Source organism: Aptenodytes patagonicus, chromosome 19, assembly GCF_965638725.1.
Source record: "Aptenodytes patagonicus chromosome 19, bAptPat1.pri.cur, whole genome shotgun sequence".
In the NCBI taxonomy this organism is placed as follows: Eukaryota; Metazoa; Chordata; class Aves; order Sphenisciformes; family Spheniscidae; genus Aptenodytes; species Aptenodytes patagonicus.
Genome location: NC_134967.1, coordinates 6,937,089 through 7,078,956, shown reverse-complemented (window position 1 = coordinate 7,078,956; position 141,868 = coordinate 6,937,089). Strand labels below are relative to the sequence as shown.

Sequence of the window (141,868 nt, the reverse complement as noted above, 5' to 3'; positions counted from 1 at the left end):
GGGCAGGGAGAGCTCTACCTTGCTAGGTGAAGTTCAGCTGGGCTGGGGAATAGAGTTGTTTCTTCAATGTCCTGATCTTGTCTCATGTATTTCTCTTGCTCCCGGTTCCCCGCTCCTGCCATGCAGGAGTGAGCAAGATGAGGAAGGCTTTGGAGAAACTGCAAGCAACGAGCAAGAAGAATCTGCAGGCTGGTTACGCCGCCAATGATGCAAGTCCCAGAAGATGGAGGAGACGGGCCCTGGACAGTGGCACTTCTCTGAAGGTAGGGCCTGGGATGCAGATCCATATTCCTGGTTGCTCCCGAGCCCTTTTGTTGCCCGGAGCAGCGAGGTGTTAGGCTGGATGTAGTTTTTTACCTTTCTCCCTTTGGGAGAACGGGAGGCATTATGGTTTGAGATTGGCTGAAGCTGCTGCTGCAATGAGGTATTTTTTCTTTTCTGGGAAGACAGTTGGGTTTTTGTTCTTGTGTTTAATGTCTCTCTTTGTATATTTATTTCCTAACTCCTTCTATAGATTTCATTTATGTTTTTCAGACATCAAAAACCATAGAATACTTTTTTACCAATAAATTGTTTCCTGATCTCTGCACCAGGTTTTTTGGGTTTTTTTTAAGATATTATTCTCCTTTTTGTCTCCTTAGTGTTCCATTTTTGGTGTGATTTTATCTGTCATTAGTCTTTGTCTTACTTTCCGTATTTCCTTTTATTCTATGATGTAGCTGCAAGATCTGTGGGAAAACATGCCTGTAGATGGCCTATCTTCTAGTTCTGTATGAGAAAAATACCTGAGATATATTCAGCTGGTTATTTTGTCTTACGGCCTGTTATCTTCTTCCTTTAATCACTGTATTCCTGCTGTTTCTGAATTTTCAGGTTATGAATTTTGTCATTTTTTCATTTCCCCACATAAGTGTGGAGGTACTTTGCTCACATATCCTTTGTTGCACCTTGTTTCTCTAGGGGTACTTTTTAAGAGCAAGCAAAGGCGTGTGAGTACTAGGACCAATGTGTAATTATCTTGGGTCTTTGTGTCCCAGATTTCTGCTCTATTGCAATAAAAATTTTCCTGGGATAAACGCAGCAGGAGATGGTTATTTTGGTTCTTGCTTTTAGAATATATATGTCCTAAATTCTTCTGCCCTCAGTAATCTCACATTTGCAAGCTTTCTGTTTTGAGTTGTTAATTCCAGCGTATGATAATATTAGAGGTATATCTGGAGCTTTCATCTTTGGAGCAAGGTTTCTGGAAATGTTTTTATAAAATAATTGTGGGCATCTTAAGGAAAAGCTCATTTGTAAATGTCCTACCACATATTCTTTTCTTATAAAGATTTTTCATTTTTGTAGAAAAAGCAGGGATTTTTCCAATTTAAATTTTGCTGTTTAATCTTAGTCACTTGGATAGTATTGTTTAGGAATTTGGTTTTTATTTGCAGGCAGTATTGATCTGTATGATCCTCTCCATCTCATAAAAATTCTTTATTGTCATTCTCTTTAGGGGCCTAAGTCCTACATCGTTACTTCAGCTCTCACTCTGCTGTTGCTTTCCTGAAATGGAGCTGGTGTCATACTCAGATAAGCTTCCCGAGCACTTTCAGATTTTCATCTCTCTGACGACCACTTTCTAATGATGTATTTTACTTAATAAAGCTTACAAGGGTAGGAGTCTCAGTTCTGTCTTAGACCAAATAAATGGTAAACTAATAAATACTGAAAAGAATTAGAATGAAAATTAAATAACAGTTAACTGTACTATCTTCTTTAATAGTCCTTGTATATAACGCTCCCATTATATTACAAATTTCCTGTCACAGGAATACATGGCAAATAGCTTGACGTGCTGTGTGCAGTCCTGGTGGCAATTTGTTTGGCCTGCTAGAATCATGACACTAATTCGGTAGAGTGTAACTAAACTTGTTTCACTTGTCAGCTACTCCATTGTAGTTGCTCCAGATGGGACTGAGATGGCATTTTTAAACTCAAAGGGTATGGCTGACACAGGAGTGGAAGAAGAGGGCTAGTGCATATGGTGCTCTGCCCATAGGCAGCCATAGCAGTAGACATACCATCTGTCTTAGGCCACTTTTGGAATCTAATTTGGGTGATGATTCAGAAGATCGCAGTTAGGTGCAAAAGTTTCATATAAAGTGGTGGTCAGAGGAAATTTTTTTGTGAGAGGGGAGAATTCAGAATACCTGAAGTTAAGCACTTAAAGTGAGTATCCCCCTAAAGATGAAACTTACAGTTACAAAATAATAAAAACTTTCCCTTCCTGATATTGTGCAGTGCCACAAAAAAGGTAACTCCAGAGGCCACACCAGCTGCAACCTGATATCGACGAATCTAAATCTTTAATGCCTTCCCCACCCCATGTACTGTGCATTCCTGATATGAATCATCTCAGAGCTAGGGGGAAACCGATCCAACTTCATGGCCAGAGCTCTTGGAGTTTTTGAGGTCTGTAGGGAGTGATGACATAAGCAACTATCTTAAGAGCAGACTGGGGATCTAGACAGCTGTTCCCACATGATAATCAAAAAGTTTTTAATTACACCACTAGTTGTTTCATCTTGTATTCAGTTCAAGGTAGAAAGAAGATGAGGCCCCAGTCACCATTTTAATATAGTTCCAAATTTCCTACGTACTTTTTAGGACCCCATCCTGTAAAATATTCATTGTCCAATGGCTATATTGAATTCAGCAAGAACCTAAGATGCTTGTTCCCTTGGCAGGAAGCACTTAGCATCTTGATGGATCCATTTAACCTGCACCCATTTTAATATCAAATTGATTTTGTCACAGAGTTGCTCTCAGATCACAGTTCATAGCAGGCAGTTGATAAGAAATTCATTCTAGCTGTCTGAGACCAGATAAACAGAGCTAGAGGGCTATGAGAAAAAGTAATTTCCAAGCATTTATCCTGGCTGTGATGCAGCTCAGGGCCTATGCAACCAAATCTGGGACAAAGTAGCGTCAATGGGAGATTTTTAGTAATGAGCATTCTTTCAGCATTTTAGAATTGTCAGGAGCTGGGGAGCAGGTGTCTGCTTAATACAATCTCTCTTGTTACCACTATTCATTTCCTTCCAATTATGTTAATCATAGTGGCACCAAACAGCTTCTCAGCTCCGCTCTCAGCCCTGGAACTGCTAGGGTAGGACCTGTGATGAGATGGACCAGACTTGTGCTTAAAGCATGCCGCCAGTGTCGAATTTTAACACAGACAACTTTTCTACTTGGAGTCTATGCACATTCAAATTGGAGTTGGTTTCCTTTGTATTCTGCACTGACAGCAAAAATGTCCTTGTATACTCCAAGAGATAAGCTTCCACCTCACCAACCTGCTAATGTCCTCTCACTGCTCTGAAAGGGCCTTTTCTGGAATGAAGGAGGAAACCTCTACGTCCTGCTGAAGCCTGGGCTTTCTCATCTCTCCCAGCTCTCTCAAGCACTGAAGAGTACTGGAGTCAGCTGAAATAGTGCAAGTAAACCAAGGTGGAAAAGCACAATGATACGGAAAGGGGAAAAGATGGCAAAAGCCTCAGGGAAAAATGGAATTGGGCTGGGCTGGGCAAGGAGTACCATGATCATTTTGACCTGTATGCGAGCAAAACAAGTCTGAAATCAGTGCATTTTACCAGTCAGGTGGTACATAAATAACTCCTAGTTTTGGCCATTCTTATTTGAACAGTTTTCAGTAAAAGCATGAGAGTTTACTCCTAAAATGCAGAATTCCATGATTAAGCAGGACAGAAAGCATATGTCTGCCTCATCTTCACTACAGAGTCCTCAGCACAGAGTGTTCTGGGCGCAGACACGGAGATGGGATTGATCCAGGGTGTCAGACCCCACTTAGTTTTTCTTAGGGGTGATTCAGCTCTCCATCCAAACGCTGCTTCTCCGGATCTCGCGTCCACGGCCCAGCTCAGTGGACCAACTGCAACACTTGGCTGCCACCTCGTGCTGAGAAAGAAAACTAGCCAGAAGACTCTGCTTTTCAGGGAAAAAAGCGACTGTTTGAATCACATTCTTCTGAAAACAAACTAAGGGAGTATGTGGCTTACATTGCCAGGCAAATGGGAACTATATGCATGTGAAGTACGGAAATAGGGCGTATTCGGGAAGAAGGTGGGTAGAAGACGGGAAGACCCAAGACCTTACATTGTAAATTTGGAGTAATTTCTTTCTGGATGTTGGAAAGTTGCCTGTATATTAAATGAGACGGGGTTGTCTAGCAGCCAAGTTAGGGGACTCAGAGCTGGGGGTGATTAGAATCTATCAGCTGTTGTGGTCACAGCAAATTACTACATTTCTGTCTCTCTGTTTGGCACGTGTAGATGAAACCTAATAGCATATGTGTACGTGTACGTGTGCCTGAGGCCCTTCAGAACTGCACAAGTACTAAATAGAGACGCTGCTGTTGTCTCTGCTGGAATCTTTTAGCTGTTGCATTCGACTCTGAAAGAGCCACTTGCTTATAGAGTAACAGTACAAGGCCATGGTTAGTTGTGAAAGCGCTAACCCAGACGGGTATGTCATCGGACATTTTCTGCACCCCTATGTTTAATTTACATGAGGAGTGGGAATGTTTATCCAGTAAAATATTGTATACGTGTCCTTGTTTACAGTAAAGGAGATTAGTACAAACCCACAGCATTTAATGGTGATTAACAGCAAAGCTGGACCTTTCCTCACAGCTACTCCCCGTTTTGCACTAGCCCTCCGTAATTTCATTCAAGTGCCTTTCTCTGCCTCATAGTTGTCCCTGACGTTGGAACAGCACCAGTGGAAAACATCTGGTAGCTGAATAGTCTGTCAGGACAAAGTTTTATCACTTAGGAACAAGAGGCTGTGTGCTAACAGCGGGCTGTCCTGTGGGAAATCAGAAGCTGGGTCAGAAACACACCGTTCGTGCAGCGCTGTGTCCAACCGCTTGCTCCGCTTAGAAAAGTGGGAAACGCAGTTGGACGGGAGGAAATAAATTGTGCCGTGCTTGGCGCTGAGTCGCCAGGGGAACACCCGTGACTCTTCTGGTGGCTCTTCTCTCTCAGTAAGCGGCTGACACGTTAGGCGGTATTTTTAGGTGAACAGCCCAAGCAATCGGCAAGCTTCACGAATTCATACTGTGTCCTGTTTTCTTTTGCGAACGCTTGAGCCCTTGCGGGTTGCGCCCGCCGGTTCGCCGGTGCTGCCCGGGAAGCCCCGGGCTCCGGAGGAAGCGGTGTTTATTGAGAGCAACCCGGCGCCTGTCGATCCCTGCTGGGTTGCCTGTCCCAGGCCCGATACACAACGGGGCGGCCAAGGACTCGGCGGCGCAGGCCGCCCGCGAGCCCCGCGAAGCCGGTTCCGGGGCGCGGCAGGAAGGGCCGGGCTCGCCCCGCTCTGGGGACTGGCCTCTCCCCAGGCGAAAGCCGCCCGCGGCGAAGGGCGGCGCGGGAGAGCTGCGGGCTCGGGCCCCCGGCGCGCTCCCCCTTCAGCTCTATGGCTGGCGGCGCGCTGCCTCCGCCGCTGCCGCTCTGCCTCTCTCTCTATGGTAGGCGGCGGCCTCCGCCCCCTGACGCCGGCTCCGCGGTTGGCCGCGGCGGGGCGGCGCGGCCCTGGTGACACGTCCCGGCACCGCCCGCCGCCGGGCGCCCGCCGCCATTTTGTGCGAGCCGCGGCCGGGGCCGAGAGGGTTTGGGAGCCGCGGGGAGGGAGCTGGGCTCTTCCCTGCGCCGCCATGCCTTCCTCGCCGCTCCGCGTGGCCGTGGTGTGCTCCAGCAACCAGAACCGCAGCATGGAGGCGCACAACATCCTCAGGTAACCAGGGCCTGCCCGACCCCCTTCCTTCCTCCGGCCGGCGGCGGCGCGGCCTGGCCCGCCGCCGGGCCCCGCGAGTGCATCCTAGGCCCTGTCGGCCGCCTTCCGGCGCGGGCCGCCCCTCCGAACCGCATTAGGGTCCCTTCCTTGGCCGCTGTAGCGCGGACGCTGGCTGTCTTGCCTGCCCTGGAGCTGGGCTCGAGAGGGCTGTCAGGGCAGCGGGGCGTCGCGCCGGCTGCGGTCCGAGGCCGTGCTCGGGGCCCGCGCCTGACCCTGCTAGGCCCACGGGCTTGGGGACTTCATCCTGTTTGCATCCTGTCTCCTCCGGCCCCTGCTCCAGGCTGGGTTCGCCGGAGTGGCCGGTGCGGTGGGGTCTGCTCCACTGTTGCTGGCGGACCTCCGGATCCAGTGCTGCAAAACACGAGCTGGCGTATTCGACAGGTGCAGAACAGCTCCTGTGTCTCGGCATCTGAAAACTTAAAGGCTCCTTTTTTTTTTTTTTTTTTTTTGTCTGTAATACATCTGAAGACTGGAACCACTCTGCACTGAAAGGGAGCCTTTTCCTGTTGCAGGAAAACTGGACGAAGTGTTTCATTCAGAATGTTAAATATCTTTGAGATTATGAGGGTTCATCCATTTAGCACTGCAAGTATTTTAAGCTTAGCTGAATTAAAAAGGGGAGATAGGAGGCTGGGGATGGATTGACAGATGGGAGAGACCTGGTCTGCCTGAAATCATGTTCCTGAATCTTCCCTATGATAAAGGCTTTTTTTTTTTGTTATGCAAAGTAACATTCACATTAAAAGATACATATTGCTAGCACAGTAAGCCAAACAACTATGTGTAAATTGTGTGCTACATTTAAATAAAAACAGCAGCCTTGAAAGGAAAAAATAATAGAAGCATCTGGTCTGGCAGCCATCTTACTGTGAGCAGCATATGATGCTGTTAATGCTTGAACTTGGCATCAGATGTTACCTGTGGCAGTTCTATGAAAACGTGTTACCAATAGCTGCTTGGGGGGTGTGGGGGGGAAGTATGCTATTCTTCTGTTGTTTTGCTGCTAATAATACTGGAACTGAGTTTTAACTGAAACCTGAGTACTAAGGACAAAGTTAAATTCACTTCTAATATTTAGCCTTTTTCTTCCTCTCTGTTTTTGCAGAAGAAATAAATCACTTCCGGTGTGACTGATGTTCTTCTGGCAAATGTGGCAGGGAAATATTTTTTTGACAGTCTCTTCTCCCTTAAGATTTTAATTAAAAACTAACACCATGTATGTATTTGGAAAATGTTTATTTTCAGCAGCATGCTATGTAATTATAGCAAGAGTAGCATAAATGGCAAAATAGAGATGAATTGTTGATGCTGTTCTAAAGAAATAACTAGCCCATGCAATGAGAGTGGTGATTTGCCAGTAAACTTCAGGAAAATGTTTGCATTGGCTGAAAGCCAGCCTGCTTTACCAATTCAGGGTAGTGTCTTGCTGTATGTTGCACTACAGTTTGAAAGAACACATGATTAAAAAGAGGAAGAAGAGTTAGGAAGAAATTGAGGTATTATGAAAATTTAAGGTATTTTGTTAAGGTATTACAAGACTTTAAAGGATACAAATTCTACACAACTGCAGGTGACTATTTGAAAACAAAGTCTGGAATCCAGCCTTCAGTGTTGAACATCTTAATGAACATTCGTAAACACTACTTTGTAATGTGTAGCCTAAGATCTTGCATAAGTACTTTAGATAGACTTTTTTTTAAAAAATACTTATACTAGGAAATGTATTAAAATTAAAATTTTTGTTGAAGTGTTTGTCTTCTATTTGAGGAGTCTTTTAGATCTTTGTAATGCTGTAACTCAGGTTTCAGAATTAACTTCTCTAGTCTATTCAGTGTTTTAATGAAGTACAGGTTTTAGTTAAGCCAAATTTTTTCATGTAGAATTTTTATCAGTAAATTTGCTTATTCCATTCTTCAATTTGTAGAGAAACATATCTACCAATAAGGCAAATTTATTTTACCTTCCAAATGTTAGACCTACCTAGTGCCTACTAAAACTGGACCTTAATTATATGCTACTTCCTTTTAAAGCAAAAACAATCTTGCAGAAATGTCTGAATTTTAACTTCTGATGCATTTGTAAAACATAAAATTTAGTCCTCTAGGTGAAATGTTTGATTTACCTGGTAGGCTTTTGCTGGAAGTACCTGCAGTCCATCACTTCTTGCTTTTATGTTTCTTCTTAGTAGTTTATCCTTTTTAATGCATGAAATTATGAAGGGGTTTAAACAGGCTTGATTTAACATCTTGATGTACTTAGATTTTATAACATCCTGGTGTTTTCTCTTTTAGACTCAGAAAAGCAAAATTGTAACACATACTTTCTTCGCACACTTCAGCAATTTGGGGGGTGGTGTTGGTGTTTGTTTGGGGTTGTTTTTCTTTCTTTCTTTAAACTGAACGTACCAGATAATAAGAGTTACTTTTTTGGGGCACTTATAAACTCTCTGTCCTTTTAAATTGCAGTGGTTCATTCCAGAAGGGTTTGCAGTAAGTCTCACTTGCCAACCTGAATTTCTCATTCTTCTTTACTGTACTTGGTATCTCTGTGCTGCCACTTGTGCCTCTGGAAAACAAATTATGCATTAGATCTTTTTCATATCTGAATAATCAATCTACCAGTTATCTTGGTTCAGTACAGTTTCCATTTGCTTTGTAGTGTGCTTGCATGTTTTCTAACTAACCGGGTTTTAAACATTTTTTTCTAATCTTTCAACAGAAGTCAGACTGAAGGTCTTTTAAAGTTTGTTAATAGAATAGTTACCATCACCACAGGGGTATGTTGAGACATTAAAGCAAAGGGAAAAGAGGAAAAAGCAATAAGGACTATGCGGAAAGACATAATCCTTCCTTAAAAGCTGTCAAACTGGATGTCTGTCTGTAACCAGTCCCTAGGTCAAATCTTACTCATCCTACTTTTCTTGCTTTTACAAATATAATTTGTGTACAGGTCTTGTCTTTTTCTTTTTACCATAGAGTATGCAGACTTAGGTCATGGTTCTCCTTCAAACATAGAAGAGGAAGGTGGAAGGGTAACACTTCTCTTATTACCAAACTTTATTATACAGCAACTTCGACATTTCCGTTTGTGTATATTTATTTGGTAGTACACTGGTGGCTTTTGAAAGGAAGTTGTTATCATTTCAAACTCTCCCAGCGTATAGAAGGTGCTCTGGTAACTTTCTATTTTCAGGCTCTGACGGTATAGGTATCCTATCTCGGTCTCCTGAGCTCAGAGACTCTGTGTTACTACTGATAATGAAAACTTGTAGGCTACTGATATGCGCTTAAGCTACATATATGTTCCTTTGTTTTAGGAAACTAAGTGTGTTAAGAAATCAGTGTAAGTGAGAGATCTTAGTGGCAGTAAACAGATTTAAATATTGAAACCCTAGTAGCTGAAACTTAAATTTCATATTGATGTTATGATTTGTAGTTCAACACTGACCATGTAAGAGAACTTAAGTTGCATTCCTGCAGTTTACGTAAGTCGCTAGTCGCAGCTTCTCTACTGGCATTATCTGTCAGCAGCTAAATGCAGTGAGGTGTTGAAATTTGTTTAATTTAAGAAATCCTAAATTGTATTAATAACCCTCAAGAAGAAAGGTTTTAACATTTTTATATTAAAGCATTTTCATTTGACAGCTTATCAGTGATAATGCAAATTACAAGAAGTTGTTAACATTTTAAAGATTTCTTAATCAAAATTAGTTAACAATGCTTGTGTTCCTGCTGCTTAACAGTGTGGGGGGTTTTTGGGGGGTGGGTGTGGGGTTTTTTTGGGGGGGTTATATTGATTGAATGGCATAAGATATTTTTGAAGTGATCTACAAGGAGGGCAATGTTGCTACTATTTTCCTGCTATATGTTGTGGAAGGGGATGTATTAAAATTAGTGATTTGTCCCCTGAAAAATCTTTACCACTACCAGCTGCAGTGGAACTGCAGGATTTATTGCATTTCCTTTAATGTTTAATAATACTTATTACTGGCCATTGTAAGAAGAGAAGCTGTACTGTTATGACCCTACAGTAAGCTGAAAAATACCTTAATGTAATAAGCATGTGTGAGATCCCAAAATAACAACGAAATAGAAGAAAGGTGTGGATAAAAGTTCATGTCTCAATCTGCGTGGATTAATATTATTTCTCCGCTCAGTGCCTGAAACTGAGCGGTAACAACTCTGTCATGTGTTAGTGCTTTGTTAGTGTAGTCCCATGTTGATCTCGGCTTTTCAGCAGCACTTGTGTCCCAGATGAGAAGTAGTATTTGCAGTGGGCTCTGAGATTCTTTGGATGGAAATGCAATGACTGTTTTCAGGTTCTTCAGTTAAAAGCCTATGAACTCATGGGCACATGATCAGTGCATATGATCTCATTGTAATGAGCTTTGGACTTAAACTGAGGTGAGCGTACTTGCTGAAAATGAGATCTGTATACTGGCTTATATTTGTATTTAGTATATTGACAGTTTACGTACATTGGTCTTAATAGTATTAATAGAAACAGCTTCCTGAAATTTCACAACATTTACAGGTCTGTTAATGTTTAAGCTTCACATTTTCAGAAATCAGTGCTAGGATAGTATATCAGTATATCTTAAGCTTTACTGTTTATGGTAAAGTTGAAGCTCATTATTTTCCATCTTCTGGGTAGTTTTACTAAGCCAAGAACAAATACTCCATATACATTGTCTTGTAGAAAATGTTCATTGTTAAAAGGCTGTGCCATATTACAACAGATACTTGATGACTCACTAAACTAGATCTATCCAGCTGCTTAATAAAAGCAGGCTCTGTTGAATAATGGTTCTGTGCAGGCATTCTTCTTTCTCCCCTGCCCCTCAATTGTTGCAAGAAATGTGTTGAAACACTTTCAGAATATTTCATAATAGTACACCTGGTGCATAAATAGTGTAAAAGCTGTACCCTGGCAACTGCTAGAGTCGAAGCATGAAATTCCGTGTGAGAAATACATATTCCGGCTATTCAAGGAAGTAATTTTCAATGGGTCATGTGCATTAGAGGCACAAATTTTTGATGTGTGCAACTTCAAATGAAGATTTCTATTTTGCTTTATATGAGATCATGCAAACTTCAAGGACATTTCTGGCAGTTGGAGATGGGCTTCTTAATGTGTGTGACCCAAGCAGATGTATTTTGAAGAATAATATTAAAAGAAAAATTAAAAGTTAGGAGCCAAAGTCCACTTTGTCTCAGTTAGTTGGTATTAAAATTATTAAAATTATACCTCAGTTAGTCGGTATTAAAATTCTTAGCAAAATTAGCTTCAAGTGGTAGATATAGGAAAAAAAAAAAGGAAAGAAGAAGGGTGAGACACCTGGAAAAATGATCAATTTGAAACATCAATATTTTAGCACTGCAATTTCTTCTATACGTGTTATGGCTCTCTTCGTGTCCAGTAGGAGCAGTAGAATAAAAACTCGGGTCTGGAAGTATTGCAGGGAAAATAAACTAAATGTAACTGGTGCAGTTATGAGTCACTGTTAATGTGATGGAGGGCTGGGAGGGGGAAAGAATTGCACTTTTTTCCACTTGTATCCGTTTTCAGTCATTAGTCCTGCAGAAAGAAGAAAAAATCATCATGTATCCTGTCTGTTTACAGAAATAGGAACCTATAAATAGTTGCTGGAAGAAAAAGTGTAGTGAAGCAAGAAAAGAGAAAGGAGGGGCTATGTTCCAATAGGACAAATTAAAGGAAGTAACACTACTGATAGTTGCATAGCAGTGTTTGAGCTTGGGACAAAGCTTGCTCACAGTTAGTCTCTGCGTAGAAGCCTTTTGGATCACTTCGAAGACACCATTTGAAGGCAAACACGCAATTTGAATTGGTGTGTCTTCTACTAAATTTCCTTGCTATCTTGTATGTGAAGACCAAGGAGTCAAGATGTGACTTGTCTGTCACTCAGAATGTGTTCTTGGGACTCTTGCATTGGTTCCCAGTCTCCTGTTCACTCTTCTCAGAAGAAGGCTCTACAACTTTTTAATTTTGGGGGAGAGGGGGGACATCGGGTTGTTTGCTTGCTTTTTGTTTCTGTTTTAACACTGTTCTCTCTATTCAGTCTCTGATAAAACGTTGAAGCTGAAAGTGTGGGTCCTTAAAAAAAAAAAAAAAAAAAGATTAAGCCGTGGTCTTGGCCTGTTTCAGAAGTTAGATTGTCATTATAAAGCCAAACGTTTTAGCATTCTGGACAATAGCGACAGTATTTTACCATGTAACTTTGTCCATTAGACCACCAGAAAACAATCTTTTTTCGGTCCTGTTATTCAACAAACATATTGTAATGTTTCTTAATATTACTGAAGGATTTGTTGAGGTTCAAGTAGGTGTATTTAGGTTAATCAGAAAGAACATTTTGGCATTACCCCTAAAGACAAGCAGGTTCCTGCCTCTTTTTTTTTTTTTAATTACAATTATTAAACAAGTAGTTGTTCATGAGAATGGAATGAAGCTGTCCCTGGCTTACCCAAGAGTTTTAGGTGCCAGCCAGCAGAACATGTGCCCCACTTCTGTAAAGGTAATTACACAGTATGTTTTTCAGTCCACTTGAGAAAAGTGTCAGGCACACAAATGTTTGTACTAGGCTAATTAAATTACACTAGAGGTAGTTTTGGCAACATAGTGAGGGGAATAATGTAGTTAGCCCAGCAGCTTTAGCAGAACACATAAGTATTGACCAGTTGCTATTGTTACTTACTTTCTTATATCAACACAAAAACATCTTTGCCTATACTGTATTGTCCAAGATGAATATAGAACGCATGCTTGTTGCAAATCCAAGATGCCTGAAAGCACAAAAGAAATATCCAAACTGCTACATACCATAATTCTAAGAAAATTTCATATAAAATATAGGCGCTCCTTTAGAAATGGTGTGTGAGTTTCGATTGTAACTGCGAGGAAATATGCACATTGGGTATGTTTGGCAATTTAAGTTGATAAGAGTTGCCCACCTGTTCAGTTGTGATTTGGCTGATTGCTAAGAGGTGTTTTTAAAATTCTTCAAGCACTTTGGTGTTTAAAGTCCATCCAATCTAATGGTCTTTCCCCCCCCCCCTTCCCCTCTGTCTTTCAGCAAACGAGGATTCAGTGTCCGATCCTTTGGAACAGGGACTCATGTGAAACTGCCAGGACCAGCACCGGACAAGCCGAATGTTTATGATTTCAAAACAACATATGATCAGATGTACAATGATCTGCTTAGGAAAGACAAAGAACTGTATCCCTGTGGCATGGCCTCTTTAAAAAAATCCAATATGGTTCATCCTTGAAAGGTGTAATTCATTATTTGGCATTATGCATTAGCAATATATAGTTGCTTGTCTGGCGATCTTAAAATGTTTTAGGTTTATAGGAGGTTTTTTTACAATGGGCCTCTAATGCTCCCTTGTAAAATGCTATTGAGTTACAATGCACGCATTCAAAATGCTCTTTTGTAGTGTGTTAACATGTTTAGCTCTTGAATGAAGGCACATTAATACTATCACAGATTGTCCGTTACCTCTACTGCACTGTGGATCATATTTGCTCAGTGCAAAGACTGTCCTGATAATGGATATGTGAAGAGCGACCACCTCGACGTTAATGTTGTGTTTAGCTCAGACAAACTGACAGGTAAGGTTTACAGTATACTTTCTCTGGGAGAGAGGATACCTTTCATTAAAGAGCTCACCCTTCTCACTGAGAATTTCTTGATACATGATTTGATCTGTGAGCCAAAAAAAAAAAAAAATCCTATATCATACTATAAATCGTAGAATCATTTAGGTTGGAAAAGACCTTTAAGATCATCAAGTCCAACTGTAAAAGAATGGACACAGGAGAGCCCAATAACATATTAATCCTGGAAAGCAGAGGTGATCAAGGTTATGCACACCACTTAAAACCATGACTAATGTCAAACTGCGTGATTTTAGAACATCTATATTTAAAGTTGACTTTTCATTTGTTTTTAAGAAAACTCACAAACCTACAAAATTGGGGCACTCATTGTAGATACTCTTTTCTCAACAAGGGATCTGATTTTTTTTTTAATGTTAAATATGAAAGAGAAAACTTGCCCTAAATAAGCAATTCAGTATATGCTGAATTTCTGCTTAAAAGATAGAGGACTTTAGAGTGAAGTATCCCAGAAACGGGTCTTGGTAATTCAGTAGAGCGGTCTTTGCACTTTTTAGCAGTATAAGGTTTTTTCCTAAAATCTTGGGTATGGCCATCTGAAGATCTAACAGGAATGTTAACATGGTTTAAATGTCTTAGTTGTACTCAAACAGCCCAGTTTTCTTGCATCTTTTTGAAAAAAAATTGGAATAAGACTAAACAGATTGTCAGAGACTAGAAAACTTGGAACATGGTAGAAACTAGTTCAAGCTGTTACCCAAGGAGTCAGTAAACTCAATAACTTTTTGAAAGATAGCTCTACAGTTGTTTGGTAGCACAGATTATACTATGGCCTACTACTACTCAGCAAATTCTTTGTTGTATTTGCTGACCAGAAATAATAAATTTGAGCTCCCTGAGACCCCAAGAGTGGCGGCTTCTTTTGCATTGGGCATTGAAAGGCTTCTGTTAAGAAGGGCTGGGCTGTTTGATTAAAGCTATACAGCACAGTGAGAACTGATCAAACATTGGAATACCTTTCTGCATGGTGTTCCACACAAATGGTATCCCTGGTAGGGGTATTGGTTTCCTAATACCTAGTTAGAGGTCCTTTTTTAAAAAAAAAAAACCAAAATGTAGGGTATAGCCTTAATGAATCACATGTGTGATGTGCTGGGGGGTTTTTGTATCCCTCTGCCTATAGAGAAAAGGAAAATCTTGCAAACCCATCTTAAAAGGTATGCCATATCTTGATTAAAAAAGAATTGCTTCAAAAGAAAATTATTTGAATTGAGAAATAAGTTTAACAGGCACTAACGACTTGTGATTTCCTTGTTGCATTCTTCATTGCTGCTGTACTGAATATGGCACTGCTTTAAGATAAACAGAAAGCCTACCTATTCCCCCACCATTCAGCATACTTTGGAGTTACCATTTTGGTTCTGCTCCATCCTGGAGATAGTTGCTGTGTTCCCCAAACGTATTTTCAGTGCTACAGTTAAACCTTTTCTCAAGATAAAAGAAAGCAAGTTTAAGCAATAGCTGTTGCAAGGGAAATAGGGCAAGAAAAGGGCCTCTACATCTTTGCATTTTTGATTCTCAGATATTAGAAGTTAAGCTTTTCAGAGTGAAAACTGTCAGTGCGGAAAGCAACTCCATTTCCAGAAATGGGTTTTGAGAGTAAAGACTTTTACAGTAACCAAAACCCGACCTACTCATGTCAGAGTTGTGGAGTAGTTTTTTTGTGAAACAGGGTCATGTGGGCTCTCAGTTTTTTTGGATGAGCTTCATGCAAACATTGCCTGCTGAAGGGTGGGAGGGCTTGCCCTTCTGATGGGCTTTGAGTGCAGTTGGTATGGGAAAACAAAAGAAGGTGTGGTTCTTCATATGATTTAGCTGCTTGTTCTGTTCCCCAGCCTTGCTTTCATCAGCTAAGTGGAGATGACTGTCATCTGTAGCCTTTCCATGTAGTTTGAGATAGTATATCTTGGTGACAACTGTCTGCTTGTTCCCATATTCCAGTGATGGGACACATGAAGTTTGAGTGCCCAGCGTTCAGTACTGCCTCACTTAGGAGTGATGTCCTTCCTCCAGTTCCGTATGCCAGCAGGGGTCCAAAGCATCGTGGACACTAGATACTCAGTGAAATGTGCCTGTAAGGGACTTAGAACGTTCTCTGTTGGCCAGCCAAGTAAATGACCCCTGTTTCAGAAAGCAGTAGTCTCAAACAGAAGTGTGCTTCTGCAGTGCTGGACATCAGTCCGAGCAAGGTTAAAAGTGTGTTAGAGTGAAAAGATCCGTTGAAACTCTCTTAATCGCTTGTGGAAAGGAGGGAGAACTATCAAAAACCCACTCTGTAGAGACTAAAAGCACCTTCGTTGCGGTCAATTAATGAAACACAAGAGCACAAGCTCACATACCTTGAAGGCATACGTTGAATTTCAGAAGCACGGGAATAAAGGATTAATGGAGCCAGGCATACAGATTCAGTTGAGTAGGTGGTTACAGTATATCTAAAATGGAAGTACTTCAAAGTGTTTTAAGATGTGGTAGTTAAACCTTATAGTTAAAATAAGTATCCACATCTACCATTGCATTTTTAGAATATTGCATTTAAATTCCCTGAGTCCTAATAGAGGACTGCGACAAAACCATTTAAGGCTGTTCTGAATGTGGCTTTTGGTTGCTTTTTAAAATATTACTCTATTATTTCTAGGAGAACAATAGAGGGTTCTACTACTAATCTGTAGGAGACATGACCGATGGCTGCAGTACCTCTGTGGGGCTATGTGTGCGTAGTATAGATACACTACCTTGTTGTATTTGCATGTGTAAGCAGACCTCTCAAAGATAGGCCACTTGCCCCTTATAGATGTGTGAAGGGGTTTAAGGACTTTGTTTCATCTTTAAAGTCACCATCATATAATTAGAACTAACATAAGGGAAAGCATGAGCCCTGCCTTCAAGTGAATGCAAAAACTAGTCAAGGATGAAACTTTCTAAAAGCCAATTTAAATCTGCAACAGCAATTGCTTTTATGCCCAGGGATAGGAATTGTTCAAATGGAAATTTGACCCAAATTCTGCAGCAGTAGCTCCTGGGTTCTTTATCAATATTAACTAACTCCATGATGGATTGTTTCTTTCCCTTTCTCAACACTGATGTATCTGTGACCCTCAGATGGAAGATACCTAATGATTTCCATAGATAGGTGGGGTTTTTTGCTAGAATTTCTAGGCAGCCTACCTCTACTCTACAAGCTTGGCCTACTGCTCTGTTTCCTACTTTTTTAACCTCCTCTTTTAATTTGACCTGCTCTCTAACTGTAGATAGGCTTCCAGCTTTAGCTTTATAGTTACATGACGATACAAAATTGGGGGGGTGGGGGCAGAACATGTCCTCAAGAAGTTACTAAAGGCATGCTTCAGGTAGAAAGGAAAATGTTTTAGAAATTAAGAAGAAAAACTGGCTCGGTACATCTCACTCAAAGACATAAGGATTCTTTTCTGTCAAAAAAAAAGTAGTGATAATCTAGGTGATTGGGATCTAGGTTTTCTCTCAGTGAACTCCATATTTAAGCTGGATGGCCATATGGTACTTTTTGTGCTATTGCTGATGTGTGGTGATTGGTGGTGGTGGGGTTTGATAGTACCCTTCACATTCAGAACAAGTGGAAACAGTTTCTTCTGCCATATACAGGCTGCTTTGCCAGTAAATATTCATAGCATTATGGTCTCCCCATAGCTGACGCTTATCCCTGGTTTATCCCCCAGTCTTCCATCTGCCTAAGAAGATGTGCTCTATTAACTGGTAAGATGCGTTGTGGTAGAACATCAGTAGAGGAAAAAGTGGTGGCTTTGGAGCAAGCGTAGGCTTGAGGGACTATGTATAGCAGTTCCATAATTGAAGGGGGGGGGAAATCTGAAGCAGGTTCTGGCACACACGAGATCTTCACAGGGTCTAGATGAGCAAAACTGAAATCTTTATTTCCCTACAGAAGATGAGGAAGGCCAACATAAGTATACTGTTGAACTAAATTGGCTTCACTGTAGAACTGTGTAGGAGAAAGATTCTGTGCCTTTCCCAAAACTTTCAGTCCCGCTTGAGACACCATCTCCTGTGCCCATGAAGAGGAATAAACACAAAGAGGATCGGGACTAGTTGAGAAGAGGGGGCATCCAGAAGCAGTGAGGCTATACTGAGGATTAATTTTTCTGTCTTTGTAGGGTGGTGATGAAGAAGGAAGATCCTTTAGTGCTTGAAGTCTTAGTCAGACATCATTGCCATTAGGCTTTTCTTGCAGAAAAACTGCATTTCCTGTCTTGGAGTCAAGCTGAGCTTCATGGGACAGTACGATTTGAGTATTTATAGTCATCTCTTTCAGAAAGTTTCCTCTGCTCTCCCTTAACACTAGTACTGGAAGAAAGGAATCGGTTTCTTGTGCAGTGTCTCAACTGTAGTAGAAAGTTACTTGGCATCAGCCACGGAATTGATAAGCTCACTGCTGAAACACTGCATGTCCATTGTAGCGTGAGTGTGTTGCTGGGTTCTGCTCAAGGCAAGAAATAGAACTGCTTGTTGGACCAAGGTCAGACTCTCTTACAGGTCAATAGGAAGTCATTCTCTATTCAGTCTGAAGGGTGGAGTCAATAAGAGATTAATAATTTTAAATCGGGGACTAAAACTGAAAAGGAGTTGTCAGAATACACCTCCTAATAAACTAAAATTCTGTAAGTATGCAGCTAGTCCAGGATTACATCTACCACCTTTTCCCATTTAGGTATAGCATATATTATGAGGATAGTAGCATCTGTTTGTTACAGCCTTGGTCTTAGTCATTTAGAATTCCTGGGTTCATGTAGTCAGGCTCTTGAGAATTCTTGCTCTTGAACTGATCAGTTAGCTCTAGTATATCTTCTTAACATTGGAGTAAACTGATGTGGAGAAGCCAGTTAGTAAGTAGTGGGTTTATTCCATTTTCTTAGCCTGGTAAGTAAGGGAGCAGATGCACGGATTTTAATTTCTGATATAGTTCATCTAGAGCATAAACCAGACTTTTTTTTCCCTGCACTTCAGATCTCTTAAATTGTTTGGTTATGTAAGACCTTCCTTCCATTGCGCTTAGACTTTCATTTTCTTGAGAGGGGTGTAGTATCGAATAATATCTTGGATCTTGCTGCTTAGTTGTGTTTTCCCACTTTCAAAAAGTGGCACATGATACCGATACCCAGATGATTCGTGGCCTGAGCTGATGACCGTGCAGGCATTGATGGGGAAAAGCTGTTGGAAGAAAAGTTGGCCGTGACAGGAATATCTTGCTCTAAACCACTTCCCCAGTTTCTTTTGAATACCATTTGTTCGTTGCAGAAACTTCTGCCACCTGTAACAAAGCCCTAGGATCCATAATACTTGAGTAGTAATTCCTGACATGTCTGGATCAACGAACTGCCCTAATACATGGAGCATTTATATTGGATCACTTTACTGGAGGCTGTACAGAGCAACTTTGAGTTGCTTAATGGGGAAAATTACTGCTGCATGGGGGCACAGGAGGACTAGTGAGATCTGCAGAGCATCTGCACCCTGCTTGTTGGGGCCATATAGCTCAATCTTGAGGAGTAACTTAATTAAATTCCACTTCAGGTAAGCTCTTCGCACATGTATTTATCTTACGTTTTCATTTGGTTTTCTTCACGGATTTGGAAAGGGTGAACAGTTGTCAGCTTCTTTTCTGAGCTGTCATTCCCATGGTCAGTGGGATAGTTTCTGTATCTCCACTTTGGAATGTGTTATTTTAGGTGTGTTTGGGGTTTTGCTTTTTTGTTGGTTTTTTCATTTTTTTGAAGCCTGACCTTGCAAAAGCTAAAAATGGGCGAAATCATGGCCTGCTGCATGTCTGTGGCAAAACTTCTCTTGAATGCAGTGCAGCACAAGGCTCAATTTTCTTTCTTAACATGTCTTTCAAAATACTTTAATACTCCTAGAAATAGAGGGAAGGGATGAGGATGGAAAGCAGTGTTTGAACTGGATTTGAACAATCTTCTAAGAGGCACATTTCTGTGAATCTATACACTTCCAGCCATAAGCTGAGTTCCAATCCCTTTTTCTCCATGAAGGATCATAAGACCAAAACACTTCACAAAATCTCAGGCCTTTCAAAGGCAGCAGTTTTCACTACTTTTTAGTTTGGCTTCTGATCAGACTGCCATTATTCTTGGTTTCAGTCACATTAAAAAGGAAATATTTAAAATTACTAAAAAATATATAAAACATATTCATTATTTAAATATTATTTCGTCTGTATTTGAACTTCTGGGATGTGGTAGAACTACAGACTCCAGTCTAATATTAAATTTTTTTGAGCATATAAACATCTTCTGCCATCCTGTCTGTCTTCTAGGTAGTCTTTGGAAAGTTTATTTCCTTAACCAAGGTGAGTCCTGAACAGATGCTCTAAAGAATTCTGACTAAAGGATCCTGTCTGAGGCAGATAACTATTGTAAAGTCTGTTTAGAATTTAAGAGATTTCATTGACTGTGTTTCAGTCATAATGTATGAACTCTGTGAATGAACACATACATTTGACTCTTTAAAAGGGCATTCTTGGAAGTAAAGGTGACACTTGGATCTGAGACTTCACATGTTTGAATGGCTGTTAAAAATAAGGCTATTGAATGTCCGGCCAAAATATTTCCCTGCCATCTGCTGGCCTCCTGAATGTACCATGCACAATTAGCGTTGCTTAAATATGTTTTGCTGCATAAGCGGATCATAATGCATTGGCCCTGTTGCTTGTGATACAACACAGGAAGCTTTTGTAAGTAGCATTAGCAGTAAATGCAGCAAGGCATTCATATTGTTCGCTCTTTGCATAGCTTACTTCTTAGCATGGGCTTTCTTTGTTTATAGCTATCTTTGTAAGGGACTTTACACAAGGGTAAGTAAAAATTTTGCTGCTTCTGCTCTTGGGCGTTGGCTTAAATCCCACTCAGTCCTGTTGTAATCTGTAGTTGATAAAACTTAAAAGCAGTCTGCAGCATAAAAATGAGCATAGCTATGTTTGGTCCTAGTTTGGCGATTTCATCCTGGACTTGAATGAGGGGAGAGAAGTGACAGTGGACTACTGTTTCTTGCCTTGAAGAGGTTCCCTCAGATTAACACACAACTTCTTCTGTGCCAACATAAGGGATGCTTATACATATTTTTTTCCTTCTTCCAAAACAATTTCCATCTTCAGGGTAATGACTGTAATTTCTTCAAGTAGCATTAGTGGCAAGACAGTAAAATCTCCGTGTCTGACTTCTGGGATGTTTATGCCATTTTTCTTGGATATGCAGAAAGGTAGTGAAAAAATTTAACAGATGGACTGAAGGCATATTTCCACACAAAGTTTGCAAATCTATGTTTCCCCTTCTTGTTCTTTGCTCTTATATTTGTAACTAAAGATACGGATTTTTTTGCTGGAGCATTTTATTTGCAGGGTTTTTTGCTTGAACTTTGTGTACGGAGTATTAGCGTCATGTCTGTCACCTTTTAAAATGGTAGAGCTTTTAGGTATAAATCACATTTATTTCCATTTAGGCAAAGTTAGCATTCTCTTGCTACCAGCATTGCTTCTTACTAAAGCTCCAAGTTAAGCAGCTCTGTCTAATTGAATCTTGTGAACTCATAGCTTCTACCTTTACTAAAGCATCTAGAAACTTGCAGCAAAACCAACAGCTTAAGTTATAGAAGATAGTTTTGAAAAATACTACTGTGAAGAAAGAAATTTGATTTAATTTACTGGGAAGAAATAAATCTTCATAGTTTTAGCAATTAATTTTGATGCTTTTGACTCTGGAGTGATCAAGTTATCTTCATGTAAGACAAACCTTTTAACACTTTCAGGTATGGAAGAGCAAGTGAAAGTTTGATGCTTCATCATTTTTGTTCAATGACTCTGATCTTAAAAATTTCTTAGTACTGCCAAAAGTACAAATTGCAGAAATTGAGTGAACTGTGCCAGATTTTTCTGATAACGTACATCTGAGATGGATTATACGTCACCCAGTTCTGTGAAGCATTTTGAAAACTCACTTTGGTGTAGCTTGCCCCATGTCCACATAGTACGGCATAAAACATCTTTCAGCTACTTATAGAGGAGCGTTTTGAAAACTTCTAACAGATAGAAATGAAAGGTTGTTTGGAAACTTCGGATGCATTTGGAAACATGATCAATAACCCACATCTTGATAGAAGGAAGATCAGAAAAATGTGAAAGGTAAGAGAAATCTGAGTAACATGGCCATTGTTACCACTTTCCACTGGTCATACTCCTTGTGCTCTTAGAGTGCACAAGAGTGTGTGCAGGCAGTGGCAGAATTATTTGGATCACAGTGTTTTGTGAAAGATAGCATATATCCTTCTATGTATTTCAAATATAATTGTTCTGGCACTTGGGGATCCAGGTGCTGGATTTATTCAGCTAGAATAAATATGGCAAGGTTTCAGCGATGGACCAACATATAAAGAAGTGTTTAGCAGTGCAAATTAGAAGTCTAGCATGGGACTGGCCAGAGAGGTGTGTGCCAGTTTCTTGCTTTCCATCTCAGTAGAAACAAGTGGCTGACCAGCTGTATTTATAAAATTCCACTCAGTATAGAGATAGTTGCTGGCATAGAATTCTTGTTGGAAGATCTTGTTCATGTATGCTGCTAGTGCACATGCAAGAAGTGTCTAAAGGGCTTCATATCCCAGATAGAGCTCAATCAGCCCTGAGAAATTCATATACATGAGAGCTCTCTTCCAAAAAATTCTGCAGTAAACTTCTGAGAGAAAGTCAGCAAAAGAGGGAATCCAGTATAAATAGAAATATGCATTTAGATGCTTACCTTTCCCAAATGCGATGCTGCTACTTTATGGGATACTTATTTTTGACTGATTTGATAGAAGGTAGTGAAAGTAGTGTTAAAATCGGAAATAGTATTAATTACTGAAGTCTCTGTTTTCAGGATGTGTGAAAGAAATTCAGACCGTCTTGCTGCCATATACCTCTAATTGGCATAATGTAGATATCATTTCAAGAAAAAACCCCAAAGTGATTAAACCTCCGCCAGGGGAGGTTTAGATTGGACACGAGGAAAAATGTCTTTACTGAAAGAGTGGTTAAACGTTGGAACAGGCTGCCCAGGGAAGTGGTGGAGTCCCCATCCCTGGAGGTATTTAAAAGACGAGTAGATGAGGCGCTTAGGGACATGGTGTAGTGGGTGGTGGTGTTGGGTTGACGGTTGGACTCGATGATCTTAGAGGTCTTTTCCAACCTTAATGACTCTATGATTCTAAAGTACTATATTTTCAGGAGATAGTAAGTTGGGGTGGGGCTGAGGGGGAGAAGGTGTTCTAGCTTTGTTGCTACCCAGTGACAGACTTGGAAGTCCTTCAGTACCTTTAGAATTTAATGCAAGAATAGGGACATACTAACGACGAGTGTGAGAAGGGCTTATTGTGAGAAGTGTTTACCCAAGGCACATAAGTTGTGTGTATGTAAGCCCTGCAAAACTGGTTGTTAATCAGACTGTGGATTAGCCACATTCCTCTGTTCTTCAGTATCCTGTTTGCAGCATTGCGCTAAGGAATGTTTGCTGCAGACCTCATCCAGCGTGTTTCTTGCTCTGCGTGCTGCTGTTTAAAAGTGGTCCTGCTGTCTTTATGAATGTGTTCTCAGGTTTCCCAAATGTGTTAAATGAAATGGCTTAATTGATTTAAGTTTTGTAATACCTGTGTTTTGCTTTATCTGAGTTACCCTATCCGGCTGTAACTCTATTTAGTTGAAAATTACCTTTGATTTCTACAGTACAAAGCAGTGACAACAACGGAAACCAATTTGAAAATAGTTGTTGCAGACCCTGTTTCTCTGAGACGTTAAATGGAATGACTAATATTTTTTCCTCACAGCCACCTCAAAGTACTTCCCCCCCGCCCAATCCTACGACATTTGCTGCTCATCTTCTGAAATCTGGCACTTGTTTCTAAACCTGAGAAGAGCATCCAAAAGCAATGTGTGATACTTAGGAATCCTCTTGTGATTCCCCCTTGCTTGCCTGCTGGTCCTGATAATCTCTTCTGTATTCCTTTGTTACACATCCATGTCACGTACTGGACTTAAGTAGTTTGAGCTGTCTTGCCAAGTGACCAAGACACTGTAGATTCCAGCAATCAAAATCAAACTCCTCTTGAAGTACACACTTGGATGAAGTGCATAGTCAACTGTTTGGCATAGTCAAACATGCTGTATCTTTGAAGTCATCTTGTTGTGTTCTGCCTCTGGTATCCTTGTCTTTCTGGTATGTCTGTGATATCCTTTCTCCAGCTCTTTGGCAGTGGACTTTGCCACTGCTCCCTTTCTTTTCCCCTTTGACAGCTTGTATCTGTCCAGTTTCATCCTCAAATATAGTTCCAGCTGTTCAGCACCGACAAGTCATTGCCTGGCACTTGAGCTCTATGCCTCTTTCAGTGACGTGTGGGTATGTAGCCCTCAGCTTTAGGGCTCAACCAGACTTGAGGAGATGAGCATGGCTAGCATGTTGTTATATTTGGACCAACTACTGTGAGAGTGCTCAGTTGGATTTTATCTGTGCAGCTTGTAGCTTAGAAATGCTATGTAGTTGTCCTTAGCAATGAAAAACAAGTGACACTTCAGTTCTTTGCAAGTCGTTAATGCAGGCACAAATGTTATCAGAAATGTTATTTCACCCAAACTAGTATTTTTGTGGTATTTTGGGATGTCATATTCTCAGTGTTAAGACTATAAGTTACACAGTGCCACAAAAGACCTGTGAACAAACTCTAGTTTGTACTAAAACCACACAATTTCAATTCCAAATGAAAGGCACTTTGCACTCTGGATGTGGAATGTAGGCAGTTCTGGCAGTCATAATCACGGTTGCTTGGAAAGTGGAATTTGTAGTGCTGGTGCCCATTTTTAGTCTTTTTTTCCCTGTAAAAGGAAGCGATTCTGAAGGTGGAAGAAGGTTGGGCAGTCTCACCCCCCCACACACTTCCTCTAAGGAAATGTCTAGTTCCTAGGCATTTTGCCTAGCAGGGTTTAACACAACATATCTTATGTTTATAATACCGATACTAATAAATAAATTAAGATGATATGGAAGAGAGACCTGCAAATGCCATTCATACTGGTGTGAGAAGTATTCTGCTCTGCTGCTGTTTTTTCACAAAGAAGAACTGAAGTCTTTGAGTATGATGGCAGCTGCACCAAAATGAATAATCGGCATGTCAGATTTGTTTGAAGATGTAGAAGCTTTGGGTGCCAGCCATTACTTTAAAGATGTTTTTTTCCTAAAAAGTGTGTATACATTTTAGCAAATGTAGTTTGCCCAATTATGTTTAATAAATTGGTCTCTAGTATATTTTAGATGACTATGTAATTAATTTACATACCCCAAAACTTTCAGCTCACATCACTTGTGGGTTTCATTTTCAGTTTCACCTGGGAGTTAAAATGAAACTTACTGAATACTTTCATGAGTGAGAGATCATTTTTCTTTTATCATACAGGATTTTAACTTAAAAAGGTTAATATATTGGTATTTAAATTGTATAAGGCAACACTTAGATAAGTTTAGTCATCTGCAGACTAGTCATCTTGATGGGATCTGGTTGGATGCCCTTATGCCAAGAGGAGAGAAAGGGGTATTTTAGATGATAATGTTTTTTTTCATGGAGGATGGAAGAATTAAAACAGAGTAGCTAGGCTACAGATAGGCCAGATTCTTTTTCAGTGACTATCAAGGAAGACTTTCTACCTTGATGACCTTAGATGTAGATGTCTACATACAGCCTGGTTGAATTCATCTAAATTTCTTCTTAAGGTATGAAAAACACTTCTGAAAGTAAATTGCCTCTGTGCAATGATTGCCACCACTAAAATGCAGCTCAGCATTTTGGTCAGCATAGTGGTAAGAGATGAAGACAGAGAAGCCTTTGTCTTTAAATGCAGCGTCGTATGCTGAAACATGTTAGTGTAAAGAAGCAGGCATGAAATTGAGTTTTGTTGCTTACGTTTCTTATGTGGTGCTTAGTATCCAGCTGATGTTTTACAAGTTCTGAAATACACCTTCCTTCATAAACATGCAACTTAGATGGCCTAAGATGATGGTCACTTCTGTCTGTCCATTCCTGAATATCAAGCTCTGAGGTTGAACTGCTGTTGAAATCTCCCTGCTGAATTAATAGAGCATTCTGATTGCAGTTGGACACTGAGCTCTGCAAAACAGTAATTTAGTGGGAAACAGAACTCGTCTTTTAGTCCATCCTGTTTTCCTGAATTTCTCGTTCAGAATTTTGCAGTCTTGTTGTATCTCAAAACTGAGATGGTAGGTGGAGGCCCCATCATCCTAGTTACTGGAAAAAAACCTCACCATTAACTAATTTATTCCCAATGAAGTTAATAGCTGTTCTTTATTTCTACTGCTCTGGGAAAAGCAGCAGTGATCTTATACTCTGACAGATTTGAATGTGTCTACTGTTGTGCAGTGTACCTCTTTCAACCTTTAACTGTCTGATCTTGGGATTTATCAAAGCCTCCTGGTTTTTTTCTTTGCTAATCTGTTGCTTTTTGCCAACCTCAAGTACAGGTTCTCTAAACATAATCCATAACAACTTCTGTGCAGACTAGTTGCTTTCTGTATCCTGTATCTTGCCATATGCTTTGTGCCTTAACAAGAGTATCTGTTTTTATTTAATGCAAATAAAACTTGGTTTTCTTATGTAATTTTCTATTAGCTTGTTTGGTGATAAAAATGCTCAAGTTGCAGCCAGTACTTTATTGTAATCTTGTCTTCTGTTTCTGAGCTTGCTTTCTTCTTGCTGTCCTCTTGCGCTTCTACTTGAGAAGTGTATTCAACGTAAAACCTTGATGTCTGGAAGTGATAGAAGGTCTAAGGCTGACACATAGATAGCGCTTCATACTGGAGGGGAGGGGGGCAGAATTCTTGTTAATGGAAAGTCAAATCTGATGCATTTGGCTATTATTTTAATGCAGATTATTTAGTACTCTTTCAGGTGCTGGCAGTCCACTTTAATATTGAGGTATTGGGGGAATTAGTCTCAATGTGTAGCTCTTCAGGGAATGTGCCATATTTTATCCAGGAGCTATTAAAAAAAAAAAAGGTACTGTCTATCCCTGCAGAGAAACACCATGTCACTTTCTACTAGATTCTTCTGTTTAGTGTGAAGAAGAGAATGCCTAGACTCCCTTTAATTCTTCATAGACAGATTTACAAGTTGTTCTAAAGACCATCTTCAGTTTCCTAAAAAGTTGGCTTCTGAAACAGAACTTGGAATAACTGCTGTTCTCGAACATGGCTAAACAGAGGAATGAGTGTATTGTTCACAGGCATAGATGGGGAGATAGCGCTAACATTTGAGTCATTAAAAATTAATTACACATGAGTTTTATATAACTGTATGAGCATATTCAATACAACTTTAACAGTTATAAAAATACGGACCAGACCCTGGAAAACCTAATTAGGAGAGAGTGTAAATATGTAAGAGCATGTGCTTGAGTCGTCTTTTTTTCTGCGATTAATTTTCATAGTACCTGAATGGAAAAACATGTAGCATCCGTAGGAGAAATTTTTGTTGTCGTCGTCGTTCTAAGACTGCCTATCACTTTTTTAACATAGCTGACCTCTGACAGAGATAATCATCCTACAATGTTAAGGGGCTGACATCAAAAAAGCTACATGCATTTCCCCCCTCTCCCCCTTAGATTTTTTTCTTTTTCTTCATGAATTTCCAACAATAGTTCTCACGAAATTATAGCCAGAAATATCTTTCAGGTTTGTAAGGATCCAATTTCCTAACAAAAACAGCAATCTACATTTTATTGAATTTCATAGCCTGGTAAGCACCAGATCTTTGCCACTCTATTCAGCTACACCAGAAACACTACCAGCCAAACAGGAAGCTGGACATTTGTGAAAGCAATGCAATTGTTACGGTTATCTTTCAGCGTGGGAGTGGTGTGTATGGACATGGAAAAATAGTATTCGGGGGTATGGAAAAATTTTATTTTTTTTTTAATTTTAGCCTCATTGTAGGTTTTACGACATACAGGGCAGGTTTGGGGAGGTGAGAGCAAGGAATTACTCTAATTATAATCAGTGTGTGAAGACAATTATGAGAACATGTTGAACAAGAAAGCACTCCTGCTTCTCAGGATTATCTGCATTATTCTATGGACGTTCTCCCATATGCCAGTTTCACTTTAGCAAAAGCTCCTGTTCACAGTTTTTACCAAGACTTACTCATATCTTGCGAAGTGGACCTGTTAAACAGTTACTTCAGTGCAGCAGCAGAAGAGGGGTAAAACCAGCAAATAGACTTTTCAGTTCTGTAAAACTTCTTCTGAATATTACCAGTGTTTGGGGAGAATACGTTATACAGTATCTTTAATTGAAATTGCTTTCAGTAGAGACTTTTGGAGAGGACTTGACAAACTCGGAAACATTTTAGTATTTTAGAACTTTTAAACTGCCGGGGGGGCACGGGGGGAGGCATTTACAGGGGATATTGTGGATTGTTGGTATCTTCTTTGTTATTGTTGTACTCAATGACTTCCTGTGTCCATCCTTTTGTCACATAATATTGGCCAGAGGTTTTGAAGTTTGAAGTGCCAAAAAAACCGCCAAACAATCCCATGAAAGGACATCTGCAAAAGCAAACACTGAATCTGAGAGAGGGAGGAGAGGGAATGCATCAGTATTACTTGCTGATGTTCAGGCAGTTGGTAGAATCTGCTTGTTCTTGCTTTGTCAATGATCTGGATTTCGGAACAAAACCAGACTGATGGCTGTGTGGTCTGTTAAGTACAGTCACTGCTGGCTCCGCTGCGCTGAAGAAGCGGGGAGGAGACTGTACTGTCTTGGCTATATGCATCTTTCAGTTAGTGCTCATAGCTAAAACTATCCTCTGGGTCCTGTCAGTGAACAAATTACTGATGAACTGATTAGAGGGGTAAAGGATGGTTAGCTCTGTGTGTTGGGCAGAGGCCTATTGAGTGGATGATAAAAGGCATTTCTGGTGTCTATGACAGGAATTTTAAATTTGGGTAGCAAAGGCTATAAAAGCTTTAGGGGTTTAATCTAAACACACAATTTTTTGTCTTTTTTTTTAAATACATAATATCTTCATCAATACGTTATTAGGGGATATCCTTACATAAATGGAGAGAATGCACAGTCAGTAACAATAGAAATAGCTGGGTATAGCTATCTCCATAAGAATGAGCAACAATGCTGTGTCTATTGGAAAAACTCAACTTGTATTGCAACATCTCCTTTTTATATCACGTCTTTCCATTACTGAGTTGTCATGCATAAATTTCATTATATTGTGGATCTGTTTAGCATAGTTATTCTAATAAAGGTGATATCTGAATTGGACTCACTGTAAAAATGTGATGGATTTACTATACCAACAGTTTGCAGTAGGTGAAGGCCTCTTAGATAAATGTATGCATGTTTTGTTGACTTTCTGAGCATGGTAGTGTTAAGAAGGCTGCTATGGCCAGACAACGTAACAGCACTGAAAGCCAGGTGGAAGTTTTGTGAGTACCTTCTGAAGAAGTGACTGCTGAAAAGAAAGAGCAGAGATGCGTAGGATAGGGAGCATGGAGTTGAAATCTGTTGGAAGGAAAGCAAAGTCTGACTTAAATGATTCAACATCTGGCAGTATAGTGGCAACCATTAATAAGTTGTAATATCTTTGCATTCGCCTGAGCTCATGAAGAAAAAAGAAGCTGGGTTATGATTATGCATTGAAAACAATCATGCAGATCACATCCCCCTGCTTGCTGAAAGGATGGTATGCTGCTTTTTTCCAGGTGAAAAAGATTTCAGACAACCAAATATGAAAGTGTCATGAATCTTAACTGCTTATTGCAATCTCCTTTTATAGGCAGATGGACCCTTGCAAAAAAAATAGCTGTAAGTTGGCAGCAGAAAGCTTGACTGTGTGAAGCAGAAAGCTTGACTGTGTGGGTTTTTTGAATATGCGTAATTCTGTCTCCAAGCTCAGTCAGGAAAGCTAGGGGACAGATGCCAGCAACATTTTATCCTAGAAAGGGAAAAAAAAGAACCCAAAAAAGTGTGTGGGATGTTGTGGATTTTTTTCCTTGAACTGCATGATGTAGAAATGAGGACTATAGAACCCAGAAAGGGCTCACCTTCAGACTGAACAAAGCAATGCAGCCAGATGTTTACAAGTATTTCGAAAATGGCTGTTGCAGTCATTTTCGTGCTTTGCAAATAACCAGAGGTCTGAAATGGCTACACTGAAGTGGATTTTTTCCAAGCATGACAAACCCAGGGAGAGTTTACAGGGGTGCTGTGAGGAAACAGTGGGTGCTGGTGTACAAGAGCTGCTTGTGAGATAGCTTTGGGCTATAAAGGACAATAATTATAAAGGGAGAAATCTTTTGGGAAAGAAGAGTGGTAAAAGGCTTGGGGGTGACCTGAAGAAAACTGCAGTAGAAGTCAGTTGGCTGAGAGAGAATTGACATCATATATTTGTGATTAAAATAAAAGTATCATTCAGTTTGTGATTCAAAATTGAAATTTTCTTTAGTCAAGTAGTTAAAGTGAGATGATGCAGACACATAAGAGAACTGAATATATTTTCCATATAAAGTAGACTTTTATAGGTAGAAAGATGGGTTTAATTTTTAATGTAGCTTAAACACTTGAAAGACTGAAAAGCTTTGGAGGCCGTTTGCTTGAAAACTGCTCAAGAACACTTTGAAGCATATAGATCAGCAGGTGTAGGTCTGGCTACCTAGGGCAGTAGAACCTGAGATACCAGAGGGCAACTGCAAAAAGGTAGGCAGAAAGTTGCTGGTCTTTCGTTACAAAAGATTAGGGCTGTTTTCTGAAAAGCATTAAGATACCTGCTAGGTACATATATGACCTTTTCAACAAGGAAATAAGCCAAGATGACCTCTTACATACTTGCTACTAATGATGGCAATTTTTTTTTTTCTCAGAATCCTTCTGTTATCTCAAATTATAGACTGTTATCCTTACTGCTATTTTAATTTAAAAATACATACTTGGATGGCTAAAAATACTGCTGCTTCAAAGCAAGGAAGAGATGCATCAGTTTCCAGCCTTTCTTAATTGAAACCTTTCCTGGTATTCCTAATGTACCCATAGAACTTTGCCTTCAGAGGGAGTTTGGTTTTAGTCAAAGTGAAGCAGATTTATGTGACGGTCAACCCTGGTGTGCTCCTAATGAGACTGCGTGTCCCAGAAGGCTGGCAGAACAGCGGGATGAGTGAATCCCGTCTGAAAGGGGGATACAGGATGTAAATTTGAGCCTCAAGGTTACAGTGCCAGCATAAATATAGCTACCGAGCAGCATAACAGATTCCTTTCACACAGTGACTGAAGTTCTGACAGGCATAAAGTCAGTGTTTTTCTTCATTCCCATTTATATATCTTGGATATTTTTAAAGGATGATGCTTCTGTGATTTATTTAATTTTCTTTGGAAGTTCAGTTGCATAAACCTGAGGCCTGAGTGGGACTTCATGCAGATGTGCAGTTGACACTAGAAACGCCATATAATTGACTTTCAAGATAGAGGCCCCTGGAGTGAGGGGCAGTGACTTAAGTGAATGTAGGACATTCTGCTCACGCAAACAGCAAAGTCTGTGTGTTCTAAGCATTATGGATATAAAAATAGTTGCCCAAGAAAAGTTGTCCTTCTGAGGAACTCGGCTCTTCTGAGGGCCTTTTAAAGCTGTCTCTGCCATTGTGCTAATGACAGTGACAGGCCTCTGAAAACCAGAAACTGCATGAATTACCCTGATGGGGGATCATGCTGCCACCTTAGGAATCTATTTAGTGGTCACTGATCTTTATATTTGCAAACAGAAAGAATCTTATTTTAAAGATACAGTAATAATTTAACTTGTGCTGGTCATTTGCTCAAAAACATGACTTTTCTTAAGGTACTTAACTCAAGCGACTTCAGATACACACAGAATGGGATTTTACACATGTTGGACAGAAATAAGAGAATCAAGCCACGACCAGAAAGATTCCAGAACTGCAAAGATGTTTTTGATTTGATCCTAACGTGTGAAGAAAGAGTCTATGATCAAGTAGTAGAAGGTAAGGACCTTGAACTGATAAACCAAGTTAACTGAGTGCTTTTTTCCCTCCCCCCGTGAAGTCCTTCACAAATCTGGAAACATCTCTGTCTCCTCTGACTACTGCTGCTGGAACACCAGCAGGGACAAGAGCTCACAGTCCATTGACGTAGACTTTAGGTACCAGAGAAGTGATGGCCAAATACTTATTTCTGAGAGATAACTGGTGTTGGCAGCTACACAGAATGTGTATGTATAGCAATTTTAAGGGCTGACATAAGGAAATAGCAGGCATTTGGAGAAACTCAAATACGTGTTTGGTTTGAAAATGCTCATGGATCTAGAAAACTAGCAAATTCTATGTGGTGAGCATTTTTTCACCCTGGGTTGATGGAGAAACAAAGTCTAAGCTGTCTTCCTTATGCAACTTCCCTTCCTTTCTCTGCGGAAGACTCCTGTGACCTACCAAGCAGTTTATCCACAATAAATAGCCCTGTACAGGTGGAGAAACTGTTCTTGAGCGTGGTTAACACTCTGCAAACATGCTATGGCTTTGCCCTTAAACGAGTCAAAGTGAGATACGCCAGAAGAATCTCGGTTGGGGATTGGGTTCTGCATGAACACAATGCAGCAAGCTTGATGGGAACTCACTGGAAGTCATGGGGTTTCAGCAATGACTTACTCAGCTCCTGGGCTGAGAACCCTGCCTCTCTCTGGAATTGCTGGGTACAGGCTTACGTGAGGTTTAAGGTGTTTCCTTTCCATTGAAAGACCAGCCAACTGAACTAGTATCATACACATAATTTAAAAGGCTGTTGCCTTGCCTTTTCAGTCCTCAGTGGTCATGTCACAAGCAATAGAGCACAATACATTTGGGCTTCTGCAAGCTGAGCAATTAGTGTTCTGGATCTTTTAAGTGAAGTGTTTGCAATGTATTGGTAAGTTCTGAGAGCAACTGCCCTGGTACTTGAATGGATCTTCAGCAAGTTCAGCATGTCTCACATAGAAAGCAGCTTTCACTCTAACGTTTTAGGTGAGTATCCTGAGGAAGGGAGGTGAAGAGCAACCACTTGCTAATTTTCCAGTTGTGCATCTCTAACTTCATGGTAATGCCCTTCATAATTGACCAATGAAAGGAAGAAGGCTTGAGTGCCACCAAATGGCTCTAGACGTGAAAGCTGAAATTTTAAAATGGAGGCCTCAACAGGTTTGCCAAAATGAAGTTGCAGAGTGGGATTAGGAGAGAACAACTTGTAGCTTAACAACAGTGTGTGTAATAGGAAGGTTATGTTAGAGAGGCATAACAATAATACATGGGTGGATCAGTAGGAAGAGGATGTCTTATTTTTTCCCCTTCACCCCTTGTTAATAAGCGGAACACATTAAAGCTAGAATTTTCTAATGCGACTATCAGTGCTTAACTTGTAGGAGTTCACCTTGCAGTTTAATTTTCAGAGCGTTGGATGTACAGTGCTTTTTAAAAAAAAAAAATGGGCAATTAAAACTCTCCAGGTGAGGAAGCCCAAAATCATTCTTGACTTTTGAGAATCTTGATCTTGGTCTTTAAAGACAGGCAGAGTAAGGTGAGCAGTAACTTTTCTTGACCAGGGCAAATAAACTGTCATGACCCTTCCACAAAATGGAATTCTTTTGTTTCCAAAATCCATCTTTCATTTTTGAAATAAGAGGGACTATTGTTTAAGGCAATATTAAATAAACAATTTTCTAAAAACAAGTTTGGAAAACGCAGAGGTGGACAACGTCTGTGTATTTTTAAAAATCTTATGAATACTCTGTGTAAAATATGATACCATTCCACCCAAAGTTTTGCTGTTACGTGTGTTTTGTTTTCAACTAGATTTAAATTCCAGAGAGCAGGAGACATGTCAGCCAGTACATGTGATCAATGTGGACATTCAGGATAACCATGAGGAGGCAACCCTGGGTGCTTTCCTTATCTGTGAGCTCTGCCAGTGTGTAAGTAGAGAGGGCTCACTGCCTTTGGGTACCTCGGACCCAGCTGACTGCAAAGGGGTTGGGGTTTGCTTGGTGCTCCTTAAAGGTGCTGCATATTGCAAAAGTTGTTTAAGTAAAATCTCTGTCAAGAGACTTAAGTTTCCAAATTCTTGTGGTTATTTTTGGAGCTGTTGTGCAAACAGATGAATTGTAACTGAGTTCGTGGTTTCCAAAGTGGACTCTGTGTGCGCATTCCAAACCAATGCACTGATAGCTTGCGTGAAAAGCAGTATTGCAAAGCACTGCGCATAACCATTGCACATGTTGAGCCCATACTCAAAACACTGTTTATGGCAAAAACATCCACTTCAAAAGCAGTTGTAATATGTGGGATTTAAACAGCAGTTGCATACTGGATCACGATATACTTGGAAAATATCCTATATAGGTGTGTTTCATAGTTGTGTGTATGATGTGGAAGAAAAAAACTGGTGCTTTCTGTCGTCCATATTCAGGGGCCCTAGCCCTTGAAGTGAGACTGAAATAAGCTGCACTCACAACAGTCCATGTAACTGTCAAGAGGACAGAGGAAGGATCTGTGTCCTTTTACAGTGTGCAAGTTGATGAGTTCACCTATTCCAGTGTGGCAACAGGCTTTTTTTTTTTACTCCAGCCTGTGTGACGTATTCTGGTCTTAAATCCTTTCCAGATTCAAAAAGCCTAAGAGGGTTCAAGGACTTGAAATTTTAGCCATCTGTTCAGTGTGCTTGTAGCTATTCTGAAGCTTCCATTTGTTATCTTGTGAGGATGGATGTTGCCTACTCAACAAAGTACTAGTTAAGTGCCAGTTCAGTGGGTTGGAGAAGGGAGGGTATGCAGATAAACACGTTACGGAATATATATACGTTTGGGAATGCTGGGAATCTCAGTAAAGCACCCAGTGCTGCACTGTTTGGTACAGCCTGCTGGTTTAGATTTCACAGTGAGCCAAAAGCATTGAATTATTACAGGTTTCTAAACTACGTCATATCCTTGAAGTCCGGTTGCTTAGTATTTTTTCTTTTCTAGATACAGCACACAGAAGACATGGAAAATGAAATAGATGAGCTGTTACAGGAATTTGAAGAGAAAAGTGGAAGGACTTTTCTTCATACTGTCTGCTTTTATTAAAGCACATCTGTCTCTTAGGCCTTAATACAGATGAGGGAAGCATGTGTTTAAAGTTCTGCTTATACTGTATTTTCCTGGAAAAAGAATATTGATTTTTTTTTTTTTTTAAAAACTCCTTTTCAGTGTCTTTTTGTTTTGTTTCAGGTATTCTGTCACAGGTAGGCAGAGATACTGGTTGGGGTTGTACATATGAGATGATTAAAGTATGCACAAAGGCCACCTATTTAAAAATGAAAATCAAGATTTTCTTTAAATCCTACTTTAATTATTGCAAGTAGGTTTTTAATTATAAAGAGAATGTTTCTTGAATATAAGTTTATAATGTATTTTTCCAGCTTACAAATTTATTTTATTTCAGTTGTGCTTTTTTTTTATTTTAATGTGACAGAATGGCTGAACTACGTGAGGATATGAATGGAACAATAAAAAACGAGTATCTGTATATTATTAGATATAAAGTTGGAAGCATCCAATAAAAATGAAAAACCTGTAAGTTTGTCTGTTTTCAAAATAGAAGCTAAGTAAGTGTGACTGTGCTCCGTGAGGTAAAACACAAGAGATCTGAAGTAGCACAAGAATGCTCGTTCATCCAAAGTGGCTTGGAGAGGGTAGTGACAGCAAGATGATCTTGACAGGAATCAAAAGACCCGAACTGCGTCCCTTGTTCAGAGAGGCTGTGTGTTTGGGCAGCTTCGTAATGACTTTTGATCCTGTGTTGAACTAAAGTGAACTGCTTTCTCTGCATGAATTAGGGCACTGCCAGGAAATCTTCTGGGGTCTCAATTGCTTTTGAATTACCGCGTGTGAGATTAATAAGACTGTGAGGCTGTAACTGTAGCAGTCAGGGCCAATTACATATGTGTCTTCTATAAGGAGGATGGGGGGAAATGGCAAACTCCACTGTCAATGGAAATAGTTTAAAGCTTTTTTTTTTTAACTGAAATATCTTTTGAATAGAAGCATTCTCCTCCCATATAGCAATAATAAACATGCTTGTCACAGCTCAAAATCCAGAAACTGAGTACGCGTATACAAACAGAGCAAAAGCTCAGACTTCTCTTTGTTCAAACTGATAAAAGTTAAAAGTGAAAACAAACCAAATTATTAGACGTTCAAAATGTGAATGGTAAAGTGCTGCTGCTTACAGGCGAGAGAAGATCTTAAAAGTTGTTAAAAGAACCTGTAAATGATTTGGAGCAAATGAGGTGTGTGTGCTCCTTAATACTTGGATATGTGAGGACAACTTTTTAAACATGTTAAAAGTGAAGTAGTATGAAATGGGGTCTGAGCTCCTGGCTTCTTTCTCTCATTCTATCACTGACCTCTGACAGCTCACACGAATCACCTAGTTTTCCTTAACTTTAATCGTTTTGCACATGCAGCAAGTTAGTGCCAAGTACTTTGTCTCAATTTAGGGCAATGTTTATCCATCTTCACAGACAACTTTGGCTGTGTATGTAGTAAGTCATATGGCAATGCTGCTTAACGTCTTTCAGTGAACACACTTGCATATATTAAAAGGCATCTGCTCCACACCTCAAAACTGCAAGTCCATATCTGAACATGCTGCTTTGCAGTTGCAAGTCTTGAAGTCTGAGTCAGGCCCCTCTTTCTACTCCCGGGATCTGGGGGTTGGCTGTGGTTTCAACTGCCTTGTGGGAAAACTTAGACCTCTGCCAGCTCAATCTGTGTCCTGGATGCTGTCCAAATGGGTCATTGCATCATACTCGGGTCCCAGGAATGTTCAATATCCCTGAATTACCTGTGCTGTTTTTCTTGTCTGTTAAAAATACTTAAAGCAAAAATTTTGTGGAGAATGAATGAATAAATCGGAACAATTAGGGGATGGGGGCTTCAAGCAGCAGTTGTGATAGGGTTTGCAGAGTGTATCTTTTCTGATTGGCTTGTCCTGTCCCGTTTTGTTTCTGGAGACTCTGTATTTGAAGGATTTCATTCAGCCTCCTCTGCTTCTGCTCATTTGCCTGTCTTCTGCCATCGCTTGTTACCATGGGGATGTTTACAGCCAAAGGAAGAAGAGGATTCTGTAAGGACTGAACTGCTTTAGTTGATATCTTTAAAAAGACATTTCAAGCAAGCACGGTACTGAGTATTTTGAGCAGAGTTTTCCTTCCCTATACAGTTATCAGTGAAACTTGGAGAGTGTTTGAAAACGTTTTCTACTTCCAACTTAATTCATCCTAAGCAGAGCTCTTTGTTGTTGTTTTACAGAAAAGCAGTAAAAACCCAAACAGAACGTTTTAACCCATGTTTTGTGTGTATGTGAAGATTTACAGAAGTGTCCTTTTTTACATAAAGATGATACTTTTTGTGTGCATAATTCGCAGAGAATTCTGGTTGCTGTAGTGCTAAGTATGGATTCATTGGTAGAACTTCACTGTGGCTCTTCAATTGACGTGAGAAGCCTTGGTCTAAAAACATGATCTAGAATGCAGGATGTTACAGAATTGTTCTTCCCATCCTAAACATTCTGTTCATAAGCAAAAGCAACATTGAGAGCTGGTCATTTGTTTATTTACCAGTGTGTGGAAGGATGTTTGACTGGATGGATGGATGGATGGATGACTGACCTGGGTGGACAGGCAAGTATTTTGAATGATCCACAGTCCGGTTCAAAGTATTCAAATTTCTGTGAGGACAACTTGTTCTTCAGCTAAAGCTGTTCTTCCTCGGACACGTTACTTCTCATCTAACTTACAGGTTAGTGAAAAATGTATGCGTTTATATAGTTACTTTGTCTCCGTATGCTTCATTTGCATTGAAATCCACAATGACGCTCAGTTCATACAGGAATTTTATGGGGTCCTAGTCTTGTTTGAGAGATACATATATTTATACACCCACACACCCAAATATATATGTAGGTATAAAATAAACTCTGGCTAAACACAAGGTCAAAGTTATTTTGTGTGTCGAAAGTTCAAGAGAAACTTCGGTTTAAAGGAAATGGGAAAAATAATGTATTTTTTCCTTTAAGAGTGGGGTGGCATATATATGATGATGGTGTGCTCTTCCCTGCCTTGTAGATACATTGATGCTCCTGTTGATGAGTATCGGTGCTGAAAGATGGTCCGTTTCTTTTTAAGTCCTCCAGTTGGCCGCCTTCTCGTTTAATGAAGGAAAGCAATGAAGGGTTGACACCTTGTGAACACAGACTGCGAGTATTCAGAATTTGGCTGTGATGGGAGATTTCTGCTGTAAATGAGAGTTTTCAGCTATATCTAGGTGGTTCTCCCAGTTTCCATAAGGCCAGCAGAGGTGGCTTTAAAATGCAGCTTCCTCCCAGAGGTTCCCCCCCTTTCTAAATGCAGTGATTATGGTTTGTCAGCATTTCTCTCACTTTTTTGACTTTCTATGAAAGGACATACTGATTAAAGAATAGTACCTATTGAAGTGCGTTTATAAGATTTTGCTCTCTTGCTACCATGAAGTTGATGCTACTTCTGTGTGGGCAGATCTTTGCCAAGAACTTCTTGATGTTTCCATCTCTCGCATCTCGGCCCTCTGCAGATCCTAGCCATAAGGCACAGAGCAGTAGAGCCATGTTCACTTCTAGTTTGCAGGCTGTTTTTCTTTCACACAAGTCACTTTTGGTTTTGTGTCTGTTTTCTGTATTTCTTGTCTTAGCTTAAGACCGTCATAATGTTAATGAACATTCTTCTTTCTGTCAGAGACATCAGCACGTTTTTCAAATAAGCTTATGTAAATAAAAACTGGTGATTAAAGAGCAATGCCTTTTCTCCCCTCTGCACTGCTGGTGTCTTAGCCCTGAAGTTCTCTGCTTGCTGGCTTCCTTCACTCGCCTGTAAGGCCCAGTACACAAAGTAATGCAGATAATGCAATCAGGCTGCATATGGTGGAAAAGAGCGTTCTTCCCTAGGTTTCAATATTGCTGGATCTGACTGTGCAAAGATCAATGATTCTAGCTAGATTTCCCCAATGCAGCAGCCTAATGAATTTGTTGCTAGGCAGATTATCCAGCTTCAACTTCTATTTCTCATACACGTAGGAGCTTAGGAGAAGGTATCAATAAAGACAAACACAAATGCTTGTGCTCACACAGGAACTGTGAAAAGAACAGGGGAATAAAAAACAGCCAGTGTTGTACAGGGAGGGCATAGGACAGCTGAGTCGGTTCTTATGGAAGAGAAATAATTGAAAAAGGAGAGAATTGTTAGCTCTAGTTGTTTAACGTTAGACTCTTCTATAAATTCTGACTTGTGTGAGCACTGCAGAACGCCAGCTGAGGTCTGTGCGCCCTTCAAGAGGAAAGTAGAGGGAGTCAGTTCCTGTGAATGTGGCTTGTGATAATATTCCTACCCAGGGCTGCATGCTCACAGGGCAGAAAAAATCTGAGGCGGTTCCCATACAGATGTCTCTGGTCTTTTCATCATCTTAGCCAGTATTGCTGGGGTTTAAAAGATATTTAATAAAGAGGGAAGGATAGGTTTGCTGTATGCCCTCAAGTGCTGAGGACTAAAGGAGGCTGGGTGACAGTACCAGGTCGTGCAGCAGGGTTGGGTTAAAACGAAGGAAAAGGCAGTGGTCGCTTGATTAAGGATAGGCCAAATGCCGCTGGGATCTTGTAATGCAGGCTATGGACTTCTCTGCGTGAGGATGGTGGTGACGGTACAACACGAGGCTTGAAGCTGAACAGGAGCCATAGGTAGCGTGGATGCTTGTTTTCAAAAAGGAGCAGCTTACTTCTAGCAATATTAAAGTGATTAGGAACAAGTTTAACAAACCCATTGTAAACTCTTGTGGTGGCAACGCAAAACTGTCTAAGCCTCAGTTAGCACCTACATTAAAAACACAGTCTTCACTCGTACAAGTATAATGTCACTTTGCTCAAATACCATCGGTCCCTGCTGCCTCTTTTCATTAGATGGAAGTCACTAGAGAAACTCTTCATGGCCTTATTTCCCCTAGACACGCAGATGAAAGGCCAGACTGGCTGAACACCATGCATGGCCTCAGGTTGTTCTTGGGTCTCTAGCTAAGCAGGCTGTGAGCAGCCAAGAGTTCAGAGTGTGCTGGCACTGAACGGGATAGAAATGTTGCTGTTGGTTTGTTTCTGCGAGAACAGGCGGTCTGTTTGCTGGCCCAGGTTCGCCTCCCGTCTGATCCCTGCCATGGCGGCGCAGAACTCATCGTTTCCACCATGGGTTGCTGTGAAGAGCTGAACTTAGTAAGAGTCTGTACCAAGGCTAGGGAGCAAACCTAGATGTAGCGGGGTCAAGAGGATGGGACAAGACAAGCTTTGCAAGGTCCAGCAAAGTCTGGACGTGCTGAAAATGGGCCAGCAAGAACAATGAGGAAACCTGTTTGACACGCTGCAGTAAAGCAAGTGTGAGATGTTCCTGGCTGCAGAATCGCAGATGTCACTTGGTACTCCTGCCAACTGAAGGAGGATGAAGTGGAGAGAGGAGAAGGAATTTCTAATATAATTCAGTGCCACAGAAGATCATTGACTCAAACGTTCTGTGTGGTGACTAGATTTAATAAAGATTGTGATAATTTAATGGCTGCTATCCACATTTGCAGCCCTGTGAGCCTGTCAGATTTAGTGAATCCTGTATTCTGGGCAGTGCCAGTGGGTGCAAGAAAGGATTCTTGCACTACCCTGTACGTTAGCACCATTTTGCCCAGGACTAGGCTGAAGTTAGTTTTACTGTCAGGCAGCTGTGCTGCCCTATAGCCGAAGGCGGGAGGTAAAGGGCACTAGGTGCAACCAGGACCGCAGTGTACGCAGAACAAAATGATCAGAACAGCGATGTTTGGAATCCCCGTCAGCCAGGACTTTTGCTCCAAATGGACAAGAAGGGAAGACGGCTCCTCCAGAGCTGTGCTGAGAAACCCGGCTTATGCCTGAACCAGTGACAAAATCTTTCCTCGGTGCCACAAGCCCAGCTGAGAGCTGACCCAGCCTGGTTCATGGGGATGGCTGGGAGGTCAGAAACATTGGCTGATGGCCAGGCAAAACTTCAGTTACACAAAATTCCTTGAGACTTGTCTTCAAATTGTCTGTTCTCTCCTGTGATTTTATTTGGCTGTTACTTTAAAAACGCATATGCTTTCTACAACTAGCGGAGTAACTAGCTGCATTATCTCTGCATTACTTTTACTGAGGTCTGCACATCGGTGGTAGAAACCACCTCCTAGCTCAATAAGAAGTGAAAGCAGCTCAGGGCAGAGGGCTGTTGAGGAGGGAACCCTGATGGGTTGGGCAGGATTGCGGCGAGAGGCACCTTCCCAGCCTTGCTGCTCTTTTGCATGAAGTGCCTGGCTTATCAAATGTTTCATGGGTGTGGTTTAATGTTAAAAAAATCTGCAATGCAATCTGTGCTCTAATTTGAGGACACCATTTAGTGATTTTAATTGTGTGACAGTATTTTGGTATTTTCAATACCCAGTAGTAGGTTAATGACTGTTCCTTGAAGAATGGAGTTTATATAACACAAGTCATTACATAAGGAGGCTGATTGTGGCCTGAGGAACAGAAGGAAAACAAATATGCAAGAATGCAAAACCCAGAACAAGCAAACTCTACTTTGATGGCCCCGAGAAGCCTAAAAAATAAATGATACTGGCGTTCCAGCAAGGTGAAACTAACCTTGAGGAAGGCTGAGGACTTGGAGGTAAAAGCACTGCACGACACGACGTAACAACCGTCAAGCTATGTGCTACCACGCATTTCCCACGTGGTGGCTGTAATCTCTTCTGTTCATCCAGATTGCACGATTTACATAAAAAAGAACAACAAGCAAGTAAGCAAAAAGTTATTGGCTGGTCACTTATTTTCTTTTATTTTTCCCAGAAGCTCCTAAACGTGGCCTGAGTTGGACTGACCAAATAGCACGGTGAAATAAAACCGTGGGACAACCTGGAGCGCGACCTTTTGCTTGGACCTTAGATCTCAGGTTTGATAGACGGGACGAAGTTGTAGGGGGTAATTTTATTTCTGTCACAGAAGCGAGAGGGTCTCCTGTGCCTGCATCACCCCAGCTTTTCCTGGGGGGGGCCAAGTCCAGGGGAGATGCTCGGCAGAGGTGGGAATTGCTCCCAGCTCTGTTGCCAGCATGCTCAAAGGAGGGCTGGGCACCCACAGCCCTCTTTGGGTGCCCCTTCAGGCATCTTCCCCGAGATAGGGGCGAGCGGGCGCTCCGGCCCAGGAGGACCCGGGCCGACCTGGGGCAAAGGGCTGGGAGATCCCCCCCGGAGGGGCCGTCGCTCCGAGCGGGAAGCAGCCGGCGGAGGGAGGCGCCCTGGGAAGCGCGGGGGCGCGGCGGAGTTCGGGGCTCCCGTCCCACCCCGCCGCGGGCTGTGCCCGTGCCCCCGGACCCCCGTGCTCCGGCCGGCGAGGCCGCGGCCCCCTGCCGCCCCCCGGACCCCCGGGCTTTCCCACCGCCCGGGGCGGGGGGATGTCCCGGCTGTGCCCGAGCGCGGGACGGGGCCGGGCCCGCGGCCCCGCCGGGAGGCGAGGAGGACGGGGCCGACCCCGGGCGGGAGGAAGGGCGGGGTGAGGATGGCGTGTGGGACTCAAAATGCGGCCAAGCGCCGCTGCCGGGGCTTCGCTCGGGAAAAGCGTGTGGCTGCGAGGCGGGGGGAAGCCCCGCAAGGGCAGGTCCGCAGAGCTGTCGCTGCTGCTGTCGCTCGCAATGAGCCGCTCTCGGAGCAGCGCCTCCCCACGTAGGTAAATGCCCGGGGTGGGGAGGGGGCGGCCGGCTCTGCCTGGGCGCATCTCCCCGCTGCATCCCGCGTCCCTCCCCCGTGCGGAGCCGGCGGCGCGCGGCGCGGAGCCACCCGGGCCCGGGAGGGGCTGGGCCGGGGGCTTCCAGCAGGGAGCCGAGCAGCGGGGACACGCAGCCCCGAGCCGGGAGGGGTTGGGGTTGGGGTTGGTTTTTTTTGGGGGTGGGGTTGGGGTTTGGTTGGTTTTTGGTGGTGGTTTTTTTTTTTTGGCACCGATCGGGAGGGGGGTGATTTTGGGGAGGGTCGGGGAAGAGGATGCGATGAGGCGCCCCCGGACTGGGTGATTTTTGCAGCCTGCCTCCTCCTCCCCCAGCCTCCCCCCCCCCCCCCCCCCCCCCCCGGTTTTGGCTGGCTCGCTTTCCAGTTGCTGCATGAAGGGCTGTGCTTGTGGCGGTGTGTGCCCGCTCCCGGAGACGTGGCGCACCTCCCTCGGCTGAGGCCGGGGAGAGGCCGGGGGAAGGGGAGATATCTATATCTTTTTTTTTTTTTTTTTACCTGTCACATTTGTCCTAGAAAAATAAAAAAATAAAAACGGGCAGGGAGAGGGAGCCCGAGGCATCCCCGGCACGGGGGAGTGCGTGTGTGTGTGCGGGGGGCGCCCCGCCGCCCCGCCGCCCCCCGCCGCACCGCAGCGTGCGGGCGCTGAGCGCGATGCGCCCCGGGCTGAGCTCTGCGGAATAGCGCGGCCGCCGCTCGCTGTCCGCGGGCTGGGGGCGGACGGACCCGACCGCTGGCAATTCCCTATTGATGTCCATGAATGCAAACACCATGATTTTCATGATCCTGGGCGCCTCTATCGTTATGGTAAGAGATTTTGCTTATTTCCCTCCCCTCCATTCCCCCCCCCCCCCCCGGCACTGTCCCTTAGCCTGTGCACCTCTGTGTGTATGCGTGTGTGTGCATGTGTGTGTGCTCCATTAAACACCAAAGATTATTTTCTTTATGACTGCTTCAGTCTTTGGCAATCAAACTAGAGTCAATGTTTTATTCCATCATCCAGAGTTGACCAGATGCCTTGGTTATGGGCTCTTACAGGCAATAGCTTGCTTGATGGACATGAATGCGTTGTTGGACAGATTTCACAATTACATCTTACCGCATCTGAGAGGGGAAGACCGAGTTTGTCACTGCAACTGTGGAAGGTAAGTTACCTGCATAAGATCTCTCTCACCTGTCCCCCCCAGCCCCTTCCCACCTCGTCTCATTGGAAAGGCACAGTGAGGTGGTGGCCAGCGGCAGGGTGCTGCTGGCTGGACTACCATTTTTGCATTCTGGCCGTGTCTCACCTTCCTCAGCACCTCCTGCATGAACACAGGGGTTTTTTTGTTTTTCCGGAAGAAGAGTTTTCTGTGGGCCTGGAAGTCCATTTTCCTTTGTGTGCATGCTTGTGTATATGCATCTGCGAGCCCTGGGAAAGTGAGTAACTTCCATTTAAATGCTTGTCATTTTGCCTTTGTTGTCACTGGGCTGTGTTGTTTCTCAGTGTGTTTGTGGTCTGGGTGTTGCAGTTGGTGGTTGTGTGGCTTAAATGGAATGGAGTTTGGAGAACCCAGAGGATCTGTGTCCAGGAAGGAGTGTTGCTGTCTAGAACAGTGTCACTTCGAGGCTTTGTAATCTTTGATCAGCTTTTAATTCTCTGTGGCTTTTCTCCTGAGAGTTGTAAAGATGCTGGACAGAGCACACTGAAGTAGCTGGTCTGTGCTTTTGTGGAGCGTTCAGTAAGCTGAGAGCAGCAGGGTGGATTCTATGCTAAGAGTAATGCCTTTGCTGTGTACAAGTTTATGACTGGACAAATACCTACCTCTCTCCATGGCTGTTTGGCAGTGCTTAATTCTCCTAAACACCGTAGCCCTTCTTGTGTCGTGTGTAGTCGCTGAGGTGCTCAGCTTGTAACTGGGCTTTGGCTGCTCTGTGTTAGAGCCTGGGGACTGAGTTTTGGGGAGGTGAATTTCTCTCTTCTCTATGGGACTGTTGTCAGTGATCCTTATCCTGCGCTCCTAGAGGCCTCATTCCCCTCCTGTGCCTGGTTACTCATTGCCTGCTGGAGAGTTGCTTGTCTGTGGGGGAGTAAAGCAGCATGAGGCTGTCCCAGCTAAAGGACATGCTGGGGGAGCCCTCCCCTGCCACATCCAACATTTAGATTGAGCTTTACTCCTCTTTGAGCTGCCTCTGGAACCAGCTGCGTCCTGTCTCCCAGGCATCACATCCCTCTGGTGTCCCTGGTGTGGAAGCTAAGCTGAAACTGGGATGTGCATAGCTTAATGAAGGGAAACCGCTTTGCCCTTCCACTCTGCTTCATTTACCAAAGGTGATCATTACCTTTCTCCCCACAGTTCCTCCTCAGACTCCTGTGTCAGAACAGCAAAGAAGGTACAAGCAGCACCTCTAGGGCCAAATGCAGCCCGGCCCTGAGTGATCTAGTAAGCAGACCCTAAATACCTGGCCCCTTGGGCACCACAGGCACCTCTGTGTTAAGGTCAATTGGGAAGACTGTGGACAAGAAACGTCCACAGTGTCTTTGACATTTTTTGGCAGGGATTGGCTTTTTCTCAGGTAATTTTTTTGAGTCTTCTTGATGTTTTTCACTAGTTTAAGAGTTTTCCTCTGCCTCTTCAACCAATTTTTCTTTTTACTTGTCACAGCTGTGTTCAGTGGTGTGAAAATTGGCTGCTGGTAATAGACTTTAACATCGTCTGGAGCGACTGAGGAGTGTTAGGTCTCACTGGTGTTGTTGGCAGTGTCCCTTCTGCCCAAGTCTGAGAAGGTGGCAGGGGCACTTCTCTCTCCTCTAACTGTATGTCTGCAGAGATGCTGTTGAGGCAGATAAATTAGCCATGGCACTCTCCCCAGACATAGTTAGGTCATTTCTTAGAAAGTGCACAAAACAGCTTCCAAATTGTCAAGCATGGATCTGAGAGGAGGCAAAAAGCGGAAGTTTACCAGTTGCCTTAGGAATGTAGAAGCAATGGCTCTTGCCAACAGAAATAGCATACCAGTCTCCGCTCCTGGGCATGGGCTCTTGTTGTGCACGAGCATTGGTTTCAATGTGTTCATGCTCTGATGTGGGAGACTCTTGCACAAAGCACCCCTCTACTATGGGACTTTGTGCGGCCTCATGCTAAGGTTTGGTCTGTGATCCTCACCTGCTCTCTGTGAGCTCCGACCTGCTGCCTGAATGCCAGTGTTTCGAGTTCTCTGATTTAAAAGGCAGGCGATGCTGAATATGCCTCGTCCTTTTTGTTAGCTGCCCAAGTGCTGTGAGTGCAGGCCTTTAGTGCACGTAGCATCAGCCATAAGCAATTCTGCCTTGCACTAGGCAAGGATGCATCCTGGAGCATCTTGTGAACAGTGGTACCAGGGATTGACGAAGGACTCTTAAGTTGCCAATAACCAAAGGGAGTCCTTGGAGGAGGGAACTGGGTGCAGTTCAATGTGTTGCAGGCAGGAATGGGGAAAATGAGTAAATGTTGCAGAAATGGAAGAGAAGGAGGAATTGGAATAAATGAAGATTGACGTGCAATAGGTTGAGCTGCTGCAATTACTGTTTTTCCTTCCTGCCCTAGCCTAGGTTGTAGTGTCAGTCACACCAACTAATTCATTCAGAAATGCTTTCCCTCCACTCTCCTATCCTGGTTGTATCCTTCCTCAAGGTATCAGAGTGGACCCCTCCGCCAGGAATGGTCTACCATTTCTAAGCACCCCAGGCTGGACTGTGAGTACCTGGCCTTGGGCATCCAGTGCACCGCAGGATGTGCTCTCCAGAAGAAATCAGAATCTGCACTGAGCTTATGTCAGTGTGAGGGGCTGGGAACTGTTGCCTTGCTGGTGGTGGCTGTGGACAGTGGGGGCTGACTCTGTGTGTGTCTCAGGTGCCAGCTGAAGCCAGGCGTGCAGGGGATTTGGGGCTCCGTGCTCTGCCCTTCTCGGGCCTCTATGTCCCACCTCATCCCTGCAAGGCTCCAGGGAAAAAGCCCAGACTTTGGCCCTTGGCTGTCCCTGCCGCTCTTTGACGCTAGAGTGCCCTTCCCAGCCAGAAGAATGGGAAGACTGCAGGCAGCCCTGGGCGTTTGGCTCCCGGCTGAGATCACAGCAGGCGGGGGGCCAAAGGCAGATGTGTGTCATTAGTGCATCTGCAGCCCGGATCTCCACTCCCTTGGCAGCAGGATGGGATCTGGCTATGTTTCCAGCTCCCTCTTCTCACTTGTTTCTGTCCACACTTTCTGCTCCCCGGGGAGGGGCAGCTGGGACACGGTGAGTCTCCCTCCAGTGTTGGTCCCTGGTGGGAGGCTGGCAAGCAGCAGCATGAGCCATACCCGGGGTGCCCCAGGGTCTGCCCACATTTTGGTGGCTCTAGGCTCATTAGAGTTGCCTGGGTGCCTGGCCAGCGGGGCAGACTGTTCTGGCTGTCTCCTCAAAGAGCTCCTCAGGTTGCACGGAGGCTGTGGCTGGGGTCTCTCCTCATGGGCAGCGATGTATCTTTCCCCGGACTTTGCCTGGTCTCCTCTCCATGGGAGACTGGGCCCAGCAAGAAGGTCCCAGGATAACTGAAAGGGAGTGCTAGCTTATGGCACCCTGCCCACTGCTTCCTGAAATGCCCTCTGCCAACCCTTGCCTCATAGAGAGGGCCTCATTTCCTGCAGCTGGGGACTATACTTTGGTTTTTTCCCATGTCCCTAAGCACTCGGTGTGTTAGCAGTGACTGGGGAGAGTCACTGGGGTCAAGACATTTGAGAAGGAAAACCCGCCCCATCTTTAGGCACTGCTGAACGCTGGACACTTGGCACTGCTAAGGCTGATCTCCACCCTCGCTGTGCACATCCCTGTGGGGTCAGGGTCACTGGGGCTATTTGAGGCTGAAGCTGTTGCTTGTCACTTTATGCCAGAAGCAAGGTAGCAATTTGTTGAGGCAAGAGTGACCTCGCTATGCTGGGCCCCGGCAGGTGCTTTTCAGGTCAGAAGGGAGTTGTGGCGTCTTGCTGGACGCAGGAGAACTGAGAGGGTGCTTGCGAAGGCTGTGCTGTGCAAAGTTTTCAGTGACTGCCTGTGGCTGCAGGGACTGGACCCCATGGCTGGCTGGCTGTGTGGTGCTGGGAGGTAACGCTGTCTGGAGTTGCACATGCAAGCTGCCCTTCTCTCCCGCCCAGTGCACAGAAACAGGCGGTCAAGGCTGATGCATATTTGCGGTCTGTTGAGTGGCAACCTCCACCGAGTCACTCTTTTCAGTTTGAGTGAGCCTGGGCTGGACAGTGCCTTTGCCACAGGAGCGGTCCTGCTCTGAGAGCTGAGACGGCTCGTCCTCTGGGCTGTGAGGGGGAGCAGATGCACTCATCTGTGCAGGTGGGGTCTCGCTGTTAGGCTAGACTGGTGCTTTCCCACTCGGCTACCCTACTGGCAGCACTAGAGCCAAGGAGGGCAAAGGTGCCAGAACCCCTGAGGCCCGTCGAAGTGCATCCAGAGCTGTTCGGTGGGAAAACAGTCCTGCCAGTTGCTTGGGAAGGGAAGCTGGTGTAGTGACGGTGCATGGAGTGAGAACATCAGCAGAGAGACAAGGCCGGCCCTGGCACCTGGTGCTGACGCTGAGCCTGCACAGACATGCCCGGTATGACAGGGACTGTTCCCCTCTTAACATCTGCCGCCTTGCTGGAAGAAGAAGGGGTAACAGCCACATTTACACTCCTGCTGGCTCCTGTTGATGCCATGCAGGAATGTGCCTGCTGGACCAGATCCCTGGGGGAGTTTGGCATTCTCTGTCCTCAGCATGTGGAGATATTTAGACTGTCCAAATCACTATGTTGGGGCCTGCCTGCGTGCAGGCAGCCCAGTCCTTCTGGTCCTACCTCCTTGGGATGTACCTATTCCCAGGAGAGAGCAGAGCTATGGAGGACTGCGAAAGTGTAGCGCTGCCCCAGTCCGAATGTCTCTGTCCCAGCCAGTAAAGGGTCCTCTCTGGAAGCAGAGAGCTGGCAGCAGATCAGGAGCTGGGTGATGTCATACAAAGGAAAAACACCAAAGGGTGTCCGTGGAGGCAGGGTGAGATGGAGAGAACAGATGACACCTGCGTGGTGCAAGGACCCATCAAAACAGCCTGGGGGGCTTAGAAGTTCCTGGTCTGGGAAAGGACAGGGACCTCAGGAGCTCGGGCATGTATTCTCCTTGCCACTGACCTTCTGAGTGACCTTGGGTGAGTCTTTCCCTCCCAAGCAAAGTCTCTCCCCGTGAGTGGGGTTGGAAAGGACTGAGAGGAGTGTCAGCCTTACCTGAATGCCAATACGCTGCAGCAGAGCTGGGGGCCTGGCCAACCCTCAGGTCAGTTCTTCCTGCCTGAGGGATACTTCAGCCCTGCTCTCACCAGGCTCTGATGAGGAGGGCAAGTCTCAGTGGAAGGCTATGCTGAACCTCTCCTGAGCGACTGGTGTGCATGGAGACCCTGCAGTGCAATGGGCTGCTTCCCAGGAGCACGGCTGGGCACAGGGTGGAAATGTGTGAGGTGGCTGCTGGCTGGGGCTCTGCCCCGATGCTGGGGTCACTGGCAGCACCAGTGACCAGGGAGGATGGCTGGTGGTGCTGGAGCGGTGCTGTCTTATGGCAGCATGGGTTCGAATAATGCTGCTCACTGGGCTCTGTCCGTGAGGGGCCAAATGCTGCCCTCCACACTCAGAGTAGGGACGTGCCAATGCTTGTCCCAGGCTCGCAGGACTGCTGTTGGGAGGTACACAGAGAATACATTTTTGCTCTGTTTCCTCCTTTCCCAGCCACTCTGGAAAAGCCGTTAAACCTCTTTGTCCCCAGATCCTGTGTGGACGTGCTGGGAGGCTGGGAGTGCTTATTGCCTAGTGCTGGAGACCACCAGGCCCTTCTTGGGCTTCTGGTAGCAGCTACAGCGTGAAGGGTCCCAGGGAGATGTTTTCACCTGTGCAGTGGTGCCATCCACGCTGGTCTGCAGACTGGCTTTGCTGGCAATGGCTCTGAGAGGCGCTGGGCTGTTTGGCGTGTTTGGGGAGAGGCTGCAAGGTCAGACAGGGATGCAGAACAGGGAGGCTCTTTGCCTCCCTCTAGCTCTGCTTGCAGCCCCTGTGTAGGGCATGCCTTGGTGGCTGTGCCTGGGGTCTGGCCAGCAAGGCAGGATAAGCCATGTTCCCCCAAATCCTGCTGCAGCTGGGGATGGGGAATGGGTCGGTCCAGCCAGGTTGTGACAGCTGCAACATGAGCCTGGGAGGTGTGACATGTCTGCTACCGACTGAGACTGACATCTGCCCGGGAGGGAGCCAAGCTGAGCCAGAGCATCAGCGTACCAACATCCCCAGCGGAGGAGGGAAGTGGAAAGTGTAGAGGCAGCGACGGGCTCTTTGCATTTAAAACGACAGATCAGTGGTGCTTTTTTAAAGACTCCCGTGCTGTGCTTTGGCTGCAGCAGCCAGCACACACGCAAGGTCACTGGAAGGGACAATAGCGCTTTGGGCAGCTCTGTAGTGAAACTTCCCAGCCATGCTGGCCAAGGCTCTGCTCCAGCACTGCTTGCCCTGGGAAGGAGGAGAGGAGGTCTTCCCCCTTTGTCACAAAGACTGGGAAAGGGGACAGGGATGCTACAGCTCAAGCACACATGTACAGACACAAACACTGTGCTCCCTTTGTCCAGCAGCTTCAGTTTCTCGCCTGAGTCAGGTGCTGTCTAGCTGGGGACGGATCAGCAAATCCAGTCTCTCACTTGCTTCAGGAGAGCAGCTGCTGGCAATCACCGGCCCCTCTTGCTTTTGAGGGTGTTTCTGGCCTGAAGTGTGGTTACGTTTCTTTTCCTACAATTACATCTGCTTCCTGAGGAAGCTCCACCACATCAAGGTGGGCACGGCTGTTAGGTGTGGCTGAAAGTGCATGGCACATGAAGAGAGGCGGCGCATGATTAACTTAGTAGGAATAATTTGGCCTGTAGCTGTTGTGACGACTGATACCAGCTTGATCTGCCCAGGAATTGGCCCTCAGGTTATTTGGTACATCTTTTTCTTGTAAAGAAACATGGTCAGGACATGGGTTTACCTTTTGAGGCCCACACGTACTTTGTGACAGCTCTCTCACAGCTGAGGGTGCTGTGAACCCTAGAGTCCTCACACCCACGTCAGTCGTCTGACTGCTGGCTGAGGTGGTGCAAGGCTGAAGGAGATTTTCAGCTCTTCTCAAAGGTCTTTGGTTGGTGAAACAGGCACTGGCCGGAGGATTATGTCAGGCCCTGGACGGTCACGTTTCTGAAAACAAGGTCTGGCCAAAAGCATTTGCTCTCAGGAGCTGCCCTGCCAGAACCTGGTCTCCAGCACTGCCTGCCCTCCCTGGAAGTGCGCTGGCGCGGAGCTGGTGGCGGCTTGCTGCACCCGCATTATGCTCAGCTTAGAGGTGATACGTTTCCTCACTGGATCCAGCCCCCAGAGCCATCCAGGCCACGTTCCAGTTTCCAATTCCCTTGATGTGCAGAGGGGATCCTGGACCTTTGCACACTATTAATAACATGCTGTGCTGATGTGCCAGTGTCTCTGAACCACTCCTGTAACATCCCCAAGGACTTGAGCTGCAACAGAAAACTTCTGGGGGTCTGTCGCTGTTCTCTTCCCCGTCTCAGTGGCAGAACCCAATCCTGTTAAGCCAAAACAAAGCATAAAAATCCCTGCAGCTCAGATCTCCCAACTGTTGCACTAGCAGGAAAAATTCATCTTCCCTGAGCCTTGCTAAACCCTTTCCAGAAAACTCTGCAGAGTGGAAACTTAGCACTGGCATCTCCACTGCACAGAGCTACTCTGGGAACTCAGGGATCCCAAAAGCTGCCTGGAAGGTAGCAGTGCAGTGCCTCAGGTGCTTTCCGGGGTGCTGCAGTGACAGGAAGCTTTTCTGTTAAGGGAATTTGCACCTGGGATCCAACTTTGATTTCTGATACTTGGAAAATTAAGTTGCCAAATCCACATAGGTCAAAGTTTTTGCCCTCTGTTGAGTTTTGCCTCCCATGAATCACCTTTGGACTTCTTGGTGGCTCACCATACAACAGGACTGACTCCTTTCTCCCCCTGGGCACGACTGTCCCACAGCACTTCAGACTGTACAGGCAAAGGGCTGGCACAGGAACACTGTGAGGACTGAATCCCTCCTTATGGAATGCTGGAAGTCAATGGTCACTTCGTGTGCCCAGCCCCAGCCCACACGTGAACAGTGAGAAAGGGTCAACCAGCCATCCTTTCCTGGAGCTTCCTCTCTCCGTTGTCTGTCTGAGATGCGCCTAATGGCTCATGGGTATGCAGAAATGTTGGTGCAGTCACACTGGAGTGGTTGTGTTGAAAATGGTTGTTGCTAACTTCAGTTGCACCCCAGAGCTGGTTATGTTGTCTTTCTGTCTGCCCCACTCCATCCGCAGCCTCTAGATCTAAATGACCTACAGACCTAGACTCACTGTGCTGTGGAGCCTGCGGAAGAGAAGGCTCAGGGGGGATCTTAGCAATGTGTATAAATACATGAAGGGAGGGTATAAAGAAGGCAGAGCCAGGCTCTTTTCAGTGGTGCCCAGTGACGGGACCAGAGGCAATGGGCACAAACTGAAACACAGGAGGTTCTGCTTGAACATCAGGAAACACCTTTTCACTGTGAGGGTGACTGAGCACTGGGACAGGTTGCTGAGAGAGGTTGTGGTCTCCCTGCTTGGCGATATTTAAATGTCATCTGAACATGGTCCGGGGCAAGCAGCTCTGGGTGGCCCTGCTTGAGCTTGGGGTTGGACCAGATGACCTCCAGAGGTCCTTTCCAACCTTAACCATTCTGTGATTTTGTGATTTTATGGAAGCTACAGGGCAGAAACAGGGGCTTCACCTCTGAGTCTGGACTCTGAAATCGCTGGGCTTTGGGGACAGTCCCCTGCACATGGAAAGGGAGCTGCAAACACAAAAGGAGTGTCAGGCCCTTACTGCTGCCCCCAAGGTGCCGTTCAGCCCAGTGATGACCAGAGGAAGCTGGGAGAGCTGGAGGAGATCCCACTGCAGTGTGCAGAGTCAGCCTGCACTGAGGAGAGGGACAAGGCAGGGAAGAGGTGACTGTGTCCCTTCCCTCAATGCCCTGCCAGCAGAGAACAAGAGCTGTGAAGAAAGCAGACTGTGTGGTAGGAAAAAACCTCTTGTGAAGCACGTGAGGAGAGTGCCGTGTCCCATGTTACTGCAGTGCTGGCCGTGCTGCACGTGTGTGTGTGTGTGTGTGCACATATGCGAGTGCTACAGGCACGTCCCTGCTCCTGAGCACTGGGGGAAGTTTGGCAGTGGGAGGAGTGTACTCCAGGACTCTCTTCTGGTACAGGGCTGAGACCCTCCGTGAAAAAACACTTCATGTGTGAAGAGAGGTCTGCACTCACTTCCTAGGAATGGGTCTGTCCTTGATGTGTCTAAGAAGTTTTGCTTCTCTCAACCCCAGAGATGGCTGTGTGTTAGTGATGCTCTGCATGGGGAGGCTTTAGATAGCCCTGTGGGTTGTGGCACAACAAGGCAGAGGAGATACACACCAGCTCCTGCTGAGGCACTCAAGTTCTTGATCATTTCAAGGAGTCTAGGTTTCTGGAGGTGTTTGTGGACTTAGCCCTTAGGCTGTTTCTGTACTGCAAGAAGCAAAAGGGAGTAAGTTAAGGACCTGCCAGGGATACCTGCCTGGAGAAGCGTAACACGTGGGAGGTACGTGTGACGCTTGCCTTTTCCCCTTCTGCAAAGCTGCTTGGCTGTGTTCATGAAATTAATGGGAGCCCTCCCATTCACGAATAAGAGCTCCCTTTTTGGGAGCCCTCCCTCACGCACCCTCTGCCCCCTAGATTTTCCCTAGCCAAATGAGGGAAAAGACCTCTGGTTACAAACCAACCAGCAAGAGGAGGCATGAGCAGGGCCTGCCCTTAGCCTCTGAGGACACTTTGAGCTGCCAGCAGAGCTGGCCTGGATGCATCTCCCTTCTGCTACTGCCCCAGTCTGGCCCCTACTACTGGGGCCTTCGCTGAATGCAGATGGGGAGCAGTACTAGACAGCAGGAGCATGGCTAGATGGGCTTCCCATCCACGCAGCCTTTTCCAACCCCCCCATGCTACGGCACCAGGTTGTACACCAGCCCTACATGCCTTGATCTGCCGGGAGCTGGTGCCTCTGGTGCAGGTGGCCTCCATTAAGTCATTGCTGAGATTAGGGCTGTTTTCAGTAGGTTCCTTTGAGTGGAGGTTTGTTTGTGTAAATATTTGGACGTTTCTCAGGCATGATTATTGAGCAACCTGCACCTCATGCATATTCAGAGGCCTCCAGCGATTGCCTCCTCTCCTGCATGTGGGAGCAGGGCTGGGTGCATGGATGTGGGAGGGACGTGAGTGTAGGTGATGCTGGTGGGGGGTGGCGGTGGGCAACGCTGGGGAGAGCCCATGCTACTGTGCTCTGGCCTTGAGCTCGGAGCGCTGGTGATGCATCTATGCTGCAGTGCCAGGACTGTCGTGGTGGTCTGATGCATGCAACCCTAGCAGTGCTGGCAGGCATGTGGGGCTGCTGAGCGCACCTCACCGTGGCTGGCTGGCCATTCGTGGGCTCCCTGGCAGCAGTGACAGCACCTGCCCAAGCAGTGCCTGCCTCTAAATCAGGCAGTGGGAGGAGGCAGGATGGCTAAGCACAGAGCCTGGGCAGCCTCATGGCTCCTGGCTGCTCTCAGGGAAGGTTAAGAGGCATTTAAAGCAGATGCAGAGGCTCCAGAGCAGCTTGCTTCCAGTTTTGCTTTGCATCCTGCATCCCCTGTGATCTGGGATCCTCCTATCCCGCATGCCCAGCTCACCTGTCACAGCTGGTCCCCTCCCATTCAGCCCCCACAGACCTGCCTTATTTTTTCTACTCTACAACTCCCTCACTCCATCCCTGGCATTTTCCTGCTTTTCCCAAGTTAATGAGGGTCTTTCAAGCGGTTCAGCATCATCCCAAGCTTGGTCTCCATCACCTCATTGCACAAATGAACCCAGTCGCTCTTCTGGCATAAGGCATGGGGCCAGCCTCTCCAGAACCCCTGAGAGAGACGTAAGTCTCTGAAAGCTCCGGAGTCCACCCTTTCCTTCTAAGGAGACTGGCAGCCTGTGGCACAGCAGCCCTCCCTGCTGCATGCCGCTGGGCATGTTGGCAGGCGGGGCATCTGCTGCACTTCTGTGCTGTGCTGCTTGGGGACAGCACTAAGCTGATGGCTTCTTTTGGAAACTGGCTACCATGCAAGGTCAGGCCAGGCCTCTGGCCGCGTCCCCGGCAAGTGATGAATGGTGGGATGAGATGGGAGGCAGGCTGCAGGGTGCCGGCAGACCCTGCACCCAGCAGGGTCAGGCTGGGAGACCCTCCTGAGCCAGAGCGCTGCAGGAGGGAGCTGTGAGATTTGGCTGCAGCTGCCATTTACCCCAGGCGGCATTCGGGGCGCTAAGGGGAGGCTTGCTGGCTGCTCCTGTGCTGAGGGAGATTTCTTGCTATCATCTGCTACAGGCAGTAATTGCTGCCTGTTCCTTGAGGAGGGTGACGGAGACCTCGCGTCCCTAACCACCCCAGTCATGCAGTAAGAGAACCTGAGACGGTCTTAGAGCTCGCGTGACTTTTCCAGGAGTGATACGCTGCGGGGTCTCTGCCATCTGCTGTCTGAGGATGAATTCAAGGCATGCTTTCAAGTACTTCCTCCATGGCTGTAAACATGCTCTGCTCTGATATGTGAAAGATAGATTTTCGTTTTACTCTGAGAGATGGGACATTAAGCAAAACAGCACACCTCTGGAGAAGTGCCATGAAGCTGCTAGCACTGGCAGTGCTGCACAGCAGAGGACTTTTCTGACTCCAGTGAGGCAGTATGTTACGATTGCACTTGCAGGGCTACACAGCTGCACTCTCAGACCGTGTGTACTCACAGGAGCAAAGTGTTATTGACCTCTGCCTGCGAACATGAACGCAGTAGTGCCCCTTACGTCTCTGGGGGGTGACCACTCCAACCTCATGCTGTCCTTAATGTTATCTTCCGTTTTACAGATGACGAACTTCGGCACAGGGAGCCTGTGTCAGGAATGCGACACAAGTTCCAGGCGTGGGTTCAGGTTTCTATACTTTTCTACCTCGCGCTCTGTCAATTCCTCTGCTGACATAAGCGCAGAAAGCCAAGACAGCACTTCTGCTTCCAGGGATGTTGGTAGAAACTCAAAGGAGTGGTGTTAAACCGGCCCCTGGCCACAAGAGCAGGCGCTGGATGGAAAATGTACTCTGCTCTTCTCCACTGATGCTTTTCCCTGTTTCTGTTCCCTGCAACAGGCATCATGTCCATTATGTTATTCCATACGATGGGGATCAGTCAGTGGTGGACTCCTCGGAGAATTACTTTGTGACTGACAATGTAACCAAGCAAGAGATTGATCTGATGCTGGGACTTTTGCTGGGCTTTTGTATAAGCTGGTTTCTGGTGTGGATGGATGGGGTTCTCCATTATGCAGTGCGAGCCTGGAGAACTAGCCGACGGTATGGTAAGTGCAGCCTCATGGGCTCCCTTCTTTTTCCTCAATCTCTTGCCCTGTCCTCTGAGGCTGGTGGAGAGGGAGGAGGTCAGCAGTCTTGCAGCGTTTCTTCCGTGTAGATCTGGCACAGGCCTGACCAGCCGTATCCCAGCCCTCTTTGTACAAGCGGGGATGTTTATGTGGAAATAGCCGGCCGAGGATCCTAGCCTTGGGGGCTCTGCTTTGGAAAGTGTGAAGTATGTGTTGGTGCAAAGGGGTGTTTGATGGAAAGCAACATGTTTACCCGTAGGCAGGCTGGCAGATGGTGGCTGTATGTCTGCACATGTGGGCAGAATATTTTCAGGCCAGACAAAACTTCCCTGAAATCTGGATTTTTCTGTGCATATAATTTGCAGCCAGGCACATGCTTACGGAGTGCAGCCTCTTGTTGTTTGTAGAAACTTGTGACAATGTGATGACAATGACAGACATTTCTGTGTTGTGTCAGGGACACATCAGCTGAGGTTTCCCCATCCTCATTGCTGTTCCAGATGTGTCAATTTTTTTCAGTAGTGACATCAGCCCCACAGGGAAAAGTGTTAGCCATAGTGTTAGTCTTTGGACCGGTTAGCTTAGCATCCTGAACTAACATCCTGAGAATGACCAACAGATGCTCCTTCAGAGGCCTTCTCTGCCCCTCTTGGCTCTCTCAGCATGGACATCCCATGGACTTTAATTTTTGGAGGGGAAAAAGGACAGAAAAACTATTAAAACAGTGAGTGACTTGAAATTCCATAACAGTGTGCCTACAAATCTCAGTCTTTCTAACTCTGACTGGTAGTGTCTGCTAAATTACAACTCAGAGGAAAAGGAGAGTGAGCAAGAGAAAGATTTATCTGCAAACCTGTAAGAAATTCTAATTAGGGAAGTGGACTATCTCTTTCTAAAAACTCAGATCAAAATGATATTAATTTCTCATTAGTCTTCCCAAATCCCCAGCAGCCTGCTTGAGCAGTTTCTGAACCAGGACTCTCTTGAGGCTGTGTTGCTGCCATTTCCCAAGCAGAAGGCTAATTGTCAGAGTTTCCAGTGAGATCTAAGGTACCGAGCCAATCTTGAGGCTGTGACACCTGTTTTTGATCAGACCCCCTGTGGCTGTGATCTCATCAGTGCTCATGAAGTCAGCAGGGCTGGCAAGAGCTATCCTTGGGTGAGATGCTGTAGTGAGTACAGCAATATTGTTCTTCAGAGCTGTTGCCTTTTGTTATGGAGCGGTGAGCTGCAGACATGGTATCGCCATCTAACCTACCTTCTTGTGAATGGATACTGCACAGACTTTTATTTTTAGTAATTAAGGGTAATGCTAGTAATTAATTTAGTAGTTAAGCTGAACGATCTTTTTTCTTTCATTTTTTTTCTCCCTGTGTATGCATATTCTAAGGCTTTAAGAAGGGGTTGCCCAATGGTGCAATATACTGTGCAGATGATACGTATTTTCAGAAAATGAATGCAGTGTTACTTTGCACCCAGCTTTTTCTTCCCTTAGCACCCCCATTGGCAGTGCCCCTTTCATGATGCAGAAGGCTGACACCCCCTCTGGCCTGAGACGTTGTCTCTTAGTGCCGTCTTAGCGGTGTTGCACCAGCCGCACGGGACCGGTCTGCTCTTAAACCAGGTTGGTTGTTCCACAGCTGTGCGCTTGCACCGTTCCCGGCTCTGTTAACAACCCTGTGTCCTCACAATATCAAATGTGTGGTAGGAGAGACCCTGAAAGCCCTCCTCCTCTAATCTTTAGGTGGGGTGTCCGGTGTATACCGTGGAACGGGACATGATGTCTCGTTCCAGTAAAGGTTTTTACATGCCTTGAACTGTTCTGTCCAAAGAGAAAACAGCGCGCTTGTGTGCTATGCTGAGTATGTTTCACTAAAGACGGGCTGAAAAATCACTGGGGAATTTGGAGCAAAATAGTGAATGTTGAGCTTTTAGGTATTTCCTATTCATTCAAATCAACTATGCAAATCTAGTCATTTTAAAGGCAATAAGCAGAAGGACTACTTATTTCTTTGTTGAACGAGTACCTAAGCTAAAATTTCCTTCTAGAGAAAGAAATGGTGCCTGTGACTACGAGAGATAGGGGTAGGGGTAATACAAAATACTGTATAGAGCCCTCCCTGCAATACATGAGTACCACTTAGCAATGACTCAATGTCACATTGTGGCCTGATCAGCTTAAATTTTGGTCTATTAGAATAACCTATAGCTCCTTCCTGATGGAAGAGATTTCTTAAAATAGAAAATATTCTATAGAAACTCAGACATCAGATTGCGCTTCACAGTAGCCGCAGTGCTGGTCAGAGCAGTCACATACCACCTCACGCTAGTTGCAATAGTTCAACTTTATACAATCTGTCATTCTCTGGGAACTTTCAAATTCTCCTTCGGGGGGTTGGGCTATGTGTATTTCTGGGTGGAACGACCCGAAGCCCTTATGAAACTGAACGGCAGCTGAAACATTGCTACAGGGAAAGGTTCATGGGCTGAGAGCTGAAACGCTGGATAAAAAAAAATGATGCTGTCCAGCCTGCACTGGCCGTGGGGCAGAAAGTGGCTTGTGCTGATGTTGCGTGAAATTGGGCAATGTTTCAGAAGACAGAAGGAGAGAGCCAGGATTGAACAGGGACGATACGTATGCAGCAGCAGTGTGCTGCTGCTTCCCTGGCAGCTTGGTCCCCACAGCAGCTCCCGGCTAGCTACAGAGATCAGTATGAGGTTACTGCCTTTGCTGAATCTTGCCCATACTGTTAGCCCGACATTCGGAGTGTGAATAAGGCACAAGGAGGGCTGGAGAGTAGGGCACCTGACAAGGAGTTGGTTCCTACCAGCAGCAGAAAGCTGGAGTTTGCCTCTTCTAACTCCCGCTGTCATGAAGGGCCGGTGCAGCCCGTCCGCGCCTCTCTCGAAACAAGCCGTTTCTGCTTGTTTCCTCTCTCGAGACAAGCCCCTGTCTGCTCAGGGTCGTGTCTGAGGGGTGGGTATCTGTTGATTGTGTTCAGGGCAGAGGCTGCTGCAAGGCTGGGAGAGGAGTGGGCAGTGCTGTGGCTACAGCCGAGGCATGAAGTCTGGCTGGGGAACAAGTGTGGTCTGAAGGGAAGCCTCAAGGGTGGCCTTGCCAAGGCCGTAACTAGTGCCCGATTTCTGCGGGGCAGGCCAGGAAAAGGGCTAGGCAAGGCAGGAGAACGTGGGTCTCGCCATTCCTGTAATATCTCATCTTCCTTCTCCTTTCTGCCTTCCAGACAATTCCTGGTCTTGGATTCCAAAATTTTGTAACTTAAAGGAGTTCAGAAAACGTCATCACAGGCAGTACGAGGAGGCGACTGGGAACATGGTGCACATCAAACAGAAGCTGTACCATAATGGGCACCCTAGCCCACGGCACCTCTGAGGAATACCTTCCCCTCCAGAGACTGCAGTGAGGTTTTAAAAAGGACTTTGCTCTTCTTCCAGGGGAACAGCTACTAGTTTGCTCCTCTATGGAAGCCAGCCGAGGACACAATTTTACTTATCCATCCTGTGTGTCCCTGTGGCACACCACGATGCACAACTAAGCCAGTCCTGGATGCTACGCAGCCAAGACATTGCACTGTGTTCCACATTTTATTGTCAGACTTGTGTATATATGTAAAAAGCAGACAAACAAAAAACAAACAAAAAAGAGAAAAGAGATTTGCATTATACTTTCAACCCCCTTTTCCTGGCATTCACGGCTGTCCTGCACATCCAGCTACCCTGCGGGGAACGTTGGCCAAGGGTATGGAGGTGGGACAACATGAAGAAGATGCAGAGTTTCTCATCCAAGAGCTCAAGTCCCCCGTTTCTTTGGTCCTTTGGCTTGGTTTTGCTCTGCTCCGTTCCTTCCGTTGCTAGAATGGCTTGGCTGGTCACAGGTTTGGATGGGGACTGCTGCCAGCTGGTTGTGAAGGCACAGCGTCCCTTTTGCTTTGGTTCATGTTTTGGGGAGTTGCTGGGGGGGGAAGGAAGTCCTGGGAATATATAACTGATGTGTTGTTTGCATTGCTGTACACTGAAACCTGCCTTAAGCAATCGAAGGAGTCTTAGTACCAGGGGAACAGTGCTATCAGGCATCAGTCCATTTAACAGGGCTGGTGCTGCCTGGTTTACACCACTTTTATATTGGTGGTACCTTGCTGAGGTCAGTGCTGTTACTCTTCACTAATGCTAGAGAGGAGTCGCTCCTGATATGCGGGGAGAAGTGTATTGAGTTGAACGGTGTTAGATCTGGCTTGCGCCCTGATCATACCCCTCCGCTGCATAACCACCACCCGCCCCTTGCCTGGGAGGAAAGGAGCTGCTGTCCCCCTCTTCTTAGGGGGTGAGCCTGAGGCCCTGGTTAATACCACCCTAGAAACACTGACAATGCGGTGAGAGGGTCCTGTTAACAGCCTCGCTCTCCCTGCACGTGAACAGCCGCCTGTCTTCTTGTGTTACCGCTCCAGGCTGACATAGCGCTTCAGCAGCAGGCTGGGCTTGGCTTGAGGAACACAGAGAGATGTAGGCCTGAAGCCAAACTCAGCTACACAGTCAAATGTCCCAATAACGGGTTGAATCAAAGTACAAGAATGCTCTAACGTGGTTTTGCCTTTGCTTCCCCCGGTCGCAGCTTAGGTGTGGGTTTCAAGGTAGCTATCAAGTGTCCGAAACCAACCTCCGCATCCAGAGACCTCCTTCAGTTCCAGCCGGAGTTGCCTGAAGGAGTTGATAAAGCCCGTGTGCACCTAGACAGCGCAGTGGTATCTGATTCCCGTAGCAGTCATGTTCTGCTGGGGGAGTGAAGCAAACGCACCCAGACTGCATCGCTTTTGCACGTGCTGGGCAGCAGTCAGCGGCAGCCCCGCCGGCTGCGGTGCGACGAGAGAGGTTTTTATTGAGAGGAATAAGGGAGGGAGACGCTAGCCCCGAGAATTTAAGGTGGTAGCCCTGAATCCCAATCATTTCACCGTCATTCATCATTTTGTATTGAGTGGGCTTGTGCTTAAATGGGGAAACCGTCCAGAACAAAAGGATGATGAATATTATCAGAAACTGCTGTTTTCTTCTATGGATTCCTTGACTCCGTCAATGGCCTCCTATTGTTTGATTGCAGTGTCTGTGAAGGGAAAAGGACACCATGACTCCCCGCTCTTTTCCTCCCTGCTTCAGCTTCTGTGTCTTGGGTTTTTTTTCCCATTGTTTCCCATGCCCAGGATCAGTTCAGTTATTTACAAGCCCCAAAGCTGGCCAAGAGCCAAACACACCTGTTTCTCTGCCATTCCTACCTTTGCTGTTCCCTAGTGCCTCTTGTCTTGGAGCCCCAGTTTCTGTCTGGGCCTAAATAGCTGCCCGGTCTATACTTACGGCTGTCTGCTTGACTGTCTGTCATTCAGGACTTCCTATGGTCGTAATGTCTGCAGCCACCTGTTAGTATCAAAAGAATGACTGTTCCTTAAGCAGCTCCTTTCCAAGACACGCGGCTTTGCAACCTCCCCCACTGTATGAGCTTTGTGCATTCGGCCATACGGGCTCATCCTCAAGTGGCGTAAGATGCTCACTTCGGTGGAGCGTTACTCATACAGTGCCAGATGAGATCTGGCCAAACAGCTGTTCCGTTTGCCCTCGTGTGATGGCACACGCTTAACTGACGGCGAGGAATAGGTGCTGTGTTATAAAACAGGTACATGTCATGGACATGTCTTCAGATGGGACAACATTTTGCGGGGGAGAAAAATTCCATCATGATAAGGACAAATACTGAGTCTCTGGAACTGGTTATGGGAACAAAAGCACTTTAAATAATCTTTCTACTTGGAGCCTCTCACAAGAGAGACTTAAGGCAGCGACCTAAACTCAGAGTGAGTTGAAAGTCTGGTTCTGCCCTGCTCTAGCAACTGACCTTAGTTGAAATATCATTAAATATGAAACTTATGACTGGAAAGAGTGAAGTGATGGCTCACACTGATTAAGTCTGATCCACACCAGAATTTCAGAAGAATATGAGGCTCTGGAAGAGGGAAAAAAAAAATCCTACATGGTACATATTCCCATTGTTGAAGAACAGACTTTTTTTTAATCATCTGCTGTGTCTGCAGCTATTACCTTGTGAGCCTATCTCTTGTTTACACTTAGTCAAAAAACAAAACAAAAAATACTCTCAGTGCAATTAAATTTACTGGGAGTGATTCACTGGTCTTAAATCCAAGGAAACCAGAAATACCCTCATAAAGCAAGGTTTGTCCCAGCACACACTAAACCAATGGGATGAATCCTGGGGAACTGACTAGGCCTTTGATTCTCATCCTTAATAAATAAGGGGCAAAGTTCCTTCCCATGCAGTAAGGCCAGGTCCTATTCCTGACCCCAGAGATCTGGTGCATCTTCTGTGCAGGGGTGATTTCAAACAGCCAGCTTAATAGAGACACAAGGTCAGATTCCTGGTGTGAGGTGCCTTTTTCCTCTGAGTCTAGGAAGCTACTGTAGATCTGACCCTACGTAACAGAGATCGGAATATGCCTGTCGCTGGCACTGGATAACCTCACACACCAAGTAAGGCTGCAGCGGTGGGAACTCCCTGCACAGGAGCAGCCCAGGGCCCACGTGCCATTTAACCCGTGGTGGCGTGCGAAAGATGACCGTTGTTCCCAACAGCCGAGTGTCTGCCACGTCTCCTCTTTGGGGAACGAGATGACAAGCCCCCACAGAGAAGCAGGAGGTAGAAGAGGCAGCTGTGTTTTGAGTGTTGCGGAACCCCAGTACCAGCACCGTATTGCCCCAGGCAGCACCTGCTCGCTCTCCGCTTGCCATCAGCACTCTTGTCCCTCTCCCATCCCCTCAGCTGATTCTGCTCGAGGTGTGAGCCTTACCAACAGCGTCTGACTTTGTGGTCTCTTGTTCCTCTGTCCAAGTGAGGTTGCTACTGTTGCTCGCAGCTCAGTTGTCTGTACAGTCTGCCGTTGCACTGTCTTCTTCTCCTGTGCATGTGTTCGTTTTGCTTTTGTCTGGTTGTGGGGGTGTTTTCTCCTTGTTTAATTGTCTGAGATGTACTAGTGTTGACTTGTTTGTTGTTCTCTTGCCTCTGATCCAGTCTTCACACACACACACACACACACACACACAAAAACCAAACAAAAAAACCCACAGATCAAAACAACAACAAAACCCGAACCCAGCAGCAACCCGAACAAAAAGGGTTCAGCTGGGAGAAAGCGACTGTGGCATCAGGGAGTTGACACAACAAGGTCAGGGCTAGGCAAGATACTGGTCAGAAGCTGTGGGAGAGAAAACATGGGGTTGCAAAGCTTACAGCTGGCAGCTGTGTCTGTAATGGCAGCTCTGTAGGGACAAAGGAGTGGGAAGTGTGCACCATGTCTTAGCACTCATCCGCCAGATGCTTTGAGGGAGGCTTCTGCAGAATTAGATAGTGGGGGGGGGGGAATTTTGTGCTGCCTCAGGAGAGGCTATTTTTAGAGCAGAGGCAGAGCTTAAAACCGTGTGTGCCAATTCTCCAGAGCTGGGATTGGCGCTGGAAACATTCTCCCGCATTTCTGGTGTGAGGAGCCCAGGTCTGGCTGCCTGCACACCGAATGGCTGCGTGCTGGTGGTGGGGATCTGTTGCAAAGGAGAGGTGTGGCAAGATAGGTGGAGGGAAGCAGAGGCTTGTGAAATCCATTGTATCAACAAGTAGCTCCTTTTTAAATTCAAGCAGCCACTTACTAGCACTGCTGAATAAATCCCTTGCCCCTCAGTGAGATCCCTGCAGGTAGCGTAAAGCCAAACCCATTCTATTCCAACCTTCTTCCCATTCTTACCACCTCCTTTCTTCTCAAGAGAGCCACACATGAAAGAGCAGGCCTGTCAAGCTGGTTGTCTCCCCCACTTTGCTTCCATTCTGGCATCTGTTGTTCCACCACATTCAGTGGCTCACGACAGGGTGGGCGTGGGGAAGGAAGGAGTGACAGGAGGCCAAATTCACCGTAGCTGTAAGAAGTGCTGTGCCAGGGAAGGGCTTAGCAGAGCTGCACATTGCTTCAGGAATGAGAGGAAAGGAAGAGCCCAAAGCCGCCACACACGGGATTTCAGGTGTAGCTCAGAGTAGACCCAGGTACTATGCATGCCTTCTTTGGCCTCTCACACAATAAGAAGGACCCTTCCCCTTTGAGGGGCGGTTTGGGAAGGTGTCCTGTGATACCAGCCATCCATCCACCATGCCCTCTTACTGCTCAGCTAGCCCTTGAGCCAGCCAGGGACACATCAGCTGGCCCATCCTGGCTGAAGTATCTGGCAGCACCTGTCGATAAACAGTAAAAGACCAAAAGAGAGCCCAGAATGCATGTCCCAGGCATTCCCAGCATGGTGGGGTGGTTTTAGTTACTCTCACTGCTATTCTCTACCTCATTTTCCAGTTGCACTCAGCTGGGAGAAGAGAATCCCTGATAAAAAGGGATACTAAAAAGAGCCACTAAGATGATTTAGGGACTGGAGCATCCCTCCTACGAGGAAAGACTGAGAGAGCTGGGACTATTCAGCCTAGAGAAGAGAAAGCTCAGGGGCATCAATGTATATAAATACCTGGAGGAAAGGTGCAAAGAAGATGGAGCCAGGCTCTTTTCAGTGGTGCCCAGTGACAGGACCAGAGGCAAATGGGCACAAACTGAAACACAGGAGGTTCTGCTTGAACATCAGGAAACACTTTTTTACTGCGAGGGTGACCAAGCGCTGGGACAGGTTGCCAGAGAAGTTGTGGAGTCTCCATCCTTAGAGACAGTCAAAAGCCAACTGGACGTGGTCTTGGGCAGCCTGCTCTAGGTGGCTGTGCTTGAGCAAGGGGGGGGTTGGACCAGAACAACTCCAGAGGCCCCTTCCAACCTCAACCATTCTGTGAAAAAAAAAAAAAAAAAAGCCATGCAAATGGTGTCGGGTGAGCTGAAGTCCACTGGCTTTGCAAGAGACCAAGAGTTGATACTTCAAGACCGCAGCAGGCAGTGCAAACACAACCATCGATAGCCTTTGCTTACCTTGGATAAGGCCTAGGCGAGCCCAGGCAGGAGAAAGCTCTGGGGGAGCCAGTGAGGGAAGTCCTGGTCCAAGGTCATTCCCCAGCTCGGGAGAAAGCACGTTGCGAAGGAAACGTTTCACGTGTACTGGCTCCCCTGGAAAAGGGAGGGCAATGGTCACCCTTCACCTTCCCTTCTCCGAAGGCTAGAGGCTTGCAGGCGATAAATGACACAGGGAGCCTCAGTCTCATTTCAAATGTCACTTCAAGACAGCTTCGCAGCAGCAGTTTAACGTTCAGCGAGGCGTTGATGAAGAGTGTGTGTGTGAACACAGGCGGAAGGCCTCTTCTGCATTCAGGGGGCTTTGAAGGTAGAAAGAGCCAACAGAAGCTCCCAGAGCACCTCTGGATGTAAAAGAATATAAGTACTTTAACTAGAGCATACAGTACAAATAGAAAGACATTTGGATCAAATGCTTTGCAACCAGAATACGCTGGTGAAACAGATGCGTGTTTCAGCGACAGGCGATGGGATGTAGAGTAGGGGACAGACAGGGCATTATCTGTTAGGCAGGGACACGGGACTGCTGGTTCTACCTTAGGATGGAGTGAAGATGAGATGTCCTCTCAGGCCAGCCTGACTCACTGTGGTGCCCAGGAGAGCATGAAGAAGCAAGACTGAAGAGAGGAGAAGGGGAAAAAAAAAAAAAAAGCCGGGCCTGCAACCTCCGTGCACGTGGGCTGTTGGGGCAAAAGAGAAGGAAGCAGAGGAGTAGGAAAATGTGGGCAGGTGTAAGGAGGAGCTCTAGTGAGTCTGGGCTGCCAGTTTGCCGCATCCTGGCTAGGCTCTCAGGATGCTGTTCCAGTTTTGTATGTGTGTGTCAGTGCACGTCTGTGTGTTTATATCTGTGTGTGTCATCAAGTGTTCACTGCATGAAGCCTGTTCCTCTTCTTTAGTACCTCCCGTTCATTTGCACTCATTTCTTTTCCAATGGGGTTGCTAGTTTTAGTCCCCTCTTCAAGCTGAGCCCTGGGATTTCCGTGGAGGGGTGACACCAGGAGGATGGCTCAATCCTGCGAGGCGCTAAGCACCCTCAGCTCACAATGACGAAGGCAGTGGAAACCCTTGCAGGACAGAGCACACAGTTTAGGAATATTTTTTCAATAGTGCTCTGCAGTGAGAATGCAAGAACAAAACTTGGAGGGCTGTTTTCCCTGATTGTTAATCCTCCTTTTCTTTCTTCTGCACTCAAACCAGTTTTGCATGCATCAGACAGGCAGAGGTACAACACACGTTGATACTAACAGAGAGAGAGAGATTATACTCTGCTCCGAGTCTAATCATAGAATAATCTCTACTGTGGTTGAAAAGCAATAATGGCTAATTTTTTTATTAAATACACTTGCACAGGCAAATGTCACCTACAGCTTGTGTTCTCCAGCGGCCGTGCTGGGAGCGGTGACAAGGCTGTGCTGAAGCTAAGGGGAGCAGCTGAAGGCCGCAGAGGGCTTGGGGGTGGGGGAGGCAATAGAAAAAGCACACTGTGATTTTATTTGGGTCAATGAGTGAGTGTATTTCAGCCATTCCTTCCCTTTCAATAATATGTTTGTATAATAGATAACCAATTCAGCTCCTGAAACTAAGCCCGTCCTTTGCTGTTTGTCAGTAAAATAGTTTTTTGCATGTTTTGCATCTGAGTGTTTTTTCCAACCCTTTGAACCGAACGATACTCCTGGGTCAGAGGCTGGAGGCCTGCTAGGGGACTGCAGACGAGCAGGTCACCAGCTCACGGGCAGGGGTTTAAGAGAGGAGGAGGGACAAACATGGCTCGAATGGTGTGGGGAAAAAGCTGTGCCCAGCCTTGATCCATGAAGAAGGGCTGTGCAACTCCCCCCACGTTATGTGACATCGTAGGACACTGTCCCAGATTTTAGCCTGCTTGTCTCCCACTCACTGGGAACACAGGGAAGCTGTAAGGTCCAAAACTGATTTAAAAAGAAGATAAATATTTTACAGTTAAAACCAAATTCTGGGTGCAAGCTACCTCCAGAGAGGAGCGTGGGCCTCTCTTGCCTATTGCCTGCAAGGGCAAGCAAGGAAGGCAGGGTGCAGGAAACCTGGGGCTTTGGCACGGACAAGGAGAGGTGTGCTCATTTCCCATTCTAGCAGTACCGAAATCTGCCACCATGAACCAGTCCTTTAACATTCTTCATTCTGCTCTTTCCTCTCCTGGAACAGGACCACACATACACAAACAGAGCAAGCCTGACACTGAGTGGGACTTCAGCCCTTATGCACAAAGATGCTGATGCATGAGTTAGTTGTTCTACAAGTCTGGGCAAATCTGGACACATCTTACTCAGGCTCGGTGGAAACACTACGTGAAAGCAGAGCAGCAATAAAAAAAACCCAACACCCAAGCAAAGAAACCCCCACAACAGGAATAAAACCCACAGCAGCAGGAGAGAGAGGAAAAAACCACCCAGGCAGCAAGGCAGGGAGCTGCTGTCGCAGAACTGACTGATAGTTGCAGGCACTGGCACCTCAAATTATGTCCAGGGGTAAAAACCAGCCAGCAACAGAGACAGATGATCTGACTTCTGTTGAGGTGAGAACAATTAGAGATAGGGCAAGAGCTGGAGCACTGCCTGGGGACTTCTCCGAGCTACCCATGAGCTGCTTCCCTTTGCACATCTTATAAAAATAATAATGTCATGTAGCCTGGTAATGCTGTTAGAGCTTCGTTCCAGCAGATGCCATATATCAGAAGATATCACCAAGATTTGGTAAGGCTGTGCTACCTCAAGGAATCAGGGGAAAGAGAAGGAAAACCAGCCAGCAAGGATACACTGTCCCAGGTCATTCAAAGCAAGATCTGACCCATACCTGTCCTTCACCAGACACTCAATCTCTGTCAGTGCTTGGTGGGAAGAGATGATGAGTAAAGCAGCCTGGTGGCACTTACTGAGTATCCAGTTGATTGAAGGCCTTTGGTTCCTCTTCTAATGCAGCTCAGATGGGCAAACTTTGCCTTATCCCAATGCCTGAGTGGTTGATGTCTGTGGGAGAGATGCTGGCTGAATCACGAGGTCCAGCAGAGTACCAGGAGTCTGTGAAAGCACTGACTCAGGGATGCACGCCACGAATGGCCTGGAGGTTGCAAGAGAAGCAGGGTGGAGAGGCAACCATTGGAGAAGGGCTTTTCTATTGTCATTTTTGGCTTGTGAAATTCTTGTGGGACAGCTGACCTACAATTAGCCCTCAAACTGGATCCTAGCTCCTTGCTCCCCAAGTGATGCAGTTACACAGTTGTGCTGCTTCTCAAGATACCCCAGGACCATATCTGCATTATCTGCCAAAAGCTGACGCACAGCAGCCGGACTGCCCACACATGCCCATTTGCTGCTACAACACCCCCTTTCTTTGTGCAGGGGTGACTAGTAATCCCTACTCTTGTTGCAGCCACACTATCTTCCAGCTTTTCACCTGCAGATGGGTTTGCTATGTACAATCTCCTGTGCTTGCTTTGGTTTCTTTTGTGGTGCTTTTGTGTGTCTAGGCCTTAGAGCTGCCCTGGCACCAAAGGGCTACGCGTGACTGTAAGACAGGCCCAAGAGAGGAGAAGCCCCTGGCAGGGAAGGTGCAGACCTGGCAGGTTGCACACCCGGTGGACATACAGAGAAGCCACCCAAAGGAAGCAGCAAACTCTGGCATGTTTCTGTCAGGATCCCTCCAATAGATCCCCATTACTTACATCCACGTGCCAACAGCACTCAGTCACTGGCTGCAGAAGACGGGCTGCCTTCCATAAGCAAAGAACCTCCTGGAGCAGCAAGGCTTCCCAGGGCAGGCCAGTGACTTGCATTACAGGCTGGACAAATTAATCAGATTTGCCACTTTAAAAAAAAAAACAAACACATAGGGAGAATAATAATGTTGCAATAAAATGGAGACAGCCACAGACAATGGATTATAAAAGAATCGGAGTGTTTCTTCTCCATTCAAAACACAAACACAGGTTGGCAGAGAAATGCTTTGGGGAGACCCCTGTCTCCCGTAAGTCCTACAGCATGGGACATGCACCGGTGAGAAAGTGCGCGGCGCTCGCATCCTTGTACTTGCACAATGGAGCTCTCCTCCCAGTGGATCACATTCAAAAGTAAACACTTTAATGGATGGCAACTGAGAATAGATAGATGACCACATTATAAATCTGTCTCCCAGCTGCAATGTTGAAGCACAGAGAAGGCGTTTCAGCTGCCAGTGGCAAAGATGGGGAGTGATGGATTGCTTGCTAATCCATCTGCTCTTAGATTTGCTCTCCAATACAAAATACTATTTTAATAAAGTGCTATTAGCTCATAACTCACTCAGTGTCATGGAGAGGAGATAACCTCAGCCTGGGGTTGCCATCCTATATCCCTGCATGGAGTGTTAACAAATAGCTAGCTGGGTGCCACCTCCACAGGGACATCATTCACACCGTGAGCTGTCAGCAAACCAAAATTACTGATGAGGCTGGCAGAGGTGACAGAGGCCCTGCATTTAAATCTTTGATGAGGCAGGAGTTGAACAGTGACAGGTGGCCTTTTTTTCTCCTTTCCTGTTGCATTCCACATGAGCAGCAGCAGTGACAGCAACTGGCGCAGCTATTCAGCAGGCAGTAGGGCATGAAATCACCTAGCTGGTGGCTAGAAGCAACGTGCATAGCAAGAGGGACAAGGAATCTCTTTTCAAAGGCAGGATTTAGAGAGCTGGTAGCAATAGTGCCTGGGACACCTCGAGAGAGCTGGCTTCATCAGTCCAACAGCCCATGGCACATGATGCGAAGGAAGGAAGAGTAGTGTGCAAGTGTGAAAGAAGGGATGGAGAACTTTATTTCCTGAGGAAATAAAAAAATGAAGCGTCAACCCTGAGAAAAGCAGCACTTTCAAGCCTGACAGCTACAGTTGTTCCAGGTTGCACTAAGACCGACCGACCAGGTGCAGAACTGCAGTGTGCATCAGCTACCCATGTTCCCAGCGCTCCTCATGCCACTAACCAGAACACAAGGATGTTGAGCTCAAACAATGGGATTATTTGGCTGGAACCTACCCCACCAGCTCCCAAAACACTGTCAGGCAAGAACAAATGGCATCAGTTTGTACAAGTGGAAGCCCATGCCACTCTTTCAATGCAGTGGGAAGACATGAAAACAACTGGGTTGGAAGACTGGACCCAAGCAAAACAAGTTGTCCACACCACCTCTGCCACTCCTTACCCGCCTTACCTGCCAGACGTTGCACCCCAAGCCTCCTCAACCCTCTTGAATCAGGCTCATCTCTGGCTTTTCTGCTCCACCTCCTCAGTTTTTCCCAGCCTAGGTGCCACCTCCCTCTCTTCTTCACAGGTAAGACATCCATCATTCAGCAAGAGTTTGATAAATGATGTATCCACACTACTGGGCTGGGTGCAAACAGTCCTTCTCCTGCTGCCAAGGGTAGAAGTGATTATGGACTTTCAGGCATTGTATTAACAGGGATCTCTCAGAAGGGGGCTGGGGGACGTGCCTCCTCTGCCCAGAGCCACAAGCTTCTCTAGAAAGGAGGATGAGAACTCACTGCGAATTTCAGACACATAGATGCTGTCACAACCTCCCAGGTAGGGGCTGTGGGAGGGAGATTGTGAACAGAGACAAGAAAACAAGTGAGCCCTGAAGCTCTCCACTCCTGGGATTTCAACTAGCACCAGGGTTGCACGAGAGCCTACAACACATTGCTAACAAAGCATGAAGAGCACAAACGTGCAAAGCTCTGATCAGCTGATTGATTGCTTGAGGATTTTTGAGGGCAAAGGGAGGTTGAGACACACAGGACAAGTTCTGTATATTAAAGAGTCCTGTTCCTAGGAGTAAGTTCCTAATATACAGTACAGAAATGTCTCTACTTACCGCTCCCCCACCTTTTAAAGGAAAATAAACTAAAGAAAACAGACTTCATCTAGTAGAGAGAGCATCATCTTCTGGGCTGCCCAAGAAGGGGAAAGAACTTTGCCCCTTGGGATACAAGCAGCCCCAGCTAGTGAGTCTCACCAGAGCAACATCTCAATACACACCAGGAACGCTAAGGCATCCACGTGTTCTCAAAACCACCCACGTGTCTGTCTTCAAGACGGACAGTCCTTTCCATCCACATGAAGCCCATGCAGCAAAGCTCAGGTAAGGACTTGTGGCATCCATCGTTAAGAGTGGTCATTAAAAACTCACAGAAAAGTACTTCTGTACTCAGGCAAACCTGAGAACCCTTAGGTCAGCCTATGCTTCCTGCGGTCTTCCCTGCCACAGCAAGAGGCTACTTCTAGCTAATTGTTCTCCCGAACCTGCAATTAATCACTGTTGCACAGCACAGAGGCATGTGCTGCATTACAAGCACTGCGCTCCCTCTGCTTCCACGTAGGGGCCTGATGCAATCTGAAGGAGGAATCGCATGAAACAGCTGAGACGGCAACTGCTGTGCTTTTCACACAGCTTTCCAGCAGGATTCTCTTCCCAGCTATCGGTATCAGCAAAAGGGCAGTCAGACAGCGTAAGGACAAGACAGAGTACCTTTCCCCTCCCCCCAGCTCCTTTTGTGCTTCGTGGAGACTATTACGGAAGAGAGGGGAAAAGTATTGAAGGTGTGTGTCACAATTAGATTTTAATCACACAGTGTCAGACTGCTCCCTCACATAATTCATTAGCAAGGGTTTTTTAGCAGAGTGGCTCTGCTTAGCTCCCTTCCATCTCTTGGGACTTAACAGAAATATAATTTAGTAAAATTGAAATAGGAAGGGGAAAGCCTAGAATAGCTAATCCTCTAGTCAATCAGTGGACTAAAGGACAACTACACCTAGGCTGAAGGGGAGGAAAAAAAATGGCATTCAAGTTTATTTCAGTCATTCAGAACAAAGTATGCAGTTTCAGTTTATGCAGTGATTCCTCCCTTTCCTCTACAGCATGCTTCCCACAGCAACGTACCTTGCAACAAGTAAGCGTTAGCGGGGCATGCAAGTCTGGGCACACACTACTGCTGTGGGACACCTGTCCTTAACAAAGGAGCAGCTTCTAAAATGCATCTTCAAATTCTCCCTTGGCATCCAGGGGAAAATATCAGAGAACCATTCTGAGAGAAGATGGCAGCCCAAGACAGTGAAGGTTTGCAGCCTCAAGAACTATTTCTTTCCTGGTGTCCCACAAGGCTGCCTGTTCTGAGGACGCTGGTGACCAGCCCTGTTCCGCTCCCATGCTCACAAGCTCTTGTCAGGGTGCATCTCTCAAAGCTCAGCAACAACCACCAGTGAAATGGGCAAAGCAGAGATTGCTGTCAGTTCCTGTCGGAGGAGAACGTCTCAGCAAGGTACTCAAGGGCACAGATTTAGGTCAGGCAAATGTGCTTGCATAGCGTAGTTACAGAAGGGGACTCAGAGCAGAGCGCAGAGTTCAAATCCAGTTCAAACTCAGAAAAAAAAAAATCTGTGTGCCTCTTACATGCACACAGAACAAATGTCATCTGATCAAGACAGGCTTGTGTTCCTGACTTGACAACGGCACATTTCTCAAGTGTTCCAGAAACGCAGCAAGACTCATGTAGCAAGAGCAGCTTGATAGCAGCAGCCAGTAGCAAACAAGCCCCACTCATCTCTCTCTTCAGACCACGATGGACACCTGTATGGCAGACAGACTTACTGAGCCTTGCCTTCTCACCTCCTTAAAGAGAGAGAGATGATGTACTTGGGGGAAAAACGTATCTAGGGCTGCTCTCAGACTAGCTGTAGCAGCAAGTACCTGGCTGGAGAAAGCAAACAAAGCACTGTGGGCTGTATAGTCAGAACAGACACATCGGAACCTGGGAAGCAGCGGTTTCTGCTGCAGCTCAGCAGTGTCTGAAGGGCTACCTAGCATCCTGAGCAGCGCTTTCAAGACTGCTATAGGAAGTGCCAGTTGCTCCACTGCAGTTCAGATAACCTTTTGTGATCCAGGGAGTGTGTGCAGTTATTCTACAATGCTACACTGGAGGGGCATAAAAGCTCTCAGGCTTGGAACGCTTAGCACTTCAGCACTGAGGAGTCATGCTCCAGAGCCTTTAGTCCCTTGCAGTGTACCACTGCAGGCTGGCTGTACAGCCATCCTCCAGGAGGCCCAAGCACAAAGAAGACAAAAGGCAGTAGCCAGGCACCAGCAGGTCTAGCCACATCGCAAGGGAAGTCCCAATGCTTATCAGCCAACCCACTGCACAGCTGTAGTTTCTTCAAGTGTTGACTCCAAGTTAACCGGGTGCAGCTGTGAACCACACCAAATACACCTCTGTAACACAAAGTCTACCCTGAGTCTGTGAAGGGGTGACAACAAGAGAGCAAGGAGTGATGCCATACAGAGATGTGAGCAAGGAGGTATGTTATGGGCACCATCTGTGGAAAAAAAGATGAGAAATACCTCTGCTGGAGCATAAACCCTACAAAGTTAAATATATGGGAGTAGCAGGCTTGGACAGGCCCTGTGTTCCCACAGACCCATGTCACTGGGACACTCCAGGACAGTGTTAAATGGCTGAAAAGGATTTGGAGTTTGGGCCTCTAGCAGGCCAGGCCATACAGACTAACACAGTCAATGGTATTTCAGCAAGGGGGTCCTTTAATACATTTGCTTCTGCCTTATTTAAACCATTTTGCTTTCTGGTGCACTTTAAAAACATGAAATCAGAGGCAGACTGAGGCAGTAACCCCTCCCTTGCACCAACGGACACATTTCTCTCAACACATGATTCCACCAAACGTTAGCCCAAAAGACCCTCCCAGCTTTCTCCCATGCCCACTTTCCCACACATGCTGGTCTGAAGCCCGCAGACTTCTCACACTGGTGTTCCTTTGGGGAAAGGCAGAAGTGGGTTTCTGCCAGTCCCTTTGTTTGCTTCAGCACCCTCCGTTTTCAGCCACTCCATCTTCTGTTTGTGTTGCTGCACAGCATCAGCTACCCGGGCATCGATCATGGCCTCTGTAAGAACACCGTCCTCTGATGCATAAGCTGCAGCCTGGAGAGGCAAAGGCAGAAGAGACAAAAGTTAGTGATGGCAATTCCTAGGATCAGTGAAGGTCTGAGACTGGTCCCTCTCTCTTGTTTCCCCACACACTACCTAGCACAACATCCAGTCTTGTTCTAAGTCAGTGGTGGTACCCAGAGCAATCTGGCATATCGCCATCGGAAAGGTTTTCCTTGATGCAGCTGTACCAGGGACCAAAATACATCAACTGCCCAAGCACAGAGACACATTCACAGCTACACTAAAGTCTTTGTCTCTGAGCTACTAACAAGCACCTTTGCCTACCTGCCTCTGGATTTCCTGGGAGGCAAGATCTTTGCATTCGGAAGAGACAAGGCCACAGGTTCATAATGCTGAATGTAGCCAGTATGGTTAGGCTGCAGTCACACTTGGCTTGTTTAAAATTTCCTCTCCTGCTTTAAAAGCGCTGCACGTTTGAAGCCAATAAGGTAAAGAGTAATAGGTGCATATGGTGATTGAATGACTCCATCCGAGACAACAGAAAGTGTTTTAAACACTTACACAGGAGAACTAGTATCAGTGCTAGGGTGAATACGGGCAATGTGGCACCTCTAAAATGATGTCTAGTGTGCACTAATCTTGCTTTCCTCATGCGTTCTGCCAGGAATCTCCCCCTGCATCACTTCTGTGTTGTGTCAGCTCCCACCCCATACTCATCTGCCCGTGAGACCTTCCCTTTTCTCTGCGCTCCGTTCATACCCCAACTCCTGTCTCTCCAATTCTGCTTGGTAAATTAACACTTAGTCCTGTTGCTACTTTGACAGGCAGTACAAATTTTATCATAGTTCCTTGCAGAAAGGGCTGAAAACTACTGACATCCTTGCCAAACAGCCCACAATATTTCCAGTGGCAGCTTAGGGGAAACAGGACTGCGTGCCATTCCGCTTCAGCTGCAGCAAAAGGATTGTCACTTTTGTCCAAACATGCAGGACAGCTAGGACTCCACCGATGGGCATTTTGCAGATGACAACACAAGCAGCCGTACCCTCCAAGGAAGGGAAGGATGCTTACGCTGTTAGCTGTACCCATCTCCAAGGTAACAAAGCAACTCCAAGCTACAGATTTCTAAATCTGGTTACTCCCTCTGCAAGTGCTCCTGCAAGCGACTCAGTACTGTGGTTCCTTGTACAGCTATGCTAGCGAGGGAGCTAGACACTAATCGGGGTGGGACCCCCTCCAGCTTCTCACATCCATGCTGCCTGCCCCAAACTTCCGTCCACATCTTTCTCCTTCTACAGAGCTATCACATCATGGACTGTCACATGCCAACGCTTCTGTCTGCAGGGGGTTCCCCAAGATCCTAGTTAGGAATATAAACTTTGGCTTTCATGACAGGCTGAAGTGTGCTTCTGAGGTGTTACATACAGGCTCCATAAATCATTAATGGTGCAAAACATCAATTATACCAAGCAACGAGGTTTACTGCAAAAGCACCACAGAAGGAAATTACAGCGTGACCATTTTATGCACCCACTGTCCAATGACGTAGATGGGAGAGAAGACAAACCCCAGAGTAAGCTGTTGCACTGCTCAGTATCATCACAGTACTGGCTAGCCCAGTACAGTAGCTTATGCCTGCCTATTAGATTACTGCTACCTCACTGCAGGAGGAATAATTATTTCAAGAAATGAGCAAAAGGTTACCCAAGCTGGTTTTCAGCCTCCTCTAGCCTGCTTTCCAGCCCTTACTTGGTAGCCCTTTTTGGGGGACTGGCTAGATCACAAGAGGTCTCACTGCACAAACCACATGTAACCATAGAGCTGGCAGGCCCCGGTTTTTACTGCAAGAAGCATCAAAACAGACCCTTCCCTGCGCAAAACCTTTATAATCCTTAAGGCAGAAGTGACAAGTTAGGCTAATGCTCATACTTCAAGTTAGGAGTAAACACTGGCCACAGGCAAGGAGTGCAGAGAAATAGACGGTCTACAAATAGAGAATTCACTTTGCATAAAGGCACTTGTCCTCTGTATTCAACAACAGAGCAGGAGGCATCCTGAACACAATGAGGCAGTGACTTCCCACAAACACCAGGAGAAGAGCAGTGTTTTCATAACCTGCCTGCTGCCACAAATATTTATACAACATGTATCGCAACATGACCTGTCTTCTCTCACCACTGTAAAAGGGGCATGGTGGAAAGGTTCTGTTCAGTTGAAGTATCCTCTCTGACTCACCCCCATAACCCACCCACCCCCACCCACCCTTTTTTTGTTTGTTTGTTTGTTTTTGCAGGACATGACTGGGGACTTAAAGCTAAAAGGAGCCAGCACCCTTTTGTCACCACAGCCCCTCCAGCCAGGAGGATTTGGCGTTTTAAAATGGAGTAAGTGCTTTCCTGGGATGTGCGTTATGTGCCTCCACAGAATAGAGAGGATGTCTTCCCTTCCTCCCTGCCACTGCATAGACCATAAATTCAACTGTGGAAACTCCTGCAAAGCTGTGCAGTTCACGCTCTGTTGATTTTCTCAATGACTTTCTATTTATAGAAAGCCTCAGGCCCTAGCTGTCAAAAAAGCAAACGGGAGAAGCAGCTGTCCCTTCTGGGAGTAGCTTGCACACACACAAAAACAGTACTGAGCTTCATTTATATTCATACCTCTGCCTTCTGCATGGACAAATTTTAACCCATTTTCTCCAGTGCAACTATTCATGTTTTATAACTCAAATCCAATTATGAAATAATCTGAAAACAAAGTATTTGGGGGGGAAGTAGAAGGATGGAGCACAGATGACAAGTCCAGCCTAGATGACTTAATGTTTCATTTCAGCCAAGAACCATGGTTAATTTGGCCAACTTAAAATAAATCCGTATCCTTTGAATCACATTTATAATGAAAACAGCCTGCTCAAAAAAACCCCAAAAACAAGCACCCTCCCACTTACTTATAACATCCTTCAGCTCAGACCACTATAGAAACATTAAATTCTTCCCATAACTTGGTCAGGCAGATGATTTTTTTTAAATTATTTTTTAAAGATAAACAAGGTTCAGGGAGCAAAAAGGCATTTATGTCAGTGGCACAAAAGGCAAGGAAATGACAGGAAGCTCATCTCTGTTGTTAACACTGGGACATAAAACTCCTGGGAATTCTCTTGAAGTGTTGCCAAAACAACTTTCCAGAGATTATGGCTTGGAATAGCGACATCTGACTTTTTCTGACATTTTATCTAAAGTATATCAACGGGTTTAAGTACAGGGTGCAGAACTAGAAAGTCTGCACATTACTATAAACAGATCTGAAGGGAATTTTTAAGTGTGTAAATGCATCTAATCCATGCTATATTCATAAAGGATTAGATATGGGGAATGGAAAAGCACAAGGACAAAAGGGAATGCTCAGTCTTCTGCAGAAGAGATTAAAATGGATTTCCAGCATGCAGACTATTAGCTGTGCCAGACAGCAATATTTTTCCCAGCGCTAGAGGTTACACCCTCTGCTTTTCTGCATCTTATTTTTTCTATTTGGTAAATTCAGGACAAACTGAGCCAGACTGAAACAACAGTGAACTAGAACTTCATGTAAGTGACAGCCAATCAATTTCAAGCCCAGCTTATAGTGGAATTAAGCCTATGAAAGCTGCAGCTATTGCTCAGGCTTCTAGTTTAACTGAGATGTTTTTGTTAAAAGCAATATTGGCAGACCACTCCAAAAACATCTTCATGGGAAATGACTGTGAGGCCACGGGACAGCAAAGTGGCCATATGCTGCCGTTCTAGGGTACTCTCGGTAAGAGCCGACAGCTATGATGGTTTCTCCTCCTCCTGCTTCAGAACTTCACTTTTCCCCAAACCATCTCTGAGGTTCAGTTCTGGCCATGAGAGATGACCCGAGGCAAGCTAAGTAGAGCTGATGAGGATCCTAGCATCTCAAAACTCCATCAAGTCCATGATAAATACCTTCCTGTGCTCCCTGTCCATTTCCTCCAGCACTTCTGCAGATTCAGGAATGGAAGCAGGAGTAGCAATGCAGATTCCTCACTGCCTTTCCTAGTACCACCTGCCCTTCATGGGTGATTTGATTAGGTTTCATCACACAGAGGTTAGGACTAGAATTGCAAGCAACAAGGCTTCAGTCAGCTTGAGGTAGCAGGACAGACCCTGTGGAACACAGCAACACTTCACCGTAGATTAAGCCTGCCATTCTGCTCCCTCGGCATTTGTCTCTGTTGTCCAGACACTGGTTGAAGTTTTGTTCCAAGACATGTCTACAGAGGTATAATGCATACAGACAGCAACACTGCAAATGACTGTTGGAGGAATAAACTAATTAAGAAAATATATATATACAAAGCTGAGGTGAATTAAGCGACAGGCATGTTGCAATTAAGCCTACACTTTGAGGATTAGCTCCAAGTCACATCAGGGCACTATGCAAAATAGCTGAATAGCTGAAAACAAAAGGCAAACAAAATGCTCCCATCCAGCATTCACAACCAGCAGTTTTCACTAGGGCTTTGTGCTATAATCTTCCTCAGAATGGGTCAATTGAATTTATTTATTAAACAGAGACCTTAGGCATATTACATTTCAGCAGCTGAAATCTGCTGTTTACCAGCTCTGTAAGGTGTTAACTAAGATCAGAAACAGAACTGTTAAGGGAGATACCTTGCTTTTCCCTTTTCTTGGCTCCTCCTGCCCTTCATCTTCTCAACTTGTACATAATCTCAAACTCTTCCTGCCTGTGTTGTTAACTTGACATAATGCTTTGGGGGGGGGGGGGGGGGGAAGCAACTGCAAGTAGGGAACTGAGTAGGAAGTCCAGATGTTCACCTTAACTAGAGTCACAGAAGAGGCTCCCTCAATCCTCAGGTTAAGACCTTTGGTAGCTTCCTTATAGCTCCACGCATCCAAGGCAGACAAAATTGTAGCTTGCAAACTGATTAAAATACAAGTGTGCATTCATAAAGGTGCTGCTCACATCAGGTTATTTCCCACATCAGCCATCTTTGGCATACAGCATCTTGAATCAAAAGTTCAGTCATACAGAAGTTCGAAAGACCAACAGTTCAAGAGTTAACAGTCCTATCTGTAGTATATAACCACCTTACAGCTGTTGCATCCAGCTGAGGAAAATCTGATAGCATTTTCTTGAGCCAGCTATGCTGGTTCATATAGCCCCTACCTACCCTGATCCACCCCCTCAGATGTGCCAGGACAACAGTGTAGCTACGCTGTTAACTTGTCTTGCCAAGCTATTTTTAATTTTGATCAGCTCCCTGACCCAGTTCATAGTACAGCCATGCAAAAAGGTGTACCAGCACAATGGAAAGGATAGCAGAAAGGCAAGAATATGAGGCAGGACTAACACTGACAGAAATGCTTGTCAAATTGCAGCCTTAATCCTCCCCTGATAGGAGAGAGCATTGTATCAGTTACAACGCTACCTATAACAAGCTATCTGTTAGCGCTGACCCAGGCCCCAAAATACTGATGCCATTCAAGAGATCAACTTGGGTTAAGAGTACTTAAAATACCTGCTTACAGAGAGGCGTTTAACCACAGCTACTGAAGTGCCATACCCTTAGTACTTTACATAAGCAAAAACAAAGGCAGGTGTCAACAAGTCTTGCCACAGTCAAAAGTCAGTGGGCCAAACCTGGCATAAATGCAGCCTTCTGTAAAGCTCCAGTCACAGCTCCAAATTCCTTGACCCAATGACTGAAAAAAATGACTGAAAAAGCTACCCTCTGGTAGCGCTTCGGATCAACGGCTCTGGCAGGCAGCTCCCAGGGCCGTGTTCAATACAGAAATCTTACCCCTTTCCGGATACCCTCACAAACCCGCTAGTGGACTGTATCCACCCAGTCATCTCCTGAGGAAAGACGACCATGTGTCTAGCCACTAGCTGCAAAAAGCCTGTGCTATTTTAACACTGACCCACGACACATCACGCTTCATATCTTATCCCTTGTTGATCAAAAAAGGAAGTCCCTTGTTCCAGAACACCAACAACTTTGATTTGACACAGATGAAACTTCTTGCAGCTTCTACACCAAAACAATTCATATCATTTTGCCCACCCTCTCCTGCATCTTTTTTTTTCTTTTTTTAAAGCCCTTTGACTGTTTTATGACAGCAGAGAGGAACATAACCTCCTGCTGCAATTTTACATAGAACCTTGTTAATAGTTCTGGCGCTATGAGGTACATTTTAAAAAGTGATCAGGGCAACAACACTAAGGAATTAGTCAACCCCACCTTTCCCTTCCTTCAAGATCACTTAAAGGATAAATGATAAAAGCTGAGGTCATTCCCAGGGAGTAATGACAAGCTAGGAGATAAGGGGTGATAAAAAGCAAAGCTGATAAAAAGCAAAGGATCATTTATCACAACTTTTTATTACAGGAAATGCCTGGAGGCAAAGCCTTTCACATACATGGGTAAGGGGGTTCTCTTCTAAATGAAGAGAAATAAAGAAATAAAGAAATTCTACAAGAATTAGTGGTCTGCTTTCTCTCCCACATCACCGTCACAGTTTAAGACAAACACCCTAGGTCTTTATCCTGAGTTTCAAAATCAGAAGCCCACAAAAAGCATAGCTGTACTTGGAAAAAGTGAAGCCATGGTCTAGTGGCTCTGTGAAAGGCAGAATGGCCCAAGATTCTGGTCTTTCCTTCATCCTGTCAGCCCTCCAGAATGGTGTCTGAACACAGGCTACTTGCACTACCTCCTTTTGAATCTCAAATACTTGTCAAGCATCTTGTGAAGCTTCTTGACTGAACTGGTAACAATACTAATCTGGTATGTTTTCAGGCAGTTAGAGAACAGAAACAAATTAAAAATAAATAAAGCTTTATATACATTTTCAGATGACAGCACACATTTTGAAATATGTTTCAATAATACAAAATTCACATAGTAAAATTAACCAGCTGTGTGCTAAGATACAAAGAATAAAATAAGGACTAAGCACTCAAATGGCTGCTTTGGACCTCAGCTCATGACTACTGCAGTTAAATGGATTAGAAAGGATAAATACTTTCTATACCTTAAAAGGTGGAAAAACAGGAGGAATGAAATGCACAAACTTTGTAAAATGTTTGTGAACTGCCAAACTAAATTTAAAACAAACAATTTTGTTTTTACAGTACCTGAAAGGAACCTGACATTAGTAAGTTACATGACATACAATTTGGAGCATATTCCTTAAATTGATATTACTAGGCTAGTTTATAAAAAAATACACAGTCCAGTAAAAAACTGGCAGCTGTGACAAAACAAGGTGAAAGCCTGATTAAAAAAAAGTGCTTAAGGTTGTTGAGCATGTGAACAATTGCACTCAAAGTGATTGCATTTCTTGTTTCTATATAGGTACCATGCGTGTAGAAGTACCTAGTCTTTTCAGCTCCATTTTTCAGTTAGTTTTATTCCTTCAATTACTCAAGTTGCACTAAAAATGTGTTTAGAACAAAGTAGGGCAGAAGGATGTTTTAGTGTCCTAATGCTGTCATACCTATGGGCAACAACATTAGGCACCTCTTCTACTGAGCTTCTTGAGCTGAACGTGAGTAATGGCCAGCATGATTTGCCCAAACTCACTCCTAACTCACTTGCTTTACTTGAATTCAGTAAGGGATTTCCCATTAGTGATTATAAAAACTGTTCCTATTTATGAGATGAGGAATTATGCTGATATTCTGACACCCACCCCAGAGCTAGCAGCATTCTAGTACTACCGTATGGACATAATAAAACTTCCAAAGTGAGACAAGATCTGAGACTCCAACATCAAACACTCAAACCTTCCAGAAAGGGAAAACGAACCAAGCAGCCCAGCGATAAAAGCCCTACTTACCTGCCATGCCACAGCAAGCTGAGATATCTCTCGGCCAGACATGCCTTCTGTCAACCTGGCAATCTCCGAGCACTTTTTCCCATAGTCAAACTGGGCCAGCTTCAAACGTCTAAAAAGCAGAAGAACAAGGATTAGTTTACGTGTAGCCACGTGACAGGACAGAAGGGTGAGGGAGTCAGAGGCAGGCTTTGTGAAGAGCAACACTTACAACGAAATCAAAGATCAGATCGGATCAATCTCTGAGAAAGATCCAGCCTGAGTACAAAAGTTGTTCTCCTGGGCCCAGAAAGCCCCATTTTGTGGCACAAACACACGCGTACCTGGATTAAGACCAAAAAAGTGCAAGACTGCACAGCACACAAGGAAACGAGTCACTTGGTCTGATTTGTCTCTGTTAAGCCAAGCAAAGACAAGTGCTTGGAGATGAGGAGTTCCAACAGTGTTCCTACGTGCATTATTGCCTCCAGTGCAGTAACTGGTCTCTTAAATTTTAAGGGCACAACAAACCATGGCATGAAATACTAGGATGGCATCTCATCCCATAACAAGAGGCATGTCTCCAACTCTTATCTGTACTACTTGTTTAAAGTGGGTTTATAGATAGTGTGACAGAATACAGAGAAAAGGGGATGAAGAAAAACAATAAAAGAAAGAGAATCCTGTAGGGTGGGAGAGTTCTGCAGGGATACTCACTGTTTACCCTCTGTGGCTGGCTTCAAGACATGCCTATCAAAATACATTCTCACAAGCCGCTCCCGTTCTTCTAGCTGGGGCAGATCAAAGTTCACCATTTCATCTATTCGGTCATTGATAGCCCAATCAAATTGCTCAGGCTGGTTGCTTGCTAAAACAAGCATAAACCTGGAAGTATGAAACAACAGAGGAAAGACTGAAAAACTCAAAAATAAAAATCACTGAACCAGTCTGAACATTGGGAACTGCCATGGCCAGTATCAAAGACGTTTCTTCACCTGATGTGTCTGAAGATTCCTTAGAAACAGCTTTGTAACAGCATCATAAGTGACATACGAAAATGCAGTGCAGTTTAAGCTATTTAGAACTGAAATGTGTTTAACTCAGTACTTAGCCTTCCAATATCAGCCTTCCCCAGTCTGTCCTTGCCATAGAATTTATCACTTCACCCACAATCTCCCTCAAGTTACCAATATCACAAACATTTAGCAGGAGTACTCTCCCAGAGACCTCTAAGTCTGAAACCTTGGAACAAGGCTGGCCAACATGGAGAGATGTTCTCTGGCACATACATATCTCCAGTTTAAATCCCAGTTTGGGGAACTGACTTCAAGCCGCTAACTGCACAGCACCCTAGAATCATGAGGGGCTGTCTCAGTCCTGCTCCGAGGGCATGAACGGCTGCCAGACAAAGCCAACTGCATTACTGAAACCTCAGCCAGCTCAACGAGCCGCAGAGCACTGAATGGACTCATCCTGGCCTAAGAATAAGGAGTGTACCACTGCTGGGTCTGTGTATGGGAAGGTCATTCTTCAGCAGCTGGTAAAAGTTGGCTTGTTTCCTTCAAGCAAGTCTGACAACCCATTCCTGCTACCAAGTCTAATGTGTGCAGAAAGAGAGACATTCACAATGGGTACGATAAAACAAAGGTGGTTTGTTTTACCAAGCTTTGCTCCATGGTACAGATGTGCCAGCTTCCAGGTCCTGCTCTCTCCTGCTGCATTTTGAAGCCAGAAGCCCTTTCTTTTGCTTTGTAATGATGCTTCTTCCCCATGCCAATTCTACTTTAATGCTTTAACTGATGTTACCAGCTTAATTGTGCATTTTAATTTGAAATGGGCTTTTAACCACAGCTATTGGAATCTTGATGTTCTTGCAGTCTATTGAAATCCTAGTCTACAGGGGGCTGTGTTCTTTGCTGTTATTTCTGAAGATAACTTTGCCAACCCAAGAGCCAAACAGGCATGAAACTGTTCCTTTTCTACCAACAAGGACTTCCCCCAAACCCCTGCAGAAACACAGCTTGGATAAAGGATTGACATGCAACATGATATTCAGGCCTTGCTCATTTCTGTTGTGAACATGATACAAGCGAGCAAGAGATGCTTGCTCACAGTCAGCTATCCGGCAAGAAGATGCAGAAAGTTCTTTGGGAAGTTTAACCCAGCAATTCACAGTACTTGGTACTTAGTTACGTTGGTGACAATTCAGTGGTAAAGTAACAGTACTCCTCGGGGTCTCACCAAAACAGCTAGATTTACATGCACTTATTCAAGCGAACTCCCATTCATGGATACGGGACTCCTTATTGCCCAAAGCAGCAATAAGGCTGTTCAGAAGTAAAAAGCAGTGCATGAATCACAGGGACGTGTTCAGTCTCCTAGAATGGCTCACAGTTTAAATTAGGGTTGAATTCAACACCTGACAAAATGACAGCCCAACTGTTTTGAGAGGAGGCATAGCACGCACCAGCACCAAACAAGCATGCCCAGAGCTCTGCTAAGGCAATTTAACACCAGGAGAAAGAACCATCCCCTTACCACCCCCTGCCAGTCACTGGCTTGCAGTGCAATTATAAATCTGGTCAAAAAGATAACTTTGCTGGATCCACAGCAATTAGACATTACAAGTCTGGAAAGGACTATTTCCTAGAAATAGGGGGAACTATCTAAAGCTAAAACATACACGCTATTATTCTTAAAAGTTCTACAGTTGGATCTAAACATCTTTATCATCTTGGCAGGTACAGGGCAGAAGACATTTCTAGAGATCACTTAGGAGCTCAGGATATCTACAGTTTTCACCTTGGAAAACTGTATTTCTATCTTAAGCACCATTTGCTCTGGGTCCTGCAGAACATATGTATTTTGCCAATTTATTATATTTATTCTTGCAAACAGCAAGTACAACATCGTTTAATAATGATTCTACCCAACTCAGCATTTATAGAGCAATTCTATATATCGTTTCAGAAGAGACTCGCTATCCTCCCAAAGAGAAAACTAAGGATCTTGCAAGGTTCTTTGCAAGGTGTTTTGCTTTCTAGCAAACTACTCATTTTGGAAAGGCACACCTTCCACGGCACCTCACTGTGACAGAGAAGGGTAAAGAGAAGCTACATACAAGCAACTATCAGTTAGAGTTGCATTGGTTTTAACAAGCTCAAGAGAGACCCCAAGGACAGAAAATGCCCTGCTGTTGTCCTGAAACAATGCCCTTCTAGAATATTTATTTCAATGTCATGAGGTTACTATAACAAGTGTTTCTCTACAACCTTACTAAGGGAGCAGTTCACCACTGAGAAACTCACCTTCCCACAGGCAGAGACAACTTTTCTTGTTAAACGTCTTTTACAAAAAAATTGAGCCAACTAAGTTCACACACACAAAAATCAAATAAAAGATTATTTGAAAAAGGTCAAGGAAAGGTCATCTCTATTATGATAGCCAGGAAATGGCTCTGTTAAACTAAGCAATGCTCTGCAGCAAGTTAACATCCATGTTACAAAGTGAGCATGGATGGATTGGCAATGAAATTCACACACATGCATACATCTGTCAAGTCAGCCCTGCAATCATCTGTGTTTAGCAAATCTATTAGCAGCCACGAAGGAAACAGCTCCGGGATTTCTACATTTATGTGCAACGTTACACACAGACATACTGAGCAGACAGCTCATGCAAAAGAACTGGGGTCAGATTTAAACTCATTTGCCTCAGTGTCAGACCCACCCCCACTGCACACACATGCACAGCATGGAAAGAGGCCACTAAAGCACTGGAAAGGAACAGCAGCTCAAACAAGCACAAGCTGAAGCAGTTTTGAAGAGATTATGAAACATCCAGCCAGTATCAACCCTGCATTCTCTTTTGTTATACTGATACTCACGGGCCCAATACTGTCCTTGTTTAAACAACAGTAACCGATCAAGAAAGAGTATGTACTCGTTAAGACAATCAAGATGTTCAAATACCACCGCTGTTTCAGGAAAGAATTTCCCTACAGTGCTGGAAGGGAGCCACACACAGTACAGATGACATATGAAAGGGAACTGCTCACCACTACATACCATATGCAGGGGAAGCGTCGTCCTGAAAGGCAGTTCAAGATCCCTTTTGCACATCTGCTAACGTGGGCCAAACGAACACCCTTTTGACAAGCATTGATCTCTACCCTGTGTACAGCCCTTCTGAGTGCTAATTTCCAGGTCCCAGGAAAAGATAAAGGAAGAGCAAGCTGCATTCAGTGTATAAGCTGAAAAGGGGATACACTACGCAGATTTTTTTCAAGTCCTTAGTAGCACAGATCACATGTTTCCAACTTTCATTTGCACACCACAGACGCTTTACAGACCTTCCTTAATTCAGGGAAATATCAACTGATGTAAGGGCTGAAACTGGATACTTACTTGTTGCTGTGCTGCCCTGTTCTGTGCAGGAATGCATTTAAAGTTGCTCTGAGATCTTCACTGATTTTCTCCTGCAAAGATGAAATCCAAAGGAAGATCAACTGCTTGGGGACCTAAGACAGGTCACAGCTTTAAGCAGCATTATTGACAAAGTGAGTTCTGTTATTGTCAAGCATTTGCATTACAGCAGAATCCAAAGCACTGTAATACCTTAGGGAAAAAAAAATATCAATTTATATACCCAGGAAAAAGGTTAGGAATTAAAGCTTCCAGCAGAGAGATTAAATATTTATCCACAGTCATTCAGTGATTCTCTTGATTTTAAACCCAAGGCTCTAACCATTGGCCCACATGGCTTTCCCTGCTAAACACTATTTTAACTGGGAAGTCCAGTAAGATACTTACAGGAAAATAAGCCACAGCAAAGAATTCACTTACACATTCAAAGTAATCTTCTAGGGATAGCTCTTTAAATAGACCATTGGGGTCCAAGTAGCAGGTCCAGATTCAGTGTACAATAAGGTGACTTACTTTGAAAACATAAATCATTTGTACAGGGGAAGATGCTAGTGTAGCTTTGTTATGTAGTGAAAAAGCAGTTCTGTTATGAAGACCTCCCAAGATAAGTATCTGTTGGGACAAAAACCAAACCCTGCAGGGTACTAGCTGTGCAGCGTGCACAATCTCTTGTTTTCAAGATATGCCTCTTTCTTTCCTACTGCCCAGCCACCTGCAAAACCTCCAAAAAGATGATGTCACCCATCTTTTGCAGAGAGGAATTCTCAAGTCAGTCTTGAGATGCTCATTCCATTCAGCTGCAAAACGCTAATTTCTTGTCTCTGCATCACTTAATTAGGTGAGTAGTAAGGCACCTGCCAGTTTTAAGCTTTTGCCTGTTGAAGCTAGCTAAATCAGGTTAAACAAGAAGGCTGTTGGAGGACTAACTCTGCAGCATACACAGATAACAGACATAAAGAAAGTACTTACTGTTGCCCTCTTCCGCAGAAATGCATCTGCTTCATCCACAAATAGCAAGAGGCTGTAAAAGGAAAGCACTACACAGTAATAGGAGACAGGTAAGTGAGGCTCAAATGGCTCAAGGATTCTCCTGTCCCACCACCAGGCACCCATAACTGTGACCAGCTGTAAGCCCGAAGGATTACACAACTCACTTCATTTCTTAAGGCAACATTTCTCAGCTAAGCTACAGGAACATTTCCATTGCATACACCTGGCCCATCCCAACAGTTAAGAAAGAGGCATTAGCTTAAGACACCTTAGGCCATAAATCTGACTCCAGGCCTCTGGAGTTTTGTTTCCTGCTGTTCAGAAGCAGACTGAACAGAAGCAAATCTAGGGCACACGACCTTAACCTCCTCCAGATTTTTAAATACAGATGGGAGTTTTCATGGGCACGGTTTGGCAATGGGCTTGTATCTAGCAGTGCTGGCATGTTACTGCCAAGCTGGAGTAGATCTTTGAAATTTACACCTGGCTCCCCAAGTATTTGTAAGAGTGCTTATTTTAGCATTCCCTCCTATTTAGAGAAATGTGTGCAAGGGTACAAGACAGGTACACAAGCATACAAGAAATCTTGGTGACAATGGCTTCTTCCTGCCAGTTTTCTTCCTTATACCATTCTGAAAACCTGAAACCAGAGTCCTCCCCTGCAACTTGTGTGTTACTTTGTTGGATTTTTCCGTTCCAAACTACACTAGCAATAATATAATGGTTTTACTACCTGTGGAGAAGTGAATTAATAAAGTCAATAAATAATTCACAAAAATAAATTCACTTGTAACCCAAGGGTAGTGCTCTTCCCAAGAGACGAAGCATATAAAGATGTTTATCAATAACAGAACCAAGTTGCTCATAAAGCTGTCACAGCTTGTATTACTTTCTTGCCTAGCTTCAAAACCAGCTTTCTTTCAAGGGATTTCAGGGCCTATTAACATCTTTTACTCAATTCCAGTTTTTCTGAAAATATTCTCACCTACAGTCTCTGCAGAGAAGTGTCTTCTATCACAACAGCTTTCAGCTAATGAAGGCAACACAGTACTAACAGCTAACATTGTTGGATATCCAGAATGAAAGCTGCTTAAATACTTGAATGCTACCGGAGCTTAGAATATTGATGTATATGGGCACATGTAACCTTTGATCATGACTTTCATAAGATGGTTATCTAAAGTGTATGAAGTTCAAATGCACAGAAGTTTTTATCAGGACAGAGAATAAACTCAGACCCAGGCAGTGCTGTGAAAGAGAATTCTTTAGTGGAAGCATCCAGCAGTCTTCATCCAGTTGAGTATCCTCATATCTCTTCCAACTTCTTTTTCTAAGCTCATTTAAATTCTTACACCTTTCCTTCTATAGTTCCTCAGGGTAGGAGATGCTTAAAGAGTTTAAATCCTTAGGACATTGACTCTGCAAGTTTTTTGGTTTTGGTTTTTTTCTTTTTGAAATACATTTAGATGATGAATGCAGCAAGGATTAAAACAGACACTGCAAGATAATGTCCATCTACAGCAATCAGTGAACAAGTAAATCACCGGTTAGCCACATTTACAGAAGACCTGCAATCAAAACAGCACAAAAAACCTACACTGACACCCACTGCAAGTTCCCCATTGAATTTTAATATCCTGGCTGGACAAGCAACTTCTTAGCTACCTGGGGACTGCAAAAATCCATTTACACTAGTATGAACAAATTAACTACATACTCTTACAAAATCAGGGAGTCAGATTTAGCCTCAACATGAATGCTTTTCTGCAGATAAAAGCTTGCTTTTAAAGGTGACTGAAAAAGCACAGCAGCTTGTGACTTTTACACCTATCTAACGTCAATGCCTTTAGCATCTGTCTTCCCCTTATCCTCTTATTTCTTATAACTCGCTACTTCTGCTTGAGACTCAAAAGTAAACAAGAAGCCAGATCCAAACGCTATCAGAGTCTAAATCTGAGCAATTGCAACAGGGAACATAATATCCAGAGAGTGTAAACACGTGGTTATACCTCCATTTGTGCTAAGTCTTCTAACTACTGTCAGAAAACTAATCACTCTGAAAGACATGCGTCCCAGCCTTCAAGTGGGCAATATCTCTCCACCTGCCTGGTGAGATCAGCAGAGAGTCAAGCTATGATGGATCTGGAAAATCTGAAGTAAACAAGAAGGGTTTGAGGGGGCAGAAGAGCAAAAGCTTTCAGCCTTTTAAATATTACTAAGCAGCAAGAATTCACCCATTCTAGGAAAACTTTAGGAGATGTTATGCCTGGTCAGTGTTACCTCATCTGTGCAAGAGCAATAACAGAGATTAGGGGTCTGAACTACATCGTTGCAGTGCATTTCTTTGAGCAAGAAACCAAATTCAGGATTCGGAGGAACCTCTACTTACCCTCTCCTACTGGTGTTTGCCCAGTCAAAGAGTTTATGCATGGCAGTGACTCCTTCCCGCCCCATGGGGGCAACATCGCCACCTGTCATGATGGCATAATCCATGCCTGAGTGCACAGCTAATTTCTGGAAGGAAACAAAAACAGCGAGTTAAGCACTCTCTTTCACTGCAAGTCCACGGAAGATGGAGGAGGGAAATAAAAGTAGTTTAGTCCTATCAGCATGCTTATTTGCATAGGATAAGTATGCTCTTAGAGAATACTACTTTAGTCACTTAGGGGCAGTTTTTAATGTTGCTCTGAATGGCAACGAAAGATGGGAGATTAGTCTTATGGCAATGCATGAAATTTTAATGCTAGAAGGCACTGCTGAGAGTGCTTAGACCTTCACCTTTAACTTATGTATTATTTATTTCTTCCACTGTTTTGTTCATGGTCTAGTTTATACCTACCTTCCTCTGTGCACCAGAACAGGATTCTATTCTCTACTAGATGCTTAACTAATACAACTCAAAATTGTATTTGTTTAAAAAAAAAATTTAAAAGCCTGGAATTAAATGGTCAGTGAACCCAATGAGTATACAGGCAAAATAACAGAATTTTCCCTTTGTGTTTTAAAGCCTGCCACAACCGATTGGTCTGGTGGCTACTAAGCGAAGGGTTTTGATGAAGCTCCTGGGGCATGCTGGAAATAGCCCCCTTAAGCCTGCGGGGGGGGAAAAAAAAATCCCTCTATGATTTTTTGCTAGGACAGAAAATGCAAGTCTATCCATAAAGCAAGTTTGACAGGATGTAGCCGACACTAACCAAGCACATCAGAAGAGCCTATGGCTTCCGCTGACCAAAGTTTGCTTAGGCTGTCATGTCACTGCAGGGCAGAATTACAGCCTCGGCAAAGCCCCCCTCTACTTCAGCTCAAACAGGTCTACAAGAGCTATGTAACATTGTAATTAAGCTCCCAAATTAACTGCTGTCCGTCTCACTGCAACATCTCAGTGGTGAATTAGCCCACAAATGCCTGTATCTGAAAGAACAGACTTCGCTAGGATTTGAAGCCAATAAATGGCAACATCTCTCTCCCCTCCGTTTCAGAAAGCACTTCACAAAGCAGCCACCAACTGAGCCCTGCCATGGTGACAGACAGCAGGCTGAGTTAACACACACCATTAGCTGACCCAGACCCGGCTATCCAGTTCTGCTGAATAAAGGAAAGTCATCTGAAGGTTAAAATGAACAAGTCAATTCAAGTAGATCAGCAACAGCCCCAGCAAAACATGCTTAGCTGAATCCAACCAATTATTTGCTGTGCAGCAGGAGGCTGGAAAAAAAAAACCCCCACAACTTTACTCTGCCCATTAAAACCACCCAGTTCCTGCTACTAATATTTAGTGTTTTGTATCAGAGTCCAGCAAAGCTGGAAGCTTTGACGGTTGTATCCAAGTGTCTTTACATCTGCCTCAAGAATAGCGTCATACAGCATTACTACTTACCACCACAGACCCATATATGTCTTTGCCCTGCAGGAGTCAGAGAAGGCCCACACACTGTGACATGTTGCCTTTGAGGAACAGCAATAATAGCAATCTGTATTGTCACTGACATTAACCCAAGTGCAAAAGTCACAGCTCAGAAAACAGTCAGCTTCCCAACGCAGTATTCTCTCCTCTCTAGAGCATACAGGTCTGATGTGCTCAGCCCTTTCCTCACCCTTACATCCATCTTCCTCCTGACCTGCTCCAATCTTTTACAGCTACCACCACATCCCCTTGGAGTTCCTACACTATTGGGGAAAAGTGTTAAGAGATAACTTCTGGACTGTTTAATAAACTGCTCCTCCTTCCCCCGCTGCCAATCACTTCTCTCAGCTCTACACTTCTCCCTCCTTCTCCTTATGCTGCTGTTGCCATTTCCTAGACCTGTCCCTCTCTACTGCTTTAGAAATCCGAACTAGGTGGCATACTGTCAGAGCAGGCAGCAAAAAACTATTGGGATATGGGTTTAATGTATTCATAGAGACAAAAAATTCAACTTGCATCACCACATCAAATCTGCCACTGTTAAACAAGTATATGAAACCTCAGATCTAGTGGACGAGCACTGAAGAACAAATCAAAAATCAAATCCTGACTCAAATCCATGCAAAACCCATCCTGGTAACGCATATGCACAGTGAAGCCATACCTATCTCTTCTCTGCTCTGGCATTAGTAAGCGACAGCAGGAAAGACCCTATTTAGACAAGTGCATAAAATTAACAGAGGTGGAAATAAGACAGCAGGCTGCTGTTGTGATTTCACAAGTCACAGTCGCCAGGTGCCTTTTCCAGATGGAAGGGCTCTTCTGCCTACGCTTAGCACTAGAATCCAAGTGACTGTACTAATTTAGAGTTGAAACAGGCTGGATGCCCTTCCCTCCCTTCCCAACAGAGACACAAGAACACAATGTTTATGCAATACTACAGCAATAGATTTCACACCATGGAGGGTGCTTAGACCCTGAAGTTTTCAGAGCACCCTGCAACATGCAGGTTGTCAGAATCTTGGCAGGGTTTTACCTTGGCAAAGAGCGTCTTTCCAGTGCCAGGGGGACCGTACATAAGAATATTCCTGTATAGGCTTTTGTTCTTTTTTGTATTTCTTGTTGCTATGGCAATGTCTCTCACACGTGCTTCTAACTGTGGCTGCAAGAAAAGGGTTAAACTTAAGGAACAGAAAGTACCAAGAGACCTGCATCTATCAGCTTCACAGATCAGCACCAGCAAGAAGTAGGCAGCACTCCTACAGTCTCAAGCTTTTAAGCCTTAACTTCAGCTGCTTACTACTTCAGACCAGGGTCATTTCCCCTTCTATGTCAGGATTTACTCAATTTAAAGTTCTGTCCACTTGGCTACAATTCTTTACAAGAAAAAGCAGCAGTGCAGGAAGCAGTGCAGTAACTACTATAAGAACTGATAACGCCTAAATATTCACTTCCCATTGGATGCCCTGGGAGGGATATGTCAAAACATAAGCCACTCTTTGTAATACTAATTCTTTCATGTAAGTCATAAACATTCATGTTCATACTTATTACTGCATTTGTAGAGATACTGTGAGAAAGCTACTCCTGCAGGAGCATTTTCTCTCAGCAGCTTCAAGAAGCACTTAAAGTTGCCTGATATCCAGGAATCAAATTCAGAAGCAAACATACAGAAGCAGCCCTAATTAGCAAGTTAAGAACCATTCACAAGATGGGCAAATGCATACGCTGCTTCGGCTTTTTGGCCTACAAGCAGATCTAGGTTCAGTAATCCTCAACAGACTAGATGAGACAAGCGGAACTCTGTGTATTAACATGCTGACCGCAGAGAAAAACTGCAGCAGGGCAAGGACTGAACTAAGACTTCCAACTGCTTTGCACAGAGGAAAAAAGGTTAACAGAGTGCTTAATGCCTGTCACACTGAACACAGGAGCTTATTTACGGTCTCAGTGCCTGAAGGGTGCTATGTCTCCAGAATTACTGGAATTACAGCTTTTGAAGCGAGTGTAAGGAAACAACTGTTCTCGTTTAGATTCCAAGTCATCCCTCACAGACCAAGATAGCAAAATAGAGTACTCACACTGAGAACAACTCCTTCGAGGGCATCCTGAGCCTTGCTGGTAAGACGCTTACCAACCTAGAGAGGACAAATTCAATTACTGACATGTAGAAATCAACCACGGTTTTGACAACTCACCTGGACAAAAAGGTCATATGAAATGACAATGCGTTCAACCTACCTACGCTATCTCTAATAGTACGTTTATTCACAGACCCATTGACAGCTCCCTGCCTGACACAAAGAGCTGCAAAAGGAGTTTCGCATCCTCGTGGTTGAGTGCAACACAAAAACAAAGCTAAACTTTACCTTGATTGGATGCTTCAGTGCCTCCAGCACAGTAATGCGCGAGGTTTCTCTCACCAGGGAAGGTTTGCCCAAACGTGCTTCTATGTATCGCCCTGCTACTGCCGTGGCATTCTTGGCAGAGTAAACGCCCACTGCCAGAAGGGTTAGGCCTGCCACCTGCAAAGAAAAGGGGGAAGGATTAGGAAAAACACTTGGCAAGGCAACGCTACTGTGTGTGGCATGCCTTGTGGTGGGGAATTCAGATTCAGGACAAATGCTGACCAATAGGGGTTTATTTTTGGTAAGATGTTTTATCCCTGTTCAGTCAACGTCTCACAGCCGCTATTCATAGGGCATTTAGTGCTCTTGCATCTTGCAGTGTGAAAGGCAGAGGAAGCACAAGTAAGGCGTATAGTCATGTATCCAGAAGTATGTATTCCCTGCTCAAAACGTGTGTGGCTTTTCAGACTTTTAACTAAGTAGAGCATGTATTAAGACAAATAGCCATCAGGCTTTGCTACAAACCAGAGGTATAAGCCTCCTGTGAGAAAACTATCTCCCCTAATGCTGAAGCTCTAGCTTCCAGTGTTATGAACAAAAGCACATTGGGCAAGTGGTGTGGCTTGGGGTTTTTTTCCAGGTATTCTGTGCAGGCAGCTAAGAATAGACAAGGAGCTGTGCTGACAATGCTAAAGACACTCCAGGAGGTTGCTAAGAATAACACTTCAGGTCAGGACTTGAAAGCAAGACTTTACAGAAATCTTTAGCATGTATAGGATTGTTTCCTTAATTCTCAGAGACTGATAGTACTGATAAGTTTTATAAAAGTTAAGGTGCACAAACATAAGCCTCCGGTTCCATCTGTTTGTACATATGCAAGCGAGTCAGTTGATTTACCAGAAGTCCTATTCACCTGAAAATACAAGGGAACAAGGGGCATCACTTTTAAACTGAGAGGTGTTTGGGAAGAGGCCAACTGTTCCACACAGTTCTGAGCGCAAGTAATCAGTTGTGTTCAGCTTACAGCTAGATGTCAATAATTCATAACAGAGCAAGCCCAGATAGACAAAAGAGCAAGCTGCAGCAATTGCTTTTAAAGTAAGCAGACTTTTACTAGAAGTACAGAACAAGGTCAAAAGCCTCAAGGACAACAAGGATAGCATTGTTCAATAAACCATGAGACACCATCTGTTCAGTTTCACTCTGCTTAAATGTATGACATCACCTTTGTTTTGAACAGAAACATGAACGGTTCAGAACTGCAAGTTCCAGGATGCAAACAATAAGACGACCTCCACATCTGATTCATCTCAGCTTACATGGACATTAGAACACAAAAGAGACTCCACCCTTTTAGCAGCCTCCCTCTAAAAACAAGGTACCATGACAAATGATGTCATGCACTCTTAGACCATCTGCTTTAGCAACATCCAGTATTAAGCAAAGTTACAGGTTGATACATCAGATCCATCCAGGCAGAGATAAGTATTTCAGACTTTTGGACTTCACTGACGCTCATGTTACAAGATACAGAGAAATACCGCTTTAAGACTGACAGCTATGTATCAAAACAGGAAAATTATTCGAGACTCACATTCACAGAAGAACCCAATTACTATGCCAACTCCACAAATCAGTCTGATTACAGTGCCTATCTGTTTATCATTAAGTATCTAGCAAAGGAATGAATCTCTGACTGATAAGCAAAGCGAATTCCACTAAAAAAACCCCAACAAACCCAAAAAACTTTGAGCAGAACCTTTGGGGTTCTGCTTGGATGGGAAGAAGTAGGAAAAGAGCAGCCCTTACAGTAGGCAGGAAGAGCTGAAAATCCAGGGCTAATTTAGAGGAACCCTAAAATAACTGGCTAATTCTTACCTTGTAGTCATTTTTGAAAGCAACAGAAAGTACGAGTTCCAGCTGTGTTATCTCCTTTCCAAAAATATACTTTTTTTTTTTAAGCTAAATGTCCCAAATTCACAAGACAAGAGCTTGTCAGAAGCAAAAATGACCATGCAGGAAACTGGTATCTGGGTCAAAAGAATATGCAGCTAAAAGCAGCAAGCACTAATCTGCAAGAGGCTCTGAATACTGCAGGCATTCCAGGTACAGCCTACAGATTACAAAAGGATCCACTAAAAGCATGTCTTGCTCTCCCCAGTGCACTCAAGCAAAGTGTCTTTTGTATCAGCCTGTGTGTATAAAACCGGAGGGTGGAGCAGATGGTGGTGACTGACTTAAAGCAAAATGTCCATTTTAACAAGCCATGCTACTAAAAATGTATTTTCACTGTAAAGTTTTGTTGTAAGTAGTACACTGAGAACCAACTCTATGTCCATAAGAAGCCACTGCCACGCTCTTTTGTCCTGTGAAAAGATGTTGGTCCAGCTTTTAATCAACTTATTTAGCGCACACAACAGTTCTCTAAGTGCTCTCTAGGCTACATCAAAATCAGATATAAAGTTGTGAGATAAGCAGCAAAGCGAGTTTTAGATCATGTCCTGCAAGATCTTGACGTTCCAGAGACTAGGAGTGCTCCTTTATAGATGAAAATGGTACCCTCAGGCCCCCTGATCACAGAGACCTGACAGTCTGCTATCCACCTGGGATGAGACTAGCAAGCAAGTTCTTGGCAGCTAACTTGGTGGGAAGAAATTGCAGCTCAGAGACAGAATGCATGCAAAAGGGGAATGCTGAAGAATTTCTCTCTGTGGCCTTAAAATCACGTACTTAGTATTATCATTTAAAAACAAAACAAACTTTCACGATGCATCTCTTACTTTCTTGGGGAAGTGTCCTCAGAAATTTTTTACTGTAAGGGGTACGCGATCGAAAAATTTGAGACCGCTGGTTTAGAGGGAACAAATCCCTTTTGTGTCCACCAGATCAACTATTACACGTCCAATATACTTTCCCTAATACTCCTAAAAAGACATTTCCAGTTTGTAGTTTAACTGCAAACATACAAAGACATTGGGGGTGGGGGGAAACGGGTATTAGATCCCTGTTCCCAAAAACCACCACTGGCAAAGACGTCCTGTAACAGCAGCGTTAAACATTTCATAATGCTCTGTTCACCTATAAACATTTATAGATGTTCATGCATCGTGAAAGTACAGTGAACATCAAGCATTAAAAAGCTGAATGAAAACTTGTCAGCTCAGAGCCTAGTCAAACACAAAAACTGCATTCAAGATCTCAAAGAAAAAAATCTGCAGTTATCTCTAATTGGCTATTAGATAAAACCCCTACTCCCCTACATACATAGGAGACAGAAAATTCTAGAACAATCTGTGAAAAAAAAAAAAACACCAACCCAACAATCTGTGAAAAAGACTCATCTACTTTTTTCACAGAATCTGCATCTGTCACTTGTAATAGCTGGCAGACTTTCAGGAAACGTGTTTGTAAAGGTGATGGTGCCTCCAAAGACAAGACAATTATATGCTGTTGATCAATCAAAGGCAGAACTTTTGTGACCAACGAGAAACGAATTATCTATACAGAGAAGTCAAGAATTAATTTGAATAAAAATCTGAAGCACAGGATCTCCTTAAATGAGGACTGCAGAGAGCACTAAGTGAGCAGCAAATTCCCGCCATGGTTTACAGTTTATAAAAATATCAGAGCAAGGAGTTTAACCCACATTTACAGACAGACTTTTCTGGAAGTTATCGATACACGTCACAATCTTACCGTGGCCGTAACTTTATCCCAGTCCGTTACAAAAGTACGGAATCCTTCCCCGAAGAGCATCCCAGCTGTCCTATGGTAAGCAAACAGCAAGGCAAGCAGGAGAAGAGAAAGGGATTTCAAAGACTGAATTGAAACAATTTACAAGACAACTTTATAATGATCTTCTTCAGAACCAGTCAAAGCTAATTGAGAGCTCGCCTGGGAACTGAAACATGAACAAGCATGGCAAATACACTTACAATCATCTGATGTCTACACCTGACCTGGGATTAAATCCAGAAAAGCATTTGGCATTAAGATGATATCAATTTCTTTAATACATTATTAGTGCTGAACTGTAATAAAAGGTATTTTATTCTAAAGCTTTTTTTATTCAAAATCACAAAGGACCTAAAATTAACAAATTACAAACCTAAACGCCCAGCCCTTTGGAGATAGACTGCTTTATAACCTTTATGGCATATGTTCAAAAACTGAAAGAACTCAGAGTTTTCAGAGTAATTGAGTCTCAATCTTAGCAAATAAGGCTTGAAGCAATCTGTTAGAAAAATTGTGTAAAATTCAGGACTCTGTAAATAGTCTCTCTGGTTCGCATTCAGATGACAATGTAGCAAGACAAGTGAAAGAGAGGGTTCTCTTTAATATAATTCCTATTGCTCAGAGTACAAGAGCGTACAAACTAACTTTTGATATTCCTCAGAGCTTAGAGGAATAAACAGCAAGGTTCCCTACATGATGGGAGAAATCTGCAAAAGCAGCAACGCAACCCGTGCCCTTCTCCTGGCTTGCACATACTTGAGGGACTCCAACACTGTTTGACGATGTTCAGCAGCTTTTAAGCGGATCTGCTCCCGAATGATGTCTGCGTTCTCCCGCTCAGCCTTGGCACGGGCTCTTGCCTCTGCCTCAACACGCAGCATTTCGTTCTTATGCCGCAGCTCCATCTCTCGCTCTACAGTAGCTTAAAAAAAAAAAAGAGAGAAGAGGACAATCTTTTGGGCTGGCTTAATCCCAGGTAGCAGGCAGGTGAAAAAGAGATCCATTGCTTCATCCTGGCTTCACAACAGCTGCGTGTGGTCCCAGAGCAGCAGATTTCAAGATCTTCATTCCCTCCCACCCTCCCCCAAAAGACAGCCAACCAGTACAATATTACAGAAGACCGACAAGGAATTTTCTCTCTGTGCTCAGAGGGATCACACACCAAATAGGTGGCCTTCTCCAGATGGCACACCGCAAGACAATAATCATGTTTCAGTTCTGGAAGTTCATTACCAGAAAAATCGCTCAGGGCAAACTTTAGTCAGAGACGAGCTAGACAATAAGGGATAAAGCAACAGAGAGGGAAAAACCACAGTGCTAGGCACTGCTGCTGCTCACCAACATCATTTCAGAGAGGAAGGGTGACACGCTGCAGACAATGAAGGACAACCCTGGGCAAGTAACTACGCACAGTGTAACATACGCTGCTTGTAAGGAAGAGAAGCAAAACGGAGTTGCCTGTAAAATGCTGTCCCAAACAGGATTTTGGAAGCTCTGTTACTTCACACACACAGAATTGCCAGACACATTAAGATTGATGTGAATGGAGAATGAATGAGAAACCTAAGAACAACTCAGGAGATGAGATGAGGACTTCATAGCCAGCACCCTCTTATCTTCAGCATCACTGCAAGAAATCCTGACTGGACCACCCATCTACTTGATACCTGAATGCTGGACAAGCCACCTTGACACTCATGCCTTAGTCCTATGAGCAGGTGGATACTACAAGAGTAAAATCACCCTCTCTCCTACAGGGTTTCACCATTGAGCTTTGTTATATGGTTGCTACAATACTTCCCACAAAGACACCGACAAACGTTGGGAGTACACTAGAGGGCAGCAAGGAGCGGACAACATAGCAGTCCACATCTGTGTACGGCGCAAACCAGCCTTCAGATCCCACTTGGTCATAGACAAATTCCCTTACATTTCTAAGACTTGTGCCCTAGTGGAGTCCCACTGGAGTTCTGCAAACCCAGTGATTCTGGCAATTCCACAACACCGAAAAGAAACAAAGCAAGTTTCAGACTAAAACTTCATTACTCAACTTTTATTTTCTACAGGAAACAGTGAACGGAGACTAGGTGACGCAGATTCAACCGTTCCTCTGAGGAGCTATCCTGCTTCTCTTCCTTCCTCAAAACTGGCTCTATTTTAGATTGTCCCAGTATAAAATCAGAACTTCAGTTGCTACATCAGGAGATGCTGACAGTTCATTGGGAAATCCAAGTACCACAGTGCAGATGTTTAGGAGTGAAGCCACTTCTAAAACTAATCTTGGAAGCAATTGGTAGTTCTGGTACTACCGGGGTTTACCCGTTACTTGCCAATATGACATTAACACATGACCCTAATGGAGCATCAACCAATATGGACAAGGAGTCAAAGATCAGTACAGAGAACTCATCTGCCCACCCACTCTGTCACCAGCTAAAGAAAAACTACTAGCTTACCACGCCTCATGGCTTCCTGCTTCTGTACAGATTCTTCCTGCTTCCTCAGATTCTCTTCATTAGCAAGTTGCTAGAGGCAGAGACGACAGCAGAAGTTGCGTTAAAGTTGTAAGAACTCAGTCAAGTAGGTATTTGTGTAAGCTTAAGGACTACAGATGTTTTCAAGGAGCTAGTGCTCAAGCTGAAGTCCTCTCCCCATCTCCCAGATTCATACTCTTAATCTCATGCTCCTAGCTGCTTTGTCCTAACTCCCGACCTTTGATTTGCCCGGCCAGCACTGTTGATGCTAAGCAAATAGTACAGATGAAAGCAACTGTGCCTAGCATCAGCCATCTGGCCAGCACGACAGGGCACAGTTCCAGATCACCACTTTGACTTAAGCAAGCTCCTATACAGTTCCCAGCTGGGTTGGAGAAGGAAGCTATCATACCTGCTGTCGCATCTGTTCATCATAGCGCTGCCTTGCCAATTTGTCCTGGTATTGGGCTCGCTTCAAATAAAAAAAAAAAAAAAGGGAGTATTCAGAATATAAAGATTAGGTATTTAAGAGAGAACCTAACCCTGAGGCAATGAGGTTTGGAACACGCAGAGGGAAAAACACAAAACAAAAAACCCCACACAGAACAAAAAATAATCCCGGATTTGAATACGAACAGGGCAAAGTTTGGGGCAAAACATCCTCAGCCAGCACCAAAAACTCCTCTACGCTGAGAAATCTATATAGTCTGACTTCATTTTAAGGTATCACAGATATAAAATCAAAGAACAAGTGTTCCTTGACCCAGAAAAGGAGACTTACTTTACTGGGAAAAGCATGTTTTTCATGTTCTAAAACACGTTACCTAGACTGGCGATTGCAAGCAATAGAACTGTCAAGACATGCTGCCTGTCAGATGAGCTCTGTTTCTGATTGATTTTCTTGTTCCTCATTAATTTCTCTCATCGATTTTCCACTGCAACTGGCAAATAAACCCGTATCATCTACACTCAACTGAAAGTGGTCTGAGGGCCCATATCCATCAGCAAGGAGGACTCTCTGCAAGGGATGATATGATTCTCTATTCCAAATACACAGACAGCAGAACAGCTTGCAAATTATCTCCTCCACAACTGTAAAGCATGGCACTTCAGAAGTAAATCATGATCAAGTTTGCTTTGACTTCAAATGATGCCCTGTGAACTGCAAGAGTTCAAGAGCTAACTCATGAACAGAACAGATGTCTGTAAGCCTGCTTCCTGAGCCAGCCCCATTCAAAGTCCAAACTCTGATGGGATAAAAAGCAACGTGTGCCAAATAGCAGTTTTAGCTCTCTTCCCAAGCTTGATCATCAATGAGAACTAATCAAATCCCCTAATTTCCTGTGCTCTCAAAGTAAAAAGTCACCATATGTGAGCTATTAGCCTAAAAGCTAGCCTGCATTTCCCTGATTTCAGTATTATTGCCACTTCAGTAACTCATGCTAAAACATACCAGAAAGCACCAACATTGCTCACAACACAGCCTCCGGTAACTCTCAGATTTGCATCACTTCTACTCTTAAGGTATTTTTTCCTGTCTAAAAGATCAAACTTGGAAGAAATAGGGTTGCAGGCTACTTACGACTGAAATCCAAATAACTTAAGAGACATTCCACTGTCCAGGCTAACACATATACTTGTTAAGCCAGTAGTCTTCAACCTTTCAATGCCACCAGCTGTTAGACACAAACAAGTGTATCTCAGCATGTTCAACAGCACTTCCCTGGAAGTTCCTTCGGGAAAATTTCAAAGAGCACACAATAAGAGTAACTGCTACAACCAGCTCCTTTGGATGTTCAAGAACTTGGTAACAAAGGTTGAAGACGACAAAGCTGCGTATAACTCCAAATCAGGTTCAACATTACAAAGCCAGGGCAGAAGATGGGCTCAGCCTGTGAACTGCCTCACATCTGCGGCTGCCCGCAATCCCCCTTCCCCTGCCCCCCAAAAGGGGCAATTAATGCATTGTTGCCTGTTCCATAAAGGAGGACACAAACAAGGCCTCCCATCACTCAGCTTCCCCCTCGTTCCCTTACTGCTTGATGCTGTTTTGTTTCTTCACTGAGTGTTTTTCGTCTCTCTTCTGCCTGTACTCGTATCTGCTCGTTCTTCAGTTGTTCTATGGCAGCTTCATACTCCTATTAAGATAAAGAGATAATCATCACAAATGAGCTCAATACGTCATCTCATAGAGAAAGGCTAGTGACAATTATACTCCAAGAAATCCATCTGTAATCAGAGCGGTACCCTGCAAAGCTGACCAATGACACAAGAAAGCTAAAATATGATCATAAAATATGATCGTAAGAAGTCTCATGATTAACCATTTCAGGATTAAATAAAATTTATTAAAAAAAAAAAAAAAGAACAAACCAACACTCAAACAGTCCCCAAATTCCTTTATAAAAGAAACAGAACTCGGTCCTCCACCCAACCACTTAACAGTTCCCTGCAGAAAACCCTTGACATTCCCTAAAAACGGTGGTGATATTCTAGGAGTTACAAAACCACTCGGGACGTGCAAGTTGTAAACAAAGCCACAAAACAGGCCTGAGAACAGGCCAAATCAGCTTGCACTTCACCTTCCAGAATTACTTTTTTTTTTTTAAAAGGCAGATAACTATTATTTGCTTAAGCTGAACAGCAACAAGAAAAACTTAACGCCCTCTGCAGACTGCTAGAAAATGAGACTTCCACTTATGCCCCCCACAAACCTGGCAGTTGCCTGAGGCGGGCTGGCTGTACAACAGTTGACGAGCTCCAACATACCTTAAGTTTTGTCTGCTGTTCCAGCTGCAAGGTCTGCTCTTGCATCTGGGCAAGACTGAGAGCATCTTTCGCGTGGCCTGAAAGTGACAGCGGGAAGCGGTTAGCGACGGTACAAAGATCTCTTTCTCACGTAAGAAAACGCTCCGTCTATTCGAGCCGACCCGGCGCTAGCTCAGACTGTCTCGTGCACGGCTCCGAAGCCGTACGTTCAGCCCTCCCCGCCGACAGACGCCCGGTGACCTTCTCCACACCCCCGTTGGTCCGAGGCCGACAGGTTTACCCTGCTGAGAAGGTGCTCCCGTACCTCCCTCTCCCTTCCCAGGCCCCGGAGGAGGCGCTCGGAGGAAGCCAACGACCCGGAGGGCCGACCTCGGGGCCCCGCAGGCCGCCGGGCCCCGGGCGAGCGCTGCAAGAGCCCGAGGCCGCCCCGGCCCTGCCCGGCCCGGCGGGCACACGCGCTCCGAGAGGCGGGACCTGACAGGAGGCGAGATACCGACTGACGGCCGCGAACCCCGCCGCCAGACCGCGGGCGGCGGGGCGACCCCCGCCCCGGCCCCTCACGCACGGGACGCGTCCAGCTCCCGCGCCGCCTTGGCCGCCCGCTCCAGGCCCGTGGGGTCGAAGTTGCTCCATTTGTCCTTGGGCGGTTGGCGCTCCCCGCCGCCGCCCGCCGGGCCGCCGCCGCCGCCGCCGCCGCCCGGTGCCGGCGGGAGGGAGAGGCCGGCCGCGCCCGGCGCCGCGTCCCCGCCGCCCGCGGGGGCCGCGCCGCGGTTCAGCCCGAAGAGCCAAGACATGACGCCGCCGGCGGCACGCGCGCACGCGGAGGACGCGCCGCTCCCCGCGCGCCTGCGCGCCGGCCTCCCATTGGGCCGGGCGCGGCCGCGCGAAGCGCGTCGAGCCGCGGGACGCCCCGCCTCTGTCACGCGGCGCAGGGGCGCGCCTTCCGATGGGCGGAATGACGCGACGGGCCGGGCCGGCGAGTGGAACTCGATTGGCTGCGGAGGAGGCGAGTGGGCGGGACCGCTGGGCTGGGGACGGGGAGCGGAGAAGGACAAACTAGGGCGGGCGGCGCTCCCCCGTAGCACCGGGAGCGCGGCGGCGTCGCTACGGGGCGCGCAGGGAAGACTCAACCGGCGCGGCCCTGCTCGGTACAGAGCTGGATCTCGCCCGCAACCCCGCTCCTCATCACATCGCTTGTAACGCGAAAGACGAGGCGAAAGCGGCGAGGAGGGGAGGCAGCCGGGGAAGTCAGACAGGGGGCTGCAGCCCGAAAGGGCGTGAACGCAGGACGCGGCCCAGGGAGGGGCCCGGGGCAGTCGCGCAGGTCTTCTTTTTCTTTAAATGGTCACGTTTCTTGAGTAAGTCTCTCAAAAAAGAGACTTTTCTACCACTCGCCTCTTGTTTTTTTTTTTTCCTACTAGCAGATCCAGCGCTTGTTCTAAAGGTCAGCGCTGGCTCTGGTGCCTGCTCCCCTAGTGCCACGCACAGGGTTTGGGAAACAAGGGCAGGGGCAAAGCCGTTAATGTCTGTTACAGGGTAATACCCCAAGCACTCCAGAGCCCCATTCCTCAAAATGATTAATTTTTTTTTATCTGCAGTTTCTAGTGTATAAAAAAATATAAATATTTTTATATTAAAATAATTTCATTTCTCATCTTGGGTCAAAGAATATATATTGCCTGTTTAATAAAGATTTGATTGCAGTATTGCTGAGTACAAAAGGAAAAAGACGAGCACTGAACAGACATCGATACTTGCACTTGCAGGCTATTTTCCGAGCCCATTCCACCGCCTAGAGCGGAGACGCCACACTCAGCTTTATATATTTTTATATTCCACCCATTTTGTATTGGGTGGAATCTTTTCCTTCATCTTGGCAGCGGTAAAAACATTCCCTGAACCGTCATAGCTTCGAGGGGTACGCTGGCTCGTATTTCTTAATGAAGCTGTCGAAGTTACGCCTATTTGTACCAGGCAGTCATCTACCACAGTAAATCAAGTGCCCTCCTGGCTGACAGCAGCCGAGTGCAGACACAACCTCCAGATTGCTTGGAGACATTAGCTAGTGCATCCTAGTTATAGTTGTACTTTGACATCTCACAAGCCTGGGACTATAATGTATAGTAAATGTATAATTAATTATACATTATGCTGCAAGTCGTACACACCTAAGAGCAAGTTTCTTCCAAGCGAACACACACACTCTGGCAAAATCCTGGAATTGGGGAAGTATGCCGTTTTCCTTCAGAAAGCCATCAGGCACCTATCTAGGTACAGATCGGCTCCGGTTCCTGACGGATCAGCGCCTTCCTGGAAGGTTGCGTTCAGCAAACCCACGGTGTCTTGATGCAGGACAGCAGGCGTCTTCGTATTACTGAAGAAGATGGGAACTCTCTCAGCAGATCACACTAACAACTCCTAGTTAAGTCTTTAATAATAGCCGACACCACGTGCACCAGAAGGTGCGAGGACCCTAAAGAAAACCTGGGAGCAGCTCATCTACAAACGAAGCTCTTTATAGTCCCCACACACAGAACTTAGCCCCTACTGGGAGCCCATCCTGCATAGGTGTTTGGGTGTCATACCCCTTGTATCGGTCCAGATGCGATGCTTAAATAGCCCTAGAAATCATTAGACTTTAGTTTTTAAAAAAAAGTTTAGTTTAACTTACCCGTCCAACTTAGACTTTTCATGTTCATGAGTACTACCAGTTCTGCCAAGATTTAAGGGACATTTACTTTTTGGCTCCTTGTAAAACAATTCTTACTGAAGCTGAGACACCGAGATGGATATATTTCTACTCACATATTTCTGACACATTTTTATGGGGGTGGGGGTAAAGTTTCATGTAAGCCAGACTATGAAGTCATGGGTGGAATGCTCACTTTTCAGTCATTTAAAATTGAGGTGAATACCAGCTTTTCAACCCATACCTCTCATTAGAAAAAAAAAAAGCTACACTTAACAGATTTGTTAAGTTGCCATCAAGTTGCCATTAAGTTATTGCCATCAAGAACGAAGTAATCATTCAATAGCTCTTGTATTGTGTATTTAATTGTCTTCAAAAGGATGCATTACAATTGGGGGGAAGACACGTTAATGTATTAGTAAACTATGCAAGGAGTTGTGCAAAATTAATTTCTGTCCTACAGCAAGAATGAACAAGATTATCTTATTGCATAAGAGATTCCAGAGGCTTTATCTTCCCCTCAGCACAGAGTCTCCATTAAGATTAATCAGTCACAAATGCACATTCCAAAGGAGAACACAAATCATACGAAATCTTCTTATCGAGTTAATGAATGACTCGCCTCCCTCCTATCCCTTCCTCCTGTACAAGACGACAGCCCAAGGCAAATGCTCCATAAACCTAGACATGATGAATTCAGCACTCGGGAGACAAGGGCAGTGACAAAGTTCCTCCCAGCTCTGAAAGGAGCTGCTTTAAGAAGTCCATAAGCAGAGCTAATGGAGGGTTTGCAGGATGGAGCGACACTGCATGCGGGCCCTCCAACATACAGCACAGCTTTAAAAAAAGAGTTCCACATGTAGGACAAATAAGCAATAAATTTAAAACAGAGCAAGCATTACTGAGAGAAGGTGTTCCCACTGACGCTGGGTTTTGTTACCAGGATAGTATATACATTTCTTTACAGCCCTAATCCCTGAATTTTGGAACCATGCTGCTCCAATGGCTTTGTCACTAGGTATTAAAATGATTTCCCCCCCCCCCCCCCCCCCAGCTCCCCTTTCCAAAGCGTAGCTTAGTGACAGCAAATTCAATCCTGGGGCCAAAGGGAAAGAATCAGATTTACTCTTCTCCCCTAAAAACCTGATTTTTAAGTGTAGCTCAAGCTCAGCACTGGGTGGAAGCCCAGGACAAGACACTAAAGATGTGCTAGGTGTTTTCAGAGTGCAGAGGATAGAGCCTGGAATGATAGTGCTGGAGACTTACTGCCCATAATTAGTCACAGAACAGGCTAATTAATCTCCATATAATGGAGATCTCCTCTGATTGCGGGACTCGCATCCAATTTGGTGACACTGATTGCAGGTATGCTACAGTAATTCAGTGGTCATGATCCAGGCAGTACTGTGCTGTTGTTTGGAGGCGTGTATTTGAATGAGAAAAAAAAAAAAAAAACTGCTTTAAATGGTCTTGCTGTCTGGCTTTCCTCGACTCACTGCTGCTCCTTGAGCTCAGCTGAGGGCTGAGCGCTTTACTGTAGAGTAACCTGCTGGGGAAGCAAATTCCCAAGTTTGAGTTTCCTGCTCTCTCAGACTGATACCAAATCCCAAGGCAAATTACCTGGGGGAACTGAACCCTTCAAACTCCATCAGGGATCTGGATGTCATTGCAGCAGATGAATTTAATACCAGTGCCAGAGGGAAAGCGGAACAGCGCTGACGAGACTCAGGAATTCAGCAGGCAGACAGCGAGCAAACTGTTCTGCTAGAGCACTCTGGCAGTGCTCGTCAGCCCTGGCCCGGCACCGCCCTGTCGCCCCGTTTCTCAGAGTTCACCAACCAAGCTCTGCCATAAACCAAAGACCATCTGGGAACACTAAACTGTCCTTGCACTTTATAAAAGGCAGGATGTCTTCTAGAAAGCGTCTCCATGTCCTGGCCAAAGGCCAAGTGGGTTAACAACCTCTTTTCTTCCTCTTCTCAGAAATCCTGGCGGCTTTGGCCCAATCTCCTCTGCATACTGTACATCTTTGTATTATGTTATTCTTCTTTCTCCTAATGCTTTTCCCTTCCATCCCTGAGAGGCTATACTTTTGGGATGCCTAATTTGAGCTACCTGTTGAGTACACCGGATGAGTTGGAGGAAAAAACTGCTTTGTCAAGTGTCAGTTGCAATGGCTGTTGACAGCAGGAATGATTTGGCCGCATGCAATCTTTCTCCGAGTGCAGGTGCCCAGAATGAAAGGCCAGGGCAGTAAACAGCCAAGTCTTGAACATGCTCCTAAGCTGCAAAAATAAAACTGTATCAACATTTAATAAATAGAGAACAGGCAGTAAGCAAGCAATAGTGAGGATTCATCACTTTGCCTTTTGTTTGTTATTTGTCAGGCGTATTTATATAAGAGAGGGTACAGATTTGGGATCTATTAGTCAGATCGGTTGTTCCATCCAGCCAAGTCAAACCTTTAAGCTTTGGAAGAACTTGGCTGAGGACAGCCTTTAGGCTTGACAACCAGGACACCTCAATGGACAGTGCAGGCTGGGAGATGATCTGTGAGCTTTCCTGTTTCCCCCCCGACCCCTCCTTTTTGTCCAAGTCTTTGTCCAAGCAAGATTCCTTGCTCTGGTGGGAATCAGTTCACTCCAGAGTCTGTCACGCTTTCTGTCTGTGCTTATATCGTTGGGCGTCGGTAGCTGGGAAGAACACAAAAAGTATAATGTCAGTTTTATCCACCCATTTTCCAAATTTGACTGAGTCAGAGATCTCATCCCTGTGGTCATCGTCACTATCACTCCAGCCTCTTGCTGGGAAAAAGGCTGTGCTTCTGCACTGTCACGCAGCTTCTTTTTAACTCTTACTTCACTTCAGCCCTCCAAGAATCCCTTTGTGTTTCATGACAGTAAGCGGCTTCTGGGTAGCGGAAGGAGGAAAGCAGATGTGTCGTGCCTTAGTAGCTGTGTTCAATAGTTAGCTTGTCCCTGCCACGTTGGAGAGTGAAGGGTAGCCAAGAGTTCCAATGACTTTTAAACACTGCTTCCAATGCCCATGCCAACTTTTAGCAGTCTTCCCACCCTTGTTATCCCAAAGTAGTTGCAGGACTGTCTCCACTGTACACTTTTTCTCCTGCCTGCAAATATAACGCCACTAGGAGGAGTATTGCTCTTAAAAATGGGGGAAAGAGCCCATCTTTGGACAGTACATTTTGGGCTGGTAGCTGTGATGAAGCCCTATTGGCAAGCTAGCTGATGAGCACAGAGTATTTCAGCCATGAGGGCTCCTCTGTGTTGGATCTCCAGCACCTCAGGGCCCTTCAGGACACTTTCCCTTGGCTAAAAGTGCCCCAGGATTCTGCCTTGCACCCCAGCTCACCTGGCTGCATGTGCACCATGCGGCATAGCCCTTTGCCCGGCTGGTTCTTGTACATGGGCTTCACGCACACTTTGTTAGTGGTGCCTGAAGCCAGGTCTGTGAGGAGCACGCTGTGGATCTGCGGTGAAACGCTGATGACAGATGAAGGGCCAGTTTGCCGCCGGCATCTGACTCTGTAACCAAGGACTTTCCCATCGGCAGAGTCCCAAGAGGCTTTCAAGGTGTTGGGGCCCATGTCTTCAAAGCGAAGGTGCCTCACTTTGGAGCCCTCTAGAGAAAGAAGATTCATGTTACTGTGGGCCATTTGTATGGAGTGGTCCTTACCGGCTAGCTCCTTGTTCCTCCTGAAGGGATTGCTGAGAAGGGGTTGCCAGCCAGCCTGATCTTTCTCTGTTGTAGAGATGCAATAGCCTGTCACCCTACATCTCCGTACTGGAGGAGCTCAGCCTAATTAGTCCTTAACTTTGTCCTGGTACCAGCACAAAATACTTTTGTTGGCACTGTTAGGCACTGTCTGGCCACCTCCCACACCCTCAGCTGCTGTCACTCTGAGCTCCTCACTCTCGAGTCCTAATAAGAGCTAGATTTTGCCTCCTGCAATATCTTCACAGGTACCTCTTAAGAGCAGAAGCTTCTGCTGCTGAAATTTCCACCCCTCTGATGCTAAATCACACCAAAGAACAGACACCGAGGGGATAGGAGGGAAAGGCAGCTTGCTTTCTTCTTCAGGGAGATTCAGGGATCTCCAAGTTCTGCTTGTGACTGCACCAGCAGCTTGGCAGTACGCACCCTGTAACAGCAGTCATATTGTGCGTGTCTGATTTTCTTTCAGTCCTACGCCTTATATATCTGCTACATCCTAATGGCATATCATGTGCTGTTCACCAGAAGCTGCAGCTTTCCCCTTCCCTCATCCCTCCCCAGTAACTGGGCTGACTGAGTTCTCCGGCTTCACCTAGAGGCCGATGATCTATGCAAAGAAACAGGCGCACTTCAGAGACTCCTTATGCCCATATAGTTTCCTATCAGCAGAGTGCTGCTCACTCACCTTCCTGAGTGCATGCTTTAGCTGACAGGGATTTCTCCTTTCCCGATTTGTAGATTGCAGTCACTGTCACTAGATAGGTTGTATTGGGTGCCAGATTCTCCACCACAGTGCTATTGTGCTTGCCATCCACCTCCAGCAGCTTCACCGAGTTCCCAGGGAGCGGTCCATACAGGATCTGATAGCCGATCACACTGTCCAGTGTAGGAGCCCAGCTAACATGGAAGCTGTGTGGCCCAGACTCTGAGATGAGAACCTGAGCTGGGCTTATTTCCTCTGAAAGCAATGTAAAAAGATACGAATGAGTATGTAATTCAAGGCATAAGCATGCTGTCAGAGGAGCATAATTGACCCGCACCATTATTTGGCTTCCAGGAGGTGGAAGAAAATCCATCCAGCAAGTGGATGTTGATAGTCATCCAAGTCAGCACAACCCAGCTCAGCCCTAAGAAAATGGTTTCTCTACCTGTGCGGCATAGAGTGGGCAAAACTACTCAGCCAAAACTGTTCTTGCATGCAGAAAATTAATATTGGATGCAGGTTCATCTTGACTTTGTCACCCCTGCTTAGACTGTCAGCGTGCCACTTTTTTGCACATTGCTATCCAGCATAAATCTGAGTTACTCCTCTGGCCCAAATGACTAGTCTGCACAGAGGGGCTGGCTTCTGCTCTGAGTGCTCCCCCTCTCCTTCCCTCTTACACAGGGATTCCCCATGCCTGGAGAAGCAGCATGCACCTGCTTCAAGAGCATTACTCTCCCCTAGCTGCACCTGCAACCTCAGGTAGGAGACAGGGATCTCCTTGTTCCCACAGCAGCTGCTCAAGCTGTGAAGGTCAAAATTCCTCTTTGGCAGTAACCCACACAAGGCAGCACTGCTTCTGCCTGACCATCATACTGCACTAGCGAGTAAGTACGTGCAGCAGCCTGCGCTTTATCCCCAGTGGGCTCTACACCTCAGCCCTGTTAAATACTTGCAAGCTGCAGCTCCTGCCTTCTTCTCCTGGGTAGTGGGCTCTGCTTCCCACCAGATTCATAGATTTTTAAGGTTGGAAAGGCATCTTATGACCATCAGACCTGATCCCCTGTTCCGGGCAGTCCAGAACATCTCTCTAAGGAAAGAGCTGCCAGCTGAGTGCCAGCATAAAGCAGCACATTATCTTCTGTCCTGACCGCAACCATCTGCCTCCTCCAGCCAGACCATGAGGCCGTGGGATGCAGACCAAGGGCTGTCCTGTTTGCTTTATATACGCGAGGCTCAGCACAGTAGAGACTTCCCCCTTGGTCACGATTGTGCATGTTTTACCTGCCAGTGTAGTAACCCTTGTTGTCTGGGGAGGGAAGTAGTGGACGTTGGATTCAGGAATGAGTGCCACCTCGTAAGTAGTTTCTGGTGCAAGGTTGCTTAGCGTGAGGCTAGTGTGAGCCCCAGACACTTGGTTTGTCCTCTTCCTTGCTAGATCATCTGTTGGGGCATACTCTAGGGTGTAGTAGCCAGTTTCTTGGGAGAGGAGTTTGGGCCACATCAGGCGGAAGCTGCTTGAGGTGATATCTACTGCATGGAGCCGATTTGCTTGGATAACATCTGGAATAGAAACAGTAGCAATATGCAGAACACGGCACATCTAAAATACAGGCCCTTCTGGATGGGAGACGTAGCCTGCAGCAACAGTGGATGACAGCTGAAGTCACCTAGGTGTAGCCAGGCCCCTTCATAGCAATTCAGTGAACCAGACCCCCTTTGAAAGGGGTCTGGAAAACTGAATCCTCGAAGCCAAGCATAAAGCTAAAAAAAAGTAGATATATAATGTAAAATGCGTTAACTGAGGCAGCAATATCTGGGTTTTCACCACTCCTACCTCTCGGACAAGACCCTGTCACTGAACAGAGCTTGCAAAGGAAATGCATATGTCCCAACCGCCATGAGGTGGCACTTTGGCTAAAGCAATTGCTCAGCTTTGTCTGCACAACAGGCTTCAGCTCAAGAACACTACTGCACCTCGCCTCCCAGGCATCTCCAGCCTCAAACCAGTTTGTCACAAGCCTCCAGGTTGCTCTATAAAGCCCCAGCTTTCCCTCTCCATTCTCTCTGCGTTGTCCTCCGTGCTAAGGCCAAACAGTGCTGTGATCTGCTGTGACAGAGGGGCCTGGCACAGCAGGAACCGTGCCCCTGCCCATCCAAGCCAGTCTTCTGCCACCAAGAACGAATCCAGAGCGGTCCAGCAAGTTCTGGGCAGCTGCTACTGCACGACAGATGTGTGGGAGTTACTGTGCCTGGCCAAACAGGCAGCTTCCCACACTCAGCAAGACGTTACCGTGTACCCAGCATGGCAAGCAGCACTGGCACTGCCTGTGGCAAAGCTGGAGACAGAATTTGGGCATCCAGGTTCCGAAACTCCTGCGCTCAGTTCATCCTGAGCTCCCTGTGGAAATCACCTACTAGTGAAACCAAACCACTAAATTTTGTCATGTATGTGAAGCAACCCAGAGCGTGAAGAAACACATTTCTCCCTGCTCTCTGCCTGTACCCAGTGGCCAGGAAGAAGGGGCAACAACTGGGGACTGTCCAGCATTTGCTGAGCCGGCTGCATTCACCCCAGCTGAAGTCACTCCCTGCAGTGTTTCACAGAGCTCCATTGTTTTGTGACATTCAACATTCAGAGCCCCTCTCTGTGCTATCTCGCCTCTCTCTCCCCCTGCACAGAGGCTTCTCTTCAAAGCTCATGCTACCTTTCAGTTCTAGACCCCAAAAGCCAGACACGAATACCTCTTCTGATGCTCTGCAGTTCCCCCAGCTTCCTCTGCTACTTGACCCTTCCAACACACGTGGCCTCCTGAGCCCATCTTGGGCAGAATTCCACTGTTCTCTGGTCTTCCAGAGGGGCAGAAACACACAGGACTGTTTCTAGCTCCAGGAAAGTGGCATACGAAGACATAAAGATGCTCTTTTTTTAAAAAAGGATTTTTAAAAGCACCCTGAGCCTTACAGAAGTGCATTTGCTCTGCACAGTGTCACTCCTGAAACCCTATGATAGTACCCTCCAGCTGAAGCTTAAATACTTCAGGGTACTGTAAGTAGCTCTCACTGGCTGCCCATTACACAGAGGTAAAGGGAGGCACAAAAGTCTGCCCAGACCTGCAAGAAAACAGGGGGTAGCCTTGCACTCTCAGACTTGCCCTTTAACTGGGAGAAGATCAGCTCTCCTCCTCCGAGCTGCTCCGAGTCCCTGCCAACTTCCCCGTACCAAATAAAGCAGCCTCAGTTTTTCCTCTGAGCTGTTCTTTGGCTCTCCCAGGCAGGCAGGAACATTTCCCTTCTCCGTGCCCTGCCCGCTCCCGTCCACACACCCTGCCAGCCAGCAGCACTCCACCCGGTCGGAGCTCGGAGGAGGCAGAGGGTGGGAGGCAGCACCACGGGGCCTGGGGCACTGCACCCTTCCGTGAGCCCCGCAACTACCAGTGGCCAAGCCACAAAGGAACCGGGAACAGAAGAAAGGCCTCAGCACCAGAAGTCCTGCCAAAAGCTCAGGGAATGGAAATAAGTGAGCTTGGAGGCAGGGCTCGGGGATGCTGTAAGCAAGTCGGGCAGATTAAAGTAACAGGGTGCAGCAACACCCGAGGGACATGCTGCAGGAAGCCCACAGCAAATAGCTCTGCCCCTTGTTGCCAGATTACAGATGCCTTGAGCACATAAAAAGATGCCCATGGTATGCTTCACAGCACCTCCTTGTTCCCAGAGGGAAGCAGCAAGTTAATCTCTTGTATTAGACCCAGGCAGTGCCTTCCTAGCAACACTCAAAAGACAGCTTGTGACACATGTGCCTTCCACCTCCTGCCTCTTGGTGACTTGAAACACTGTTTTGCAGCCACAGGTTTGCTGGCATCCCATGAACGCTGGCAAGGTCAAGATTAGACTCGCAGAAATGCTGCTACTTTCATGATATGTGTAAGAAATGCAGCCAGGCAGCAGATGAACCTGTTCTAGCCCTGGGTACATGATCCCCTCTCTGCAGAAGCTTCAGCTAGGACTTGGGACAAATCACTCCTCCATGGATCTATTTCCCTGCTTTGATATGGATGGGGGGGAGGGTTCCGATGCTGGGGGGGGGGAAAACACACACTTCATTACCAGGGTGGACATTCAAGGTCTGAGATCACTCCCTCTGGTCGCCTGCTTATATTCAGTGCTAAGTGAGAATGTCAGAGGACTCTAGGCTCAAAGCCTTCGCTACAGCAGAAGTTATCCAGGACCTTGTTTCAGATCAGAAATGTGTTGCCCTGAATATGCATGGGAAGTGGCTGATGTTTTGTGACTGCTGGGCAGGTGGGCTCCTGCAGAACTTGGCTCAGAAGATGGTGCCGAAGGATGAAACAAGTCAGCAGCTGTCAGTTCAACTGGCTGAGTGGAGAGCAAGCGGATGCTAGCACAGAACCTGTTGTCATCTCAAAGGAATGCTTTGGTTTCACAATATTTGAAGGTCCTTCCCCAGAAGGAGAGCACCAAATGCCACATATTGTGTACATAATATATAAGATGCAATGGAAGAAGCCTGAGCTAGAGTCCCCCTTCCTTCACACTAGTATTTGCCAGGAGCCCGTCGTGGCTGTGGCCATAGCCAGGCTGGCTGGGAACAAACTGTAGCCTGCTGCATTCCACAGACTTGTTGTGTCAGGACCCTGTGCCAAGGGAAAAGAGGTGGAGTGAACACACACATCCATCCACAGTCCCCGTCTCGCACCCCTCTGCACAGTAGCATTACTGGAAGTATTTCAGGTCCGCCATGTCTAAGCAGCAGCCCATCTTCTCTGCTCTGTGACACAGCCAGGTTTTTCAAAAGGGGAACTGAGGCAGAGACATCACATCCCTTGGCCTCAGCAGAGCCTGTAGCGGGACAGGAATATAGTTCGGAAGAGTAAGGCACCTTCCTTTTGTCTCCCTGTCCAAGTAGTGGCTGTCTTGCTGTCTAGGACTGAAAACCCTTGCTGTGAACTCCAGACTCAGCCCTGACAGTTCATTATATTATTTGCCTGCTCAGATCTCTGATCAAATTTCTGAAGGCAAAGAAAATCCTTCTTAACTGAGCAACCCCTACATAAAAGGTGTCTACCTGTGTATAGCGAGGTACAGCTGCAGAGATTGAACTGTTCCATGGGGGTTTCTCAGCCTGAGACAGCAGCAGCTTGGTAGCCAGGGACCATTGTGTTGGAGTATCTACGGAGCAGGCATGAAACACCCCATTCCTAGATAGGAGATGGAGGGAGGAGAGCAACTCTTGACAAAGCTTGTTTGTGCATCTGCAGAAGGCTTTTAAAAAACAGTAGCAAGAAATGAAGATAAGATAACAGTGATAATAAAACCACTCTGGGTGTTCCAGAGTTGGAAAGGCCTAATTTCTGCCTGCCAAGGATCCTGTCTGTCCCTGCTATCCCAGGGGCCACAGAAGCAGGAAGGGTGGTGATGAGGGCTGCCTCCTCCAGGCAGGGAGGAGTGGACATATGTGGCTTTATTAAGGCTAACTCAAGTGACGTTACCAATGTCTGGTATTTTGCTTAAAGCACCAGCCCCTGGATTCCTATGGGAATCTCACCTTCCATTAAGATCTCAGACTAGTAACTTCTGGATCTAATGGATGCACAGAATACTGCCCTCAGGCACAGCAGAGTATTTATTATCTTTGCAGATCTTACGATCTTCAAGACAGTCTTGTGCTGCAAGGATATGCAGGTGATTTCTCATGTTGGGATGCTATTTCATACCATCCGAATTCAGGATGCACTAGAAGCTGAAACGGCCACTTGAAACGAAACATCTGGGGGTCTGTGTGGCATCTGGTACAGTAGAAGGACTGCTGGTACTGCCCCATACTCATACAGGAGAGAGGTGGATGACTGGAGGAGAACATAGTCCCTGTGTGTGGTTTATTAAATGATCACGGTTGGAAATAGAAAGAAATTGCTATACAGAGGATCCTTCTGTGGAAAGGGTTACTTGGACACTCCAAAGCCAGCTCTAACCAACTCGCATAGCAGAAGCCAAATGAGGAATTAAAACAGGATTTCCAATGGAGGGAGAACCTCCAGAAAATGCATGGAAAGTCTGCAAAGTCATAGTAACTCACTCAGCTTTCCAAACAAATCCAGAAGCATCCGGGAGGCTGCGGCAAAACCCCTGCTTTGCAATCACTGGCACTCCCACCGTGACAGCGTTCAAGAGCTGCAAAAAGAACATGCATTGTGCAGTGCAGCATGCAGATTAACATGAGATATTCCTCTTGACTTCCAAATGCCTGTCTTCTGGCCCAGATTATGGCTTTGGGTCTCCTCAGACCCTTTCCTGGATGCTTTAAAAAAACAAGGCGGCTGAGGAATCAAACCTGCTGTCTGTTCCTGCTCTCTGCACAGCAACCGCCACAACCATGCTAGCAACAAAGAGGTAGGAGTTGGCCTGCTAAGCCTAACAAGTTAGGGCTGGGATTTTCTTCCAAGGGCTCTGCTAGCCAAGGCGGGCTATAGATCTGGCAGATGTGGAACACGTTACAACAGGGGATTTACGGAACAAAAACATTCCTCTCCTACAGTCTTAATGCTGATAGCAAGCCCCATCCTTAATTGCTCTTTGTAAGAGAACAACTGCCAGCCACTTGTAGGCAGGAGTTAGATACCTCAGTGTGTGCCAGCCACTGTGCCTGCACATGATGGTATATATAGGAAGTCAGATCTACCCTAGACAAGAGCGTGAGGGAGCTGACAGGACCAAATCCTTCCCAGGCATACACATCCCATTTTGTGTATGCAATGTGTTCAACACATTTGTGTCCTCCGCCTCCATCAGATGGCACATAGCCAGACAGCATTTTAGAGAGAAAGAATTCACCCTGAATGTGAAAACCAAGTTCAAGGGGCTTAGGCACCTTGCTCCCACAGTCAGCAGCCTCTTACTGTAGTTAAATCATTGCCTGTTCGGGAAGCCTTTGGTTAACAGTTAACCTGTGCAGGTGGGGACATCTTCATGCCACGCTTGAATTGCACGGATGTCTGTGACCTGCATGATTCCTTTCAAAGTCTTGTGGGTTTTTAAGCAATCCAAATAATGCGCTGCGTCAGCCTCCTTCCTTCATTAACAACTGAACAACAACTCATTACAAACACAAATTAATCTCACTAACAGGTCTGCAGAAGGGAATTTGTCCCAGTCAGTCATGGGACCTTCCAAGGGCAATAGAGATATTTGTCCCAGACCTCCTAAAAGCCTTGGTTTATACTTGGACCTATAGCACTGTGGACAAAGCACCTCAGTTTGCAAGGGCAGCAGCTGTGGGTCAGTAGGACCATTGGTTTTAGGGGATTCTCACACTGCCTGCCCTGCAGAGCCAGGCATTAACTCATATTCAGCCCTGTTGCAAACTCCCAGTGACCACAACCCAACCCCACTGTACCTAGGATAGCATCTCGAAGCTCCTTTGTGATGATGGGTAGGTCATCAACATCCACAAAGTGCAGGTGCTTCTCAGGAGGCTGGCTGGCAGCAGCGGAGAGTTCCAGATAATTCCCCCGTCCAGTGCTGACAATGAAGACTGTTACTCCCATGTCCTTCAGAAGCTGCATGGGTTCAGAGATGTCATCAGTGGAGAAACCATCTGTCACCCAAACCAGTACCTTGGGCACGTCTGGCCGGGCACCGGCTTCATCACTGAAGAACTTCTCCTTGGCGTAGGAGAGCGCTTTGCCTGTGTTAGTGTCGCCCATGAGCTGTTGAGTGTCCCGGATGGCTTGTTGCAGAGTCCCACTAGACAGGTACCGGTCAAAAGGGAACTCCATGGTGGGCGTAGTGCTGATGTGGATGATGCTGGTCTGGACATCTTTGGGGCCAAAGGTGAAAGGTTGCACAAGGTCCCACATGAATTCCTTGACCCTGGAAAACTCATAGTAGGAGACGCTGCCAGAGCTGTCCAGCAAGAAGAGGAGGTCCCCCTCTGAATTGGAAATAGACGGCTGGGGACCTAGCAGGGGAAGAGAGAGGGAGGTGCATTAGTGGAATGGTGTGAACCCATACCTGCACAGGCATCTGCTAGGAACGCTTGGTTATCTTGTGCCAAATCTCAGAATTCAGTGAGAATTTTGCTGAGTAGAGACCTCAGGATTTGCCTCTTTTTATTATTATTTGCATCTAGTGTGAGGGGTCCTGGGCTTTACTCTCAGTCCTGCTGTCCACTGTCCAGGATCTTCTCACCCCATCTCCCTAGCACCCCGCCTTCCCCCATTGGACAGCTTTGCTTAGACTCATCTGTTTGATCACAACTGTTCTTTGCGAACGCTTTGAGATGCTAACACTGAAGCGTTAGCCAGAGGGCTGCCTGTGATCCTTCACAAACTAAGTTCTCTTAGCACCTTTTGTTTTAAAGTACATTGCCAAAAAAGCTGTTTCTGTTGTGAACAGAAAACTAGTTCTTAAGTCCTGTGGTCCAAGAACCTGAACTGGTTACAGGATCACAAAGAGCAAGAGGAAAAAAGTTCATGAGACCCCACTCCACCCCCCCCCCCCACTGAATAGCAGGATTGTGACTTGTGTTGAACTATTTGTCTCCCACTGCTTTCTTCGGGTTCAGTCTCACTTTGGGACGCCACAGCTGCTCAGCCTGATCTAGGCCCTGCCCAAGAGGGTCACTGCAAGGAGAGAAGCCAAAGCACTGCAGTGGAGCCTGGAAAGAGCTCTGGGAGGCACTGCAGGACAGCAGCCTAGTGCTGATCCGCCCGGCCATGGGACCCTCTCAGCAGCACACTTCAAAAACCACCACCTACCCCACAGGGTTTCACGTTGGCCAAGAGGGTAGGAGACATGCAAAGGAACAGTTGGAGCATCTCAGCGATACAGCAGCCCTGAGCGCCGGTGGTGTGCTTGGTCCACTGCTGTGAACAACGGCACGATATCCAAGCACACAAGCGTTGCAGCTGCCATACTCCCACGTACTTCAGTCGGCTGAGAGACAGAGGCTCACAGTAAACAGAGTCAGCGCATCTCAGCCCTGCTGTGTGCAGCTTGCCCTCTGGCTCTTGGCAAAGGCCAATGCTGCAGACAGGCTTGGCCTTTTGGAGCTCACTCCTTTTACATGTTCTGCATCAACCTAGATGATGCAGATCAGCCACCATGCAACAGAGGTAAAGCTGAAGATGCATCTCGCCTAGCTGCTGTGGTGAGCTCTTCAGGAGCAGGGAGAGGAGCTCCCGCTGCCTGCATTGGCTCCCTCCTCTCCAGGCTCTGTTGCCAAGTTTGTTTTAAAGTCACGTTTTACACATTTGCAAAGATAAAGACAGCGAGGAGGAGCAATAGTTACTTTTTTCCCTCCTTTCCATTCACATGTGTGATCCCTACTGTTCAAGGAGCTACTTGGATGGCCAGAACAGACCCCATGTCTCTCAGAGGAAAAAGGCCAGTCATGGGAGAGGAGAGGCAGGCCAAAAGACTGAAAAACTGGGATGAAATATGCCTGAATTCAGCCTGGTGTCTGACTTCTGAGAAAATACAGCTCCTCATGGAATGAGAGCAGGATGAATGCCTGATATTCCTCTGGTCCAAATTCAGTCAAGATGTGTAACAGCTGGGAGCAGAAAATGCCACTGCAGCAGTGAAGGGAAGTAATTTCCTGGGACAGTAATCTCACCTCCTCATTCTTAGGTCCTGCACAAGAACAGGGGGCTGGAGCAGAGCAGGGAGCCAACAAAGGCAGGGCAGAAGAGATGCCCTGGACCTGACACTGCAGGAGCCATGGGAGCTCTGGCTTCTGAGCACACCTAGAACTTCTACACTACACTCGTGCAGGATCCGCAAGCACTGCACAGACTTACGAAACCTCATGGCAGTCTTTCCAGGCACATGTTATTAACCCATTACAGATAAACTGAAAGGCCAGGGCAACGGAAAGAGGCAGGGGCTCAGGCACAGGAATCAGAGCTTAAAGTACAGTCTGCAAGTCCTGGATCCTGCTCTCGCTGCTGCAGAAAAAAAAACACGCCTCTGAGCTACATCAGCTTGCACTGACACCTCTTGTTACACAACACCAGGCTGATCCTGAGTACTTTCTGCTCCAAGATGGGGGTGGACATGTTCCAGGAGCTGGGAACATTCCTCACCAGCCGAAGCCAGCAGGTCAGTCGTGCCCCGTGCCAGGGCATAGCCTCTGCCGTCCAGAGCTGCTGCTCTGGGCTAAGGCGCAGCAGTCCCAGAGAAAGAAGCAAACTGCTGATCGCAAGACCAAGAGCAACTGCCAAGGTCAGGAGCAACTTTTGGGCCTAAGACAACTTACAGGTTTATCCCATCTTTGACAATGGCAGTGCCTGCAAGAAAAGTGAGCTGTATTTGGAAAAGAATGAAATGATAAACTTGATGAGAAAAACTGCTGGCTCTACTCTCCCAGGGGAGGTGGCTGATTCTCAGAACTAGCTGCCTCTAAGTTCAAAGGCTACGGTCCACACAAGACTGGCAGAAAGCTCCCTGATTTATACCACTGTTGGCAGGAAAGTCTGGAGTAGAGGGACTCCTCCCTAGATCACTTTTGTAAAAGCTAGGCTAATTTGGTGTTTTCTTGCTCTTTTGAATACATATTGACCTCCTTTCCCAGATAGTCTTAGGACCAGCACCTCAAAGGGGCTCTGGGACAAGATGTCTGGGAAAGGGCAGCGCAGACCCGATTGTGCAGAAGAATGCAATATGTCAGGAAGAACATGCTTCTGAGGGCGTGGCCCGGAGTTCCACTCCATTTGACTCATTTTCTTACCGTTTCAATTAAACTGCCGTGTGGGAAGCACAAACGCATAGGGGACTCCTCCTTATACCACTCTTAGAGCTTGGGAGATTTACAATAGCTGGAATATCAATAATGAATTTGGAATTCGTTTAACCACCACCCTGCTTTCTGACAGCTTTTGAGGGGCAAGAAGGGAGAAAAAGCCTTGGCCAGAGATTCCTGCCTGCCCATTTGGGCTCCTCTGTCAGTGAGGGGATCAGGAACATGGGGTGGCCAAGCAATGTGGGCTCTGGAACACAAATGGGACTTGGTGCAGCACACAGCGGTTGAGTGCTGGAGCCGTGTGTGGGAGCCAAAACCACAAGGCAGTAGACAGCTGAATTGAAAGGCTCCTGTAAAGTTAATTGCTCCAAGGAGACAGCTCATGCAAACAGTTCTCCCCCTGCAGAAAGCCATGTCAAGGCAGGCCCAGAGATAGCAATGAGCCTGGCAGAGATGAGCAGGGGTTTGCTAAGCCCCCACTGGGGCACTACTCCAAGAGGCAGATATGAGATGGCAAAATCAAGAGGAGGGAAAGGACCAGGGCAGGGGAACAGTGAGCGGCTATAAGGGGTCTATTACATGTCCTGACAGTGAAACCTAATGACCTGAGCACAGAAAAGATGAACCAGCAAGAGCACAGCCATTCAGGATACAACACAAGGGGCTCAAGGGGGAAAATAGAAGGTAGAGAAGTGTTTCAGGCTTGAGCCACAGGCGACTTGATCCTCTTTGCCCAGTTTTCATTTGGACAGCTTTTACCCTGCTATTTCTTTCCCTCACTGGGTACCGTTCAGATGCCTGCCTGTGCAATTAGGGCACGAGTGCCTGGGTCTGTCCCATGGCAGGAGTGTTCACGTCTGTGCTCAGGAATGTCAGGGGGAGGTACACTGGAGAAAGGGCCAGGTGTGCTGGGAATGCCCACAGGATGGGGGACAGAAGTGGCAAGTGTGAGTCAGGACCACATTTATTGCATGTGTTACAGTATAGGTGTGCACTGGAAGAAAGCTAGAGTGCTTGCACACATGGTCTGTAAACATGCAAATAAACATGCTGCCTACAAGTCACTGTGCTGCTACAGAGACCAAGGCAGCACAGGAACCACTCGCCTGTAGCAGGTGCTGGCTGAGATGGCAGAGGCATACCAGATCTCCTGAAACAACAGGAGAAATCAGGTGGAGCCTTCAGAATTGGAGAACATAAACGTTACCTGGAGGTGACTAAGCGAGAGATGCTAGGAGGCGGCAGGAGCGGGACCTGCAATCTACATGGATTACAGCCAATTCTGCGTGACCCAGCACAACTCAACCCTGTGTTGCAGACACACACACCCCCAGCAACTTGGCATTCAGAGCTGAGCAGAAAATAAAAGTGAAGTCCAGTAAGCCTTCCTGCTTGCCCACAGCAACATGGAATTTCATCACCACATCACACAGCAGAGTGAGCCTGTGACCTACAGGTCCCTGCCACTGGTTCCTAGAGCTCCCTACCTCCTAACAGCATTCCAGCAGGACAGAGCAACAAGGGCTTCGTTTAGAGCTTCTGGCTGCATGAAGCAAGTCAAGCACATGTAGCCAGAGCTCTGCGCTTTGCCCTCCACTGGAAGAAGTACAAGCCACTTACTTGGCTGGCAAGCCATAGCGAGAGATCTTGGCAACGCGACTGCGGCCTCCCAGGAGGAAATCATTGTTTCTCCCCTCTGCTCCTCACCAGTTTGAGGAGCGTCACTCCTTTCCCGAATGTTGCAAACAGCTGTGAAAGCTTCTGACCCTGGCAGGGCAGGGATCAATGGCCAAAGGACATTGCTCACAAGTGGTAAACAAGGTCACATGCACTAGCGCTCTGGGAGGGGAACTCCGAATTCGCCAGGAGGGAGCAGATGCAAGCAAAATCCTACTGCTGCCAGAGCTACCTGCACGGGGGAACACACGGGTGAAAACCAGCATGGAACACTGGCTCAAAAGAGAAGAACATCAAAGGAGAGTCAAGAGCCATGCCCCTGTCAGATTGCACTCTTGACTGTACCCTGCAGCTCTGGGGCACATTAACATCCTTTAAACACTGGTTTGACCCATCATACGTTGCTGGAAATAGCTGTGTTAATTAGGAGGCTCTGCAGGAAGAGCTACAGCTTGACACCACAGTGTTCTGCCTGGAGGGCAGAAAGCGTTGGTTAACAACAATTGGTTAACAATTGGTTAACCAAAGCAACAGTTACACTGGTGGGCAGGTATGTATTTTGGAGCTAAAGGGATTGTCTGTGGGTGGAGCAGGCAGCTAATCCTTCATACAGGCAAATACCATCACAGTTACCTCTACTTAACACTCAGCCCTGCATAAGACAGACACAAATTCCTCCCATTTAGATTTTGTCAGCAGAAAGGATAAGGATCCATAAAAAAATCTAGACAAAGGATCCCACTACATCAGAAGTGTGGCAACGCTCATAAAGCGACTGGACGCTCCATCGTCCTTCCCTTCAGGTTTAGGTTTTCAATTCCCTCATCTTTCTTCCTGTTCTTCGTCCTTCATCCAATATAAACATACCATCCGTGCCAGAGGTGGGGCTGCGGAGATTTGTTACCAGCAAATCCCCGCATTATGCAAACAGCTGCTGTTTTCAAGCAGTTTCCTCGCTCCTACAGCAAAAGATCGGCTGTTTGGCAAAATGCCAAGTGAAGATTTCTCACTTTCAGTGGGATTCCGAAAGAAGGGGCATCCATTAGAACCTCCCTGCCTCCTGAACTGTCAGGCCTTTGCTTCTGAAGAGCTGAGGAGTAGCTCTGCAGACCTCATATCATTGCTGCTCCTGTGCTCTACTTAAGTCTAGGGAACAACAGAGAACACATGGCAGTGTGTCCCGTTGTCACCCTCTAGCTGACACGTGGTCAGTAGACACAGATCGGTCATGCAAAGAAGTGTTTGGAAGGGAGCGATATGGGAGCAAAACGTCACCATGGAGTCACAGTGCTGCCTATTTAAACGCTTGGCTTTTCCAGGAGAAAAACAGCTGGTCAGACTTCCCCGTCTTACACCGAGATGCTGACAGGAGACATCCGCTTCAAGAGTTCCCTGCACTCTCAGCTGGGACCTGAACACATGCCTGATCTACATGGGACTTGGAACTTGTAGAGCATAAAGGATTTAACAGCCAAAAGAGATCATGTCCTGTCTTGGTTAACTATGTTTGAAATCGCATGTTTGTCTTCCCTTCTCACTGTTTTTTCCTTGCATGGCCAAAGTTCTACTATGAGCGGAGCCAGGTTTGGAGGCTGAAGAACAGAGTCTGTGCTTCCCTGTGGCCCCTTGGGATCACAGTGAGAGGCAGGAGAAAGGCGTCACCTCTCCCAGAAAGAGAGGTATCCCACCAAGCCAGCCAGGAGGTGTTTTACACTTAAAACCATGTCAGAGAGGCCTGTGCCACGGGAGACTGCTTGATCACCTGCCTATTTAAGGAGCTGAGCCCCACCAAGCAAAATATACTTGTGTGACTAAAAGCCCAAACTCCCTATGCAGGTTCCAGCTCGTCCATGGCACAGATTACAGGCTGTAGGTTGAGAAATGGCCCTTCAGACAAATTCCTCTGGCAGGAAGGAAGCTGGGCTGCCATCTCTTACGATCTTTTCAGGAGTTTCACTATCTCTGCTGTTTTAGAGCCTCAAGAGTCCTGGAATCATGGAATTATGCCAGGTACTGAGCTGTGCTTCAGAGAGCAGTGAGTGCAGGGCCCTCTACAAAGTGCACATGGATGGGCCGTGTCTTTATTTTTCACTTGCTGCACCCACAGGGACAGCAACATCCCCATCATTTTCTGCTGATGCTAGTCCAGAGTAACCAGGTAATGACAACCCAAGTTTCATGGAGTCCCCATCCCTGGAGGTATTTAAAAGACGAGTAGATGAGGCACTTAGGGACATGGTTTAGTGGACATGGTGGTGTTGGGTCGACGGTTGGACTCGATCTTAGAGGTCTTTTCCAACCTCAATGATTCTATGATTTATCAAAGCCAAAACTATCAAATGGTTGTACTTTACGCTGATGCAACAGAGATCTGAATCTGGACCCAAAGTGGTGGAACTGGTCATGTGATGCTCCGTCTTGACTTTGTGCCTTGGTGCACTAAGTCAATCGCCATTGCCCTGAAAAAGCTAATCACTCCGGAGCACGTAGAAGCACCGCTGGCCACACCCAGTAGCTTCCTCACTTTGTCCACTGCAGCTGAGGATAAAGCCACAATCATTCACATTCAGTCAAGTCCCTAGGAAACAGAGTTAGGAACATGCATCCCTACCTCTCAAACAGTTCCTCTCATTGTGTGATCACGGCACACCACCATAGCTCCTCCAGACGAGAGCTAGCCCATGCCCAGGAGCCCTGCCAGACCGGCTGCCTGCTCAAGGTTGCTTTAGGGAGCACCCGAGAGGAGCCCCAGGAGCCCCCCGCATCAAAGCTGCTGCGGAATGGGCACCTTGCCGACCAGCAGGTTCATTTCCCCTACGGGTGCTTGGCAGCGTGCAAGCCGAAGTCGGCACGTCAGTAACACCACGTGCACGACTTTGCCTCTGGAGCAAGGCACAATCCTTCTGGAAAGCCATGGCTTGCTTTTTCACATACGCTGAAGGTCTGACCGTTGTTTTTAGCCTGGGCTGGGGAACTGCCACATACACTCCCATGGCAGCAGAAATGCACGGCAATAGGAGTAACTGCTGCCTGCATGGACATCGAGCATTGTGACAATGTCATAGGCAGCAGTACCATTCCTGAACCGGCCTGTGTCACTGAGGGACAGAATCCAGTACCCTGTAAGGGGATCCGAGCAATAGACACAGTCTGGTCTGCGTACCAGAAGCAGAATCAGACCCCAGCAGTCTGGGCTGCTGTCTGAGTCTGAGGACCTCCTGTCCAGATAGACCAGAGGTTCACTTCTCCTTTCACACTGGGTTACATTTCCCAGGTGCAGTGAAAACCAGATGCAGGCAGCAGTAGCCCTGCAGTCAAAGAACACAACCTTTTTCTACCTGTGAACACAAGGCAGAAAAAAAAGTATTTACATCAGCTTAGCCATCACGATGTGGGCTAAGTCTTCTGCCCAGCACTACAGCGCAGGAACCAGAAATGAGACATTCATCTCCTCTGCATCCCTTTCCCCGCTGTCAGTTCCACGAGTCTGACCCATATTAATTCCCCCTGAACAGTATCCAAGAGAAAGCATTTTAAAGAGGAAATATAATGATTGAATTACAGAGATTAGCAAGAGAACCAGACGACAGGTATAGTATCAATCACTGTTTTTACTTCTCTTAATCAATGTGCCTCAGTACATCGGTAACAGTGAGGAGTCGGGACTTTTTCCATATGATTGCACTAAACTCTGCAAGTTTCTGAAACAGTTTCCTTTCCACTACTCAAAACAAGCAAGATAAAATTTCTTTCTAATATGGCAATTTTAGAAAGGTTTTTGTTTTATCCTCGTGCCAGCAAAGTAACATACAAGTATAACTATACACCTAAAGCAGCAATATAACTTCAGCTTTTATCCTGAAAAGGTTCTATGAGAAGCTCTAAGGACCAGGAGGTATTAAATGGGGGAAAGTAGTAAGGGAACGCCTTGCCTTTTCAGGCACTCACCTCTCTCAGGTGTGTTCTGTCCCACAGCAAACTGCAGCCACAGACCAAGAGAAAGCACTGTCTCGGCCAACATAGCAAAGTCTGGTCCTGGGCAAACTACCTTAAATCCAAAAGCTCGGCTCTGTGAAGGCAGATGAAAGGCTTAAGATCAGTCATATTACGTGCAAGGATCCACCAGATCCCAGGGTGCCACTTTTATGCTGCTCATGCCTTGAGATCCGACTGCTTCTTTATGTGTGTTTTCTTGGGCTGTGGTGTAAGCCCTGGCTCCTGTAGGCAATTTTCCCTCCTTCCCCCCCCCCCCCCCTTTTAAAGTCATAAATCCATCTTGACAGGAATAGCTGGAGGAGAGGCACAAACAGCACCCCTGCTGCTGTTCCTCTCCCGGGTTAAACTTGCCCCAGGAGTGTGGATTCAATTGCAGGCAGTCTGCGTGCAGCTGGGCTGGTTTGAAAAATATATCCCTATAGATAAAACTTTGGCCCTGCAAGACCCTGGCAGCAGTCCAACTACCGGGGGGGGGTGGTGGTGGAAAAAAGCTCAGAGAAATCCAAAGCTGCTCTGCTCTGGAATGAACTAGAAGAAGGAAAAACACGTATATAGAGGAAAGCAAAAGTAGAAAAGCTGGGGAGCGTGCCCTGCCCTGGGAATATTGGCTAATCTTCTGGGAGGAGGCAGGCTGAGCATTCCCCCAGGTCCTAGCGCTAGCGCGTCCCTTCCCCTGTGCTGCCCCACGGCCCCGGGGCCAAACACGAGGGGTACGAACAAACTCCGTGCCTCGCCGCTTTACCCTGGAGAAGAGCTGGTGCAGAAGTCACCAAGAAACGCAGAGCCTGCGGGCAGCAACCACCGCCGAGGTGGGGAGCGTCAGCCGGGTGGAAAAGGGCATGAAGCAATATTCTCTGGTGCAGCTGGTACATGCAACAGCCTGCTGCACGCCCGCCGATTATCTCCCTTCAGTGGGGCATTAAATACATTCTCAAGTCTGTGACTTCTGAGTCAAAGGGGACTCACATGCCTGAAGATAAACCTGTGACAAATATCTTACTGGACGGAGGGGCAGAAGAGTTTGGCAGAGAGCATATACCAAAGACCCCAGGTTCAACCTTCACTGGCACGCAGCCTCTCCGTTTCCCCTATATGCAGGAGACTTGTGCCAGAACGAAAAACGGACCAAACCTAGTTTCCCTTCTCATGGCTGTCCTGCTGTCCATGTATCTGCTTTTGGCTCCTACTCATCAGGTAGAGGTGACAATAGTCCTTTTTTTCTACCTTAGGTTTTAACATGTGCTACTTCTGGACAGATCCAAGACGTTACTAGTAGAGAAAAGCTGGAAAGTTACACCCAATTATGAAGAGACCAATCAATTGTCATCTCCCTTAACACAGGGAGTGACCAACAAGACAGGCTAAAAAGTAAAAAAGGAAGAACGTTTAGAAGCTTGTGGGATTTCTGAGACTGGTGAGCAGTATTTCCTCCAATTTGATTTTCTCTCTCCCGGGAACTGTAGAAGAGTGAACAGGAGTTAGGAGCCAACGAGCTGCGCAGGGTGGAAAAAAGTTGTATCCAGACTCATCAACCAAATGGAAAGTCAGAACAGGCCCAAGAAGTCAGATCCAACTGAGAAGCCATGGATTCAGTCAGCTAGTTAAACTTCCTGGGCACTTGTTTGTGTTTTCCCCTCCCAGTTTGGTACCCAGCTGCATCACAAAGGAGCTTTGTAATTACTAGGTTGTACGATACCTCAGTCCCATGTAGCATAACCCTGTATGAGTGACGGCCTCACCCAGTGATTCATGCAGGCTGGAATAAGCATTATCCCAGGTACTCAAGAGAATTAGATACCCCTGCTCTCATACCGAGAGCATGTAACTTGTGAGATCCCCTCAAAGATGGCATCTGGATCCTGGTGCAATAGCTACAGCGACCAAATACTGTCGCTAGCTGGTTTCCCTGACACACGGAGCAGGGTTTCTTAATGTTAACAGCCCAGTGAAATAAGTCTGGATATTAGCTGCTGAGTTACGTCTGACCATAGGCACAGTGGGCTTGATCATTGCCTCTTGAAATCAAGAGCAGACTTTTTCCTCTGACTCGGTGTGGTTTGGGCCTGCCCCTGTCAGAGTTGTGCTTATTTAAGAGCACTCATGATGAAGTCAGTAGGAAGCGCAGGTACTCGAGCAGCGAAGCTGTCACTCTGTAGTCTCATTTGGCAAGCAAGCTTCCAGGGAAAAATTACACAGCGAAGCAAATCACACCGTGGTCTAATTCACAAATCTGAGCAAGTTCATCAGTTCTCATGGCACAGATTCACATTCAATTCAGTTACTGATGTATTGACCACGATGGCAGCCAAGAAGGGCAAAAGGCTTTCCAAACCACTGTTGAGTGAGGTACTTGTTCAGCTGCATCCTTGTTCTCTGCTGGTGAATATGTCCTACTTGCGATTCTCACACTGGTTGTATTCTGGACCTGGGACATGGAAAGAACGGGCTGGCGGAAGCAAGTGTTGCCCCATTGCAAACCATCTGCTTCTCATCCACTAACCTAGACATCCATCTGCTCCTGTCCTATCCTCCTTCTGCCCCATTGCCCAGTGACCTGTTCAGAGAAAGCGACTGCAAAGACAGTGGGCTAGAAGCGCTATGGGTCTGGTTCCCAGGGCTCACGGATGCATGTTCAGAGCCACTTGACTAGGGCTGGTGGGTATATGGAGATGATTTCCTTCCATTACTCACTTCCCAAGGAACTCTTTCCACGGAAGGGCTGTTCATCTTAGAATAATTCCCTTTTTTGTCCATTTATCAATGTAAATGCCATTCAGTCTCACACCCTGCAGCCTGGAGAGATTTCAGCCTTTATCTCCCTACAAGTCCTGCTGGGATAGGTGGAAGCAGGAAAAAACAGCCTGGAAAATAATTAGATCTTACACAATTTTGTTTTATTTTTAAACTTTACTGTAATGGACAGATCCTGTTTCCAGTAAGACTGGTGCATGCGCATGCTGGGTTCTTCCCTGGTTGCCTCCTGCACTCTGACTGAAGCCAGCAGTATCACTCCAGATTTGCTCCTGTTTAAACATGATCAGAATCTGGCTGCAGATCTCAGCTTAGGCTCAGCTCCCTGTCACTGCTAAGCTCGTGTTCTCCACCTGTCATTGACTTGATGGAAATTCACTCAGGATGATCATCTTCTCACCACGCCAAGTTACAGAACAGCTCAGGAACAGTTAACGATTGTAAAAAGGAAAACCAATCTACTCTATTTTGGTTGTGAGACTCAGACATGTACACACAATATTTTGTACAGCACAAACCCTCAGTGCTACACTTCAGTGTTCCGCGCATGGGAAGGCTTTGGTGGCATGCTGCAGCTGCTGTGACATTCTGGGGATGTAAACAATACGCAATTTCTGAAGAGATGCAATATCCTCTCTGAGACAAATTACCACAGCTGGAACAAACAGGCTTTTGGGAACGCAGCCTTTTTTCAGCTCTACATAAAAGTTTTTGTTTGGAGGGGCTATCTATATATGGCAATTTGGAAATTCCCCATTTGGAAAGGAAGCAAAGCAGCTCTGCAGCACTGGAAGAACGATGCGGGTAAAAGCTCCCTCTTGAACTCCAGGGAAGGCTTGTGCAGCCCAACACAGGTGGGCACTTACCCAAGGTGCCAGTAATCCAGCTTGACTGCATGCGCCAGGGTCTCGGGCTGGAAGGCAAGACCTCTGCCAGCTCATGCTGAGACATCAGCTCGATTCTGACGCAGAGAATGCAGATAGCAACTGAATCACCAACAACATTCACAGCCAGCTCCAGGTTTTCCTCCAAGTGCTGACCACACATGGCTCACCTGACTGCCCCGCTATGTCACACTTAACTGTTGAACAGCTACAGGCTGCATGGCTGGAGGGCACAAACTTGAACGCCGCTGACTCCAGAAATGCCATTCTGACTTACAGCAGAGAGGATCAGGCCCTGCGTTGCCAGCTCTCAGAGTGTGTCATGCAGTCTGCAGCCTCAAGTCAGCTCTTATTTTTGTTTGACTTGGAAGACAAACTACAGAAATAGATGTGTTTACTCCCTGCATTCACCAGTTTTATTTTTCTCAGAAGCCTCCCAGTGACTAGGAGTGACTCCACAGTGAGGTAAGGTCTAGCTTATAGATGATCTCTTTCATCCCAAAGCATCCTAAAAAGTCACCCAGCACAAAAATACAGCCACCTCCGGGGTGAAGTGCAGTAGCTTTCGACTACTTGCAACAGTATTAAGCTAAAGCTTAGGATACATGAAAAAATTTGCAGGCCAGACCTACTCTGGAAGAATGCAACCACCCAAATTAGAGTAGTGTCAATATACTGGGAAAGGCTGCTTCCCACCCTAATACTGGCTGCAGAGTTATCGGGACCCTCTTAAAAATAGCCTGGTAATATCCAGCAATAAGAAAATACTTCTTCAGAAACAGTGGTGGGCACTCTTGCTATTTCCCCTCCAGCACGGTGTCATGCCAGGACACAGTGTCCTAGTTTTCTCTCTCGTATACATTTGCAGCAGCCGATTTCAAAATGAAGGAATTTATGGAAATAACACACAGGTAGACACAAGCACGTCAGATGTCTAATGCACAGAGAGGGATGAGGTTCTCTAAGCAATTGCCTGCTCATGCTAGGGGCTTCAGCCAGAGCTCCCAGGCAGCATACAATTGGCTCCTCGGGTTTTATGAAATCTGGACCATGTGTGCTTGGGTGAGCTCTGAAGGAGTCAACTTGTCACAAAGCATCAGCTCCCAGACACCAAAACGACTTGGAGCCCCCAGGATCCGCCTGAGCTGGGATGGGATGGACCAACAGCCTCAGTTCCTCTCCAACTCCACATCCTGGGCATCTCCTGGTCTCTCCACACAAGTCTGCCTTGAGAAATTCCAGACAGTATCAGCACTAGACAGGGGGCAGTGGAAGCTGGACATCTCCCCAGAAAGGAAGAGAACCCAGTCCTTCTGACAGGCCACAGGACAGCCTTCAGCTCCTTTGAACTCCAGCTTCCCAAAGGAGTTCCTAGAGCAAACCAGCCCCAGCACACGATGCCTCCATACCTGCTGTCTCTTGTGATTTCAAACCTGCATTGAATCTGGGGGTAATTTTATTGCAGAGAAATAATATCAGAGCAAAAGGAAGTGGTGATTAATGCTGTTGCCAATTTATGCTGAGAATTAGCATCAGTTAGATAAACTAAGCTGGGAGGGAGCAGTTTGCTGAGCGGGATGCCAGAGCCAGAGTTAGAATCCTGGGGACAGATCGAGGTAAATAGTGTCTCCTCACTGCAGCCTATTAGCACCAGGTTGCGCCAGCTGTGCACTTGGCATCTTTCTTGGGACTGGATCCAATTTGGCTGGTCCCTTTCTACTTTTTCATCTATGGTTTCATTCTGCTAATATTCTAGACAACTGTAGCAGCCCACTAGTTCTTTGCAATGGCATTTAGAAAGAGCATCAGAGTGACTGAAAAGGCACACATTCATTTGAGTCATACCACAGCATTTCGGGAGTGGAGGAGCATTTATAAGTGAAAAGCCTTTTCATTTATGAAGCACCATTTTTTCCACTTTTCAGTGAGCTGTAGTGGCTGTCAGTGCTGGAACATGTGAGCAAGCTGCTGAAGAACATCTTGATGAAAAGAACATCTTGACTGCAAGCAAGTTTTATAGTTAGGTGTGTGTGTGGGGTTGACCCCAGCCAGCAACTAAGCATCCACCAGCAGCAAGAAACTCATGGGTCAAAGTAAGGACAGTTTAAGTGAAGCAAAGCACAGGCACAACCAAAGCAAAATAAGGAACTTATTCACTACTTCCCATCAAACAGATGTTTAGCCACTTCCTGGGAAGCAGGGCCTCAACACATGTAAAAGTTCCTTGGGAAGACAAATGCTATAACCCCAGAAGTCCCCACTTCCCCATTTCCCCTGAGCTTTTATTGCCGAGTACGATGTTAAGGAATATCCCTGTCGTCAGTTCAGGCCAGCTGTCCCAGCTGCATCCCTCCCAACTTCTTGCACGCTCCCAGCCTGCTCAGTGGAGGGGGTAGTGGGCATAGATGGAAGAAGAAAGCCTCAACACTGTGCAAGCACAGCTCAGCAATAGCCAAAACATTGGGGCATTATCAATGCTGTTTAAGTGGCAAATCCAAAACACAGCACCATACAGGCTGCTGTGAAGAAAATTAACTCCATTCCAGCCAGACCCAGTAGACTAGGGCAAAACTGCCAAGTGCAATAAAGAGCCTACACTCAAGATGTTGAAGCAATGGAAGGCAACACCTCTGCACCCTTTTCCTCACAGCATTCAGGAGCTGAGGTTGGATTCCAAGGTGTCAGACAAGAGCAGCAGAACTTCATATCCTGTAACAGAGAAGTAGTTCAGCAAGAAGACTGTCTTCAAGGCAAGTCCAGTGTCCAGAGGGACTGGGAAAGTGCTGGACTTGACCGTCCTCTGTCCATCCAGTCACCTGTCCAGGACCAGAATGCTCCAAGTGCTCTAGCTGCCTCAAAAAAGGGCTTATGACAGCATTGGCAAGGCAGTCCCAGAAGGCAGGTCATAAATGCTGCATGTATAGCAAGCACTGTTCCTTTATCACTGTTTTTGTTTGATCAGGTTTAGTGCATATGAGCAAGAACCAAAGGGAACAAAGTAGGACTGGAAGTAAGAGACAGGGCCAGCTTCAGCTGGTAGGTCTTGGTGCTGCTGCATTGCTTCAGAGCTGACGCGGAGTTGTGACTCTGCAAACTCCACCACCTGTTGAAATTGTCCCAGCACAGCTTGTGGAGCAAAGCTGCTGATATCAAGCCAGCTTATCTGCAAGCTAGCTCCCATCACCAGTCAGTAAAATTGTCCCAGGCCTGAGAAAGTGTGCCCTAAATGGAGTAGGCCATTCCAAAATTTAGCTGCATCCGATGTAATCGATACATCAGGGCAAGAGATCACATAATTATACTGTAGCGCATACAGGAACCATGTTTTAATGATATAATGCTCCTATTGTCTTCGGGACAACTGGCCCACAGCTAACAGCAGCTGCTGCTTCTTTCACATTTATAAAGGCATTTACAGTCCTTTAAGTAAAAACTGCAGTGATGGACTGGTATGGGGCTTTGCACTGTTATTTGAGCCAGCCATAAAACCAGACTTGACTGTTGTTAAGAGCTAATACGTACAGTTTCATTATGGGCTGAAAGGGATTATATTAGGGAAAAAAGAAGACCTCTGTATGCAGCAGCACTTTGAGCCAGACATGTTTATTGCATAGCTGTGCAGCAGCCCGACTTTCTGAACTGCAGCTGAGCCAATTTTGTTTACAAGCTCACAAAATCTCATGGAGTTCAATCAGCTTCCTGCTTTCACCTTGCCTCTGGGTTCTAAAGTGTTTTAAATTTGTAGGAACAAATGAGTTCATTTGCAGAGTTCCAGAAGCAGGTCAAAGAGCAACCTGATACAGAGAGGGGGGGGGGGGGACAAAAAGCAGGAGGGCTGGATGCCTGCAGTGCAAAGCAGAGCTGAAGCACTCAGGCCTGACTAGTCTGCCGCAGTCCAGGTTCACTTACCCACCTGAATTCAGGGTACCTCAGGCCCAGAGATTTCATTTTCTCCTTGCTCCTGCCTGGAACCTGTTGTAATTCCTTTGACCTAGCATAACTGCTCACAGCTAGGGTAGGCTACCCCACGCAGACACGTGGTAGTGAAGGGGTAAGACAGGAGAAACAGCAAAAAGACAATGTAAGTGGCTCATTGCTCATTCAGAGGCTTCTGGATTTCTCCTTTTGTCAGGTAGGTCAGAAATAGCTAACATCTCTGGCCCTGTCTCTCCCAGTTCCTGAAGAGGCTCCTCTTGTGCGCAGCAGGCTGAAGTAATAACTGTTGGGTTGTCATAACGCATCCTCCACCCCACTGCCAGAGATGCTAGTGGCTGTCCACATGCATCAACTTCCCCGCCAAGGAAGAGCTGACAGAGAGAGCTCTTTGCTTCACTGCTCCAGTCCTGTGCTTTCAGCTCAGCCCAGGACTAGGAAGAAGAGCAGGATAGGAAACACTAACCCTCCAAATAAATAGGCAGGACACAGGCTCAGCCATCCTTGCGTGTACAAAAGCCACAGACTCCCCCAAAATACACACTGTCTGTGCAGTGATCACAACCCCAACATTAATACTAGGGGAGAAGGACACGCACAAAAACAATTGACTTCTGGAGCCTGAGTCTTTACAAGAACTGTGTTCTCAATCCCCGCTTTGCAAGGACGACGTTGCCATAAATTAAGTGGGTAGAAGTTACACGTGAAGAGAACTCCACAGTGCCAAGAACTGCAAAGAAGTGAGGGTACAAGCCTGGGGGGCCCATGATAGTCCCTAGCAGAGACCCACTGGGTCCTGAGGGCCAGAATCGTCTCTTTCCAAAGACTGGTAAACTTGTGTTACAAGCTTCAGAGCTGCCCAGTCACACAGAGGTCCTAGGGGAAGAGTGGCTGATTCAGACCACAGATTCCTATATCCTTGCTGAACCAGCTTCTCCATGCAGCTCATGCTACTTCCTTGGACTTAGCTGAGCACATGAGCTTAACGGCTCTGAAGAGGGGGAACCTTTCATGTTTATCCCTGAGAACCCATGGGCATTTATAAACAAAACGGGGGCAAACTCCTGGGGGAGAAGTTATTGTATTCCCTCCTGAGCGGCAGAGTCTGGCAGGAAAGTGCAATGTCAGCCTAACACCAGGGCAGAGAGCAACAGCCACGCCATAGCTTAACCGGAACATTACACTGCAGCTCTGCAGCGGACACCAACCCCACTGCAGGCCCTGCTCCGAAGCACTCTCAACACCTGGCTTCAGCAGGGAGGAAAACACTGGAGGGTTTTCCCTGGAACTGCTTTTCATACCAGATCTGACATTTCCACTAAGTGGTCCCTGGAGAATATAGCACCCTTCGTACTAATGTGAAATCTGTTCTTTTCCCAAAGCCAGGCTGCACCGCAGCCCTTTGGTCAAATCCAAAACAGCATCCTTGCCAACGGGACACACTGGACAGAGAATTGACTAAAGTGCAAGCAGGACTTACGGCTGGTCGTACAGGACTTACCAGCACACTGGGTCAGACCCTGCTTTGCATGTGGAATCAGAACCTGGGGGTCTCTAGCAGACATTCTCTAAGACTTCAGATTCCTGCCTCATTTCCTTCACAAGACAGGATTTTACTGCATTTTTTCCCAGCTGGACCCAGACTGTAGTCTCACTTTGCTTGCCAGGAACCAGAGTAGCTCTGAAAATTGGACCCACTTCTAAGCAGTACAAATGAGGTCTGGATGCAGCAGTCAATTTTTAACCAAAGGCTATTCTCTGGAGTGGATCATTTTCCTTATTACTTGACTTTTATCCCCCATCTCTATCCTGTTCGGAAAGCCCAGACAATTGGGAAAAGCCAAATTTAAGAGAACCTTTTTAGAACCGGGTTTCCTGAGGAATTTCCAGCTACGCAATAAGCTGTGATTTCCCGTTGAACGGCAAGTTCTCAGTCTTGAGAACTCTCAGCCTCTCTCAATAATTGTAGTCTCTTAACATGTCAGCCTGGGAAAGAGAAGACAATTTGGAGCAGCCTGGAGGTGCACACACACACGAGAGCAAGACATGGCAGAGAAAGCATTCTGCACGTGTGCAAAGGAGACTCGTGCATTTGGACAATCTTCCTGGGCCTGTTTGTCTGCAGGGTGTCTAAAGGAGGAGCCAGTAAAGAAACAACCAGGCCAAAGGATATCAGCTTCTCTCCCCCAGGAGGCCGGATTGTCATCTATTTTGCTTATTTCATCTTCTGTACCCAATTTCTTTGAATTGCACCAGTAATTAAGGCAGTTTCACAGCCTAATACCCCACGCAGCTCTGCGGGCTCTGGCAGACTGCTGTGTGTTTTTTGAAGGTCTGAGCTAACTCTATCATGACTTATAGCAGCTTACTTGGACAACAGCACTGTTCCATCCATCTCCGGCTCACGTTTCAAACAGTGGCAAGTAGTGGTTGCCTAAGGAGAGGCTATCAGGGCACAAGCTCATGCCCTGGTGCTGCAACCCATTCATGGTAGGGAATAGAGCAAAACAGCAGCACAAGATAGTTTCTGTTCCTATCAGCAGAGTGGCTGTATTTCAGGTGTGCTCTATTTTTTAGAGGCTTGTCTAAACCTTGCCAGGCTCTGCTGAGTCCTTAGCTTGATGGGAGGGGGGAAGCAGGCAGAGATATTGATGAATGGGCCTCTGAGCACCCATCAGACCTGCATCCAGTCACAACAGGAAAGGGAAGCAGTATGTGGCTTGTAAGTTCCTATCAGGAGAGGCTGCCTGGCCCCCAGTTCAAGCACAGCTGCACGAGTGCTGGCCAAGCTATGCTCTCCGCTCACAGCCTGGAATTCAGAAGAGAATGAGGCTGATTTTCCATCAGCCTCAGCACCCAGGTGACGGTTAGAGCCTCTCCACTCCCAGCTCTGCAAGCCTCCTTCTCTGATGGGGGCAAGGGGAGCAGAGATACCAGTCTTCCTATTTTTACCCTCAGCCTTTGAGACTAGAGAAGCTTAATTTCAAAGTCTAGTCTGAAAACTGGCATGCTGGGATGGGACAGGCTCAGCATTTGTGTGTCTACAGCAGAGAACCACAACTGGACCAGTCTGGGACAGGGATTTCCAGAGTCCCGCTGTAGAGGTGGTTTCTCTGGTCCAGGCTGCCAGAAGGGAACTGACCTTCAGTTTCAGCATTTAGAACTAGACTGCCTCTAAGGTAGGCTTTGCCGAGGGCTCGCTTTGCATCTGAAGCTTTTCACCCCCTCTCAGTAATAAGGCAAAAACATCTGAGCAGGAACAAGGCTTCAAGCACAAAAGACAATAACCCTTTTTGTCTGAACCCAGCAAGGCAGCTGGGGAGTGAGTGGGAGGAAAGGGAATGACTCCCTGTGCTGTCAACAGGGCTCCTCCAGCCCAGCTGACCTTGGCTAGCTCACTCTCTGCTCCTGTAACACTTGGAAACTTGTCCCCCCCATGCTGGTTAGTGTCAGAGTGGGGATTTTCTCTCCACCCTCCACCCCAGGCCCTGAAAGCCCTTGGTTTACGACTGTTCTCCTCCCATATGCCCTGCCTCTCCTTTTTCACAGGGTATAGCCTGGGATGAGCTCTGAGTCAGATCCGAGTTTCTCCTTCAAGGCACTGATTCTTCATTTTCCACATGTTCAGCAACTTCTAGAGATGTAGATGCCTTGTGCATGCAGGCTTTGGTGCATGCAAGCCACAGACAGGATGAGACAATCAACGTGCTGTCCCACATAGCAAATGCTGAAGGAAAGTACTACCTTCTGTCACATTAAAGCCAACACCGCACTGAGCAGGTGGACATCAGCAGAGTCAAGCATAAAACCACACAACAGGCTGCCACCTTCCCCTACCCCATCACCATCTCCCACAGTCTTTCCATGTGGGAGTCTGGCTTTTCTGGCACAAGAGCAGAGCCAGTCAGGCTTCTGCAGCAAAGGAAGACACTTGCAAGCTCAGGAGGGAAAGCATGAAGAGCAGCACACACTCCATCCCTGGGCAAGGCTGCCGCTCCCCACACAAACCAACACTCGGGAGCTGGCAAGAGTCCCACATACCCTTTTTTGCCATCATAGACTCAGTTTGAGGTCAGTCATTTCATAAATTAAAAGGGTGGAGGAGGGCTGCTGGGATTTCCAAGGACTGCACAGCAGGCTTCCTTCTGCAGGCTGAAGGTAAACTTGCTGCTGAGAGTCAGGGACCAATTCCACCATGGGGCACCTGATGTAGGCAGAAGCCTAACTGCATCTGATGCCGTGTGGCAGTCAACATGTGGGTGGCCTGGAGGGGACATAGGCCGGTATTATTCAACTTGAACTCATTACTGGAAAGAGCCATACTGAGATCTGAAGGGTAGGACAAACTTGCTGAAATCTAAAAGTAATGAAGGGGGGTGGGAAAGACTTCCTACCATCAGCAAGTTGCTGTTCACAGCTGAAAGAAGGCAGGTGGGGCATGGGGTCTGAGATTAAAAATCATGTTGCATAAACAAGCCTGAAGGAAGCATAGGGTTCTGCTGGGAAATGCTATGCCTGACAGCTATTCTTTCCTTATTCCAAGTCCTGCCAGCCTTATACTCCTCCCACGTCACACTAGGGAAATAGTTGCAATTCCAGTAGTCCATAAAGAAAGAGGTGACTTGACGCATGCAAAGCAATCAAAACAATTCCCATCTATTTTGAGGATAAGAGACTTTTGTTCTAGAACTGAGTGCTGCACTGCCTGACCCAATGATAAAAGAACAACGAGAGCAAAAATATTCCCCTGCAAATAAGTGGTACTATTAGACAAAAATATCCTCTCTGCTCTCCACCCTTCCATAGAGGCACAGGCTCCCTCTGCGGAGATAAGTTTGTTTCTTCAGTCAAGAAAGAAGAGACAGGTGATGTGAACGCAGAGTCCCATCCAGCCATCCACCAATGGAAACACCATACACTTCCTCTCTGCAAGTATTTAACCAAAAATTCTCTTGTTTAGCAGGCTCTATCCTTAGAGTTTCAGATCACACACCCAGGCCTGGTCCCTGCTCTTCAGCTTCCCACAGCAATGATGGTCAGCACAGAGGGCTGCACCATGGGCTTTTCAGGAATACTCTCCATAAGCCACCAGTCCCATACGTAAGTCTGTGCATGCTTAACTTAAGGGCAGAGGATAATTGTCATTGTTCACCAGTTTTCTTATGACTCTGGGAAGCTTGTAAACACTTGGGCATGCATAAACACGCAGACACCAAGTGTGTTGAAGAACCAGAACTGGGATCGCAATCCATGGCAGTGGAGTACTTGACCAATCTCGCTGCTCTCAGCTGGCAATGCCAGTAATTTATTTACATTTCCAGGGCTTTCTAGTTTAGTTTTTCATATTGATAGGATTATCCAGCCCTAGTCACACCCCTTACATCTATAATTAAATCTTGCATATAGTCAACTTTAACAGCAAGTGACCTAAAGCTCTGTCACTAGGTAACACTGACTGTCTCCCATGCCTTGAAATTGGGACATGGAGAACTAGAAAGATGCTGCAGAAGTTTCTCCCTAGATTAGTCAGTAAATATATGACCAGAGCCACCCCAAGTTACCCGACATAAATGTACTTGTCTTAGCAGTCTCCCTGGGTGAGCACTGACTCACTCCTTTAGCCTTTTCAAATAAATACACCTTGCTTTCTACCTCATCATCTGCTCCGGTTACCTGAGGACTGCCACTGTCAGCCTTCTTTACGAGGTAGCTCTTACCCTCACCTGTTTCAACAAATGCGCATAGTAGCATCAAGTAGCACTAAGCAACAGATTTATGCTGACATCTGGATCTGTGGCTACACTCCTCACTTCCCTACAGGAGAGGAAAGAGGAATCAATCAAATAAGAAGCATTACTCAGGTTGGAAAGAATTTGAAGTCCATTGTGGGGTTTCTAAACAGATTAGTCTTGTGGAAATCTGCCACTGCAGCAAGTTCCTAGAGAATGGTTCTAGAGACCCCCAAAAAAGGTGACAGGTCACTGGGAACGCCACTAAACATTCAGAGAAATAGCATATCAGAAACAGCAACAGAGAAACAGCTAAACACACGCTAACACAGACCCACATCTCTATACACGCTTATACTCAAATCCTGGCCTTCACTGAAAATGTGAAAATTTGCAATTCCAGCTATTCCTGCCCTTCACAGCTGCAGTACTGAACCGAGTAAGAAATGAAGTATTACTTACCACTTCCACAGTCATTTTCATCCCTAGTTCTCAAAAGATGAGGATAACCAAAGCTGCATATATATATATATATATAGATGGGTTACAGGGCAGAAAAAAGGGAGGAAGTAATCGCCCTCAGGCACATTCAGCTGGTGATCTCAGGTGGTGCTATTGCTGCTCAAGAGAAGGGGCAGGGAAGCTTTGTTCAAATGTGGGCTTCTGTAAGCGTGGGGCCTGCCCTGATGGCTCATCCTGCTTGCATGCCTGTCATGCAGGGGAAGTCTGGCAGATCCTGTTCAGCAGAGTTCTCCCACACATGGGGCTTTTTCTGCCTCTGCACCGCTTCCTGGCACCTGTCAAGGATATCGCTGTTCTGATGCTTCCCCCACGAAAGGCACTCAGAAGTCAGTTAGAGCTTCTCTTTTCATGTGCTCTGCATCTTTCCTCGTCTCTGTGACTGACAAGTTCTTGAGAGGCCATTGCAAGCTTGTCAGGAACGGAGATGATGCATGAAACATGATGGAGAAGTGTCGCAGAGGGGTAAACAAGAAAAACAGATGCAGAATGGAACTGTGAAACTGAAAAAAAAATGGCCTTTTGTTCGCAGTCTTCCCCCGAGGCTGTTTATGTTATTGTTTGCATCATCATGCATGCGGGCTACCAAGACCACCTCTCCTTGCACAGAATTCCCCGCAAATCTCCAAAGCAGCGGTGAAGTTCTGGGAGTTCTTCACTCTTCTCTCCTGGGCCTTCAGACTAGTCTATGGCTAGATGTGAGGAGACACCCTTTGCCCCAGTTTTCATCAGCCTTTGCTAGCTGGAGAACCCAGCAAAAATGCAGTCTTTTCACCCCTGTATGTTAGACCTCTGACGCTAACCGGAATCAAACATTTTCCAGGGTTTTAGATCAAAAAGCAGACACGCAGTTTTAGTGCAGTGATTCCTGGACTCTTTCTTGTTACATTTGTTCATTAATCAGTGATGACAAGACTTTCCTGTGTTGCAGTTCTGGAAGGAGCATGAAAGCTGGAGACTGAGCCTATGTCATGTACGCTGCAGTAAGCATCCTAAACCCTTCTGTAGTAGACATAACCCTGTTAAAGAGGATGCCAGCAGGAATGCAAGGACGGCTATGTCCTATGGTAGACCATGGTAAGGCACCCTGCACATGAGGGGTCTCAAGCCCAAAGAGAAAGTTTTTCATTTCTCGTTGTGAATGATCTAGACAGTGGGAGGAACTCCAGCAGTAACCTCATGAAAATGTCTTGTGCCAGAGAAACACTTGGCCAGGCTTTGGAGAGAATTTTTCTTGTCTCCAGAATGTTCATGGTGTTGTGCTGAACAGTCATACCCAGCAGGGTTGACAGTGAGATGGTGCATCTGCTCTGAACAGCCGCTGCCCTGGGGTACAGATAGTTACACGGGAGAGCAACCTCTATTGTCTGTGTGAGCCTCAGGCCGGATTGCTTTCTTGTACCCTTCTAGTCTTTCTCGGGACAAGAAAGCGGGCTTGCTAGTCTCCAGGTTTTCCTTCTAACCATTGTTAGTGGGAGTCTGTGAGTTACTGTGAAATGGTTCAGAACATATCTTTATTGCTCTAGAGAAGCGTTTCCTTCTTCTGGAAATGGAGATGTTCTGTGCGTAACAATAGCCATTGAAGTGCCAGCATCCACCCCAGCATCTTTCCCAATTCACATTCACAGTGGCAAGAGAACCTGCTGCTGGAGCACTCAGCATGCTGCAAAATACTGCTTACTGATTCCAGACAAGATTGCAGTGCATGGTATCCTTCTGCTACCAACACCAACAGCCTATAAAGAGAGGCAGTTGGGGGCACCAATGTTGTTGCCTTGGGATTTGACCTTTATTTAAGCCCACAAATCCAACGTAAATAATCCCTTTTTTGCATCAAACCCCTGTATTGAAAAGCTGGCAGTTATGCTGGGATGAGGGTTAACTTTCCATCATCGACAACCATGACGCAAAGTACCCTTTCTGGTGGAAATGAGGGAATTCTGCTGCTACAACATTTGTACTC

At 45.9% G+C, this 141,868-nt stretch overlaps 4 protein-coding genes across 8 annotated transcripts; 2 read left to right on the top strand and 2 right to left on the bottom strand.

Moving 5' to 3' along the window:
* The first annotated feature begins 5,631 nt into the window (after positions 1-5,631).
* SSU72 (SSU72 homolog, RNA polymerase II CTD phosphatase) lies at positions 5,632-35,248 on the top strand. Its single transcript, XM_076356290.1, has 5 exons — positions 5,632-5,799; positions 12,953-13,096; positions 31,512-31,651; positions 33,488-33,606; positions 34,654-35,248. Exons 1-5 carry the CDS (start codon positions 5,720-5,722, stop codon positions 34,753-34,755), a joined length of 585 nt encoding a protein of 194 aa, XP_076212405.1. The 5' UTR covers positions 5,632-5,719; the 3' UTR covers positions 34,756-35,248.
* A 7,203-nt stretch (positions 35,249-42,451) lies between these two features.
* Positions 42,452-66,723, top strand: TMEM240 (transmembrane protein 240). Of its 3 annotated transcripts, none has more exons than XM_076356025.1 (4): positions 42,452-42,466; positions 43,558-43,664; positions 55,818-56,026; positions 59,290-66,723. In XM_076356025.1, the coding sequence occupies exons 2-4, from the start codon at positions 43,573-43,575 to the stop codon at positions 59,436-59,438; spliced, it is 450 nt and encodes a 149-aa protein (XP_076212140.1). In that variant the 5' UTR covers positions 42,452-42,466; positions 43,558-43,572; the 3' UTR covers positions 59,439-66,723. The 3 variants fall into 3 exon arrangements, with proteins under 3 accessions (XP_076212140.1, XP_076212139.1, XP_076212138.1); XM_076356024.1 differs by lacking the exon at positions 42,452-42,466 and adding an exon at positions 43,187-43,326; XM_076356023.1 differs by lacking the exon at positions 42,452-42,466 and having other exon boundaries at positions 43,465-43,664.
* Positions 66,724-73,669: 6,946 nt separating this feature from the next.
* On the bottom strand, positions 73,670-103,202 carry LOC143168921 (ATPase family AAA domain-containing protein 3). The gene is made up of 16 exons (XM_076355940.1): positions 103,096-103,202; positions 102,531-102,607; positions 101,798-101,899; positions 100,174-100,233; positions 99,744-99,813; positions 98,044-98,209; positions 97,249-97,318; positions 93,574-93,729; positions 93,286-93,342; positions 92,241-92,366; positions 89,690-89,814; positions 87,280-87,331; positions 86,293-86,363; positions 82,604-82,771; positions 81,911-82,019; positions 73,670-74,084 (listed from the first exon to the last, which is right to left on the bottom strand). Exons 2-16 carry the CDS (start codon positions 102,573-102,575, stop codon positions 73,905-73,907), a joined length of 1,557 nt encoding a protein of 518 aa, XP_076212055.1. The 5' UTR covers positions 102,576-102,607; positions 103,096-103,202; the 3' UTR covers positions 73,670-73,904.
* A 4,075-nt stretch (positions 103,203-107,277) lies between these two features.
* On the bottom strand, positions 107,278-126,848 carry VWA1 (von Willebrand factor A domain containing 1). Of its 3 annotated transcripts, XM_076355902.1 has the most exons (7): positions 126,832-126,848; positions 126,042-126,162; positions 117,069-117,632; positions 110,939-111,217; positions 109,637-109,909; positions 108,589-108,858; positions 107,278-107,912 (listed from the first exon to the last, which is right to left on the bottom strand). In XM_076355902.1, exons 2-7 carry the CDS (start codon positions 126,112-126,114, stop codon positions 107,872-107,874), a joined length of 1,500 nt encoding a protein of 499 aa, XP_076212017.1. In that variant the 5' UTR covers positions 126,115-126,162; positions 126,832-126,848; the 3' UTR covers positions 107,278-107,871. The 3 variants fall into 3 exon arrangements, with proteins under 3 accessions (XP_076212017.1, XP_076212020.1, XP_076212018.1); XM_076355905.1 differs by lacking the exon at positions 126,832-126,848 and having other exon boundaries at positions 107,278-107,504; positions 126,042-126,214; XM_076355903.1 differs by lacking the exons at positions 126,042-126,162; positions 126,832-126,848 and adding an exon at positions 122,037-122,104.
* Positions 126,849-141,868: the final 15,020 nt, after the last annotated feature.

Bases quoted from the DNA above. Each gene is read 5' to 3' on its own strand.
- SSU72 (XM_076356290.1), top strand. From the start codon at position 5,720: ATGCCTTCCTCGCCGCTCCGCGTGGCCGTGGTGTGCTCCAGCAACCAG. The intron at 5,800-12,952 runs GTAACCAGGGCC...TCTGTCTTTCAG, and splicing joins GAGGCGCACAACATCCTCAG to CAAACGAGGATTCAGTGTCC. The intron at 31,652-33,487 runs GTAAGGACCTTG...GTTTTCAACTAG, and splicing joins CTATGATCAAGTAGTAGAAG to ATTTAAATTCCAGAGAGCAG.
- TMEM240 (XM_076356023.1), top strand. From the start codon at position 43,465: ATGACTGCTTCAGTCTTTGGCAATCAAACTAGAGTCAATGTTTTATTC. The intron at 43,665-55,817 runs GTAAGTTACCTG...TCCCTGCAACAG, and splicing joins TGTCACTGCAACTGTGGAAG to GCATCATGTCCATTATGTTA. The intron at 56,027-59,289 runs GTAAGTGCAGCC...TCTGCCTTCCAG, and splicing joins GAGAACTAGCCGACGGTATG to ACAATTCCTGGTCTTGGATT.
- LOC143168921 (XM_076355940.1), bottom strand. From the start codon at position 102,575: ATGCAAGAGCAGACCTTGCAGCTGGAACAGCAGACAAAACTTAAG. The intron at 89,815-92,240 runs GTAAAACCCTGC...GTTTCCTTCCAG, and splicing joins GAAAGACGCTCTTTGCCAAG to AAATTAGCTGTGCACTCAGG. The intron at 86,364-87,279 runs GTAAGTACTTTC...TCATCTTTGCAG, and splicing joins TTCTGCGGAAGAGGGCAACA to GAGAAAATCAGTGAAGATCT.
- VWA1 (XM_076355902.1), bottom strand. From the start codon at position 126,114: ATGTTGGCCGAGACAGTGCTTTCTCTTGGTCTGTGGCTGCAGTTTGCT. The intron at 117,633-126,041 runs GTGAGTGCCTGA...TTCCCCTGCTAG, and splicing joins ACAGAACACACCTGAGAGAG to GTCCCCAGCCGTCTATTTCC. The intron at 108,859-109,636 runs GTGAGTGAGCAG...TTCTTTCTCTAG, and splicing joins TAAAGCATGCACTCAGGAAG to AGGGCTCCAAAGTGAGGCAC.